General features: G+C 37.6%; 6 protein-coding genes and 1 long non-coding RNA gene across 9 annotated transcripts in view; 5 read left to right on the forward strand and 2 right to left on the reverse strand.

The window, feature by feature from the left end:
* Positions 1-3,657, forward strand: part of LOC141348407 (uncharacterized) — a 6,940-nt gene extending 3,283 nt beyond the window's left edge. For both annotated transcript variants that reach the window (XR_012357490.1, XR_012357489.1), the window contains one exon: positions 3,615-3,657. This is a non-coding gene — a long non-coding RNA (uncharacterized lncRNA). The remainder of the gene's footprint in view (positions 1-3,614) is intronic.
* A 43,178-nt stretch (positions 3,658-46,835) lies between these two features.
* Positions 46,836-71,085, forward strand: mthfd1a (methylenetetrahydrofolate dehydrogenase (NADP+ dependent) 1a, methenyltetrahydrofolate cyclohydrolase, formyltetrahydrofolate synthetase). Its single transcript, XM_073852965.1, has 28 exons — positions 46,836-46,918; positions 47,281-47,664; positions 47,763-47,872; positions 49,554-49,638; positions 50,905-50,964; positions 51,042-51,095; positions 51,401-51,537; positions 54,998-55,098; positions 55,824-55,960; positions 56,116-56,227; positions 56,324-56,451; positions 57,195-57,292; positions 57,414-57,587; positions 57,793-57,929; positions 59,159-59,205; positions 59,292-59,399; positions 59,480-59,554; positions 59,649-59,741; positions 59,838-59,972; positions 60,047-60,115; positions 60,264-60,375; positions 61,436-61,575; positions 62,017-62,058; positions 63,100-63,200; positions 63,423-63,600; positions 64,107-64,214; positions 64,555-64,707; positions 70,523-71,085. Exons 3-28 carry the CDS (start codon positions 47,772-47,774, stop codon positions 70,592-70,594), a joined length of 2,757 nt encoding a protein of 918 aa, XP_073709066.1. The 5' UTR covers positions 46,836-46,918; positions 47,281-47,664; positions 47,763-47,771; the 3' UTR covers positions 70,595-71,085.
* Positions 71,086-75,799: 4,714 nt separating this feature from the next.
* LOC141348694 (uncharacterized) lies at positions 75,800-78,550 on the forward strand. The gene is made up of 2 exons (XM_073852968.1): positions 75,800-75,893; positions 76,458-78,550. The coding sequence occupies exon 2, from the start codon at positions 76,571-76,573 to the stop codon at positions 77,990-77,992; it is 1,422 nt and encodes a 473-aa protein (XP_073709069.1). The 5' UTR covers positions 75,800-75,893; positions 76,458-76,570; the 3' UTR covers positions 77,993-78,550.
* A 309-nt stretch (positions 78,551-78,859) lies between these two features.
* zbtb25 (zinc finger and BTB domain containing 25) lies at positions 78,860-89,599 on the reverse strand. 2 transcript variants are annotated; one of them, XM_073852970.1, is made up of 3 exons: positions 89,440-89,599; positions 88,106-88,284; positions 78,860-84,063 (listed from the first exon to the last, which is right to left on the reverse strand). In XM_073852970.1, exons 2-3 carry the CDS (start codon positions 88,276-88,278, stop codon positions 82,935-82,937), a joined length of 1,302 nt encoding a protein of 433 aa, XP_073709071.1. In that variant the 5' UTR covers positions 88,279-88,284; positions 89,440-89,599; the 3' UTR covers positions 78,860-82,934. The 2 variants fall into 2 exon arrangements, with proteins under 2 accessions (XP_073709071.1, XP_073709070.1); XM_073852969.1 differs by lacking the exon at positions 89,440-89,599 and having other exon boundaries at positions 88,106-88,308.
* Positions 89,600-90,560: 961 nt separating this feature from the next.
* zbtb1 (zinc finger and BTB domain containing 1) lies at positions 90,561-97,114 on the forward strand. Its single transcript, XM_073852966.1, has 2 exons — positions 90,561-90,728; positions 92,432-97,114. The coding sequence occupies exon 2, from the start codon at positions 92,436-92,438 to the stop codon at positions 94,467-94,469; it is 2,034 nt and encodes a 677-aa protein (XP_073709067.1). The 5' UTR covers positions 90,561-90,728; positions 92,432-92,435; the 3' UTR covers positions 94,470-97,114.
* Positions 97,115-112,923: 15,809 nt separating this feature from the next.
* On the reverse strand, positions 112,924-116,707 carry LOC141348697 (uncharacterized). The gene has a single exon (XM_073852971.1). It carries the CDS (start codon positions 116,381-116,383, stop codon positions 115,565-115,567), a length of 819 nt encoding a protein of 272 aa, XP_073709072.1. The 5' UTR covers positions 116,384-116,707; the 3' UTR covers positions 112,924-115,564.
* Positions 116,708-127,689: 10,982 nt separating this feature from the next.
* On the forward strand, positions 127,690-129,723 carry vrtn (vertebrae development associated). The gene has a single exon (XM_073852967.1). The coding sequence runs from the start codon at positions 127,690-127,692 to the stop codon at positions 129,721-129,723; it is 2,034 nt and encodes a 677-aa protein (XP_073709068.1).
* Positions 129,724-143,710: the final 13,987 nt, after the last annotated feature.

Here is a 143,710-nt window from a genome sequence, read left to right on the forward strand (position 1 = left end):
GCCTTGGCTGAGCGGGCAGAGCGTGAAGCCTTGGCGGAGCGGGCAGAGCGTGAAGCCTTGGCGGAGCGGGCAGAGCGTGAAGCCTTGGCGGAGCGGGCAGAGCGTGAAGCCTTGGCGGAGCGGGCAGAGCGTGAAGCCTTGGCGGAGCGGGCAGAGCGTGAAGCCTTGGCGGAGCGGGCAGAGCGTGAAGCCTTGGCGGAGCGGGCAGAGCGTGAAGCCTTGGCGGAGCGGGCAGGGCGTGAAGCCTTGGCGGAGCGGGCAGAGCGTGAAGTTCCGCTATGTACGCCACCTCCGAAAGAGGTATAGGCGCAGCGGACATGCCTGTAGATGAGGTCTCCAGAACAAACTTGTGGGCAGACTCATGGGCCGAAGAGGCAACTGGGGCGCAGTGTGCAGCCCACACACTCAAAATGGCGATAGCCATAACAGGTAACACAGTTGGCAGAGGAATGCCCTCCGGGTCATTGGGCGTGGGGCTTGGGAGCGTTGGCTCTGTGTGACTTGGGAGCGTTGGTTCTGCATGGCTTGGCAGCGTTGGCTCTGCATGGCTTGGGAGCGTTGGCTCTGCATGGCTTGGGAGCGTTGGCTCTGCATGGCTTGGGAGCGTTGGCTCTGCATGGCTTGGGAGCGTTGGCTCTGCATGGCTTGGGAGCGTTGGCTCTGGATGCTCAGGGGAGATGTGACTTGGCAGTGAAGAAGTAGCTATGACCTGACTCGTCATGACAAGAGCAGCAGTGACTTGATTTGGCGTGAGAGGGACAGCTGTGGCTTGGCTTGGCTCGGAGGGAACAGCTGCTTGACTTGGCCTGACAGGAACAGCAGCTGTATCTTGACTTGTCCTGGCAGGGACAGTGACTGTGACGTGACTTGACTCGGCAGGGACAGCAGCTGTAACTTGACTTGACTTGGTAGGAACGGCAGCTGGTGCAGGTTCGAGAGAAGCAGATATGACGTTCACAGGCGATGGCTTGGTTGACGTGGCGTGAGCAGACGCTGGCTTGGTTGACGTGGCGCTAGCAGACGCTGGCTTGGCTGATGTGGCGCTAGCAGACGCTGGCTTGGCTGATGTGGGGTGAGCAGACGTTGGCTCGGCTGACAGTAAGGGACCAGCCGAACGAGCTGACAGCAGTGGTGGGTCCTCCAAGCTAGACATTAGTCTCTGATACGTCCTGGAAGGGTGAGAGTCTGACGCTGTAGCCACCCTGTTAATAACAGCCTCAGGTATGGCGGCCATTTTGTGTGCCAGCACGGGCGTGGCGGTCATCTTGGGTGCAGGCTCTGGCGTGGCGGCCCTCTTTGCAGCAGGCTCTGGCGTGGCGGCCATCTTTGCAGCAGGCTCTGGCGTGGCGGCCATCTTTGCAGCAGGCTCAGGCGTGGCGGCCATCTTAGCAGCAGGCTCTGGCGTGGCGACCATCTTAGCAGCAGGCTCTGGCGTGGCGGCCATCTTTGCAGCAGGCTCTGGCGTGGTGGCCATTCTGACCGGGAACTCAGGAACGGAAGCCATCTTATGAACGTGCTTTGGAACGGCGGCCATCTTGTGAGCAGGGTCTGGAAGAGCGGCCATTTTGCGAACAGGATCAGGAAGGGCGGCCATCTTGGGTGCAGTCTCAGGAAAGGCGGCCATCTTATGAGCTGACTCGGGAAGGACAGCCATCTTGGAAGCAGGCTTTGGGACGGCGGCCATCTTGTGAACTGGCTTGGGGGTGGCAGCCATCTTGTGAACAGGCTTGGGGATGGCGGCCATCTTGTGATCGGGCCTTGGGGTGGCAGCCATCTTGTGAGAGAAGTCAGACGTGGTAGATTTCTTGTGAGCTGGGTCCAATCGGGTGACCATCTTGAATGCGGACTCAGGAAGGATGGTCATTCCGAAAGCTGATTCGGGAAAGGCGGCCATTTTGTGAACAGGTTTAGGGAAGGTAGCCATCTTGTGAAGGGGCTCCTGAAAGGCAGACATCTTATGAACAGGCTTTGAACTAGCAGACATCTTGTGCTTTGGCTCTGGGCTAGTAGACATCTTGTGCTGTGGCTCGAAGCTAGCAGACGTCCTGTGCTGTGGCTCGAAGCTAGCAGACATCTTGTGCTGTGGCTCGAAGCTAGCAGACATCTTGTGCTGTGGCTTGAAGCTAGCAGACATCTTGTGCTGGGGCTCAACTAGAATACCCACAGTACATGGAGGGCCGCATAACGACAGTGCATAGTTCATATAATCCTTCAGTGAGCATAAGGATTTCCCCCCAGGCAACATTGATCTTGTTGGTTCATTCAGCCCCATACGGAATAAGTCCTTAAAGTATACCTCATCAAAAAATGATACTTTATGCAACAACTCACTGAAACGTTGAACATATTCCTTGATGGGGAGATCTCCTTGTCTGAGGAGCAGAAGTTGGTCGACTGGGTCCATGTTGTGATGCTGGTGGTGAGTAAAGCCGCTGGATCCGGGTGTGGCGAAGTATTCTGTCACAAACGGGACGACCAAGAGTGAGGATCCAAATGCAAGGCTTTATTAAGCAGATCGTAGTCAGACAGACAGGGTCGAAAACACCAGCAAACATGAACAGCGAAGACAATCCAATAGCGTAATCCAATAAACAAGCGTGGGTCAAAATCCAAGTGGGCAGTCCAAATGAAACAATGAAATGAAAACAAGAAACTAGAAAACTAAGACTAAGACTGGGAAAACAAAAACAGAACTATGGCTAGGGAACAACAAGGAGACTAGGAAACCTGAGAGCAAAGGAAAACGCTTGGTAGAGTCCGCTGGAGCAAAACAATACTTCGCGATGTGTGTGTGTGATGAGCTGGCTTTTATGTCTGATAAACAGGAAGTAACCATAGAGGCAGCAGAGGGAGCAGCAACAGTCAGTGGGGGTAAGGGCTCCCTCTGCTGGCCTGGCGTGACAGTTATATTGTATTTAAAGTACACATTTGTAAGGTATTTATTTCCTGGGAATGTTTTTTATTACCATCAAGATTGAGTTTGCATGCGCATTAAAATTATTTCTATTAAACCAGCATTTAAACAGCAAAATGCAGCTGCTTCAGGTATCTTTAACTTACTGTAACCTTTAAATTCATAATAGCAATCTTACTGTCTGTCAATTTAGATTATTGTTACTGTAAAGCAACAAATATAGGTTTTTAATCATAGTAGGCCTATTATATGCACAGACTTTGTAGGAAACACCTGTTTAGAATGTTTATATGAACAGATTGGTTAGCATTTAGCATGGTCTGTGGCAGACTTTACTAAGTGTCAGGGCAACAAAATTCAATAAACAAGAATGTAATATTAAGTGATTTAAATCAAGAAGAAAATATTGTCTTTTTGCTCCATTTAGTAAAAACGGTTCTTAACAAAGCCATGTTGTGCATCTCTGCACACAGCAGTGTTTCATTACTGAATGAATTTACCTTTTTTAAACACCTAGAATCAGTGACTTACTGACCCATTCATAAAATTCTTTATAAAAAATTTCAAGAAAAAGTTTCTTCAGTTTTTTTTCTTACTACTGCGTTCGTATGTAGTATATCATTTTTTTTTTAAATGCATACAGCACCAAGTTTGACAGTTGAGGCAAATTCTTTAAACACTGTTTTTCTTGTGCTTGCAGGTTTGTTCAGACAGTCAACCTTTGTGGCAGCAAATGCATTGACAGTCACAGATCAGATGGACTTCTGGAAAGAGGGTGCAAACAACAAACATCAGCCTGAATCCCATTCTGCCGTTTCTCATCAGAGAGCTTGTCAACTTTGACTCAAAACTACTAAAATTTAACACAACACAAACACATTTTTACTGTATGATTTTATTTTATTTACACTACCAGACAAAGCTTTTGAACAGTAAGATTTTAAATGTTTTTAAAGAAGGTCTCTTCTGCTCACTAAGCCTGCATTCATTTGATCCAAAGTACAGCAAACACAATACACTTTTGAACCATTTTTATTATTTAAAATAACTGTTTTCTTTTTGAATATATTTTAAAATGTAATTTATTGCTGTGATCAAACCTTAATTTTTAGCATCATTACTGCAGTCACATGATCCTTCAGAAATCATTCTAATAATTTGATTTTCTGCTCAAAAACTATTATTATGATGTTGCTGAAATTATTATAATGCTAAAATACATTTTTTTTTTCAGGTTTCTTTGATGAATAGAAAGTTCAGATAAACAGCATTTATCTGAAACAGAAATAGTTTGTAACATTATGAATGTCTTTATTATCACTTTTGATCAATTTAAATCATCCTTGCTAAATAATATCTTTCTATTCATCAAAGAATCCTGAAAAATCTAAAAATTAAATAATGTTTATCAGCATACTAGAATGATTTCTGAAGGATCATGTGATACTGAAGACGAGTAATGATGCTGAAAATTCAGCTTTGATCAAAGGAATAAATTAAATTTGGATCAAATTAATGCAGGCTTGGTAAGCAGAAGAGAATTCTTTAAAAAAATCTTAGTGTTCAAAAACTTATGACTGGTAGTGTACTTACTTATTTTTGCTTTTCAGTATGTGTATGTTTGCCATGATACAAAGTCTCTGTACTTTTAAAAAGAAAATGTTCAACAATTAAAAAGAATATTATCAGAACTAATGCTTATGAGTTATTGTGATTTTTATGGGGTTGGGGTGGTAAAAATCTTGAATTACAGTGCTGTAGGTTAATTGGATTGTTTTTACAGGTAAAAAATGTTTAAAATAAATGAAAATAAACTCTATAGTACTGATACTGTAATTGAAAATACAGTAAAAATACTGTAATTGAAGATACAGTAAAAACACTATAAATTAAATTACAGTAAAAATAATGTAAATGAAATTACAGTAAAAATACTGTAAATGAAATTACAGTAAAAATACTGTAAATGAAATTACAGTAAAGACCTTTTAGTACTGTAAATGCACTTACAGTATTAATACTGTAAACATTTTTACAGTAACTTACTGGCATCCAGCTGCCAGTAAGTTACTGTAAAATTTACAGCAAACTTTTTACAGTGTGTATATATATATATATAAATACATCCCTCAGGTTTTTTTGTATATTATAATTTTGTATTTTATGTATACTGAAAAAAAAAGTGGGGGGGGGGGGGGGGGGTTATGTATATTATATACTATAATTTTGTATATTGTATATACTGATAGTTTTTTTACTCTTAATTTAATTTGTAGAATATTTAAAAATACATCCCTCCACTTAGGCCTCATTACTGGCTCAGGGTTGGTGCAATTTTGTATATTATATATACACTGTAAATAGGTTTTTACTTTTAAAATGAAAAAAAAAAAAAATTATACATCCCTCAGGGGTTTTTGTATATTATATGTACTGAAATTTTTTTTGTTTACTTTTAATGTTTAGAATATTTATTTTTATATTTTTATTATTTAAAATGTTTATTATCTCATCCCTCTGGGCGGCACGGTGGCTCAGTGTGTAGCACTGTTGCCTCACAGCAAGAAGGTCCCTGGTTCTTGTCCCAGCTGAGCCAGGATGCCTTTCTGTGTGGAGTTTGCGTGTTCTCCCCGTGTCTGCGTGGGTTTCCTCCGGGTGCTCCGGTTTCCCCCACGATCCAAAGACATGCAGTATTAGACAGTCTAAATTGGCCCTAGTGTGTGAGTGAGTGAATGACTGAGTGAGTGTGTCTGGGGTTGCAAATTGGCTGTGATAAAATTGGCTCTTGCTCCCCTGATAAAAGAGAGACTCCACCCTATAAAAACACCTTTCTTGCTATTAAAACAACAATCTGAACTCCTTAGTCGCGACGAGAGAGAATGTTAGATCAACATCCAACACACAGTCCCTTTTTCGGCTCGAAATTAGCTACTCCAATAGCAACATGAAATGTTAGAACTAGGGCCGGACCTCGATTAAAAAAATGAATCTAATTAATTAGAGTCTTTGCAATTAATTAATCGCATTTTAATCGCATATAAATATCTGACCTGAGAACAGTGAGGAGTAAGTTTTTTTCATATGGATTTTTAATTATACCATTGAATAATGACTGAATACATAAGCTTAAGCAACAAAATATTGTTTATTTTTGTTCAACCAAGTCCAACAGACCGGTGCAATATTGCCATTAAGTGTAGCAATAGGCTCGATGTCGAATTCCTTGTTGCATAGCTTGCACACAACCATGCTCTTATCGACGCTTCCATCCATTCATTTTTTATAACAAAATTTCCCATCCACAGGGCCAACCAAAGCGGTCTCTTCAGCTTCTTTGTCCATGTTCACTGTGGTTTGTTTTTGTCTGAACGCTAGTTGGTGCTCCAGTATAATCGGTCCGCCGAAACTCATCCAGTGAGAAACGTTCCGCAGTGCAAAAATAAGTGCGATTAAAATGCGTTAAAATTTTTTGTGTAATTAATTAATCTAAATTAACGCGTTAAAGTCCCGGCCCTAGTTAGAACCCTTAACTAAACTGGTAAACTTGCCCACTACTTTTTGACAACTACCGTCTTAAAGGTGCCATAGAATGGAAAACTGTGTTTACCTTGGCATAGTTGAATAATAACAGTTCAGTACATGAACATGACATACCATGAGTCTCAAACACCACCATTTCCTCCTTCTTGCAAAAGACCACCGAAAAATAGGTCAATGGAAACATAACACCGACTATTACGCAATAGTCCCGATCGTTAATAGTTACGTCCCCAACATTTGCATCGCCCAATCACCAGTAACGTCAGTACATCAGTAAAATAACGTGAGCTACTGAAGGGACATGGTTAGCTCAATGCTAGCGTTAGCCTCTTACATTGCTGTACAGATTTACATACTGTTACACTGCAGTTAGATTTCACTTACCACATAAACTGAGAGAGATGACTACGCTAATGATGACGAATGATTAACAGATCCTAAGCATCACTAAAGCATCAAAACTTGTGCGGTAAGTCCTTGTGTCGCTGCAGTATAACGTTACACTGAGTGCATGTAATTACTATAGTGAGAGTAAAATGTCGGGTATTCAAAACGGCAGATTCAACAAACCGCTGTTAAAAGCGGCTGGAGCTCCGTAATTAAGTAAATATTTCCTCCATGTGCAAGCTAGTGAGATGAGCAGCTCTGTGAAACAGCCAATCAGAGCAGAGCTCACATTAATATTCACGAGCCTTCCAAATAAGCCAATAACAGACCATTTCATTCTAGGGACAAATTCTAGGGTTGTAAATTGACCTGTAAAACCATTTCTGGAATTTTTTTGCCCTGTCCTATGCCATATACCTTCTATGTAGATATCAGAGAACAATTTAAAATATTGTTTCAATGCATTCTATGGCACCTTTAATATTCTGGGGATTGCAGAATCGTTAGCGATGATAAGATATCATGTACTCTGGGCATGGAGTCATACCATGATATTTTATTTATTTGGTGTTTATAATGTTCGACTATCCGTTGACCATATTGGACATGGTGACCAAGTCATCGTGGAAGCACTGTCTGCCCTCCTTAACACCTGCTGAAATGAATCAGTCCTGATGCAAGATTGGTGTTATATTTAAAGGATTACTCCCTTTCCAAAATAAAATAATTATTTTACTCACCCTTATGTCATCCAAGATGTTTATGTCTTTCTTTCTTCATTCATAAAAAAATCTTTTTGAGGAAAACATTACAGGCTTTTTCTCCAGATTGTGGACTTCAGTGGTGTTCAACAGATTGAAGGTTAAAAATGCAGTTTCACTGCAGCTTCAAAGGGCTCTACGCAATCCCAGTCTAGGAATAAGGGTCATCAATCATGTGTGCAGTTCTCACAAGATTCTGAATTTTTGTTAGACAACAAAACATTTATTAGAGGTTTTGACAAAATGTTTGTTGCTTCAGTCTATATTCATTTCAACTGAATAATTAAATAGAATTTGATTTTGGGGCGCAACAAAATGCAAAATTGCAGTCTTTTAATTATTAAACGTGTAGATGTTACGGTCATGGATGCAGAGGTTCATGTGCCAGCAACCAAAGGCACCATGCCACGATCCCAGAGAATCCTTTTATGGCTGCTACAGATGTTCCTGTACCTGAAGATTCCCAATCCATTACAACAGCAGAAGCTCTTGCCATGGCTGTAGACAGAATTGACAGACTCAGGATCACCAGAGATGGCGGATGCGGTCTGCAAGCACAGGAGAAGATGAGAAAAACCAACACATTGCACCAGTGCTAATATTTTTTTATTTTTTATAAAATCTGTTTATTTTAAAGTGTACAGGTTCAACTGTAGACTTGTACTTTGCAACCAAAAGTAATTGACATTATTTGTTAAAATGAATCTTGGCCTGTTTGTTTGGAATGTGAAGTGAGAAAGATGGCTGCATCAATTATATCTACCAGGAAATATGTCAGATATCAGTGAAATAGAGACCACACCAATTATAGAGGGTTTGCACTTACATCACGATTAGATCAGATGCCTGGATCCACGGCCATATCGGCGATACTCGGATGTAAACAACAGCGTGGATTGCATGGTTAATGTACTACTGAAGACGTTGTTCTGCTAATGCTGTCTAAACCATGGAAAAACGTGTGGAAGCTGTTAAATCATACAGAGAAGCACTTCGGAGGCAGGAAAGGGGCAATACTTTGACAAACTTAAGTTAATAGTTGGTAAAGATATGTACGGTAGAGATGCTCATATTGACCGTTTAACCGTTAACCGACAGTAAGAATTTTAACCGAATATTACTATCAGTTAAACGGTTTAAAAGGTTTTTTTTCCATTTTTTTTTTTTTTTTTACGTTTGCTGCATGGTGAAAGAAATAATGCTATTTGTAAGTTATCTGTTTACTCACGCGTGCGTGTCGACACGTGCAGTGTGGCTGTACAGACATATTTCGCTTCACCTTTACTTAGTAAACAGATGTAGTATATGCAACTCAGTGGCAAGTGGCGTTATTGGGTTATCAGAGAGTGAATCCGTGAGTGAATGTATTCAAATTCTGAATGAATTATAGTCTAGAAAGTGCGCAATAGGCGCTCCCGTTACAATCACTGGAAAGCTATCACCTACCTAGAGTAGTTAATCGCAATCTCATAAAGTTATTAAAAAGTAATAAAATAACCTTTACACTGCACAATTAATCTCTTATTTATATAATGCCAACACTTTCTTTGTTTTAATAAGAGAGTTCGCGAAAGTGTAGAAATCAGCAAAACTGAAACCGGCACTTTGGTTGGTGAGTGGATTGAAACATAGCCTCCTCTGATTGGCCACAGTGATAATCAAATCAACATACATGTCTGTGATTGGCTATTGCTGAACGCTGTAAAACACGCGCTTCTCACGCATATGACAGTGGATGGAAGTCCCAAACCGCAAATTGAAAGGGTTTTTGTGATGGTGTTTTGTTCGCCGATCTAAGAGTTAACAGGCAGCGGTCCTGCCTATCCGTACAGCATGTGGACATGTTAAAAACTAGGCACACTGAGGTATTGTCTGGCCTGCTATATATTTTTATGTCCGATGAGAAGAATAAGACCGGTACAGTTCTTCAAAGCGCATAAAAGGATTCAGTGTGTTTTAGTTTTGTCATCTTAATTAGCTAGTTATTTAATTTATACATATTTAGTGTAAACCTATTTATATATATATATATATTTTTTTTTTTCATTCAGAACCGCTGCTGATGCGTGATAATTTAAGTATATGTCAATACAGTTTTTGTTGTTGCTCTGTATGCTGCTGTTTGCACGTTAAAATAAAACATTTGCTTGTATTTTTAATGTATCATCACAGATACTCGTGCATTCTATTTTTATTTTAAACTAATTTATTATTCTAATTTTATCAGTTAACGGTTAATGTTCGGATAACGAGCAGCGGTTGTCGGTCAGGAAAATTAACCGAAATGAGCATCCCTAATGTACGGGCAGAATTAATTAAGATATTAGCCTAATTTTTCACCTACCTGACCAGAACAAGAACAAACACAAATATTGTCAAGATTCTTGCCCTGGAATCCTCGTTCATTTTGGCCAACCACAAACACTTTATTCTTCCGTTTTTTGCACTCTTCTCTTTGATCTGTTCTAACTTTTGGCAGTCTGTAGTATTCAAAATATTTTTCCTGTTCCGACCAATTAGTACAGGCCAAAACATGACAATAATTTACCATTTTCAGCAGCAATAATCAGCTAAATATGCGAGTTTCATGTGGTTCAGTGACATTGTTCCCATTGTTTACCGCCAATAAAACGTGAGAAAACACTCTATAGTCAGAGGAGCGGCCCACATTTCTAGCCAATAAGAAAATTAGTTACGCAAAGATGGTGTAGTAGAGTTGGATGCTGTTTGAGATCCCTGATAAGATATGTTTATAATATCAGTAGTCCCTGTAAGACTACTATTTCTGGGTCGGTTGAACTGAGTCAAAACACTACTGGTCATAAGCATCAGCTGTTTTATATCCCTAAGGACAACAGGGGGCAGTGCATCCACACACAAAGTGCAAAGTGTCACCTTTAGTTCTTAATTTGTCAAACCAACTTCAAAAATTGAAGATTAAGCTGCTGTCAACAACTTTTTGAAATATATTCGGCACACACAATAATAGGCAATGAACAGCATTTATTCAGTGATTAATAAAAAACCGCCGCCTGTTGTCAATTCTCAGTTACACAAATGTTACCCTGGACCACAAAACCAGTCATGAAGGTCATGTCTTTAATGATTTGCGACATCTGAAAGCTGAATAAATATGCTTTCCATTGATGTGTGGTTTGGCCGAGGTACAAATATTTGAAAATCTGGAATCTGAGGGTGCAAAAAAATCTAAATATTGAGAAAATCACCTTTAAAGTGCCTATTACTAATCATAAATTACGTTTTGATATATTTACGGTAGAATAGGTACAAAATATCTTCATGGAACATGATCTTTGCCTAATATCCTAATGTTTTTTGCCTTAAAAGAAAAATCGATCATTTTGACCCATACAATGTTGTAGGATTTCAGCGCGAATCAGACAATTCAGGAGATTCGATTAGAAGTAAAAACACTTCTACAGACTCAAATTCCACAAATTCCAGCAACTCCAGCATGACCAGACCCCTGTCGTAAAAATTTGTCATTTGACACCCTAGTGCCAGCCAGCCTGAAGCAAACCTCACCAACTAACATTAACACAAAAGGCCACTTGTTGATAATCACAAGGAAGGAGATTGTCAAATTTGGAGCAAGTAACCAAGATTAATTGTCAAAGAGATGCACATCTTGAACATCACATGAGAATCATTAGAGATTTCGGTTGGTGGACTCCCCCACCCGGAGGACAAAAGACCGAGATTCCTTCCCTAAACTTTTGACCTCCCAGCTCAGAGAACGTACCCTCACGCTCCCAATACGGCCCAGAAAAATATTGATGTATATATGCACCTAAAATTATGCTAAAAGAAATTATGAGCAACTCATCATTCCTATGCAGAACTTCCTATCCTCTTTGTAACCCATACATTTGCCTATTATGTTTTAATCACTTATTGTGTATGTCCTTTTTAATAACTATTGGATAGCTTAATGGTTTATGTTGGTGTTTGGTATGCCCGAGCTCAAAATTGCATTCTCGAAATGTTTCTGTAATTCAATTCTTTGTAAAATGTATTATAGTCTTGTTATAGAAATCATGTCCTAATTTGTCTCTGCAAAGAGCGGGAAAATGGGACCACGGGACTGATCAGATGACATTGTGATTTATGGTTTGGGAGGAGGAACCAGCAGTACCCCGACTTAGGACAATGTTCTAATTGGTCAAGACACCATTTGGGATGTGTCCAAAAGCTGAGTTTAAATACTCAGGACACCATAAAAACTCTCTCTTACTCCTTACTCTTACGCTCTTACTCTTACTCTTTTTGTGCGTTGTGCCGCCGTGTTTCGACGCTGCTGGCCTGCATGCCAGCTGCTCCTCTAAAGAAAACATGAGATCGTTACACTTCTGTCTTTTACTTTAATTCTTTTATTTCTTTCCGTTGAATCATATAGACCCTATCATATAGTTTCGTGCAAGCCGTGACCGACCCAAACGTCTTCGCTGACCTGAACTTTAACAGCGCACAACTCGCATCCTCAGCCAACGTACCCTGGAAATCCAGAGGTCTCGCGAGAGCACAATTTGAAATGTCTCTGCAAGACACTCTGGCATCGAGCAATGATGCATGTTACTGCAATACGTAAGCAATTCTGGCGGGGTGGGGGGGGGGGGGGGTTGGATAGGGATACGATTGGATCCCCTAAAGGGATTTCCTTATTCCTAAAGGTTAATAATTAAAAAACTGTTAATAATTAGTTAAACAGAACTTTATAACATTCATTTAACACCACAACTGCCTACTTGCTGCACAGTCTGCAACTTTTGTTAGGGCACCTTATTTTGCGACATATTATTGATATTTAACAAATCTATTTCTTTCTCTCCCTGACCTTGTCTTTCTACTTGAGCAGCACTTGTTGAAGCCTGAAAATATTGTAAACAATAACATAACTAATTACACTGGTCGGACTAAGCTGTTTCAGACTGATACCTCCGGTTCAGGATGGTCCTCATCCTCATCACGTGCCTTTTTCAGTCGCGGAAAATACTTTTCAATACTCATCTGGATTGAAGCAGCAAACATTCAGTGTAAGAGTAAAGAAACAACATAATTTATAATACTTTTATTTGATTCACAGCTGCTACATATAGTGTTTTGACCTCGACAACCCAACTAGGCTAGCCTACATTTTACCGCAAACTTGCGACTAGTTAACTTTCTAAAGAAGGCGCAATCGCGTTTGCTAAGGGTCGGGACTTACAGTAACATCAACACACTGAAACTATCGTATTCAGAATATAAAATATTTTATAGCACTTTTTAATCTGTGATTGTGTGTTAAAAGTGTTCACGAGATACCAACCTTTCGCCAGCCGTCTTCTCTCCACAGATGATCCAGACAGATGCACGGAGGGGAGGGGCTGTGTGCGTGTGTGTGTTTGAGGGAGAGACGCGTGAATGACAGAGAGATGAAGATAGAGTATGGAAAGGAAATGCAGTTGAACGAATTCGCTACATGTTTTAAATAGCGTACAAAAGAATAACGAAACGCAATATCACGGTCGGTATTTATTATTTTTTTTTTTTGGTCGGTGTTGAATCTGTGGCGGTCGGAATTTAATCTGTGGCGCACCGCCACAGATTCGTCTATGTGTGGGAAACACTGAGTCACTGTCACGGTGCATGGATCGGCTGTGTTCTCAGGTCCCGTGATTTGGTGTCTTTCATGTGGTTACGTCATGCTCATTGGAATCAGCTGCTAATCAGTCCCCGCACCAGGTGTCTCACATTACCATCAGCTACATATACTCACCTCATTCTCTCCTTCCCTGTCTGATAGTTGATCCGGACGTTGGACTGTCTTGTTGGTTTTTCTTGGTCTTGTTCATGTTGGATTGTCTATTTCGCCTTTAGCTGCCCGGTAAAAGAGCCAGCCCGGCAGTAAGGAAGGGGCTACTGTCGGGTGGGATCTCCGCTATCAAGTCCTCGTTCAGATCTACCTCCACGCTCCTCCCGGTCAGGCTTAGATGGCATCGTCTGGACCTGCACTGCACTGCACTTTTGGATTCAGGGGCTGAAGGTAATTTTATGGATTCTTCATTTGCGCATCAAAATCATGTTCCCCTCCTCCCCCTCACCAGTTCTATTGCAGTCCACGCACTCAATGGTCAGACGCTTCCCACCATCACCACCATCACGGAACCCATCACTCTCACGGTATCTGGTAACCACCCTGAGAGCATCTCCTTTTACATCCTGGACTCACCCCACGCACCCGTCGTCTTAGGACATCCCTGGCTCATCAAACACAACCCCCGGATTGATTGGCAGCTGAAATCGGTGTCTGAGTGGAGCATTAAATGTCATGAGTCTTGTCTTGTGTCTGCCTGTCCGTCTGTATCTGAGTCTGTGTTGCAGGAGAAGGCGGCGGATCTGTGTAACGTGCCCGCGGAGTACCTCGACCTGAAGGAAGTGTTCAGTAAGTCTCGGGCTGCTTCTCTCCCTCCTCATCGTCCCTATGACTGTGCTATAGAATTACTGCCAGGTACGTCTCCGCCTAAGGGCAAGTTATACTCACTTTCTATTCCTGAGAGAGAAGCTATGGAGAAATACATTTCTGATTCTCTAGCAGCCGGGTTCATTCGACCCTCCTCTTCTCCAGCGGGGGCGGGGTTCTTTTTTGTAGGGAAGAAAGATGGATCTCTGCGACCTTGTATTGATTACCGAGGGCTGAATAATATCACGGTAAAGAATACTTATCCTTTGCCGTTGATATCTTCAGCCTTCGAGAGGTTGCAGGGAGCATCGATCTTCACTAAATTGGACTTAAGAAACGCTTATCATTTGGTTCGCATCAGGAGGGGAGATGAATGGAAGACCGCCTTTAATACCCCCAGGGGGCACTTTGAGTACTTGGTCATGCCCTTCGGCTTGTCCAACTCCCCAGGTGTCTTTCAGGCACTCGTTAATGATGTGTTGAGAGATATGGTCGATCAGTTCATATATGTCTACCTGGACGACATATTGATTTTTTCTTCTTCTCTCCAGGAACATGTTCAACACGTCAGGCGAGTGCTTCAGAGGCTGCTAGAGAATGGGCTTTTTGTCAAGGCGGAGAAATGCGACTTTCATGCACAGTCTGTTCCTTTTCTAGGGTACATCGTGTCGGCCGAGGGTATGCGCATGGATCCCGAGAAAATCAAGGCTGTGGTAGATTGGCCAAGTCCAGATTCCCGTAAGGCCCTACAAAGGTTTCTGGGGTTCGCCAATTTTTACCGGCGTTTTATTCGCAATTACAGCCAACTAGCCGCACCTCTGACTGCCTTGACCTCTCCCAGAACGGCGTTCAGGTGGTCAGACGCAGCGGAAGCTGCGTTTGCCAACCTCAAACGCCGCTTTGTTTCGGCCCCCATCCTTGTTACCCCTGATCCGTCACGTCAGTTCATGGTAGAGGTCGACGCGTCAGAGGTGGGGGTAGGTGCGGTGCTTTCACAGCGCTCACCCTCGGACGACAAGATGCATCCCTGCGCGTTTTTCTCTCATCGTTTGTCGCCAGCAGAGTCAAATTACGATATTGGTAACAGAGAGCTGTTGGCAGTCAAGCTAGCATTGGAGGAATGGCGTCATTGGTTGGAGGGGTCAGGGGTACCCTTCATGGTGTGGACCGATCATAAGAACCTAGAATACATCAGAACTTCCAAAAGACTAAACTCTAGGCAGGCTAGGTGGGCACTTTTTTTCGGACGTTTTGATTTTACACTTTCGTACCGCCCGGGTTCCAAAAACATCAAACCCGATTCTTTATCTCGAATTTTTGACCGCTCCGATCGCCCGTCCACTCCCGAGAGTATTTTTTCTGAGACACTTATTGTTTCTACTCTCAGTTGGGAGGTCGAATCGAAGGTTAAGACAGCCTTACATGGGGTAACGCCTCCGGCCGGTTGCCCACCTAACCGTTTGTTTGTGCCAGAAAGTCTTCGGTCCGAAGTTATCCAATGGGGTCATTGTTCCAATGTGGCATGTCATCCAGGGGTAAGTCGCACCTTACATTTGGTCAAGCAAAGATTTTGGTGGCCACTCATGGCTCGTGATGTTCGCAATTTTGTTTTGGCTTGCTCAGTTTGTGCCACTGGTAAGACTTCTAACAGACCCCCAGATGGGCTCCTACAACCGCTGCCAATCCCTTCGAGACCCTGGTCCCACATTGCGCTAGATTTTGTCACCGCCCTCCCACCCTCTCAGTAGGGCTGTAGTCAAGACCACCTTTGTCGAGTCCAAGACAAGTCCAAGACCAGGACTAGTCGAGTCCAAGTCAAGACCGAGTCCAAAGAGGTTCGAGTCCAAGACAAGACCGAGTCCAAAAAAGTTCGAGTCCAAGTCAAGACCGAGTCCAGGACAGGAAAAAAGCCGTATGCATGACATCATCAAGACAATCATTTTGGGTTATTATTTGTTGATCTAAAAGCAAAAACAGTGTCACAACTAGACTTGTAGTCAAGACCGCCTAAACCGAGACCAAGACACTACCAAGACCAGAAGGGTTTGAGACCAAGACCAAGACCAAGACAGACCATGTCAAGACCAAGGCCAAGTCGAGACCAAGACCGATACCAAGTCGAGACCGGAGAAAAAAAAAAAAAGACTAGTGTTGAAGCCAGGGTTAATTTAGTTTAGCTTTTTAAAATTTGTTTTATTTTGGTATAGTTTTCAAATTTTCAGTAAAATTTAGTTTAGTTTTTATTAGTTTCATTAAAGGAGAACTCCGGTGTGATTTTGACCTAAAGTGTATTGAATCATGATACCGAGTGTAAACGTACCTTGCATACGTTGATAAGCTGATAAATTCCTTGGTGATCGACACTCGACTTATCGTGACTACATTTAAGATGGCGGCGACTGCTCTGTTCCTGGTGGAAGCTGTCTGTATAAATCTACTTGTAAATAAACTACCGGTGCTTTTTCTGAGTTCTCAATGTCTCGTTTTAAATGTCAGGGCCCTAGGAAGTCTACCGATGAAGTGTGGAGCTACTTTGTGCCTCGTAAATGGTGTAAAACAGTGATTTATTTACATGACTCCTTCGATGCCCGATTGACTTTCATTGACAAGCTGTTATGAGCATCGGCTAACTGACCCCAGATTTCGGACAGCAGTGGACAAGACGAGATGAGATATGCAAGGTACGTTTACACTCGGTATCATGATTCAATACACTTTAGGTCAAAATCACACCGGAGTTCTCCTTTAACATTTTTTTTAGTTTTAGTTTAGTTTCTATTTTGTGAACACATTTCTATTTAGTTTTTATATAGTTTAGTTTCAGTTTTAGATTTTTGAGATTAAATAGAGATCACGATTTCCTCGCAATTCTAAACTAAGCAAAATAATGTGAGACAAAATATTAATTGCTTCAGTCTATTTAAAAGTGTTTAATTCATTTTAATGAATTCTTAATAATTTAATACATAATATTTATATTTAAAATAGAATATGTTTAACACACCGATTTTTTTTATATTAAATTTATGAAAAAGTGGTTTGAATGAATAAATGACTTGCTCACAAAAACATCACTGGATGAATCTGCATTTTTGAATCAATCTCTATTCGTTGACAAATACATTTTTTAACAGTTGTTTCCATCTAGTGGCGAAACAATGCAATCGACACAAACATTATTTGAAGCGCCAATTACTTTCAAAAGATGACGTGCTCTGTTTTAATTTCTACCATAGACATCACATCAGTGTTTATATCCAAACTATGACCTTTAATCATAATATTGCTGTGATAATATGAATGACTGGGTAACAACACCCATGATTTTTAAGTATATACATTCCCCTTGATATCATATAATCTATTAATCTAAAGAAAACAGAATGACGACATATGGTGATACCTCATAATAGCAGTGTTAGAACTGATATACAAACACCAACCCACTACTATTACCAATGCTCGGTACTAGTACTGAGCATTAAGGAATTAAATTACAATATAGCTTCACTGCAGATGTACAGTAGTGTAGAAAAGAAGTGACCAGTAGGGGAGAGCGGGGCACAACCTAACACTTTTTGATTTTCGCGGTTTATGTAAATCCACTTGGGGTTCAGAGTACAATTTTTATCCACATTATTTTCACATTTGTCTAGTACAAATATATCGCTTTGTTTCATATTTACAGTGTATACGTTTTTCATTATTTACCTCAAAAGAAAGGAAGTGAAACGTGACAACATGCCCCATAGATGGGGTACATTGTAACATCTGAGGGGCACGTTGTAACACGACCATGCTTAAAATGTGATCTGATCAAATGAAAAAAATATACACAACAAACTAAAATAGATGTGTTAACTTTTTCAAATGTAGTAATGACGTTTTTTTTTTTTTTATAAAAATGGTCTAATTTTGGAGTTTGACAATGAACATATCGCGAAGATGCTTTGAACGGTCCTGATCGCAACACACAGCGGTACAGTAGTTCAAAACAATGTGGACAAATAAATGAAACACATTTAGACATTCAGAAAAACATTCCCGTCCCTCCACACACAGCTCTCATAGAACACGACACACATAAACCAGCCAAAATGCTTTACATGTCTTGAAATAATAACATCTGAACATTAAACATTGATTGTCAGCCTTTATTCACCTGTTTCTTGTGGTTCTTGTGGATCAAAATCCTTAGAAGTCAATAGTGTAAATTGCACCGCTTATGTCATGTTAGAGTGTGTGTGAATCAATGAAAATTAACGTTAGCAGGGCACGCAGATGCAGAGCGTGCCGTGCAAATATAATCTAGTGTGTGATTGGTTATTACTTTTTTTGTTTTGTTTTTTTGTTTTTGTGATTGGTTATTGGTAGTGATGGGTCGTTCGGGCAGATGACGTGACGAAAAATTATATTTTAATTAAATTCGGGCGGGTGAAATGAAAAAATTAAAATTATAAACAGTTTAAAATGTGTGCTTACTGGGAACATAATAAAGACACCTGGACTCGATCGAGACCAAAAGCCATATTTGGCAAGACCAGTGGCCGAGACCGAGACAAGTCCGAGTCTGAATACCAGCGAGTCCGAGACAAGTCCGAGACCATAAAAAAACGGTCTCGAGACCGGACTCGAGTCCAAGACCGGACTCGAGTACTACAGCCCTGCCTCTCAGGGTAACACGGTAGTTTTGACCGTGGTGGACCGGTTCTCGAAGGCGGTTCATTTCATCCCCTTGCCCAAATTACCTTCAGCCAAGGAGACAGCGGTAGCAGTCATTGATCACGTCTTTCGGTTACATGGCCTCCCGATAGACGTGGTCTCTGACAGAGGACCCCAGTTTGTGTCCGAATTTTGGCGAGAGTTTTGTAAACTTCTGGTGGCCACTGTTAGTCTCTCTTCAGGGTTCCATCCTCAAAGCAATGGGCAAACTGAGAGAGCCAACCAAGATTTGGAGAGAACACTACGATGTATGGTCGCTCGAAATCCTTCCTCCTGGTGTCAGCAGCTGTCGATGGTGGAGTACGCACACAATTCCTTACCAGTGTCTGCCACGGGCCTGTCCCCATTTGAATGTAGTGTAGGGTACCAGCCACCTATTTTTCCCAGTCTGGAATCCGAAGTCGCGGTCTCCTCCGCTCACGCCTTCGTCCAGAGGTGCCGTCGCACATGGACCAGAGCCCGTGAGACTCTGGTCCAGGTGGGAGCGCGCACCAAGGCCAAAGCCGATCGCCACCAGTCGAGGCCTCCCGTATACGTCGTCGGTTCCAAAGTGTGGCTTTCTACCAAGAACATTCCTCTCCGATCCGTTTCTAATAAACTTGCTCCCAAATTTATTGGCCCGTTTTCTGTCACCAAGATCATTAGTCCGGTGGCAGTCCGCCTCAATCTTCCTCCAGCGTACAGGAGGATTCATCCCATGTTCCATGTATCAAAAATTAAACCTGTATTTTTTGCTCGTATTAATCCGCCTGCCCCGGTTCCTCCACCGCCGCGGCTCGTAGACGGGGAACCAACCTATTCGGTCAATCGTATTCTGGACTCTAGACGGAGGGGACGCGGATTCCAGTACTTGGTGGACTGGGAAGGTTACGGTCTGGAGGAGAGAAGTTGGGTTCCTGCTAGAGACATATTGGATCACTCTCTTATTGATGATTTCAATCAACAGGTACAGGAGGCTGGGAACGTCAGGGGACGTTCCTAAGAGAGGGGGTACTGTCACGGTGCATGGATCGGCTGTGTTCTCAGGTCCCGTGATTTGGTGTCTTTCATGTGGTTACGTCATGCTCATTGGAATCAGCTGCTAATCAGTCCCCGCACCAGGTGTCTCACATTACCATCAGCTACATATACTCACCTCATTCTCTCCTTCCCTGTCTGATAGTTGATCCGGACGTTGGACTGTCTTGTTGGTTTTTCTTGGTCTTGTTCATGTTGGATTGTCTATTTCGCCGTTGATCGTCACTGGATTTGTATTCATCACGGGAGATTCACGCCACGTCATCACCAGCCATCAAGCCACTGCGCCACCCAGCCGAGAGATAACATCATCACCCACGGAGTTCATCATTGTCTTCACGGAGTTTGTGTTCACCATATTTGTCGTAAATAAATATATGTGTTCACACTGCTTTTGCTTCCTATCTCATTCATTATCATCACAGTCACTTGGTAAACTTACTGTAACGAAAAACTGAACTATTCAATAGTAATGCAGTAGCCTAACTGGAAAAGGACGATATGTCTCGCTGCTGAATGAAACGCTAGTGTCCATTCACATATTAGTTGATATAATGAATAGTTTGATCGGACCTAATTGTTTTATGAGGTTGATTCGGCTGTCGTAATTAATAGTTATTAATCTTGTCACATTGTTTATGTTATAACATTGAAATCCACTCTTATATGTTCACCGTTGCTCCGGATACGTCACACCATGTATTGTTGTGATTGGTCTTGGCGTTATCCAATTGCATGTGAGAGTTTCAAATGCACGCTTGGTGCCGCCCCACGAGTTAGGTCCTTTTCATTGCTCAATGCCAGACCCTTAATCTTAATATATTAGGGTCTGGATTTTTCCAGGCTACAGCCAACGCCCAAGACTTCATAAAGGACCACAGAACCAACCAATCAACAACTTCGGGAAAACCCCCTTTCTGGAACGACAACGAAAGGAATTCCCTCAACGCCAAGGCAACACAAGTACAACCTCCAGATTCTACTGAACTGGTGCATTTGATATAAAGTTTAATAACCTCTTTGAGGGACTCAATGCGAGGGTTAATTAAGTGATTGATGGTTGTTCAGGTCTAAGCCATTGCACATATTGCTATAAACTTGGGACATATTTTCATTCCTTTAAACTCATTCTTTCCTCACTTTCTCTTTCTGCAACCTGTGTGAATGCGTGTGTTTATGTGTTAGATTAGTTTGTATGTGTTAGGTTTATCCAATAAAATCATATTTTTATTAGAAAAGATAAGTATCTTGTGTTTCGTGCTTACAAGATAATGTCTTAAACTGCCTATTTTGCTACTGTGCTTGTTATAGAGACTTCTGGACTGTTAGGGTTGTTATAAGGTACTGGATGAGTAAACCCCCCTGGGTGCCGGTCAGAGCACCAATAATGAGGAGACAGGTAATCAAGTTTCGTCTGTGTATTAGCAGGGAAAGGTAGGGCCACAGATGTACAGTTACAGATGTAAATAGTCTGCAAAAAATAAGTACAGTAAAGAGATGAAAGAAATGAAAGTGAAACTAAAATATGTACAACAGCAAACATTCACAGTTGCATAATGAAACCAAAGTATTCCTAATTCACATCAGTGATATTTCTCTCATAAATATACAGATAAATAAAGGAAAGGGGGTATTTCACAGAGAACAACAAGCAATAAGTGATAATGCGTCATTATAAATCTACAACTCTCTTATATGGATAGAATGGATGCCTATATTAATAGCATTTACACAAACATAATGCTAATCACTCATTTGGCATTGTAGCAGCTTGACAGAACAACATCACATCATTAAAATATCTTTAGGAACACATAACACTGATTTACATCCACGTTATGAATCGGTAATCACACATAAGGAATATCACTAAACCAGTGGCGGCTACTGGTCTGTCAAATAGGGGAAGCTCATTTTCGGCCTATATCATAAAATTGTCTATTTATTTAAAAGTAAATTCTGCCCTACGTTCCTTTTCAAGAAAATGGTCTGTGACCCTGTCGTACCAACTAGGCGTCTTTTCCAGTGACTTTTCGTGTGCAGTTTCACCCACGACGCTAGCCTAGCCTACTATATGAATGAATGAATGAACGATCTAAAAAATATATTAAACTCTGTAAAAGTGAAACAAGGAATGTGGTGTATAATTGTGTGAAATGTATGATGAAAATCAAGCAATTTCGCCAAGCAAATATAAAGAAATAGGTTACAGCAGTTTTTATTTCGACCAGTGTTGCCAGATTGGAAATGTCCAAGTATCGTACCAGAAGCTCAAAATTATCGTATTTGGGAGAAAATTATCGTATTTGAGTCAAACGTTCAAAATAAAGATATTTATCTAGATGTTACAGCTATTTATCCTTTTCAGCACTCATTTTCTATACTTTATTGTTAAACTAACAACCTCAGTTTTGAAACAACTGACCTAAGTGCGACAGGAACGTTAACTTGTGCTCCTGAGAGAGAGCCATTCTCCACGATGATATTGGTTGAGAAGACGTAAGATTGGATGAAAGGCATGCGTAACGCCACGTTCACGTCTCCTCACAATCATGAAGGTAGACGTAGGATCCACACAGCTAGATCTTTGAGAATAGAAGCTCTATAATTACAACGACCATGGTGTCACAAAATTCTGAAATTATCGTACATTGTGGTATTATTGATCGTACATCGTACAGAGGTCAAAATTATGGTACAAATACGATAATTATCGTACGTCTGGCAACACTGATTTCGACTGAACTTGAGAAATCCACGATATCATGGGACTGAGCGCGAATAGCTTCAGCGATTCCTTATAGTACAAAATCGCTGTCAGTCAAAAGGAGATGCAATCTTTCGACAGACCTTCCAATCATCACGCAGAAGCTCGGACTCCAGGCCAGCCCACTCCTCATTCACCCCCAGAGACGCTGAGCGTCCGTGGGCGGAACATAATCGCAGCGTTTATCCAATGACCGTCTAGTTTTAAAGCACTGAAAAAAACGTTCAAAGCAGCCCCATTGAAGTCAATGGACGCTGGGCTTCAATGGGGAAATGCACTGTGACGCTACGGGAATGTATGAGAAGAAAATCAAGTCAGCCGACCTGCTATATCTACAGTAACTGATTCTGAACGAACTCGTCTTTGAGATGAACGTTTTCTAATGCATTTTTAGTCAATAAAATGTTAATACAATAGTACGTAATTTGACCATTAATTTTGTGACATTATAGGGGAAGCTGAGCTTCCCTTGCAGTCTTAAAGAAATCGCCACTGCACTAAACTGAATAATAAAGAACGATCGTTACAGGGCATGTCTAGGCATGTTCGTCTGAAACGGACGCATATTAACACTATTGCGATCACTCTTAACACAAATATAAATACAATCGGCTTACTTTGTGGTCAGTGACTATAACACCTTGATGTTCAATCTGCAGCAATCCCCACAAACAAACTAGGATCGTCATTCTTTCAGCAAGCAGCTCAATAGATCGCACGAACACAGCAAACAACTTAACGAACTACACTGCCCTCTTTCGTCATTCTACTATGACTACAGTTTCATAATAAAAGTCCCTTTGCAGGAGCCTTCAATACAGTGCTAATATATAGTGTTTTCACTATATTCTGGATAGTAATATCCATTGCAGAGTTTCTGTTACACGGCTCGTTTAATGAATCGCGGGTCGTCTCTGAACAGCCGTAAAAAAGCGACTCTGTTCAAATTCCCTATTGAATCAAATTTGATTCCCTTTGAGCTAAATTAAATGTACTTATCGCTACAATGTTGACTATTGCTACAAATAAACTTGTGCTACTTAAGACGGGTTTTGTGGTCCAGGGTCACAAATAATAAAAGCGCTCGTAGTGATTATATATAGCCAATATGTATACATTTTACTTTCTTTTGGTAAAATTTGGCTGCACTAATCAGTTAATGCACATCTAAATATGCCTGAATGTGTCATTTTTAAACTTATAAATATTACTAATTGTTATTTTAAATGTTATGGTTTTCTACCATCAGAGTTTTCTAAGAAAAGCCAACTTTGCCTGGCTGGACAGTATGTATACTGCGATAACCAGATGTGTCCTCCCCAATCTGACCTTGTGGCAAAATTTAGCATCTTGCAATTTTTGCATCTACATTAATATTAGTCTGTTTCTTTCTTATTCCGAGGTCACCGTAGCCACCAGATCCAGCCCGTATCCAGATCAGATTGTCACAGCAGTCCCCTGGATCCAGTCCGTACGAAGAGCATATGGTGGATCAGCACCTACAGCCGAATGTCAACTAGATGAACCCCAGAGAGATCATCAGTAAAGGAACTCCTAACCTAAACGGCCGCTGGGGCAAGGCCATGGGAAGATGAGTCCAGATGAGTCCTTTGCAATTTGACTTTGCAACTTTTGCATTATTGACACACTATTGTCCTATTTTAATATTTTAATATTGTAAGGTTGCTTTGACGCAACTTGTATGGTAAAAAGCACTGTATAAATATATTTAACTATTTTATTAGCTAAACAAGGTTTTTAAAAATAAATATTAAGTTTATTGCATTAATTCAGTTTTTTTATATATAATTAATTTTTTTTACTTGTGTAGGTATTGTAGACTGGAAATCTGTCAGTCCAGAAGCGAGGAAAGAATACAGAGTAGAGTTTGAGCTCACCAGGTGCGCTTGCTGTGGATACACCTTTGGATACAGTGGCAATGGAAAGAAGGGGGACTTCACAGCATTCTATTCAGACAAAGAGCTGGCTTCTGTTCATTGGACTGCTACTACAAAATAAATGAATGAATGAATGAACGAATGAATGTTTTTGTTTACTTGAATTGGAAACAAAGCTGAATTGTGAATTGAGAACTGTGACATGCACAGACATTACACACATTCACACATAAATGGCACTTTTGGCACATTATGCACATTACAGAACTGTGTACTTCAACTGTGACTGTGATATTGCACATATCTATACATTTGCACATTGTCTTGCCCATAACTGCACATTCCATTTTCTGTATACCTATTATATCCATTTCTACTTGTTTCTACTATTTTATTGTTGTTATTTTATTCTATATCGTACATAATGTAAATTAATCCATATTTCTCTATATTTCTAATTTGTAAAATTCTCGTATTCTCTTTCTATACTGGAATTTCCTTCTCTAAATTTCATAGGTTATCAGCAGTCATATAAGCCCACATAGCAAAATTGGTTTGGCCCAGTGATGGGCCACACAATCCACTTTCACTTGGCCCAAATACAGCAATGAATTACGGTACATGACTGGACCAGGTCTGGTTGCCAGAACTCGGGCCACATATGGCCCATGGCATAGCCATATCTCAGCCAAATGTATGACTATAGCTGGCCCTATTCTGGTCCTTTTAAGGACCAAACAATTGATTCTACATGTCAGCCACAACTAAACCTTGATCTAGCCACTTCATACACACCCTTGGCCCAAATGAAAAATGCCAGAAAAACAACAGTATTCTTAACAAATATTTATTGTTTCACATTTAAACGAAACAATTAGCAAAAAAAACACTGTGCACACAACTCTTTAACATCTGATTCAGTTCAGGAGCAAGAGGCATTGTGTACATAACTCTTCAACATCTGATTCAGTTCATGAACAAGAGGCACTGTGCACAATTCAACATCTGATTCAGTTCATGAACAAGAGGCACTGTGTACACAACTCTTCAACATCTGATTCAGTTCATGAACAAGAGACACTGTGCACACAACTCTTTAACATCTGATTCAGTTCAGGAGCAAGAGGCATTGTGTACACAACTCTTCAACATCTGATTCAGTTCATGAACAAGAGGCACTGTGCACAATTCAACATCTGATTCAGTTCAGGAACAAGAGGCACTGTGCACACAACTCTTCAACATCTGATTCAGTTCAGGAACAAGAGGCACTGTGCACACAACTCTTTAACATCTGATTCAGTTCAGGAGCAAGAGGCATTGTGTACACAACTCTTCAACATCTGATTCAGTTCATGAACAAGAGGCACTGTGCACAATTCAACATCTGATTCAGTTCAGGAACAAGAGGCACTGTGCACACAACTCTTCAACATCTGATTCAGTTCATGAACAAGAGGCACTGTGCACAATTCAACATCTGATTCAGTTCAGGAACAAGAGGCACTGTGCACACAACTCTTCAACATCTGATTCAGTTCAGGAACAAGAGGCACTGTGCACACAACTCTTCAACATCTGATTCAGTTCAGGAACAAGAGGCACTGTGCACACAACTCTTCAACATCTGATTCAGTTCAGGAACAAGAGGCACTGTGCACACAAATCTTTAACATCTGATTCAGTTCAGGAACAAGAGGCACTGTGAACACAACTCTTCAACATCTGATTCAGTTCAGGAACAAGAGGCACGGTGCACCAAGTCGCAAGTCGGTTAACCTGTTGTACTCTCCTGACGCTCTTTTCTCTTCATTCTTTCTCTTCTGCCACCATCCCTATCCGGGGCCAGATATAGCCATCTCTTAATGGTGGAATCTATTTCCTTTTCTGTGGCCGCAGACGTCAGGTGGTTACGCCTCACAGCCTCTGAAACATAGATGGTCTGAAATTAGTTTCTGTATCAAAATAAAATATGGCTATTGGATTTTAAACGGATAGTTCACTTTAAAATGAAAATTCTGTCATCATATACTCACCCTCAAGTTATTTCAACCCTGTATGCTGGCATTCCTCAAAATATTTACCATTGTGTTCAGCAGAAGAAAGAAATTCAGGGTTGAAATAACTTGAGGGTGACTATATGATGACAGAATTGTCATTTTAAAGTGAACTATCCCTTTAAAGGACAATTACATTAAAACTGAACACAGAACCTATTGACAGACATTATGTAACATCTACACAGAGACTGTAAATTGATGCAGATCAGTAGTGAGTCTGGCACCATCCTCCTACCAGGTTCCAATATGACTCCAGGAGAAATCCAGTCTAAGCAGTTGCTTTTTAAGGAGACATGTGCAATTCAATAAGGACAGATATATGACTACACTTTTATTCAATTTTTTTTTATCTCGGCTTTAGCGCAATGCTATGATTGGTTCAACACAATTTTCTCAGCAGAAAATAATAAGGACATTATGAATCATGTGAATCAGTCATATCATGTACGTCTACACTTTCAATTTAAACTGGTCTATGTATGTATAGATCAGTTTTAGTGGAATTGTCGGTTACACTATGTTTTACAGTGTCCTTTTTACACAGTTGTAATTGTTATTAAAGAACAGAGTAAAATTATGTATCATGTACTTACTATAGTGTTAGTATTAAGGTTTGGTTTAAAGTTACTGCATGTAACTATTCGTAATTCACTTTTATTATTACATTAAGTACATGTAACATGTAGCAAGGACATAACAGAATAACAGAATTGTTTTTCTTCTCTCCCCCATCTACCTCCTCTACATATACCTTCTTCATGTCCCCTCCTCTCATCTTTTTCTTTCCTCATCCCCCAATTTCTCCACCCTCTCCTCTTCCTCTGACTGCTTTTTTTCTCAAACCCCCTTTCCATCCCTCACATTTCCATCATCTTGTTCTCCTCTGCTTATTTGTAACCTTAATTTAAATACATTTTAATTATTCTTAAAACTTAAACCACTCTTATGGCATTAAGTAAAACTTACCAATCACAACATCCCGTAAACGCAAGCGCTGGAAACCAATTTTTCCATTTATTCCTCTCATATTGATTTTTTTGGCCAAATCGTTAGTAACCAGTCCATGCATAATCCTCCAAATGCACTCATGAACATCCACCCCACCTTTGAGAGCCAGTGCGTGTACCTGAAATCATAATGTTTTTTTTTTTTGTTAAAAGCAATGGTTTAATACATCATGAAATGCTACGAATACTATAGGTGACACTGGTAAGAGTTATCTCTCTCTCTTTCTCACACACACACACACAATACATTACAAATTACATCGGTCTGTTAGAAAATATGACCATTTTGATGTAATTTTGTCTGTATTTGTTCATCCAAGCACAAAAAGAAGCAGAAGAGAACTCAATTCAGTATTTTCGTGCATCTGAGATGTGGCTGTCTGTGTGAGTGCTTTTGAATGTGTGCACACATTCACGTCTTTACTGTTCCCACATTTAACAGGGGAAGTGCCACCACAAATAGAATGCAAGTCTGTGGAAAACACTGAAGCTAGTCAATTTAGTTTTGATTTGTCAACATACCAACTGTTTCTGGAGGTCAGGATTACTTCGCAGTTGTTCCTCCATGTCCTGAAGAGAACTGACGTCTTTAAGTGGCAACACATTTTGAGCCAGGTCTGTCTGTGACTCATCAGTCGATTTCATACTTTGCAGGGTCTTGAAGATGATTCGCAGTTGGTCCATCATCATTTCCTGTTTTGTTAATATATTACGCAGGAGAGCTAAGAAAAAAAACAAGTTCAGTCACTTAAATTAGGTAAAATAGACTATTTGCTGGTATTATTATTATTATTATTATTTCTTACTAAAACTATTCCAATGAAAATCAAATTTAAAAGTTAACATGCTAAACAATCAGGACTTCTGGAACAAAATTATTATTATTATTTTTTTTTTTATTAAAAACAAACAACTATTATAAACATTAATATACTCACATGATTGCAAACTACATGTCTGCTCCTTGGACTGGTGTGGCTCAGTATGTTTCAATGGGTTTGGAGAAGGTCCAGTGTGGCATGGTCTACGAATATCAGAGCTGGCATGGCATGATCTAAGAATTTCCCTGCTGGCATGATTTGGTCTACTTATCTCACTGCTGGTGCTGCTTGATGAGTGAATCTCACTGCTGGCATGCCTTAATGGACGAATCTCAGGGCTGACGTGCCTCGATGTACAGCGCTCAGTGATGGTGTGCCTGCTTGAAGATAACTTGGTGCTATAGTGATGACTTGAATGGAGCTTATGACTGTTGAGGCCTCTTGGGTTGGGCTCAGGACAGCTGTGGCCTCTTGGGTAGAGCTCAGGAGTGCTGTCGTCACTTGGGAAAAGCTCAGGACTGCTGTGGCCTCTTGGGTAGAGCTCAGGAGTGCTGTCGTCACTTGGGAAAAGCTCAGGACTGCTGTGGCCTCTTCGATGAAGGTCAGGAGTGCTGTGGTCTTTTGGGTGGAGGTCAGCAGTGCTGTGGCCTTTAGTGCTGTGGTCTTTTGGGTGGAGGTCAGCAGTGCTGTGGCCTTTTGGGTAGACCTTTACTGGTTCTAATGCAGGACCTTTGTGCTGCCTCACGATCTTTGGAGCATTGGGCAACTTTCTGCTCAGATGTACAAAAGATCTTAGCACTTTATCTGGTATGATAAAATAAACTATAATTTGAAATTGCAGAAGATTCTTACCCTTTCTTTGACTTTTTTTCTTTCAGAGTGCTTTCCATCTCATCATCACCCTCTCCAGGGAAAATATTGTTTTTAGGTCTAAGAACATATTCCATAAATTCAAGATATGCAATTATTAGTAAATGTTGTGCAACATCAAATCATTTAAAAATAAAATTAAACTTCCCCCTACATTCTTTTTCTTTTAAATTGAATTGGCGAGTTCCCTCCATCACTTCCAATGTCAGTGTGATCAACAGCTTGAGGAAGTTTTCTTCTTGCTTCATTGTAGTCATCTGGGTAAGTAATTTTAAGTAATACATGGGGTTTTAGTAATACATAACATAAGTTCAGTTTATAGGAAGAAGTGAAAGAATGTTACTTACGGGATGTGAATATAATTCTGGCCTTATGGGGCTTCCATTCATCTCCAGGACATTCTTGCAATTTTACAGCTTTTGCTACATCAATTTTATTTGGAGGCCACATGCACTCTCCATTTTTTATCCAGATGGAAGGCACAACTTCTACCTCATTGGTGTTGTCAAAAACAACTATGTGAAACATCTAAAGATAAAACAAATCAAAAAATACTCTTTAGCCAACTGAAATACTAAACTAAAAGGGCTATTTGTCTCAATGCAATAGCGGAACAACAACAAATCGGTTTTGGAATGGTAATCTCACAAACTTCTGGGGCTTATTTCGAATCATGAAACTTTTGATGTTGGTAGAGAGGTTGGAAACAACACAAATTCCCAGCTCTCTTGAGTCGATAGGATATGTAAAGAAGTGGTCCACCTGTTTATATTCTTTGGCCACAATGTACACTACTCCTTTATCCTCAACAATGTTCTGGACCAACACCAACTTGTTTTCAATTTTGATGCAACAATCTCTCTCTTTGACCTTCACAACTACATCATCTGAAACAAGCACTTTATATTGACGAACTTGTCGTGAGAAGCATTCTGGCACTGGCCCATCCATGTGCTCATTTTCCAGTTTTTGAGTTGCCTCTTTAACATTAGGACTGTAGCTGCCATTTTCCATCTCTGATAATCTGCGCATCACCTGAGTCAAAGGATTAAGTGGCCCTCGAACCAATTTTTTAAGTTTTCCTAAGAAATTTTCAAAGGGAAATGCTGATATACGGTCTAAATTGCCATGGACTTTGACATCTTCACTGAGATGCACCAGACCATGAATATTGTAAACCAAAAACTCTTTACCGTAAAGCTGGCCAAAGTGTTCAACGAATGACACCAACAGAGTTTTAGCAAAGTCATTCAACTCCAAACAATATTTTGGACTTGCCAAAATGTACACACCTACTGACAACAGCATGAAGTTGTCATATATCTGAGGCTGTAGAACACCCCTCAGCACAACTGGACCAGTGTACAACAAGAATTGGCGTAGTTCAATGGCTTTCCACCTACATCGTTCAACCAAAGCCCGTGGCCTTCGAGCAAACTCGCTTGGTATGTAATTTCTCAGTGCAAGAAGTCTATCTGTAACCATGGAAGCTTGACTAGATGAAATGCGACAGTGCAAGGGACCAGTGGTGCTGATCCACAAGTCTAAGAGACGCCTCATTACACCCAGACAAACAAGATGCATATAATCGTATGGAAAACAAGTGATCATGTCAATGCCAACCTCTGTAAAAGGTGAGTGTTGGACATGGTGTTCTTCATCTGTTTCTTGCCTAAAACTATCATCAGTTCTGCGCCTTGCATTGACCTCAGGAAATGTCATTCTATTCGATTTTCGGACACCTGATTGGTGACACTTGTCACATCCATAATATGCAGTGTGGGACTTTACACCTCTGATGAAGGCTCGGGCTGGGGTGTCACACACAACAGAAACAACATTCAAAAAGAAGGTTTTCTGCTTGAATAGAAACCCATCTTTCAACACTTTCAGCTCTTGAACCAGATCATGAAGATATTCAGTCAATGAATTTGGCTTAGAAGTACCACAAAACAATCCAATCAAAATTGGTTTCTTGGTGTATCCTTGCAACAAACCAAGAATTGGCCAAAACTGTGTAGAAGTACTCTTGAAGAGGGGCAGACCATCAAAATTCAACTGTAATTTAAAAACATGTCTGTCTGGCACATTTGACCAAATTGCATCTAGAATTTTCCAAATAGAATTCAGAATTCCACAATAATGGAACATTCCTCCAGCTACACTGCTAATTTTGAAGCTTGCATTTGTTTTCAGCAACGTTCGTCCATCCTTTGGCAGAGAGGGATGATAGATTTTGAGGATACTGAGAAGCGCTGACAGAGCTATAAGAGATATTCCAAATTCTATTGCCCAGTCTGCCAGAGAACTCTGCAAATCACCATCCATCTCACTACACTGTTCTCCAAGATCAAGAAGATCCTCAACAGAAGCTGCAGTCTTTTCATGTACTTCCTTATCATCAATGCCATCAACTAGATCCTCATCACTTTCATCACTAATTTGCATGTCAGATTCCTCTGCATCATCAACATAAACACTTGTCTCATCATTCACGTTTCCTTCCCTATGGTGCTCATTTTCCATTAGTTTACCAACTAGCCTTAATGCCCTTCTTCGTGAATTACCCCTATCATTGTACATCCAAGTCTTTTCCATACCGTGGCTTTACTCAGGTCTTTTGTTCCTCAACCTGAAACAAACAGAAGAGAGAAAAAAAAATATATAAATTATTAATAATATAGAAAGCAAACACACACCAAACAAAAACAATAAAGAAAATTCTAAATTAATTTGACTACAAGGCCCGTGAACATTTTGATAAGTTTGTTTGTTTTTCAATTTAAAATGAAATAAGCAGTAACAAGAAAATGGTGCCTTAAATAGTTTTTTCATTTGTTCCAAAAATAACCAAAAATGTAAGATTTTGTCAGTTATTCATGGTTTTATTCATGTTTTTACAAACGTAAAATATGGTAAAATACTTTTCATATGGTATTTTCATACAAGGTTATAGCCTATTAAATTTTGAAAAAAGAGAAAAACCTGCAACATGGGCTTTAATTATCAATGTTTCATATATTTTAAATGAAAACAAAAAGAAGCAGGTTTGTGTTTTATATTGCATGTTGTTATATGCAGTGAAGAGAACAAATGGGCTACGCCTTGTCTAAACCACATTTAGGTGTCCATTAACCCCTTCAGACCCTGCGTCCATTGGAATGGACATCACTTGATTTTTTGTTTAAACCAATACAATTTTATGTTTTTATAATATGAGCAATGCCTGGTCACTGATTGGTCCCTGATCAACCAATCACAACAAAGATATGACTCCTAACTTAATCTGATTGAGCCACAGGCATCACAAAAGAGAGACATGATCACCACTTAGAGAGGAAGAGAAGGAAGCCCACATTTGACCTTTTATATGCAGAGTTATGTTAATGGTAGCCTCATCAACTTGCATCTATTATAAAATTAAGACTATCAAATGATAATATTCAAAGTTATTTTGAAGATCTTTCAGATTTGCAGAACACAGGATTTTTTTAAAATGCAATGTCCATCACAATGGACATCAGGTCTTGAGCGATATCAGCAGGAACCTCATGAATTAATTGTAAAACAGGTTGAGAAATTTGTTGAAGCATTTCAAAGCTAAATACAGAGCTACAAATTATAATGTTAATGTTTTATGAATGTTGATATAAATGAATGAAATTGATATTAATATGATTTCATTTATGTCTTCGAACTGACTATAGACTGTAAATCAATATTTCATTGATTTTAGTGAGGAACAGCTATTGTGGATGTGTGATCAGTGAATACAATGCAATACACACATTCACACCCCCTCCATGCACACTAATACCTTGATACTATAATGCACACAATCATATAGTCATCAAAACAAATGGCAAGTACACATAAACCCATTCACACACACAAAGACATTTATACATGTACTCCAATTCACCCACTTGAACCAAAAAAAGGGATCAAACTACAATTTTTTTTAGTTTTCATATCATCTTCCCTTTTTTTTTACACATTCTTACTGCATTATTTATTGTTACAGTATGTGTTCTTTTCAAAATCTTAAACACTATTTCAACTATAGTGCACATACTCTATTTAGTATGGTGTAAAAATTAGGATTTTCGTTTTTCTTCAGTAGTGGACATGAGAAAAATCTAATTAAAAATGAGTTGGCACAAATCTTTCTTTTTTAGACTCATTTATGTGTTGGAGATGAGCAGAAATCAAGTGGGTAAAAAAAAATTTGTTCAGTGAAAAAAATTCAGGTCTGAAGGGGTTAATATATTTAAGATTTTTTTAAATGAAGAGGCAGAGTGGTGTTTTAGCCTATAACATATTTTGTTGTATTGTTGACGAAAAGAGGCAGAGTTCTGTTTTACACCATATTTCAATTGTATTGTTGCCGAAAATATTATAGGATAACCGGAGTAGCCAGAGCGAGCTGAGTGACCCTATCAAGAACGCACGTTCTATTTGCAGAATAAACGTAAGTTACGTACTTGGTATTGAGAAACGGCCGACGTTCTGACAATTACATTTTTAATAACAACCTTAACGGCCCTGAACAGTAGTTCAATGTCAACATTGTGACAATGCCGTAGCTTCACCACACAACGTAGTTATGGCGACCTTCCGGCCATGTTGTACGTTGTAGAAGGTTGGGTACGTTGTGCCAACGTTCTGTGTTTGCTGGGAATTGCTGCTACACATTTTTGTATGTTAATCCATCAGTGTATGTCACTTAAATTTAAATAAATAAATGGCTGAGCCTGTGATATAAAATAAAGATGTCTGATGTCATCTAATGATAAATGTTATCGACGCACATTTAGTGAATTACAACATTTTAAATAACATCTACGATTATACATTGTGGCACATCTTTAACATTTAACATTTAACTTTCCGACTATGTTAACTCATACTAACTGTAAAATTCAAAATGATTACTTACCAAACCCCGCTCGCTTTGTTCTAGCGGTAAGAAGTCGCAACCGTTAGTGAAGTGCAGCCTCAAGTGCATCAGTGCCACTGCCTGCCCGCCCACTTCTTAAACTGCGGTGGCGCTGGATCCGGAAGTATCAAATTATATATATTTTTAATTTGGGTTGAAGCGTTCTAAACCATTAACTAAATCGGCTAAATCGCAAGATTACACAGTTTCAATTGAAAAAAAAATATTTTAAAAAAAGAAAAAAAAGGAAAAAGTACAAGATTGAGTGTAAAGACTACAATGATGTACAACTACAAACCCATGAAGCATTGCGTTTTAGGCGCGCTATCTGGGCGCGCTTTTCTAGATGCGACCTGATTGGTGTATTTTTTTTGTGTGTGTGTGTGTGTGTGCCACATGAGCAAATTGGCCTTGATCTTGTGCATGAAATGAGACAATCAATCAATTAAAGTTCTATTCTATCTTGCTTTGACCTTTCACACTAACGCACAATATTGCTTACTTATATTGTCCTCTATTGTAAACCTCTTTGGATAAAAGTGTTTGCTAAATGATTAAATGTAGCCGAATGTAAATTTAAAGTTTATTTTGTTTCATAAAATTCATTAAACCTTGTTGATAGAGACTAGAGAGAATAAACCCACGCTGCAAACAGGAATAGGGGAAAAGCTGTGTTGTATGAAAATATTATTAATTATGAAATATCTGAAATTGCATTTTAACTATGGGATAAGTCTGGCCACACATATGTGGGCCACATTTCTATATTTTATATGTGGGCCAAATAATACACTTAACCACTGGCCCATGTCCTGTTTGCCACCTTAAAGACGGTCCAATCTCCCCCATAACCGGGCCATGTTCGGTTCACATGCCTCATGCCAGTGCCGACTGAATGCCAGCTGTGCCGGCTTCATGCCAAATCTGGGCCAGAATTCTTTGCTACCTGGGAGCATAATAGTTCATAATAGACGCATAATAGTTCCCGGAAGTTCGCGCTAATTATATCAGCGCCGTAGAGACGCAGCAGAAGAGATCGCTGTGATCAACTTTTAAACGGTAAGACATTTATAGAACAAAACTGTATACTATCAGCACAGCTAATCAATTTAACTTGTGCATTAAAACAGATTATTGTTCCATTATTTCTCACGTAATTACGGGATGTTATGCATTCTCTTCGTGCAGTTTCATCCATCTTTGTGCAATTAAGGCTTTTAAACAGGATTTTTGCTGGTGGGAGCTATTTAATAGTTCTGGATTTATTGCAATGAATGCTGATTGACCTAAGTGAAAATGAAAATTTTAAAATAGGCGATCGAGCTATGTTCGTTTCAGAATCATGCATAGGCTATATATATATATATATATATATATATATATATATATATATATATATATATATATATATATATATTCTACCCCTGATTATTATCGAACTAAGATCAGTTGTTGATTCCCCTGCACCATGAAAATTGACATCAAGAATGTTTAATTTTGCCAAGTCTTGCTTTGCCAGAAACCAGGGGCGGCTGGCCCATTGTGGGCGATAGTGCATCGCCCTCCTTGAGCCACACGAAAAAAGAGAGGTGAAAAAGAGTCTTATTTTGCTGGTCCTAGTCTGCATATTACGGTACAATCAACAGCCTGAATGTCACTTTCCAACCTAAAACCCCGCCCCCTTGGGGCGATCTCAGTCAGATTGAAAATCGCCCCAGCCAGTCTCATAGTTATATTGTGAGATTTTTTTTGTTCACATTTTGAACCCTACAATGCATTTCAATGGGCACCGGGAGGGCTCGCCCCAACGTGATTTCGTAATACGCACTGGTGCGTGCTCGAAGATGTACAGCACGCACGCGTAGTGAGACGTCTGAATGCATTGGCCATGCTTTCAATGGAGAGGGAACTTGGGTAATTGATCACTTTGCCTGCTTAAAAGAGAGGCGAGCAAAATTTAAATACAAGTGATGTGTTATTAAATGGTGCATTGTTTATGTTATCACGGTCGTAGCCAGCTATGAGGTCACCGAGGTCCGGACCTCGGTCATTTTTTATATTCAAAAATAAAATGTCAAGCTCTGAATGATTATTTAGCCGTTTAAACCACCGCATATCACATAAGTGTTTGCAATTCATGTTGCTGCGAGAAGCTAGCGCACTGAATGGGGCTTGAGAACGCGTTGAGTGAGAGCGCGGGTGCAGCAGCCTCCGTTTGTTGCCAGATCCACCTATTATACGTGTTTTTTTGACTCGTTTGTCCAATTTAGTGTGACACTTTGGGACGTTTATAAAGTGGAAAGTTGAACGTTAGTTTTATGCCAGTGTCATTATTCTAACGTTATTTTTATAACTTGTTATAAAATAAAAATTCCCTCAGCTAAAAAAAAAACGAACTTTCCATGTAAAACATTATACTGAATAAAAAATCTTTCACAATCATCTACATGTCTGCCTATTTTGAAGTTTAGGCTATATGTAGTGCATTTGTGGGTGTTATTATAGCACAATTCTTAACACCTTACTTCGGACCTCACTAATTTTCAAACCCTGTTTACGGCCTTGTATGTTATATGTTGTATTCTTCTAATGTTGAATTTTAAATAGTTGTATTGATTGCATATTGGCAGCCAAATTTATACTGAATATGTTCTGAAAAGATTTGATTAATTACAGTTTTAATATGAGAAATAAAAAGTCTTTAATTGTAAAGCAGTATTGCTTTTTTTGCTTTTTTTTTTTTACTCTTAGAGGGCAAACTAGTTGATGACAATATGTCTCTTGATGGCCATGGTGGAAGTGTTTCAGTGTATTTGAGACCATTGCGATAAATTTAATATAGCTATTCAAAATACTGTACAGTTTGTACAATTCATGCCTGATGTTGCCATCTAGGAACAGGGAAACCAAATCAAACAATGTAATGTAATGCTGTAAAATCTGAATTTTATCATAATTTTACCCATTAAAGCGGTTATCTTTACCATCATTGGAACAGTTGCCCCCCCAGAGATATTTGTCAGGAACGTCTCTTGTAAGCATTTTTCCAAGAGGTTGTCAACAATCAAATGGCGAGCCCTGTCACCTGCGCCCTGACCCAAACGCAGACCTCGACAGTTATAGGAGAAGACACGAAGAGGATCAGTCATATGTGTAAACTAGTTAGTGCTCGCAGCTCCAGTAGATCCACTTCTCAGCTCAGCAGACAAAACAGCATCAGTCAAGACAGCGTTAGCCCCGGTAGCACCCGCCCGGCGCGGCTCATAATATCGGCGGACAAATGCCCCGTCCGGCCAGAGATCCAGATTGTACATTTCTCCGAACCCCATGACACTCAGCAGAGACTTTAAATGAGCTATATCTGCTGTTGCCATTACCGATCCGGTTGCATGACACCACACGTCCAAGTTTTTTACCAAGATAACTAGAGAGAGCTTCCGCATCCAGATCGGGTGCGAACTTAGAAGCAAACACACTCACCAGCTTGGTCTTTACAGTTCTGATGTTACCTTCAGCTGCAGTCCCAACAACAGACATGCCAGATTTCCTCTTCAGCCCCGAGATGGCTGTGCGCGCCCCGGGTTTGGCACCTGCGTGCGCTGGGCCGCGATGTCCTCCCTTTTTAACAATCTGTCTCCACTTAGGCGAGCCAGGTAAAGCAGTTGAGCTTACCGGGATTCCCGTGGGTGTAGCCCTCTCCAGGCCGTGAACAGGATCCCCAAACACAGCCCCCACTCCATCACGCAGCGCAGATCCATCCGCCGAGACGCGTCCAAGCGCCAAGTCGTCCGGGCCGGTGCCACCTCCACCCAAAGCCACAGACACCTCCAGGCTACCCCCAGGAGCCAGGTCAGGTGCTTCCAAAACACCCACTCGCCGGTTAATATCTTTAGTGACCTCCCGCAGATCCTCAGACACATTCACCTGCAGCTGCATTACGCGTTTCAGGGCGCATACTTGAGAGGCCAGCTGGTCCACTTTCCCGAGTAAACACGAGACATCCATGTTGGAAAACATTACCGGAGGTAACAAATCTGGGTATATTCTCACCACACTCATTCAACACTTTGAGGCAACTTTTTATGTTGTTTATGTCCTTCTGTGATCCTTTATAGACAACATTGCGCTGCGTGGTAGTGCAGAGATCAAACAAAATTTTCTTGGAAGACTCTATCCACTCTGAGTCAAATGTGTTTGTAGCCAGCAAAATAATCTCATCTTTACTCATTGTCTTCATTTTAATTTGTGTTCCGAAGATGAATCAAAGTCTTACAGGTTTGAAACAGCATGAGGGTGAGTAATTAATGACAGAATTTTGCCATTTTTGGGTGAACTATTTTTTTAATAATTAATAGTACTACATTTTTTGCATTGTTCATCTTTTCCTGATCACCTTGTTGCTGTTTATTCAGCAATAATCAACACCGTTTCTGTACATTACCCCATAATTATGCTATTGCACTGATTTTAAACTTTGTTGACTGTGAAAGTTTGATGATTCATGCAATTTCTAGGTACAATAGGCTCAGCAATAAAAGCACAGCATTGATTTTGGTCCACAACAACCTAGGTTGCACCCAAAACAATTAGGAATAGTTCTCCGAAAAATGAAAACTTGCTGAAAGCTTACTCACCCTCAGGCCATCCGAGACATAAATGAGTTTCCTAGTTTCTTTCTTCACTGGAACAGATGTGGAGAAATTAAACATCACTTGCTCATTTGTGACCCCGGGGCCACAAAACCAGTCATAAGTACTTGTAGCATAGCCAAAAAAAAAAAAAAAAAAAAAAAAATACATTTTATGGGTCAACATTTTTCTTTTATGCCAAAAATCATTAGGATATTAAGATCATGTTCCATGAAGATGTTATTCATTGGTGAGCAAGTGACATAATGCTTCTTGAAATTTGTTCTGATAAAGAAACAAACTCATCTACATTTTGGATGGCCTGAGACTGATTCAATTATTACATTTTCAGCATTTTTGTGTGAACTACTATTCCTTTAAGTTTCTCATAAGCTTAAAGAAGTAGTTCACTTTCAGAACAAAAATTTACAGATAATGTACTCACCCCCTTGTCATCCAAGATGTTCATGTCTTTCTTTCTTCAGTCGTAAAGAAATGGTGTTTTTGGATTAAAACATTTTAGGATTTCTCTCCATATAATGGACTTCTATGGTGCCCCCGAGTTCGAACTTCCTAAATGCAGTTTAAATGCAGCTTCAAAGAGCTCTAAATGATCCCAGTCAAGAAAGAAGGGTCTTATCTAGCGAAACGATTGGTTATTTTCTAAAAAAAAAAATACTATTTATATACTTTTTAATCTTGCCAAGCTAGACAAGAAGAGCATTTGAGGTTAAAAGGTACATTAATTGTAATTTTTTTTGTTATAGAAAATATCCCATCGTTTTGCTAGATAAGACCTTTCTTTCCACGGCTATGATGGTTTAGAGCCCTTTGAAGCTGCATTTTGGAAGTTCAAACTCGGAGGCACCATAGAAATCCATTATATGGAGAGAAATCCTGAAATGTTTTCCTCAAAAACATAATTTCCCTACGACTGAAGAAAGAAAGACATGAACATCTTGAATGACAAGTGGGTGAGTACATTATCTGTACATTTTTGTTCTGAAAGTGAACTACTCCTTTAAGCTGACTTTTGTGAATCTGCATTTAGGTTGATCTCGATTGCAATTTTTTTTCACCTTGTAAATATTCCACACTGTCCCAATTCAATGACCTATTTCGGGATGTGCTATCCTACCTTTACATGCATTTTGACACAAGTGTGTCCATGCTGGCATCCAGGGAGAGAAAAAAAGCACAGCGATGCCCCTAAATCACCATGTCTCATCTCTTCATTTCCGCCGGTGATCACCACAGCTGATTTATCGTGCTATGTCTTGCTTACTCTGTTTTATGAGGATTAAGGCTGCCGTACGACATAAGTGGGACAGAGGTGACCGACCGCACTTGTTCAGAAATAAATGTGATTTTCACCTCCCCAGAAACAAGCACAAAGTAAATTTGCTTTCACACCCCAGGTTCAGAAATTAGCGATCTGATTTGCAAAATGCTCTGTCCTTAGTGAATTAAAATGTAAGAGCAGAGTGCATATAAAGTGCTTTGTGATTTCCAGTCCATTACTTCAGATGAAAAAAAAAGAAAGAAAATGTTCCAAAAGGCCAAAAGAACTCTGTTAATTGGACCGTCTTCGCATATTCCAGAGAACATGTGCGTGTCTGAGTGACTCTAAGCATTGAAAACACATTAACTACTCTATATATGTACAAATTACTTCAACTTTCTCTGTCTGTCTGTGTTTTGGCTAGCTCCTCTTTCTCTGGGGAATGCTTTCACCCTGATAAGGACATCATTTTCATACGGGCCAATCTGCTCAAGAAGCAAGCCGCCCACACATACACCCTGTTAGCGTCATGTCATATGCAAGTTTGAGCTTGTCAGCAAAGGTGTGTGAGTGAGATCGTCCAGGCTCTAGAGGAAGAGGTGGTGAAGGAGTGTCACAAAACTATGAGAATATCCATCATTCCATGGGTGGAGGATGCCCCTTTGTAAATCAGGATAACATGCAGTGCCTTCAGAATGATTACATCAGGAATCAGGGCTTTCTCAGCTAGCCACGTTATTTTAATCAACTAAAGATGTAAATATGTTGAGAAAAATGCCATTTCAGCTCTTAATTTAAAAAAAAGCAATAGGTCAGGTAGAATCTCCTTTTGTTTTTTGTTTTTTTTTGTTTTGTTTTCTCTTTGATTTCTTTTCTTTTTTCTTTTTGCACTGGGAAAATTTGTAAAATGAGTTTTCTACATGATAAAAAGTGTTAAATGTAGTAATACAATCTTAATTATTCTTTTATTATTTTATAAATAAATGTTTGTGCATAACTTATGCATCATGGTATTTAAATTAAAATTAATTATGTAAAAAAGTCATATTTATGAGGTAAAAAGTTTTAAAAAGGTGTGACTTGAAAAAATAATCAAAATTATGACTTAAAAAATTCAAAATTATGAGATAAAAAGTCTAAATTATGACTTAAGTCATAATTATGTGATAAGTCAAACTTAATTATGAGTTAAGTTTAAAAAGTTAGTTAAAAAGTTGAAATTATGACTTTAAAAAAGTTTAAATTATCACTTACTTAAATCATAATTCTGAAAAAAAAGTGATGACTTTAAAAAAGTCTAAATTATGACTTTGAAAAAGTCTAAATTATAAGATAAGTCTAAATTATGACTTTAAAAATTTTGAAATTATGATTGAAAAGTTGAAATTACTTAAGTCATAATTATGACACAAAAAGTCAAAATTATGATTTAAAAAAAGTTGAAATTATGACTTTAAAAGGTCAAAATTATGAGATAAAAAGTCAAAATCATGAGCAAATCATAATTACGAGATAAAAAAGTCTCAATTTTGACTTTAAAAAGTTTTATATTATAAAAGTTACATTATAAATTCCTTTGTTGTCACTTACGATTGAATGCATCCTTGCTGGATGAAAGATTTAATTTCTTAAAGGTGCCATAGAATGCATTGATACAATATTTTAAATTGTTCTCTGATATCTACATATGGCATAGGAAAGGGCAAAAATTCTTCAGAAATGGTTTTACAGGTCCATATACAACCCTAGGATTTGTCCCTAGAATGAAATGGTCTGTTATTACCTTATTTGGAAGTTTCATGAATATTAATGATGAGCTCTGCTCTGATTGGCTGTTTCACAGAGCAGCTCATTTCAGTAGCTCGCACATGGAGGAAAATATATATTAATATGCGGGTCATTGAAACTGCCGTTTTGAATGCACGATTATTTTACTTTCACTTTTGAGATTTGCAATTGCACAAGCTCTGTTTAACGTTATACTACAGCGGCAGTACTTTATATACTTCACATATTTTAACAAGATGCTTTTTAGTGATGCTCAGGATCTGTAAATCATTCGCCATCGTCCGCGCAGTCATCTCTCCTTACTCTGTTTATGTGGTAAGTGAAATTTTATGTACTGCAATGTAACAGGCTATCGCTAGCAAGAAGCTAACAGTGTCCCTTCAGTGGCTCACCTTATTTTATTAGAACGCGTTATTTGTTTTCCTTGCCTTTCTGAGTACAGACACCAACCCATCCCTGCTCTTAACATCTCCTGCACAACCTGGAACATCACATTTATTCCCGTGATTGCTATTGACCTCGCTTTTTTTGTTTTTGTTTTTTCACAATAGCCTACCTGCAGAACTTCTGATGATTGGGGTTTGCAAATGTTGGGGGCGTGACTATTAATGATCCAGAGACTATAACATCATAGTCTGTGTTATGTTAGGATTAACCTATTTTTCAGTGGTCTTTTGCAAACACCAGATTTTTTTAAAAAGGAGGAATTGATGGTGTTTGAGACTCACAGTATGTTATGTCCATGTACAGAACTGTTACAGTTTTCCATTCTATGGTACCTTTAAAAAAAAACTGCAACCTTACAGTTCCCAAACTTTTGAACAATAGTGTATTGTATATATGCATATGTATCACATATAGGTTGATATCAGGTAAATTGGGCCATCAGGTAAAATGTGTCATTTAAGGTTTGAGCGCCTTATTTCCTTTAAAGTTAACAGTCAATGACTTCAAATTTCAAACTGTTGCCATAACAGTTCTTGACATTTAGCAAATAATTTTATTGGACTGAGGTTGGTAAGGGTGGAGGGGCAATGCCTCATTTTGAGACCGCACCAGAAAAAAGCAAGCATATCCAATCTTATTTCTCAATAATAATGATGATAAATCAATCAAAAACAAATGCACATTTAGAAATAACAATTCATAAACCATGTCTTGATGGTGTCTGTAAGATAAAATGCTGACTTTGCTAAATAATCTAAATTTTTATATAACAAAAGCATTTTTAGTTACTGGCCCAGTTTACCTGAATGTGTTAAGATAAAATGAGCCAATAATTTCAGTTAAAATGGGCCACCTTCTGAGTTAAGTTTAAACAGAAATTCAAATTCAAATTGATGTTCTAATGTAATTTAAATGCAATGTCACAATGCTACATTATGAAATTAAATATAATTAAATGTGTTTTATCAGAAATGTCTCTATTTCACTTTACATTTTGACTGGTCGATTTTTTCTGCTTACCTGGCACATTTTACCTGAACACTGCTATCTCAAAAAATGTGGGGCACCTAATGTTTTAAAACTTGTAGGGCCTGAACAATTATATTTTATTACATCAGTTCAACGCAGAAATATGAAAAACAGTTATAATGCGATATTCTATTAATATCCTAAACCATTTCAGCATTTGTATCACTCTGCTTGCAGTATTTCTCACAGCGAGTGTCAGTTTGAAAGTGTGAATGCAGTATTTAATAATAATAATAATAATAATACTAAATAATAGCAAATGCACTGAGAAATGTGATGTTCAAATACATGTGACTTTGCACTTTATGGAAGCTGTATAGCTACTGTATGTAACTTGAAGCAAAATGATTTTATTTTGTCCTGCTGCTTTTATGAACTGCCAGAGAACTTGTAGGCTATGGGTCTTATGGGATTTAAGTAGCCTGTTCAGCAGGTTTTAAAGACAAATAAGAAGCACAAAATCAATGAAAACATTTAATTGAGTTCTGATAACTGATACTAACTGGTAGCCAATGCAAAGGCATTATAGCTTATTCTACACCTCTGGCCATGGATTAACTGTGTGTTTGTATTTAACCGTATATTACTGATATCTGTGTGCCCAGTTTCCAACCCTGGTTTGATCATCAGTCCAGGAGTTCTGGGTCAGTGGCGTCTCAGTGACTCACGTTGCATGATGTAATGGACCTACTTCTGGCAATGTGTATAAATGTAAAATCACTCTTCAAATATTTTGTCCACAGCACCAGGAGGAAGTTAGGCTTATATTATTTAGCAAACAAGATAAGTCAGACCAGAGCAATTACACTCTAATGTCCCTTGAGCAGGAAATAATCCTAATGATTTCAATGCTTACAGGACACTAATGGTGTTCTGGAGAGCCTGCTGGATCTGCATGGTGAATAGCCAGATAGACTGTTCATTTGTGGGGATTCACATGATGGGACACCAGGGATTGGGCTGTGTATGAGAAAAGTGGTTTAAAAGATTAACATACATTCATCTGCAGTGTTTTGTTTGCTGTTTTTACTGTTTACAGTAGGTTTACATTTAGATAAGTATATTAAGTATATTATTTTTTCAAATGCTTTATTTTTTAAACGTGTTCTTATCTGGGTTTTTATGTGATAAGTCACTAAACGATCTCCTGACACTTACATTGAAACCTAACACGATATTGCCCCCTAGTGGTCATAGAAATCTTATCTTTTAGCTGCTGGGAGTCTTATACATAAACATTTTATTATCATTACTTGGAAATATTTGCTCCTTGCAGTCGATTTTCAGGGGATTTTATTTATTTATTTTTTTCCTTAATGAGAGTGTATTTATGTTCAAATTCGTAAAACACAATATGACATTACAGTGTAAAATGATTGTTTTCTACTTTAGTATATGTTTAAAAATGTATTTTTCCCATGTGATGCAAAGCTGGATTTTCAGTAGTCATTACTTCAGTCTTCAATGTTACATGGTCCTTCAGAAATAATTTTAATATGCTGATTTGCTGCTCAAGAAACATTTATTATTATTTATCATCAGTTTTTTTTTCGGGATTCGGGTGATTTTGATAATTAAAAGGTTTTAAAAAGCATTTATTTGATTTAGAAATATTTTGTAACTTTCTAAATCAAATTCAGTCTTTACTGTCACTCGTGATCAATTGCACCCTTGCTGAATAAAAGTTTTAATTTATTATACATTTTTAATTTTTTAGATTTTTTTTTTGTTTTGTTTGTTTAAAAGTGTGTAAAACGGATCTATTTATGCCAAATAATTACATTTTCTGACTAGACAGTTGGTTACTTCATTTTAAAAATCTGAACACATTCATCATTCACATACACTACCAGTCAAAAGTTTTTGAACAGTAAGATTTTTAATGTTTTTAAAAGAAGTCTCTTCTGCTCACCACGCCTGCCTTTCTTTGATCCAAAGTACAGCAAAAACAGTACAATTGTGAAATATTTTCACTATTTAAAATAACTACTTTCTATTTTAATTACGTTTTAAAAAGTAATTTATTCCTGTGATCAAAGCTAAATTTTCAGCATGATTATTCCAGTCTTCAGTGTTACCTGATCCTTCAGAAATCATTTTAATTTGCTGATTTGCTGTTCAAGAAACATTTATTATTATTATTATCAATATTTAAAACAGATGAGTAAATTTTTTTCAGGATTCTTTGATGAATAGAAAGATTCAAAGATAAAATAAAAATAAATACTTTTATTTAGCCAGGATGCTTTAAAATAAATTGATCAAAAGTGATGATAAAGACATTTAATGTTACAAAAGATTTCTATTTCAAATAAATGCTTTTTTATTTATAATAATAATAATAATACATGTTTTTTTTTTTTCTTTTCTTTTTGAGCAGCAAATCAGAATGTTAGAATGATTTCTGAAGAATCATGTGACTGGAGTAATGCTGACAAAAAATTTAGCTTTGAAATCACAGGAATAAATTACATTTTAAAATATATTCAAATAGAAAACAGTTATTTTAAAAAGTAAAAATATTTCAAAATGTTACTGATTTTGCTGTACTTTGGATCAAATAAAGGCAGGCTTGGTGAACAGAAGAGACTTCTTTGAAAAACAAAAACATAATAATATGTTCAAAAACTTTTGATGTAGAGTATATGAATGAATGTGTTTTCAAATACAGGTATTTTAAAAAAAATTTCGAATAAAGTATCTGTAGATAACACACAAGTTCCCTGGTGAGAAAAAAAAAAAACAAAAAAAAAAAAACAAACAAAAAAAAACAGCTAAAACCAGCCTATAGGCTGGGAGACCAGCTAAAACCAGCTACTTCCAGCTTAAACCAGCTAAGACCAGCCACCCAGCCTAGGCTGGTTTTTAGCATTTTTTTAGCAGGGTTATCATTACACAATTTTTTAATGTATTGAGATTAAATTGTTGGTTGTGTTATACCACATCTGGGCAATACTCTCTTAAAAATAAAGATGCTTTAAAAGGTTCTTCACAGCGATGCCACAGAAGAACCATTTTTGGTTTCACAAAGAACCATTCAGTTAAAAGTTATTTAAAGAACCATCTCTTTCTTACCTTTTTATAATCTGAATAACCTTCTTTCGCCACAAAGAACCTTTTGTGAAACATAAAGGTTCTTCAGATGTTACAGGTTCTTTATGAAACCATTTAGACAAAAAAGGTTCTTTTATGGCACTGTGAAGCACCTTTATTTTTAAGAGTGTAGTCATACTTTTTTTATATAAATAAAATAATACCCCGTATTATTTTATACTATATAAATATATACTATACGCTTAGTTTAAAGGCATTGTGTAAAAAGTTTGACAAAAAGTCACAAATGAGCCAAAAATGAGGTGAATAAACATCCACGTATTAAATGTCAGCAGGCTTAGACCAGTACAAACTGAACGAATCTAGGGAACCTCATACAATTATTATTTAAACGTTTTTCTCTAGAGGGCGCTAAAGTTAACAACAACAACACACCGTTTTGTTTGTTTTAGAAAGCTGGTGGAGCAACGTGTCATGATGTTCATGGCGTTTTCTGTTGAGTACATTTTCTCCTTTCGGACTACGTATGTGAGATATGTAATATCATATGCATATGTTTTTAATCAAATTGTTTTTCTGTGGTTGTGCCAGAAATGCGCTGCGAAGTCTGCCCGTGAAATATATAACACATCAAACTTACTAAGTTCTAAGACATTGCCTATATAATTTGCAGCATCATGGCAGAAATACCTTAAAACAAAGAAATGCGTACACGAGTTTGTTTACAGGCAGCACATGAACAAAAATCTAATGTTTAGACTTCTGGCACTAGACTCCTCCCAGAGGTTGTTTGATTGACAGCTGTTTTGAAGGTTTGGGGCTGCTTGCAGAGGCGTGAGAAGGAGGTACTCTGTTTTGGAGATCACATTTGGAGTTTTTTTTACAGGCAGAAAGAAGAGGAGGAGACAGAGCTCCGAGTCCCAAGAACGTTCCTGTCCCAGCTCAAAGCATCCCTGATTGGCTGCCTGGCTCTTTGCTATGGAACAGCCCACTTCCTCCACAGCCAAGCAGTTGTATTTTAACCTTTCTTTGGCCCTGTGCATGCTTTTTCCGCGAACCATGTGATTTGTTTGAACTTGTCTAAGCTTTGCAGCCTTGACAGGGCTCCTTTATCAGCTTACTTGGCCACTCGTACTGGAATAGTCTGGAATGCCGCAGCTGGATCCAGTGATAACACTCTGGTTTGGGAGCTGCATGCTGCACAGTTTCCTGTGACAGCGGAGGAGACGCTTGCAGAGGGAGGAGTGGCTTTGGACAGTTCATAGGACAGGTGTTAATATGTGTAGAATATTGAAGCAACTCTACTTTCAGGTGCTTTTTTCTCTGTATTATGTTGTCTTACTAACTTTGCCACTGTGTTGTGCTCAGTAGCTGGAGATGTTTGCTGTCACTGCCTCTGTGCTCCGGCGAGGAGCTTTGAGATACCGGGACAGCCGGTGCACCATGGCAACCATTGTATCTGGAAACAAGACTGCACAGTGAGTTTGAGGGCCCCTGCAGATGTAGGAATCAGGTGGATCCGGGGCCTTTTTTAGACCAGGGACCACCTTTTGATGAACCTTATTGCAAAATGTTACCAAAAAATATATATTCAGCATTATTCAGGATGCATTAAATTGATTAAACATGATTTTACATGATTACAAATTAAATGTATGTATATATTTCTTTTAATTAACAAACCTTGAAAAAATCTGTCACAATTTAACAGCACTACTATTTTCAATGTTAATAATAATAATAATAATAATAATAATTATAATAATAAAAATATTAAATCAGCATATTAGAATGATTTCTAAAGGATCATGTGACACTGAAGACTGGAGTAATGGCTGATTAAGAAAACCATCTGTGCCATCATGAGAGTATATTACATTGTAAAATATATTAAGATAAAAAACAGTTCTTTAAATTGTGATGATATTTCATAATAATTCTGTTTTTACAGTATTTTAATCAATTAAATGTAGCCTTGATGAGCATAAGAGACTTAAAATGCATTTAAAATGTTACATAACCCAAACTTTAGCATATAATATGTAATCTGTTAATATAATATAATTATATTATTTTATTATTTTATTAACTTCGGAGCACAAATAAAGATTAAAAAAATAATTATTCATTATTTTATTAATGTTCTTACTACCTTTCTGGGCGTTCAGTCAGATCAGAAAGCCCATGGATTTCATCAAAAAAATCTTAAAGGGATAGTTCACCCCAAAAAATTAACATTTGCCCATTATTTGCTCACCCTCCATGCATCCTAGGTGTATAGGACTTTCTTCTTTCTTTATTAAAATAAAGGCCTTCTGTAGTGAATCAATGCCTTTTTGTAAGAAAAATATCCATATTTAAAACGTAATAATCACTTTTATCTAGCTTGCGCCAACTGGTCGTACACTGAAGCCCTTCCAGGCGGATGACATAGAACGTTGGCGTTGCACATGCAACGGTGAGTCTCGCACAAACCAACATTTGTTTACAGGAGCAAAGGAAGCAAAGTTACCTTATTTTAGCAAAGGACAACCAGTCTCCTCTTGGTTTATATCAAAGTCCTTCAACATTTTTCTTTATAAATCCTTTTGTACTTATAATTTGTGACTGGTGCTGTGTTTACCTCTCAACTCAAATTTTGAACTTTGCAGCGCCAACGCTATACGTCATCCACCCGAAGCTGCTTCTGTGTTCGATCAGTTGGTGCAAGCTAGATTAAAGTGATTATTATGTTTTAAAAATGGATTTTTTAATAAAAATCGATTCACTACAGGAGACCTTTATTTACCCCCTGGAGCCATGTGAAGCACTTTTTAATATGGATGAATGTACTTGGTTTTATTTTGGACTGATGAAGAGAAACACCTGCCCATACCATTCTAAAGCTTGGAAGTGCCAGAATAATTTTTTATATAAAAAATTGGATTAATCTGAAAGAAGGAAGTCATATACACCTAGGATGCCTGGAGGGTGAGTAAATAATGGGTTAATTTTCTTTTTTAGTTGAACTAACCCTTTAATTTGTGTTCCGAAGATGAACAAAGTTCTTAATATAGTACCTTTGTTAAATGCATGTTTTCATTTACTATTTAAGATCAAGCAATACTTAAAATACCACTTTTGAAGGCCCTTAAATGCCATTCTTCTCTTTATGTCCAGACAGGTGAAGGACCGCCTGAAGAAGGAGGTAGCAGAGATGACAAATCAGTTCCCAAGCTTCAGACCCGGCCTGGTTGTGCTGCAGGTCAGTTTGGACCTCACGCTCATTATTTTGGCCTGTATAATAAACCTTGTGGTGATAGCAAGCTGTATAATTTTTATCCCTCCTGATAATCTGACTCATCTTTCTTCTTCATTCTTTTTTCCTTTCGCTCTACTCCAGATGGTCATTTGGTAATGTGCCATTTTCTTTTCTCTCACAATTGTGGGTGTTGTGTTAAAATAGATAATCTCCCTATGGCTTCATGGTCATGTGTTTATAAATGCAAAAGTGTGCAACGTGAAAGAAAGGTGTGTTGGTTTAAAGTCACCATGATAAGATAACACTGATGTGGTGTGTGACTCATATCTTGGTCCATAATAATCTCATTGCTTGAACTGTGTTGTTTTGTTGTTCTTCTAAATATTTTTGATCTATTTTGGTCAAAACACCAGATATAACAAGATTTAAAATGTACTTAATACATTTTATTTAAAACTTTGTTAAAGGCTCAGAATGTGAAGGTTTTTTTTTTGCCGCTAGAGGGCGCATACAAGGCATATGCTTATGACGCTGTAATTGAGTGTGGAATCATGGGAGTTGTAGTCTTCATCCCCACAGCCGATTCCCATTCGTCACCTGTTTATTAACACATATTAGCTTCTTTGGTGTTTACATGTTTTCGACAAAATAAAATTGGAAATCGAGGGTGTATGGCCTTATTGGCAGGAGCCGCAATGGCAAGGGATGGGCCACTAGTTAAAATTGCTAATTCCTCTAGATTTAAACATTCTTGGAATCATTTGGGATAATATAAGTACATAAGTAAGCTAAATATATAACATTGTTCTAGTGGTTTTTAGATATTTTAATAAAAAAACATACATATTGTGCCTTTAAAAAATAAACAAATAAAATGCATCCAAATTTAGGTTCAATTTATTAAATATATGAAACATACAAACTAACAATTACACTTAGATGTTAGACATTTTATATTCACATTATATTTATATATTTTTAAGTAAACTAACAATTTTCTTAAAAAAAACTAACATTTACAAACAGTAGAATATTACACATTTTTTACATTTACATTTAGATAATACACCTTTTTTTGTAAAATTTAAACCAGCATTACATTTGAGTGAACTGAGTTGAGTTGCTGATTCCATTTTTATAGGACATAAACATGCCAGACACAAAATGTCTAGTAGTATTAGACAATATATAATTTATAGACTTTAGATTAATTCATTTTTTTTCCTTTTTATCTTTGCACATTCTCATTTACCCTGTGTTTTGTTGTAGGTTGGGGACAGAGATGACTCAAACCTCTACATCAGCATGAAGCTCAAGGCAGCAGCTGAGGTTCAGTGAGCTGATTTAATAAACAGAAATCATGTTTATCATAAACCTCTCGCTGACACTGACTCCCTTCTTCATAGATTGGAATCAATGCGAACCACATTAGGCTTCCTGAAACAGCCACAGAGGATGAAGTAAGAGAAACATGCCCTGAGCAATAACAACAGTGTGATTCACCTCATCTCATTTTCAGTCTTTTCTCCCTTTGTATGTCGGCATGCGGCATTGCTTACAATTCGTTATAATGAAAATTAGAACCATTTGATGTCAGTTCATATCAACTTTGAACCATGCAGTTCATTCTGAACAAGTTTTGGTCAGAGGTTGAAATGGATAAATGCATTCTGAACTATTAAATAAATATGGTACATGGCAAATGAAACTATTTTGTGACAAAAAGTATTCGGTTTTAAAAGATGTTTACACTGACTCTCTGAAGGTCCTGCGAAGTATAGTTGCAGTGAATGAGAATCCTGCGGTCCATGGTCTCATCGTACAACTACCTCTTGACTCCATTAACCCAGTGAACACAGAGAAAGTAACCAATACTGTGGCTCCAGAGAAAGATGTGGATGGGTAGGTGAAATTCTGTTTTTGCTTGAAACGTACAGGTAAGGTCAAAAGTTAACATACATCTTACAGAATCTGCAAAATGGTATTTATTTTACCAAAATAAGAGGGATCATCCAAAATGCATGTTATTTTTTATTTAGTACTGAGCTGAATAAGATATTTCACCCTGTTCAAAAGTTTACATACACTTAATACTGTGTTGTTACCTGAATGATCCACATCTGTTTTTTTTTGTGTGGTAATTGTTCATGAGCCTTGTTTGTCCTGAACAGTTCAACTGCCCACTGTTCTTCAGAAAAATCCTTCAGGTCCCACAAATTCTTTGGTTTTTTAGCATTTTTTTGTATTTGTATTTTGTATGATTTTGAGATCTGTCTTTTCACATTGAGGACTATTACAGAAGGTTCAAATGCTCACTGAAGCTCCAGAAGAAAAAATTATGTTGTTCAGGTAACAACACAGTATTAAAAATCAAGTGTATGCAAACTTTTGAACAGGGTAATTTTTATAAATTCAACTATTATTTTCTTTTGTGGACTATATGTAAATTTATCTTGTGTAAAATATCTTATTCAGGTCAATACTAAATAAAAAAATAGCATGCATTTTTTATGATCCCTCTTTTTTTGATAAAATAATTGACATTTTGAAGATTCTGCAAGGTGTATGTAAACGTTTGACCTCAGAGAAAATGAGCCTGATAGTGGATTTATTCTGGATAAACTAACTTGAAAAAAGACAACCAGGTAGTGCAGACTGCAGGCTTTTTTCACAAGGTCAAGCTTTTGCAATTTACACACTTTTTCCCATCGTTTGATCCAGTAGACCCCTGCTAGGTCTAGTTTCCAGGTCTAATCACTCTATTTGGCTCTCTTATCTGTTTTTTCCACTCAAAGTCAGAAGGCCAAATGCCTTTTGTTGATATGCGTGAATATTGGCCTTTTTACCGATTTCAGATGAGTTATCTAAGTAAGCATAGTTTTGAGGGGAAACTGATTCTAAAATCTACACAAATAAGCAATATCCAACTGCAGGCTCTTGCAGAGATCATTTGTGTTACAGTATGTAGTTTAAAATGTGCGCTGAAACCCTATAGCATGGCCAAGGATCAGCAATGTCCTTGTAAAACTGATCGTACAGACCAAACCGTAAGTCATAGAGACTTAAAACTTGGAGGGAAGGCAGTACTCACACCACCAACAATGTCAGCAAGTCTCACCCCAGTCGGCCTGACGGGGGCGCTACTACTACTAAACTCAGTCGCGGGCTCAAGTGTCTTATGTTGTTGGAATCCTTGACTCTCTAACTACGCAACCATTTGTCCTATCAATATGTAAATAGTTGTGCACGGTCTTGGTTCAAAGTGCCACAAGTGTCTATAAGTACATTTGTGCATCTCAAAAAAAAAAAACATGGCGTTAAACTTTAAGCACCTATTAGACAAGGTTAACGGGTATTTGACATTTACAAACCTAATTTTGCGAAATAGTTCTAGGTGTTTCAATCAAACTGGAAAAAACACTGAAGTAAAATTCTCTCTAGGTCAATAATTATAAAAAAAAAAAAAATTGGGAAGCTATAACAGGGTCATTTAATAAAGGGGCCTGTCCAAATTTACCCAAAATCCTGTAAAGCCTAAAGGAAAGCTCAAAACTTCACGAAACCTGGCGAGTACATGCAACAAGTGATTCTAAAAAAGCGTGGAGTTTAAAGGAAATCGGACCGCAGTTGGAGCTATAACACTCATAAACGTTGAAAAATCATATTTCTATTGCAAATTACCTGCATTTGCCAATTTTTTTCAAGCATTCCTTTAGGTGGTTACAGGCTTGCTAAACAATATGTCATGCCTCTCCATATTTGCTTAAATGCCTTTGAACAATTGAACCCCAGTAATTGCTGCTTGCATTTATTTTTATTTAAAAGTTTTAATAAGAAGATGATGCTGAAAGACTAAAATTTCCAAAACTGTTTGTCAAGATTTTTTCAATAATATATTTCAAATCAGTAATACAATCTCACAACAATGCTATCAGTTTGCTTATCAGTAATGCTGGTGCAAAATATACTAAAAACAAAGAAATATGCCTCTTTTAAAAAGGTTACAGCTGCCATATTAGGTGTCACAATTATTTAATATGATGTAAATCTGATAATATGCCATATTTTCAGAAAAACTCCCTTAAAGGGATAGTTCACCCATAAATTCTGTCATTAATTACTCACCCTCATCTTTCATTCATCTTCAGAACACAAATTAGGATATTTTTGATAAAGTCTGCAAGCTTTCTGACCCTGCATAGACAGCAATGCAACTACTACGTTTAAGGCCCAGAAAGGTAGTAAGGACATTGTTAAAATAGACCATTTGACATCATGGTTCAACTGTAATGTTATGAAGCTACAAGAATACCTTTTGTGTGCAAAAACGCTAAAATAACAACTTTATTTAACCATTTTTTTCCTTCCATGTCCGTCTTTGAGGCTGCCGGCTCTAGCATCAGCAGCACCACACGCATCCATTGTGGTACTCTTGTTAGGTTAGGTAATGCATGTCGAAGACTGACACAGAAGAGAATAAATTGTTGAATATAGTTGTTATTTTCTCATAGTATGAATCTATGAGAAACTATGAATCTACGATTCATAGATTCAGTTGAACCACTGATGTCACATGGACTATTTTAACAATGTCCCTAATACCTATCTGGGCCTTGAGTGTGTCAGTTGTGTTGCTGTCTATGCAGGGTCAGAAAGCTCTCAGATTTCATCAAAAATATCTTAATTTGTGTTCCAAAAATGAACAAAGGTCTTGCGGGTTTGTAACGACATGAAGGTGAGCAATTAAAGGTTGTATCAGCGATTTCAAGCCTGAAACATAAAGTGTCAAATTCAGCTGACCTTTCTTCACGATCCGCTCGCTGCCTGCCCCATAAATCGACTGTAAAAAAAACGTGTCTCTCTGGTCAGCCTAGGGTCCGAGATATGCCTAAAAAACAATCGGTGCTACCAACCTTTCCACAGAAAAACAAACAGTGTTCCAACCAATCAGCGTCAGGGGGTTGGTGTTGTGGACTTTCCTACTGGTGCAGGGATGTGAGGGAGGCGGAGCGAAAGTTCACAACCCCAAATCCCTGACGGTGATTGGTTGGAACACTGTTTGTTTTTCTGTGGAATAGTTGATAGCACCGATTGTTTTTTTGGCATATCTCGGACCCTAGGCTGACCAGAGAGACGCATTTTTTTTTTTTACAGTCGATTTATGGGGCAGGCAGCGAGCGGACCGTGAAGAAAGGTCAGCTGAATTTGACACTTTATGTTTAAGGCTTGAAATCGCTGATACAACCTTTAATGACAGAATTGTAATTTTTGGGTCAACTATCCCTTTAATGCATAGCAGATTTTTAAAAAAGCCTCCACAGAACATTGTAACTCTGTATTGTTTAATGTGTCTTCCTCTCAGTCTGACCAGTATAAATGCAGGCAAGCTGTCTCGTGGAGACCTGGGCGACTGTTTCATCCCTTGCACTCCTAATGGCTGTATGGAGCTCATCAGTCAGACCGGTGGGTAGAAATCTTGTGACGCGCTACCCATGAGCTCTAGCTCTCATCAGTCAGAATCATAGCGTGTTTTTCTAGAGGGCCTTCGTACTACAGCACAATCAGTGTGCAGTGTGATTGGATAGGTGTGAAATCTATACACACACACACACACACACACACACACACACACACAGAGCTGTGCAGTCTGATGACTGGGTGGTGAAATGAGCCGTCACCCCAAGGAAAGAAAAGAAGGATCCAGAACATTCTTTTTTTAGGAGCACACGTAGGTGCGTCAGAAAGGGCACATCGCACAAAGAAAAAGAAAAGCTCTGATTTAAAACCCAGTTAGCTTCTTTGCTGTCTACGGCCTACATGGCCAGCTTCTCTAATGAGCATAGAAATACACAAACAATTTTGGTAAAATTTCTTTCACTTTTTTTAATTGCTACTTTGCTTTTTAATGAAATACATTACACTTTAAAAGTTTGGGGTCGGTAGTGTTTTTGAAATTAGTCTCTTATGCTCACTAAGGCTGAATGTATTTAATCAAAAATACCAGCTTGTATTTTTAAGCTGAGCATTCTGCCTTCTCCACAAGGGATACATGTGACACTGTTGAACAGTTTGGCTCGAATAAGGCAGCACAATTAAAATGAGACCTTTAGAACAGGCTTTGTGTTGATAGTGCACAATAAAATGCTCACTGGGTTTTGGAACGGAGCAAGTGTGATTCATGTGTGCAGGTGTGAGTGTGATGGGGAAGAATGCTGTCGTGATCGGCCGCAGTAAGATCGTTGGAGCTCCAATGCACGATCTGCTCTTGTGGAATCACGCCACAGTGACCACCTGTCACTCAAAGACCCCTGACCTTGCTAAACAGGTTGGTTCATCTGCTTCTCTCACAAAAAAAGTAAAAGATGAATTTAATGTTTGGTTTGTGGACATTGAGTACAGACCTTGACCTGGCATGCGGTTTGGTTTAACGAATGGAGTAGGTGAATGTTGGAGTAACTTTGAGCATCTTGTTTTCTTTAGGTGGGCAGAGCAGACATCTTGGTTGTGGGTGCTGGCAGAGCTGAGATGGTGAAAGGAGAGTGGGTGAAGGAGGGGGCGGTGGTCATAGACTGTGGTATCAATCATATACCAGGTCTTTCTGCTTGACTCTTTACTTGTTTAAAACATTCATGGAATATTAAATAGCTGCTGGTTTTAGCTCATGTTTTTACCTTTGACTCACACACAGACAGCAGTAAGGCCAGTGGGAAACGGGTGGTGGGAGATGTTCACTACCCGTCAGCTAAAGAGCGAGCTGGATTCATCACTCCAGTGCCTGGTGGAGTCGGACCCATGACTGTTGCCATGCTGATGAAGGTATCATATCAACAAAAATATCAGGAGTGAATTACTGTATGCTTTGTTTGTGCACATAGACCAAATAAGATAAAAGAAAAGTGGACAACAATTTTGCTGGCAACAATTCCTACTAACAAATGAAGTCTTATTTATTTTGTGCTTACAAGCTAAATTCAGCTGAAATCAAGTTTTCTGGACTTAAAAATGTTAATCCTAACACAAATTAAAAGTTAGATACAGTTGAAGTCAAAAGTTTACATACACTTTGCTCACTGATGCTTCAGAAGGAAACACAAAGCAGTAAAAGCAGGTGGCAGTGAAAACTTTTGAACAAAATGAAGATGTGTACATTTCTCAGATTTTTCCTAAATATCATATTTTTTTAATTTAGTACTGCCCTTTAGAAGCTACAGAAGGTAGTTACATGTTTTCCAGAAGTCAAAACAAGTTCAATTTACCCTGATCTTCAAATTTAAAAAGTTTAATGCATTGTGTTTCCTTCTGAAGCATCAGTGAGCGTTTGGACCTTCTGTAATAGTTGCATATGAGTCCCTCAGTTGTCCTCAGTGTGAAAAGATGGATCTCAAACTCATACAGTCGTTGTTGGAAATGGTTTAAATACACAAAATGCTAATTATGTAGAAAGTAGTTTTTTTGTAGTATTTACTTCACCACAGAATGTACATTTTAATGATACTGTGCAGCATGAAAAGGCTTGTTTTATATAAATATTTATGATTTTTCATTTGGATTTTGACCAGAATACAGTGGAAAGTGCAAAGCGGTTTCTGCAGACATACACTCCAGGAAAATGGAACATAGAGTACACAAAAAAGAAACCCCAAGAGCCTCAGCCGAGGTACTGTCATGACTTGCATGCTTATATAAAGATTTAATTAATGTTTAATTTAAGCAAATTCTATAAAGTGACACTTTTGTGACTCTTGCTGACCCATGTGATGCCTATTGCATTTACTCAGTGATGCTAAAATCTCCTGGTCATGCCAAAGCAAACCAATTGGTCAGCTTGCCAGAGAGGTTGGCTTGTTTTCTGAAGAAGTGGAGCCATATGGTAGGAGCAGGGCGAAGATACGACTGGATGCTCTGAAACGCATGGAGAAGCAGCCTGATGGGAAATATGTGGTTGTCACTGGGTAGAATGAACCCTGAAATATAATTATGTGCATTAGCATAATTTTATAGTGTAGTAACTTTTCACAAGCACCAAATGAAACCGTACAACACTTCATTAAGCCTGGATCACACACATTCACATCAAGTTTAAACTCTGTCATCGAGCAATTTGTGAAACAAACATAATGCTTTCAAAGTCACACCATTTTGTGTTACTGTGACCAGAATTACTTCTACTCCACTGGGCGAGGGAAAGCGCACCACCGCTCTCGGACTGGCTCAGGCCTTAGGGGCCCACCTGAATATCAACGCTTTTGCTTGCGTGCAAGAGCCTTCCCCAGGATCCTGTTTTGGTGCAAGGGGTGAGGGACAAACTTTTTTTTCTCCCAAGTTTCCAAGATTATATCCATGGATGCCAATTTCCTCACAATAAGAAAAAAAGGCAAAATTATTACATATTAAGTCATAAGTATTAGATAAAAATTAAAAACTGCTAAATAAAGTCATAATTATGATTAAAAAAAGTCATTAAACGTAAACAAAATTAAGGTTTGTGTCTATATGACATATGTGTGTGCTGTGTACATTTGTATGTACAGTTGAGGTCAAAAGTTTACATCCCCCTTTCAGAATTTGCAAAATGTTAATTATTTAACCAAAATAAGAGGGATCATACAAAATGCATGTTATTGTTTATTTAGTACTGACCTGAATAACAGATTTCAAGCAAAATATGTTTACATATAGTCCACAAGATGAAATAATAGTTGAGTTTATAAAAATAACCCCGTTCAAAAGTTTACGCTCCAGAAGGAAAAACCATGCTTTAAGAGCTGGGGGTGAAAACTTTTTAAATTTGAAGATTATGGTAAATATAACTTATTTTATCTTTCGGGAAACATGTAGCTATCTTGTGTAGCCTATGAAGGCTATGAACCTATGAACGCAAAAATGCAAGAAAACCAAAGAATTTGTAGGACCTGAAGGATTTGTTCTGATGAACAGCAGGCAGTTTAGCTTTTTAGGACAAACAATATCTTCTTCAGGTCAGTACTAAATAAATACTAACTTGCATTTTGTAGGATCCCTCTTATTTTGGTAAAATAATTAACATTTTGCAGATTCTGAAAGGGGGTGTAAAGTTTTGACCTCAACTGTATATATAAATACAAACACACATATACATTTAAGAAATATTTCATGATTAATCGATTTGGCACTGGGAAAAAAAAACTGGGATGAAAAGTTACAATTATGACAAAAGTCAATAGCTATACAAAGACAAAAATGATTGAAATTCTGAGATTAAAAAACAAATTTATGAGATGCTAAATCATAATTATGCTATAAAATCATTGCTCATTTACAATCTCATTAACCCATGTGAAAGCCTATTTTGACTTTTTCTTGCAGTGCAGCTTTATATCTGACAGTGCATCATATTTCTTATTTTAAACCATATTCACAAAACTAGCAATTACCAATTTTTATTTTAGACTATGAGACAAAAAACAGGCTTTTAAACCGAAGTGGAGCAAATGATTTGTTAAATTTTTTTTCTCTTGAGGTCAGGGTTTCATTTTCTTCACAGGGTTTGCTGTTGGAGGTGGATACTCTCAGGTTATCCCGTTGGAGGAGGTATGTTTGAGATCCTCTTGCAGCAGATATTTGAAAACATATTTCATCAGATGGAACATTAATATCTTCCAAAACATTGATCCCAGGTCAGCCTTCAGTCTTTAGGCCAAAATGAGCTCATCTCTGCTGCCAGTAGAGTGGTGATGGACACTATTAAAGCACATGCCCACTATGAGAACAAGCTCTCTGAGAAGGTCAGATTGGGTTTGATATGTGTGCGTGTGTGTTTTTACAGTTTGCTTTTGGTATGATCTCACACGTTTATATCTTGCAGGCTTTATTTGACTTGTTGGTTCCTCTCAGAAAGGGGCAAAGGTCTGTTTCCCCAGCCCAGCTTAATCGACTGAAGGTAAGTCATAGAAAACAGTCTACAGTAAGATACTCATTTCAAATCCACTGCAGAAGTATGATGACATGGTCACAGTGTCCTTCATGACCTGTAGAAACTGGGCATTGAGAAATCCGACCCCTTGACCTTCACAGGAACTGAGATAAGACGTTTTGTCCAATTGGAAATTGACCCAGACACTGCAACAGTATGTATCTGTGTCATTTCAGTTTGACCTAGAGCCTTTTTTGATAATATGTTTAAGGGTGATTTGTTCATTTTAATGGGTGTCTGTGCTGTTTAGGATTCTGGCTCTTTGGAAAATGAGATCATGGCTATACTGTCACTCAGCAGCAGTGAGGAGGAGATGCAGCAGAGGCTGGCCAAGATAGTAGTGGCTACAAACAAATCTGGAGATGCTGTCACCACAGAGGATTTAGTCAGTATGTGTTCATGAGTTTGTGTGCGTCTGTATGTGTGTGTGATCTAATCTATAGAGCTTTGTCATCACAGGATGTGAGCGGTCCATTGGCCATGCTATTGAAAGATGCCCTGAAACCTGTTTTGATGCAAACTGTAGAGGTAAGATTTAATACAGCAAAATCTTACATGACTACTGGAAATGTCATTGTCATTTTTCAGTATAAATATTTTAGAGTCACTGCACACAGAATCATTCTTATTTATTTATTTCAGCTCTGTCAGATTCTGTCTCTGTATTTCTCTCTAGGGTACACCGGTGTTTCTTCACACCAGCCCATTAGTTGATATTGCCCAAGGCGGTCCTTCCATACTGGCAGACAAACTGGCTTTAAAAATGGTTGGATCCCAAGGTTTTGTAGGTGAAGATGGAATATATATATAATATATAAATGAATTAATTAACATGTTTTCTTAGAATTCTGTAATGCTATAGATTCTTGTTAGTAAAAATTCACAACAATACACTACTATTAAAAAAAAATCTGTTTTTCAGCAAGTACACATTAAATTGACCAAAAGTGACAGTTAAGACATTATTAATGTAACAAAATAAACATTTTTTTTTCTATTTTTCAAAGTATGCTGAGAAATCAATTTTCTGCAAAAATATTAACAAGCACAATTACTTGCAACTTAATAATAATAATAATAATAATAATAATAATAATAATAATAATAATAATAAAATAATAATAAATGTTTACAAAGCACCAAATCGGCATATTAGAATTAGGGCTGTAAAACTGATTAATCGTGATTAGTCGCATTCAAAATAAAAGTTTGTGTTTACACAATAATTGTGTGTAGTGTGTATATTTTAATGTATTTCTAAATATACACACATACCTGTATATATTTAAGAAATATATGTAATACATATTTCTATATACAGTCAAACCAAAATTTATTTAGACACCCTCAAAATTTCTCACATTATCGCAGTTTATTTGCTAAAGTTTAGAAATGCTAGTAAAGTATGACAAGAACTCAAGAGTTAAACTGTGTAAGAATAAATTCATCTTGATAATTTTTTACAAAATTTCTCACATTATCACAGTTTTTTTACAGCTCTAGTTAGAATAATTTCTGAAGAATCATGTGACGCTGAAGACTGGAATAATGGCTCCTGAAAATTTAGCGTTGTAATCAAAGGAATAAATTGCATTTTAAAATGGATTCAAGTAAAAAAAAATACTATTTTAAATTGTAATGATATTCCACAATATTGCATTTTTTTTCTGTGTTTTGAGTCATGGCGAGCAATCTTGGTGCATATAAGAGACTTTTGAACAGTAGTGTGCAATGATAATGAGTATGAATCACATCTTGGTTTAAGTGTGTATAATATAAACATCAAAAACTAATGCTCAAACTGCCATATTCAGACTCTGGCTAATCTACTCTTTCCTGTCTTTTCAGTCACTGAGTCTGGTCACGGGGCTGACATTGGCTTGGAGAAGTTCTTCAACATTAAATGTCGCTATTCAGACCTGCGGCCAGATGTGGTAGTTATGGTGGTCACTGTTCGTTCCTTGAAGATGCATGGCGGTGCCCCGCCTGTGAGTCAGAGTCAAATTTATAGACAGCTTAACTTCACTTAAAGGGATAATTCATCCAAAAATGAAAATTCTTACCTCTTGTAAGACCTTTGTTCATCTTCAGAATACAAATTAAGATTTGTGATGTAATCTGCGTACAAAGAGTTCCACAACACACGGGATGCGCCTAGTTTGCAGAGGAATGCACAAGCATTAAGGACTATTTCAACAATGTCTTTACTACCTTTCTGGACCTTGAATGTGTCAGTTGTGTTGCTGTCTGTGCAGGGTCAGAAAGCTCATGGATTTCATCAAAAATATCTTATTTTATGAGAGTGAGTAATTAATGACAGAATTTTCATTTTTGGGTGCTTTTCACTTGTGCTTGTTAATCAGTCTTGTGCATGTTCTGCCAGAAGCAATATCTCGCATCTTTATACTGGCATTCTTTCTTGTTTATAGGTCCGAGCAGGTTTGCCCATTCCAAAAGAGTATTCACAAGAGGTAGTACACTCTTTAAAGTTGCGTAATCATTTTACATGCAATTCTTAAAGTTCATCTTTGTTAGGTTAAGCCATATTACTTAAAAGATTACTCCACTTCCAAAATAAAAAATTCCTGATAATTTACTCACCCCCATGTCATCCAAGTTCATGTCTTTCTTTCTTCAGTCGCAAAGAAATGAAGATTTTAAGGAAAACATTCCAGCATTTTTCTCCATATAGTGGACTTCAATGGTGCTCAATGGATTGAAGCAAAAAAGGGCCGAAAAGGGCTATACACGATCCCAGCCGAGGAATAAGGGTCTTATCTACAGGGTTCCTACACATTTTCCATTTCAAAATTCCATACTTTTCCAGACTCAAATTTCCAAGTTCATATAGCATTATTTTCAGCTTTATATTGGGTATATAGTAGAGTCATCTGTAAATATTTTAATTTTCTCAGGGTTTTTTAATTGATTTTCTCGGAGTGACAACATACAGAGACCCTAAAATAAATGCACATGAATTAACAGAGAGGTACTTGCTCAAAATTGGACTTTTCTAATAGTAGTATGGCCTAATGTCCAATTTAACAAATCTTCTGTGGCAGTGGGCTGATGCCATAAAATTTGCCAAGTTCAAGGGTCTATAAAAAAGACTGATCACATCACAGAGCCAGACAAGATGCGCATTTGTGGTTAAAAAGTGTATAAATGTTAACTTTTTTTAAGAAAATTAATGATCGTTTTGCTATATAAGATCCTTATTCTTTGACTGGAATCGTTTAGAGCCCATTTGAAGCTGCAATGAAACTGCATTTTTAACCTTCAATCAGTTGAGCACCATTAAAGTTGACTATATGGAGAAAAGTCCTGGAATGTTTGCCCTAAAAAATGCAATTTCTTTGCGACTGAAGAAAGACATGAATATTTTGGATGGCATGGGGGTAAATTATCAGAATTTTTTTTATCCTTTAAAGAAAATTAGGGAAAATTGAAATGACATCAGAGTGAGTGGATGAGTTTAGTACCTAATTTCACCTGTATTTTCTGCAATGCAGAACCTTAAGCAGCTGGAGCGAGGCTGTTGTCACCTGAGGAGACAGGTGGAAAATGCACAAGCATTTGGTTTGCCAGTGATCGTAGCTGTCAACAACTTCAGGTACAGTCAAACAGCAAACAAAAAGTGCTGTCTGTGTATTTTCTTGTATCTAGTCATATATTATTATCAACATCCATCCATCATGTCTCTAATTATAATCTAATATTTACATTTTATCCTTTGTACACTAACTGTACGCTCACAAGCCAAACTGAACCCCACACTGTACTCCCACTCTGAGTGAATGTGTGTGAATATGGGCTCTGATTGTATTTGGCGTAGCTCTGATACTGACGCTGAGCTGGAGCTGGTGTGTGGCCAGGCAAAACAGGCTGGTTCCTTTGATGCAGTGCAGTGCACTAACTGGTCTGAGGGGGGCGCTGGAGCGCTGGCACTGGCCGAAGCTGTTCAGAGAGCAGCAAAACAACCTGGACAACTTAGGTTCCTCTATGACCCACAGGTGAGAAGTGGCATAGTGGCTAAGATTTGCACTGGTTACCTAACACATGTAGGTTTAAATCGCACTTTTACTATTGAAACTGTTTCAAAATGTGCTGTACTTTGCTTCATGTAAAATCATCAGCTGAATTGGTAGAGGTAGAGGATGTGAAAAGATTTGTTTACAGCATTAAATTCCATATACAAGTATTAGTGGAGCAGTTTTACTTTCTCTTTGTTTTTTTAATACCCAGTGTCTTTGTGCTCTTCTTTCCCACACATATTCTGAGATCAATTAACACTTTATATATAGAGCTGTTTCATTACCAGCCAATGACTTTAGAATGCATGAAATCCATTTAATTGACAAGGCCTAAATATAACCAGCATGAAAGCTGTTCATGGCCAATTAAGGCTTGGAGGAAGTCTGTATGTATTAAGCACAGAAAGGTTCCACTGGTGGATTAAAGCCAGAATCCATTACTCATACTAATGCATTATTAAACACAGATAAATGGCTATTTTCAGATTCCAGCTGCTGATAAGTTAAAGACTGTGGCACAAAAGATTTATGGTGCAAAAGATATTGAGCTGTCTCCAAAAGCAAAAGAAAAGCTTGCACTTTATACCAAACAGGTGAGCTTCCTTTTCACAATAAGGCTGTTTAGCAGGCTAAGAAATGGTTATGTACATAAACCTCTCAGATAGTTGCTTATTTACAGAATGTACTTTATTAATGACACATTCTTTATCAAATACAGTATTTATACTAATACTAAGACTCTGTAATTGATGTGAGTTGGACTAATTAGTGGACACAGCTGAGAGGTTTTAAATAAAACATATTTATTTTTAATTTTGAGTTTTGAAGAATTGAGTTGGACTGTTTAACATTATAAATATGCCTGTCTGCCTGAGGCAGAGTGTAACATCTCACTTATTTCTTTTATCATCTTTGTTTTTTCCTCTCTTGAAGGGCTTTGGGAATTTGCCGGTTTGCATAGCTAAGACACACCTGTCCTTGAGTAATGACCCCATGCTGAAGGGTGTGCCCACCAACTTCATGCTGCCCATAACTGATATCAAAGCCAATACTGGAGCAGGTTTCCTCTGCTGTCTGACTGAATCGGTGAGCTTTATTTATACTCCCATTCTAAATTTGGGGTCAGCATAAGTTTGTATTTATTTTTTTTTTTTTTTGTAAGAAATTATTACTTTTATTTAACAAGGAATTGATTCATTAAAGTGATCAAAAGTGATGACATTTATACTGTTACAAAAAAATAAATAAATAAATGCTCTTCTTTTGAACTTTAAACAAACCTGAGAAAAAATGATTGCGGCTTCCACAAAAATATAAGCAGCTTAACTGTTTTAGACATTGATATTAATAAGAAATGTTAAGACTTGTATGGCTATAATATACCACAAATTGCACTACCAGTCAAATGATTTTTAATGTTTTTAAAGAAGTCTCTTCTTCTCACCAAGCCTGCATTTATTTGCATTCATTTCATTTATCCAAAGTACAGCAAAAACAGTAACATTTTGAAATATTTCTACTATTTGAAATAATCGTTTTCTATGTTAATATATTTTAAAATGTAATTTATTCCTGTGATTTCAAAGCTGGATTTTAGCATAATTACTCTCATAATTACAGTCACACAATCCTGTTGAAAACAGCTGAGGAGAATTTCTTCAGGTTTCTTTGATGGATAGAAAATATTTTGTAACATTATAAATGTCTCTATTATCACTTTTGAACAGTTTAAAGCATCCCTGCTAAATAAAAGTAAAAATAAAAATAAAACTTTCTACATGTTACAAAAGCTTTTTATTTTAGATAAATGCTGATCTTTGAATCTTTCTATTAATCAAAGAATCCTGAAAAAATTTTCTATTTTAAATATTGATAATAATAATAATAAAAATAAATAATGATCCTGAAAATTTAGCTTTGATCACAGGGATAAATTATATTTTAAAATATATTAACATAGAAAACTGTTATTTTAAATAGTAAATGCAGGCTTTATGAGCAGAAGAGACTTATTTAAAAAAAACATTAAAAATCTTTTGACTAGTAGGGTATGGTTCTTACTGAAATATGTAGCAGAAAACCCATGAAAGCGTTGCGTTATTAAAAAAAACACATCGTTTTATACATATTTTGGACTATGGGCAGTGTCATTATTTCAATGACGTCAAATGGTTGCACTCGGTGAGCTACTAGCGCCACAATGACCACAGCTACTGAAAGAGCTTACAGGTGGCAGCGGATATAAGCGTAGGCTCAAACCAAATGCCATACCATAGATTTTTCCCCACAAGGAGTCTAAACACCTCTGGATTTCGAGCGAAATCCACGCTGAAGAGAAACACTCAGTGGCTGTGGTGTCATGAAAAGCATCTGCATGTTTACATCCTGAGTTTCTTGTCTCTGTCGTTTGTAAGCTTTTTCAGTAGCTGTGGTCTACTAAAATCCTCAGAGGCATCAGGGCTAAAGTGAAGAGAACAAAGACGCGGGTCTTTAGGAAGTTTTATTCATCCACAGACATCTTCCGATTCTTTTCTCCTCTTTTTATCGCTAGAAGAAGCAGTGAAGACTTACATTGCTTCTCTTGTTGCCCAAAAGCCAGCCAAAAGCCACACAATGTCGTGACACATTGTTGTGGTGACCCATACTCGAAATTGGTGCTCTGCATTTAACCCATCCAAGTGCACACACACAGCAGTAAGAAGTGAACAAACACACACACTGTGAACACACACCGGAGCAGTGGGCAGCCATTGCTCCAGCGCCCGGGGGTTCAGGGGTTCGGTGTCTTGCTCAAGGGCACCTCAGTCATGGCCCCTAAATGTTGCATCGTATCAGTATTTTATTTTCTGAGTTGTGTATTCTTGCGGTAAAAGTAGCTACAGGTAGCGCCAGTAGCTCACCGAGTGCAACCATTTTACATCATCGAAATAATGGCACCCCCCATAGTCTAAAATATGTGGATTTTTTAAATAACATAAATCTTTAATGGGGTATCTACTCCCTTTTTCAGTAAGAGACATCATTTGCATTATATTAAGCCAAACAAGCCTTAATACCCAGAGTTCCCTTTAAAGCTATGTAGGCACAACCTAACATAATTTAAACAGAAAGATAAGAAACAAAACAAATTTAGGCCACACTTTTAACATTACATTATCTTCCCGTACCTGAGGAAGGAAAAAACATAACAGTAAAGTGATTATTGTTGTCAACCAGTTTTAACGATTACAGGTCCTGTTCATTATAAAGTTCATTATTTTCTGTAATGTACTGATAAACATTAGACTTTCATATATTTTAGATTCATTACACACAACTGAAGTAGTTCAAGCTTTTTATTGTTTTAATATTGATGATTTTGGCATACAGCTCATGAAAACCCCAAATTCCTATCTCAAAAAAATAGCATATCATGAAAAGGTTCTCTAAACGAGCTATTAACCTAATCATCTGAATCAACTAATTAACTCTAAACACCTGCAAAAGATTCCAGAGGCTTTTAAAAACTCCCAGCCTGGTTCATTACTCAAAACCGCAATCATGAGTAAGACTGCCGACCTGACTGCTGTCCAGAAGGCCATCATTGACACCCTCAAGCAAGAGGGTAAGACACAGAAAAAAATTTCTGAACGAATAGGCTGTTCCCAGAGTGCTGTATCAAGGCACCTTAGTGGGAAGTCTGTGGGAAGGAAAAAGTGTGGCAGAAAACGCTGCACAACGAGAAGAGGTGACCGGACCCTGAGGAAGATTGTGGACTGAGTCTGGAGTAGAAACATCCAGAGCCACCGTGTACAGGTGTGTGCAGGAAATGGGCTACAGGTGCCGCATTCCCCAGGTCAAGCCACTTTTGAACCAGAAACAGTGGCAGAAGCGCCTGACCTGGGCTACAGAGAAGCAGCAGTGGACTGTTGCTCAGTGGTCCAAAGTACTTTTTTCGGATGAAAGCAAATTTTGCATGTCATTCGGAAATCAAGGTGCCAGAGTCTGGAGGAAGACTGGGGAGAGGGAAATGCCAAAATGCCTGAAGTCCAGTGTCAAGTACCCACAGTCAGTGATGGTCTGGGGTTCCATGTCAGCTGCTGGTGTTGGTCCACTGTGTTTTATCAAGGGCAGGGTCAATGCAGCTAGCTATCAGGAGATTTTGGAGCACTTCATGCTTCCATCTGCTGAAAAGCTTTATGGAGATGAAGATTTCATTTTTCAGCACGACCTGGCACCTGCTCACAGTGCCAAAACCACTGGTAAATGGTTTACTGACCATGGTATTACTGTGCTCAATTGGCCTGCCAACTCTCCTGACCTGAACCCCATAGAGAATCTGTGGGATATTGTGAAGAGAAAGTTGAGAGACGCAAGACCCAACACTCTGGATGAGCTTAAGGCCGATATCGAAGCATCCTGGGCCTCCATAACACCTCAGCAGTCCCAAAGGCTGATTGCCTCCATGCCACGCCGCATTGAAGCAGTCATTTCTGCAAAAGGATTCCCGACCAAGTATTGAGTGCATAACTGAACATAATTATTTGAAGGTTGACTTTTTTTGTATTAAAAACACTTTTCTTTTATTGGTCGGATGAAATATGCTAATTTTTTGAGATAGGAATTTTGGGTTTTCATGAGCTGTATGCCAAAATCATCAATATTAAAACAATAAAAGGCTTGAACTACTTCAGTTGTGTGTAATGAATCTAAAATATATGAAAGTCTAATGTTTATCAGTACATACAGAAAATAATGAACTTTATCACAATATGCAAATTTTTTGAGAAGGACCTGTATTGGCTGACAAACTTTTGACTGGTAGAGTATGTTTCTTACTAAAATATGTAGTAGAAAACCCATGAAAGACATCAATGATATCAAATGGTTGCACACAGTGAGCTACTGGCACTACCTGTTGCTGTTTTTACCACAACATAACTTTGAATACACAACTCGGAAAATAAAATACTGATATGATGACTAGCTACTGAAAGAGCTTACAGGTGGCGATGGATAAAAGTGCATAAGTGTAGGCTCAAACCAAATGCCATACAATCGATTTTTCCCCACAAGGTGTCTAAACACCCCTGGATTTCAAGTGCAATCTGCGCTGAAGAGAATCCCTTCAGTGGCCGCAGCATCATGACAAGCATCAGCATGTTTACATCCTGCCAGGATGGCATCTAGAGTTTCTTGTCTCTGCCCTTTGTAAGCTTTTTCAGTAGCTGTGGTCTACTAAAAGCCTCAGAGGCATCAGGGCTAAAGTGGAGAGAACAAAGACGCAGGTCTTGAAGAAGTTTTATTCATCCACAGGCATCTTCCTATTCTTTTCTCTTCTTCTTATAACTGGGAAAAGCAGTAAAGACTTACATCGCTTCTCTTGTTGCCCAAAAGCCACATAATGTTGCACTGTATCAGTATTTTATTTTCTAAGTTGTGTATTCTTGCGGTAAAAGTAGCAACAGGTAGCGCTAGTAGCTCACCGAGTGCAACCATTTCACATCATCGAAATAATGGCACCCCCCATAGTCTAAAATATGTGGATTTTTTAAATAACATAAATCTTTCATGGGTTATACACTCCATTGTTCAGTAAGAGACCTCATTTACATTATATTTAGCCAAACAAGTTTTGAAGGATTAGTTCACTTTCAGAAAAAAATGTACAGATAATGTACTCACCCCCTTGTCATTTAAGATGTATGTGTCTTTCTTTCTTCAGTCATAAAGAAATTATGTTTTTTGAGGAAAACATTTCAGGATTTCTCTCCATATAATGGATATGTGTGGTGCCCCCAAGTTTGAACTTCCAAAATGCAGTTTAAACACAGCTTTAAAGGGCTCTAAACGATCCCAGCCGAGGAAGAAGGGTCTTATCTAGCAAAACAATCGGTTATTTTCCAAACAAATTGACAATTTATATACTTTTTAACCTCAAATGCTCGTCTTGTCTCGTCTCTGTGGTGCGCATATGTAGTCTATGTGATAATTTGTCAATTTGTTTCGAAAATAACCAATCGTTTCGCTAGATAAGTCCCTTCTTCCTCAACTGGGATTGTTTAAAGCCCTTTGAAACTGCGTTTAAACGGCATTTAGGAAGTTCAGACTTGGGGGCACCATACATATCCATTATATGGAATTAAATGTTTTCCTTAAAAAACATAATTTCTTCATGACTGAAGAAAGAAAGACATGAACATCTTGGATGACAAGGGGGTGAGTACATTATCTGTACATTTTTGCTCTGGAAGTGAACTAATCCTTTAATACCCAGGGTTTCCTTTAAAGCTATGTAGGCACAACCTAACAAAATTTAAACAAAATTAGGCCACACTTTTAACATTACATCATCTTCCCATACCTGAGTAAAAAACATAACAGTAAAGTGATTATTGTTGTCATCCAGTTTTAACGATTATTGGCTGACACACTCATGGAGGATAAAATGATGAAATTACATCAACACTGAGGTGGTTGACCTCTAGTTCCATTTCTGTCCCCTTCAATCAGTCACTCATCGGGTGAGTCTCCAGTGCGGAAAAGAAAGAGAGAATATTTGGTCACACATGTTGTGGATATTTTTATCCAGACACGTTGCTAGGCTGCATGCCTGTGCTGAACATGAGCTGTTCAACAAAATCCACTGGTGGTCCAAGTGACCTTATCCAACATTTATGTTCATTACAGATTACAAATATAAGTCAATTTGTTAAACTGCTCTTCAGGGTAGCAATCATTTTCATATGCGGTTATGATTAACTTGGCTCAGTATGGTTTTCATCACTGTTCATTGCTTATGCTTAAGCTAGCCTTTTTTTTGTCTTAGTGGAAAAAAAACAATTGGGTGTATTATTAAGACAGCAAAATAACTCCTCCATGATAATACCAGATTGCCTAATTTGTTCAAACTCTCCAACAGACAAATACAGAAATGGATGATCCCATGTGGCCCTGTTTCCATGGCAACAACCTTTACAGTGACAGCAAGTAGCGCAATGATTACTTGCTAAGATGGGCAAGCTGAAATTGGTTTAATTAATGGTCAATCAAACTTTTAATAACTGGAAAGAAAAAGTTATTTTTACCTTTTTACCTACAAATAGTCTTAATTCTGTCTTTGTATGATCAAAACCTAGAATATTTTCATGTTTTACTTTTCATTTGCTATATAACAACAAATTATGTCTTTTTTACTGTATTAAGTTTAAATTGTTACACTGACAAATTTTAAGAATTCACTCCAGCTCTCAGTTATTACGCTGTGCTTCTTGATCCATACGATATTTTTAGCCATGACTGAGCTTCAATTGTCTGTCAGTGTTTTTCCATATCAGCTCTTCTACGCAAGTTTCCCAGTATTATTAAAAGCCACATTTGATTTTATAGATAATGTGACACATTGATTCTATGAGATAGCGTAATGTCTATATGTTTGCTTTGTATGCTTATCTGACTCAAATAAAATCTTGGCTTAGTCTTTAATGAAGTTTCCAGTTGCTATAGATACTAAGCTGCCAACCTGATTGTAGACTATAATTAGATAATTGTATATTTGTCCAGCTTGTTAGTTCAGTTTATTTTTAGCCTCTTCTTCAATACACGTTACCCAGCAGCCATTGCTGCCGTCCAGTACTCATTGATCACTGTCAATGTGGTCCTTACAGTTATCTGATGCTGTGTGACTAGGAAAGCATTCTTTCTATGGGATAAAACCATTTTTCTATGTTGCTGTGCTGATATTGAATACGAGCTAATCAATAATGAAAGCCAACTTTTTGGGGTACTATTTTAACAAATGTGACCATGGGCCACAAAACCAGTCAAAAGGGTCAATTTTTTGAAATTGAGATTTATATGTCATCCGAAAGCTGAATAAATAAGCTTTCCATTGATATGTGGTTTGTTAGGATAGGACAGTATTTGGCCAAGAGATAACTATTCGAAAATCTGGAATCTGAAAGTGCAAAAAAACTAAATATTGAGAAAATAGCAATGCATATTACTAATCAAAAAATAAAAATTTTGATACATTTACGTTAAGACATGTATAAAATATTTTCATGTAATATGATCTTTACTTAAAGGAACACTCCACTTTTTTTGGAAATAGGCTGATTCTCCAACTCCCCCCCGAGTTAATAAGTTGATTTTTACCGTTTTGAAATCCATTCAGCCGTTCTCCTGTTTTGGCGATATCACTTTTAGCATAGCTTAGCATAGATCATTCAATCCTATGAGACCAATAGCATCCCGCTCAAAAATGACCAATTTGTTTAGATATTTGTCCTTATTAAAACTTGACTCTTCTGTAATTATATTGTGTACTAAGACCGGCAGACAATGTAAAGCTGCGATTTTATAGGCCGATAAGATTAGGAACTACACTCCCATTCCGGCGTAATAGTCAAGGAAGTTTGCTGCCGTAATATGAACGCATCGGCTTATCGGCCTAGAAAATCGCATCTTTACATTTTCCGCCAGTCTTAGTACACGATATAACTACAGAAGAGTCAAGTTTTAAATAGGACAAATATCGAAACTCGCTGGTCATTTTTGAACGCGATGTTATATTGGCCTCATAGGATTCAATGATCTATGCTAAGCTATGCTAAAAGTGATATCGCCAGAACACGAGAAAGGCTGAATCGATTTAAAAACGGTAAAACTCAACTTATTAACTCGGGGGGGAGTTGGAGAATCAGCCTATTTCCAAAAAAAGTGGAGTGTTCCTTTAATATTCTAATTTTTTTATTTTTGGCATAAAAGAAAATTTTATAATTTTGACTTATACACTGTTTGTTTTGCTATTGCTACAAATATACCCATGTCACTTAAAAGTGGTTTTGTGGTCCAAGGCCACAAATGATTGCCATCTTGTTTTTTATGTCTTGATTTGGTTTAAATGGGTCCTATTATGGTCTTTTACAAAGTCTTTATTTTGTTTTAGGGGTGCACTAGAATATGCTCTCATGCTTGGTGTCAGGTTTATGGACTGTTTGTTCTGATTTTTCCCAGTGGCTCTGCATGTGTTTCGACCCTCTATACTGCACGTCAACGTTACGGCTCTGACACGGTGACCAGAGCAGTTTGCGGTCACTTGAGTCAATGCTTGTGTTTATACCAACCGCCTTGCGACTCGCTGAAGCATCCCAGAAGCAGTTGTCCATACTACATTGCTAAATTTAGGCTAATCCCCCACCTCGTCCCTCCCCACCCGTCAACGATTCAAATTTTCGTAGGCAGGATTTATGCTGTGTAGTCCAAACGAGCTGTTCGTTGTAGTTCTTGAAAAGGGATTTTTTAAAACTAAATATCTCCCTTTGGAGTGGACTTTGAGATTTGTAACTTTGTAGATGTTTTTTTTTATGCCCAAATATACACACCGCACTCTGACTAAAATTCAAAAAGCATAATAGGACCCTTTTAAAATGTTATTACGTTCATACATAAACATGTTAAACACCTTTGTATCCATATAATTTCCCTAAAATAAAAGGTGTTATCATATTTTAGCACATTGTGCTTTGTAAAATGAATGCTGAATAGGTCTCCATGAAAATAGAGCCATATTTGCTAAGTGGGATACTGAGTGTGCATCTGGCCTGTTTGATTCAAAGGTTCAGTTCAGAACATCGGGTTTATCAACATGAGGCAGCTCATTCAAGTGAACCTGAGTAAACTCTGCCAGCTCTAAATACACTTTTGTGGTAGCTTTGTTGACTACTTTGTAATTTTTTTTTTTTTTTTTTTTTGCTTTTCTGCTAAGGCTTTCAAGGGCATATTTTCCTCAGACCTCTGGGACCTCACGTCACTGAGCATTAGCATTGGTGGCTTTGAGCTTGAAATAACATTTCATGCATGAGATGTCAAGACTTGTGTCATATATATCCTGAGTGAAAGAGGCAATCCCTCTTCTGAACCAAGTTTAAAACATGCCTAAATGATAAAAAGGCTGTCCAACTGAATGGTCCATAAGAAAATGTCTACTAACATAGGCGTAGCTATAAAATAGACCCTGGGAATATTAGATAACAGGTCATATTTGCACATATGTCTTTTGCAAACATCAAGCAAGCCTCCAATTGGGAATTAATTTCTGTGTGCCATCTGGACTTTTTATTTAATGCCAGATTCTATTTTTTTTTTTCAACAGCGTATATAGCCCAAATAGGTGAGCTTCACTCATGATTTTGTAGAATTACAGTCACACTCTTCAAAAAATAAAGGTTTTAAAGGAAGTTTTTACAGTGATGCAGTAAAAGAACCATCTTTGGTTCCACAAAGAACCTTGCATACCACTTTTCCACCAAGAAAGTTTAAATGCTGGTTCAGAGCCAGAGCCTAGTTTCAAATCGGTTCTTTGTCTTTCGACACCCAAAGCCCCAGCTCAGAACCAGGAAAAGTGGTTTGTAAGCGTAAGTAGCACCAAAACATTGCTGATCTACAGTAGTCAACATTTGAAGTGGATCAAATCTTTTAAAACAAAAACTTTTAAAACAAAAACAGTACACTCTAAAAAAAATGGCCGTGAATTTAACGGTAAAAGACTGTAAAAATGCTACAGTAAAAACCTGTTAAATGGTTAAAAGTAAGTTTCCCTACTGTAAACGGTGAGAAACTGTATTGGACATTGCATGTAATTTTACGGTAGTATACCGTTTTTGGAAGTGGAAAAAGAACATAAAATTTACAGTGAGTAACCGTAAACTGACATTCCCATAAATCCTTGCATTACATTTCAAATTTGATGTTTTTTTTTGTTGTTGTTGTTGAAATAACAACATAATGTTGTTGTTTTTTTTCATATCAGTTTTGTTCATTAGGGTTGTATGTTCCATCTAATGTTGTTAAAATGTTTATTGCATTATTTCAGTTCCATGTGTGTTACCATGATGGTGTTTTGAATGACACTGTGCACCTTATATGTTAGTATTTATAAGCTGCTTGTGATAGGCTTTGGTTCATTATGTGACTTTCTTATCACCCACTTTTGGTGGTTATCAGTGGATTTCAAAGGTACAAAACAGATTTCAGCACTTAAATAGGTTGGTATATTAACATTATATCCGTTAATAAAATTATGGTATTTAAATGTAAATTTAAGTTTAAACTGTAAAACCTTAAACACTGCTACAATACTTTTTTACAGTAAAATTCTGGCAACCACAGCAGCCGTTTTTTTTTCCCCGTAAATTTTACAGAATTCTTTTTACAGTGTACCATTACTTTAATATATTATCTGAATTATGAACACATTGGTTTTTAGTGCAAATAGGTGTACCATTTACTGCACTTTGTTATTCTATTGTTATTCGTTGTTATTCTAAAACCCACCCAATTGCTACTCAGAACTGGGCCAAAACTAGTCCAATCGTGGTTCTCTGGTAAAAAAACATGTTCTGGTGGGGAAATTTTTTTTGCCCGGGTTACCCTGGTAAATTTAACCACGTTATTGGGTTTAACCCGTAGACATGAAAAACAACCCGCGGGAACAGTAGCCCAATCCCGCAGGAAAAAATGCAAACTTGGCAACACTGTTACTGTGAAAATACAGCTACTGCTGCGTATTTATATACAAGTTTCAGAATCATTATTATCCATGTAAACACACCATGTCAATATTTATTATATAAAATATATCAGTTTTATACACATTATAACCGTTACTCGTTTTTATATAATTTCCATCATGGTCAGCAATTTTATCCCCTAAATAGAAAATAAAAGAGCAAAACTTAAGAGTGTTACCAAGGAGACAAAATTGCCAGTAATGCCATGAAATGCAGACATGATCAAAATATATTAGACCTTTCCAGTTAAGTTGTCACTTTATCAAAAATATATAAATATATAAAAAAAAATGAAAATGATGTCCATTAACAATTAATTGGACATTGTTAGTAGATAAGTTAAACTAATGCGTATGAAAAGTGTTTCAGGGACCAAAAACTACTTATAGTTGTCATTTTAGTGTATTTTCGACTTCTATGTGTGGACAGAGATGGAAAAATGTAACTGTCAGGAAATTGTGTATGGTCGCAATGATAGATATCAATAATATCTTCGCATTAGCAGAGCCTCCTCCGTGTTGATTGGATGGATGATCGGCGCGGTCACATAAACCGTCAATCAGCTGGTCGTCATGGAAACAGATAGGCGCGTAAAGTACTGTGTGTCGGCGCAAGTCTCTGAGCGCGGCAGATCTGTGAGGGGATTTATAAACGCTCTTTGAATCTCATCGCCCTAGACAACCGTGAAAATAGTTTACGACGGTGCTCTTCACTTAACAGGTAGGTGTTTTAACTTCTCATTCGTTGTACGTTGTTGTAGGACTTTTTAATTTAAGTTAACCTGCTGTTCTGACTCTGATGTGTATTTTATCATCATGAAGATGTAAAAGTAATGTCCGTTTACGTTCGTCACAAATTAACAAACGCAACAAAAATATCCAAAATATGGTGTTATAGGAATAGTCTTCGAGTTTTGAATTTATACTGAGATGTATTGTAGCATGTCATTTAAAAAAAGTGTTGGGGGATAAAGTTATTTGCCTTTAATTGTATTTTTTGTTCACTGTTAGCACCTGTTAGCAAAACACCTACTGAATTCTCTGTCTAAAGGATGTTTTAGAGAGATTTTTCACTGGTGTCACACCCAGTACGAGTTCATGTTGTTTGTGCTGTAAACATTGCACAGCTCATGTGTCGTCTCTGAGTATGATCAAATATGATCAATAATTTGTTAAAAACCTTATCACTGAAGACGAATCAAGCAATAAATGTTTCAACCAACAAGTAAAATACAGAAAAAAAACCTTTAACTTCACCAAAACAATGTTTTGTGTTGGTTTGCAGCATCTCCACACCTTTAAGCTGACAATATGTAAGCGGAGAAAACACCCGCTTGTGTAATTGATCCAGTATTGCCAGTGTGGACTATTATTGACTTTGGCTCTGTTTGATTAAGTATGTCCACACAAGAGTCAGAATTACCCGACAGTCAGGAGAGAGTGGGTTTGAAGAGAAAACTGACAGGTCCACCGAGACTTTTGCTGGGGAAGTCGAAATCAAGGGAGAAACTGGAAGGTAAATCTCAGAGAAGGCAAAGACAAGCTACAAGTTGTGATGGCACAGTGGAGAATAATGATCAAGAAAATGATGGAAATGAGTCCTCACTTATCCACCACAGCCCGCAAAAACCTTCAGAGGAGAAGGAACCCCAGCCAGATGCTTCAGGAGATACCTCAGGAATTCTTGTAACATTGGAGAAGTATGAAAGCAAAGATGAAAATGTGGAAAGTAAAACACAAATGACTAGAAGCACTTCAAAAACATCCATTAAACGGACGTTTGCCTCACTCCTCAGGTGTGGAAAGAGGAATGAATCAGAGGGAACAGAAAACAAAACTCTGAATCCTCAAAAAACAAAGAAAAACAGAAACAAAGCTCAACACAATATGTGCAACTCCACGGATGAGAATAAACAGAGTGATGCAACCAAGGAAGTTCCTAATGGGAAAAGTAAAACGAAGGCTTTTTTCACAGTATGGCCCATTTCTAAGAGATCCACCACATCCAGTGTCAATCTAGGAAGGGGATGTAGAGAGCAAGACAGTAGCATGGACAAAGGTTTGACATTTAAAAAGATCTACCACATCTTTCCGAGAAGAAAGAAAGCACCTTCTATTGATCAGTTTGAGTGTAATGCTCCCAGTGAATCACAAACAGAAGTAACCGATCAACTAAATCAATCACCTGCGGCTGCTTTGAACATTTCAAGTATTGAGAAAGAAGAGAACCAAAAGGAAAAACAAGACATAAATGCGGAAAGCATTCCAGAGACATTTACATTTAGTGCAGAAGTGAGCGTTACCACAAATATTGAATCTGACCACATGGATGAGAAGAAGGAAATACGTCCTGACCAAGATGTTAGTTTAAATGAAGAAGAAAGCCAAGGTGTTTTGGATTCTGAGGTTCCTCCATCATGTTCCAGTGGCCGTAATTTCGACTCTGAGCTTCCAGGCACATCATCAGGTGGTGATCTGCTAGTCTTAATTGAAAACCCTATTAAAAATGATGTCAAATGCAGGCCGGTGATTACTATAGAGCAAGCATACTCTTCAGAGGAAGAGAATGTGAATGAGGCACCATATTTTGACGGTCTTACAGTGAATGGGTCCTGGCAACATTTAAGAATAAACAGCCTAACAAACAACACACTGCATCCTTCTGACCTAAATGTGTCTCCTGAACTGGACCACAGCCGTTGTAATGAGACCTTACTGATTCAGACGGCAATGTCTATGGTGCAAGCAGCCATTCGTGGCGCTGTGGAGCAACTCACAATCGAGCAGCAGCATAATCAGATAAGTTTGGACCATGCGTAAACAAACACATATTCATATTCTTTATTCAGCAGATGGTTTCATGTTTCTGTAAGATGGTATAAATAAAGCTGTGTGTATGATGGAAAAAAGAAGAAGAAGAGGGATTTAATGTGATTTAAATGTCAGATGACTTTTGAGTGTGTATAAACATCGCTTGTAATGATTAAATTATTGATGTTAGATTGTGGGAAGGTTTGTAATTATATGTAATTTTAATGCTGTAAATTTGTACTTGCATGATTGACCTTGTTATATATACATTAAAGGATTAGTTCACTTCTAGAATAAAAAATTTCTGACAACTTGCTTACCCCCATGTCATCCTTTCATGTCTTCCTTTCTTCAGTCGAAATTAAATAAAAATGTATATACTTTTAAACCACAAATAGCTCTGAAATGCGCATCCATGATGTCGCTAACGATTATTTTGGTAATCGAGTAATCTGTCTACTATTTTTTGACAATAAAAATAGACCTAAACAAACAATAGGCTTTAGAATTACTTAAAATACATATATAATAGCAATGAGGTAACAATAATTAGTTCAAATTAAGTATTAAAAGCAAGTAATCATATGGTTTTATTGAACAAAACTGTTAAAATACATAATGTATTATAATGCAACTAATGTACATTATGCATTATAACAAAGGGCGCAAACGCCCTGATGACTGTTTTTACATTTTAATGTGGGATCTAATCCTTGTTTAATATTGATTAAACAACATTTAAATTTTCCTTTTAATCATTAATATCTGGCCATTTCTTTACAACAGGAATGTTACAGCGACTGTAATTTTTTAAATATGTTGACATATTTATCATTCAGAGTGAGGGGTTTGAGCTTTTATTTTGAAATCGCGATAAACAGAGATGGAGTTTGAGATGCTCCACACGATAATGAAAACACTTATATAGTCCGTAGAATGCGCCACTTCGGTAGTTTGCTGGTTACTTGAGGAATTTTACTTGAATTCTTTGTGACAGCTCTACTTAACACATTACGTAATGAAGTTGGAAGAGTTTTTCATCTGTGAACTTCGGTTAAAAAAGGTAGAGTAGGTTGAAAACATCTAATTTTCTCGTCCACTTAAAAATTTGCGTTTGCGTTTGACTTTCTTTGCATGTTCGCTTTGTAAACACTGGGTCGGTACTGTCGCCTACGTCACACGTGACTTTTCCAACTTTACTATATATACAATAATGACCAGTCATTTAGCTAGACCCTTATTCTTCGGCTGGGATCATGTAGAGCCCTTGGAAGCTACATTGAAACTCGAATTTGGACATTCAACCTGTTGCTGAGTAAATTATCAGGACATTTTTATTCTGAAAGTGAACTAATCCTTTTTTATACTGCAATATCATTTTCCATGTTACTGCAGTCTAGTTTCTATAGCAATGAATATCCCCCACATGACTCTGAGAAGGCACCGAGCCACATGTTTATGATATGTTGTATGAAACTGCCGTGCGTCAACATTTAGGGCAACGTTTTTATGAAAATAAGTGGTCTGAGAACCCAGGTGTGTGCATTGGATGTTCTTTTCATATTTAAATAAGAGCCTGACTGAAGCCTACAGTGAAATTGTTAGATTGTATACTGTACATCACAAGTGACTGTATACTGTACATTACAAGCTTGGGAGTAACACTAAATGATTACACAGAGTTGGCAGCAGAGAATTAGTTTGTGTTTGTGACTACATGCTACTCTCTTGTGGCACCAAGATGTTACTACAAGATGATCAATTATGAGAGTTGAGCCAGAAATTCTGGCATTGTTTACCCTTATGTTACAAACCTGTATGATTTTCTTTCTTCTGGAAAACACAAAAGAAGATATTTCAAAGAATGTTTCAACACTTCTTGTCCATACAATGAAAGTCAACACTGAACTCTTGACTTGCACTGTATCCACCTTTTTCCTTAACGTTGAAGTAAGCCTATAGGTGAGACTTTTGGTTCATTATCCGCTATAGGGAAATAACGAGAAGAATAACAACGGTTAAACTGTTTACAAACCAGTGTGCTCATAATTAAGATAATACATTAAAATAATATGATAAGACACACCAATTTGCAATATTAAGGAGCAAAACTAAAACAAAGATAGCTGTAAGTGGATAAATCAGGAAGCCACACCCATAAAATTTACAAATTGCTATACCCAATTTTACGGAAAGAAAAAGGTGGATAGGCCCCTTAAAAAAAACTGAAAAAATATTAAAAAATGTCATGTTTTTGTGTTCAAAGTTGTAAAATAAAATCATACAACGGGTGACATGAGGGTGAGTAAATGATGGCTGAATTTTGTGCCAAAATAGCAAATATATGACCAAAGCAGATGCATTATAAAACACAGTTTATTCAATGTGCCATTTATTTAAAAAAATACCCAAACACATTATCACACAATGGCACCGAGTGCTGATGATGAAGAAAATCGAAAGGGACTGTTTCAATGCACTACACAAGTCACACAAATAACACAAATGCAAGTTTTGCTGTTTTAAAATACTCATCACAGTACACCAGCCTCAATTATTCAATGAATGTAACTGCAAAAAGTGGTGCTTTGACAGTTCAAATACAGCACAAAGAAACCATGTCTACCATCAGTGATGTCTTGAAATTGATAAATCATTCTAAATAAAACATTTTGTCATCTTAGCTCTTGAAAATGACTTGTCTGCTTTAGAAACATGACTGAATGTGCCATTGTTATTTTTGTCAAGAAGTGTTATATTAGACATTTACAGTGGCATTGTCCCATCTTTGTAGCTATGTCTGGGTTTATGTAAGATTGTTAGCAAACTTGGATTATACTCTGTGTTCCATACACAATATAATCATGAAAGTCTTTCAACATATCAAAAAGCTTTTAGAAAAGCACCAGTTGCACACATTCATTTGATAGATTATTCTGATTGTGTAGATGTCTTGGACAACTTTGCACAAATAGGCACTGTTGACTTAACTCGAAAAATGAAAAACAGCTGGATTTGGTTCAACTGGCTGAGCAATAGTTTAAGTGCTTTTCTTTACAGAGATGTTTGGCAAAAAGATTCTAAGGCACTGAACCAGTTTCGTATAGGAAATTCGATTTAGGGAAGAAATCATTTCGACTCTACGCTCAGTCGGTTTCACTCATCAGGCCACAACCCACAAATAAACAAGAAATAATCACTATTAGCTTAAGCTGGCCTCTGAAAATAATTAAATCTTTTGATTGTGGTCAAATGTGGCACTTCATAGTGCTATTTGAGTTTGATGCGTGTGTGCTTGTCAATCTATACTTCCTTTGAATATATTATTGATCCAACAGTGTTCAGTCATCCAAGAGTCAGCAAAATCATTATACAACAACACTACAATCATCAACACTAAGTTTTAAACAAAATTCTTGTATGCTTTAACACTGACAAGGACTTTTGTGACAGGACAGAAGTGCTGAGGCAGAAAACTAAATTTGTTAAAGGACAATTATGGGTTTGATAAAAGTTCAGCTCAATCAACAGCTTTTGAAGAAAACACAAAATAATTCTGACTCGGTCCGTTTTCTTAAAAAAAGCAAAAATTAAGGTTATGGTAAGGCACATTAGAATGTAAGTGAATGGGGACCAATTCTGCAGGAATTAAAAGCTATTTATATTGTCATGAAGGCAACATTGTAAAACTGGATACAGCTTTACACAGAAAAGATTCAAATCATGTTAAAATATGTGACCCTGGACCACAAAACCAGTCATAAGTTGCACGGGTATATTTGTAGCAATAGCCAACAATACATTGTATGGGTCAAATTTATAGATTTTTCTTTTATACCAAAAATCATTAGGATATTAGGTAAAGATTACTTTCCATGAAGATATTTATTAAGTGTCCTATCGTAAATATATTAAAACTAAATTCTTGATGAGTAATATGCATTGCTAAGAACTTCATTCGGACAACTTTAACGGCGATTTTCTCAATATTTTCATTTTTTCCAGCCCCCAGATTCCAGATTTTCAAATAGATGTATCTTGGCCAAATATTGTCCTATCCTAACAAACCATACATAAATGGAAAGCTTTCAGATGATGTATAAATCTCAAATTCCAAAAATTTACCCTTATGACTGGTTTTGTGATCTGGAGTCACATATTTTGTTAATGTCTTATTAAAACACTGAGTATATTAATGTTTATGGATTGCCCCCATTTACTTCTATTGTAAACTCCTCACTGTAACCCAGATTTTTGCTCTTTTTTTAAAGAAAAGGAGGAACATGTGGAAATTAATTTTTGTTGTAATCACCATTACAACACAAATGCTGTCGACTTAGCTTTAAAAGAATAGTTCACCCAAAAATGAAAATTCTGTCATTATTTACTCTCCCTCATGACGTTCCAAACCCATGACCTTTGTTCATCTTCAGAACACAAATTAAGATATTTTTGATGAAATTCCAGATCTTTCAGACCCTGCATAGACAGAACCACTGATGTCACATGGACTATTTTAACAATGTCCTCACTGCCGGTATCAGTAGCCTCATGGGCACTGCGCCGCTGTGTCGGCAAGTTCAACGAGTGTCCCAAGTTTGAATCCCGGCTTTAGGAATTTTCCCGATCCCATGCCAATCTCTCTCTCTCCCTTTTCACTTCCTGTCAGTTCTTTACTGTCCTATCGTAAGGCAAAAACAACCTTTCTGGGCTTTGAATGTGTCCGTTGCGTTACTGTCTATCCAGGGTCAGAAAGCTCTTGGATATCATCAAAAATGAATTTGTGTTCTGAAAATGAGCAAAGGTCTTACGAATTTGAAACGACATTAGGGTGAGTAATTACTGACAGAATTTTCATTTTTAGGTGAACTGTTCCTTTAACTTATATTAAATCCAGAATATGCCTTTAACAGACATTGTGTGTTCGCATGAATGAATGTCAAACACTACGTCATTCTACAGTTACTGCGTCCACGCTCTCCTGAGAGACCTCAGAGTCCAGTGAATAGCAGGAGCTGCCGTTATCCTGAGTGTCCTTGGCTGCCTCCTCTCCCGTGGCTGCGCTAATATCTGGCTGGCCCTCGCAGCCGTGAAGCAGCTGGCCGCAGAAGCGGCTGTAGCGATGGTATCGCAGAGGCTTGCCCACATGGGCGAACATGTGCTCCTGCAGCTGGCTCTTCTGCGAGAAGCGAAGATTGCAGACGGCACAGGCCATCTTTCGCTTTCGCGTGAAGGCTGCCAACGGGCTGCCGCTCCGTCCGGTCCCACCACCTCGCCTGAGTTCCACAGCCAGCTCATCTGCCAGGGCCTGGCTCTGCCGTAAGGCCTCCTCCAGGCTACCAGAGTCTATGCGCTCGTGAAGAGGCCGCCTCTCCTCTAGAGACTTGTGCTCCCTGGTTTTGTCCTCTGAAGGGCCTTCCATCAGACCGCTAGGCTCGAGGGCACAGGCTGCGTGGGTAAATAGGTGCTCTTGTAGGCCTTCAGGAGACAGACAGCGTTCACCGCACCGGGGGCATAAAAGCGCTAGAGGGCCATCTTTGAACAGACCTGCTTGACAGGGGCTCACTTGGGTTGGGGAAAGAGAGCAAGGCTCTTTTTCGCCTTCCTGTTGTTCTTCCTCCTCTACCCTTTCCTGTTTGATTCGTGCTGAAATGTCAGAGTCGTCCCCCGAGGCCACTGAGGATGCGGCGCGGAAGCTTTGAGGCTGACGCTCAGACGCAATGCCCTCCAGGCCAACAGCGAGAGCTAAACGGCCATGTGTGCGATCGGCCCTAGCGCTGGAACGGCCGTCCTCAGGGTCCCGTGAACCTCCAGCCTTTAGGCCAGAGTTCTCTTTGTTGGCTAGCTGTGAAGAGATCTGGATGCCGTACAGGTTGGACATACGGATGGGCTCAGAAGATGCATCTGGGCCGCCTTCGCCTGTTTTGCGGCAGAGCTGGTACGCGTGGAGAAACTTGATGCCTTCTTGAAGTCTGCCCTGGTCTACGGGTTGTTTGGGACCCATGCCAGTGTACATGATGTGTAACAGGTAGCTGAAGACATCTGGTTGAATATCTGTGGGCTGGATCTTGATGCACTCACTGGAAAAGCAGGAAAGTCATTAAAAATACAATCAGCAATTTATTATTTCATTTAAAGTATGTTTGTTTTTTGGCCATTTTTGCCTTTTATTAGGATAGGATAGTATATGGGCCATTTTACAGAAGTGGTGCAAACTGCTGTCCCACAACCAAAGTTTTCAAATCTCAGAAGTTTACTAAGATCCTTCTGTTATCTATTAAAATGCACAATAATATTTAAAATATCAGTAAGCTTAATATATGTAAAATCATAATTTATTGGGGACTTTCAATTGAGAGGTGGCTGTCCTGAACCCTAACTCCTAAAAGTCAACTTATGAAAATAGTATTTAAATAACTTTTTTTTTTATTCCCATTGTTTTTAAAAGTATCTTTCTGATTCAAAAAGTGAAATTAAAAAAATTGAAATTAAAATTTTATATTTTCTTTGTAAAAAAATATTTCATTTCACTACCGAAACAGTATATGTTTTAGACTGATTTTAACTACACCCCTAAATTTATGATCAAGAAATATTCCTGTGTCCCTCTTTCTCATAGCTACAAGGTACGAGTAGATAGACCCCATCATTTTGAGGTAAATATGTTCAAAAGTCTGAAAAATCTGTTTAACTTTAAGAAACGTCACTACTGAACACCTTTTTTCTACAATTAAGCAGACTTTTTTATTCCATAACATTTAGTTTTAATATGTGTACCACTGTCCAGAACTGTGCCAGCTAACCATGTGCTGATTAGCATCTTTGAGCTAGGTTCAAAAGTATCTAAAATTGTCACTACCGAAACATTTGGTGGCGTTTCTGTAGTAACATCATGTTTTTTTTTTTGAGGTGTTATTTCATAAAATTGTCACTACCGAAACGGTTACGACCAAAACATGTCATCAATGTTTCGGTAGTGACGAAAGGGAACATATAATAACATATACTGAATTATCAGCTAAGATGTTATGATAGTTTTCGGTTCAATGTTTATTCAAACTAATGAATCCTTAAAGGAGCTTAAAGTTCACTTCCAGAACAAAAATTTACAGAAAATTTACTTACCCCCTTGTCATCCAAGATGTCCATGTCTTTCTTTCTTCAGACATAAAGAAATTATGTTTTTTGAGGAAAACATTTCAGGATTTCTTTCCATATAGTGGACTTTTATGGTTTAAACTGCATCTAAATGATCCCAGCTGAGGAAGAAGGGTCTTATCTAGCGAAACGATCTGTTATTTTCTAACAAAACAATGACAATTTCTATACTTTCTAACCTCAAATGCTCGTCTTGTTGTGTATTCCGGTTCAAGGCTGTTAGGGTAGGTTGAAAAACTCCCATCTCATTTTCTCCTCCAAATTCTCCTCCAAAATCACCCTACATCGCTTTAGAAATACCAACCCAGTGTTTACAAAGTAAACATGCAAAGAAGACCAAACGCCCTTTACAAAAAAAGGTAAAGTATGGAATGCACAGAGTTCATGCAGAGCTAGACAATACAAGCGGTTGAGGTTAAAAAGTATATAAATTGTAATTTGCTTTAGAAAATGACCGATTGTTTCACTAAATAAGACCTTTTTTTCTCGGCTGGGATTGTTTAGAGCCCTTTGAAGCTGCTTTTAAACTGCATTTGGGAAGTTCAAACTCTGGGGCACCATAGAAGTCCACTATTTATTTATTTATTTATTTATTTATTTTATTTATTTATCTGGATCCCCATAAGCCACTACAAAAGTAGTGGCTATTCTTCCTGGGGTCCATCAGACACAACAAAACTACATTAATCCACAACAACAAAAACCACTACAAAAACATAAAAACCCAAATTTCATACATAACATCAAGACCAACAATCCACTCAGTACTGTGCAATTAAATATTTTTTCAACAATTTTTTAAACCTCACTTTACTTTTTAAAAAACATGTAATGTTCAATGGCAATTCGTTCCATGTTTTCATTCCTCTATACATTACAGTCCTTTGCTTTGCATTAGTTTTTGAAACCGGAAGCAAGAAATATCCTTTTGATGCAAGCCTGGTGTTAAAATTATGACTAGCACACTGTAAAATCCAGCAGTTTACCTTACTTAGAAATAATTAGTTATTTTTACTTAGTTGTTATGTTTACTAGGTTTTATTAAGTTACAGCTACTTTCAAGGCAAAATAAACAATTTACTTACTGTTTTGAGTGACACTTACTTCAAATAATTAAGTAATCACAAAGGAACCAATGACATTAACACAACAGTAAGAGGCAGCAGTGCGCTAATTTGTTGCTAATATGCAACATAACAACAGAAGAAGAAAAGAAAAAGGAGGCGGGGCAATTCTTAGCCTAATAGACTTTTTACTAATTTCCTCCACTTTGGAAGTCATCTTTTTCTAGTTGCATTCAGTTTTTTCCCAAAGTTGTCTTGAATGTTAAATTGTCAACACAACTGAAAAATTAGAGAGAGCTCACTTAATAAATTGATGTTAATTTTCCTAAAATATTTTTTTTTGATCTCACCATTATAGTGGTTAGTGATCCCTTTAGTTGGGCACTTGGAACTTCATTAAAATGTTTATAATTCTCTTTCTATTGATGCAACATGAAGTCAAAATTATTTGGTTTCAAAGAAAGAGAAATAATAAATAAGATTGCTTTAAAAAGATGATCTTATTTAGAATTAAAACATTTGCTTGTGTGCTTTTAATGTTAAATAATAATAAACTAACGCTTTATGATAAACACCATGTGAAGCTTTAATTGGGGTTGTTATAATCCTTTACTGTTTGTGGCAATATCTTGCAATCAGCCGCATTTGAGTCAGACACAGATTTTAACATTCAGCACACTAAACGCAACAATGGTAACAATTCCATTTCATTTATTTTTATAAATTGTAACAATAATCATTTTATTTGCTCTTTTTGTTGTGCTACTGACACAAGACAAATAAAAATCAAATCAAATAAAAGCAAATAAAATCGGCAAATACAAAAACAACAGTAAAACAAAGCAAGTTCATAATTTATTCATGCCCCAATGCATTCTGGGAGTCAGTCATTCTAATTAGCATAGTTGCTCTCAATGTTGCTCAGATTACAGATTCAATTAAGTTAACAAAACTTAAATGACTCAAGCTAATTTAAATCAAAGTGAGTACGGAATACTTTAACTATATTAGTAGATAATACTTAAATTACACTAAATAAAGTTAAGTTAACATTACTTAATTGAATTAAGGCAACGAGTTTGCACAATTTAATTAAGTAAGATCAACAAATCACTTTTTACAGTGCATTACTATACAAAAGTTGACAATACAATACACTTGGAACTCGTGATACAGAAATATTACACTATATGGAGAGAAATCCTGAAATGTTTTCCTCAAAAAACATTATTTCTTCATGGCTGAAGAAAAAAAGTAATGAACATCTTGGTTAAAAGGGGGTGAGTAAAATACCTGTAAATTTTTGTTCTGGAAGTAAACCACTCCACAAATATTTGATTCAAAATACAACAAATCTCATACATTACACTTGAAACAATGTTAAAAATGTAATTGTTATTGATTTACCTCTGAAAAAAATGTTAATAAAACAGCAAAAAATATATTTACAATGTAGATGTAAGCAAAATCTTAATAAGTCAATTTAACCCTTCTAATTAAATTATCATTATTGTTTCGGTATTGACAAATTTGGGGAGAGGACAAATATTCCAAAACTTTCAGAAAATACAATATGAGAATTAACTGCACAATAGAAATGTGGAAAATTTGGAAGATGTTTCCAACTCTGACTTTGGACCAATTCTGTAGAATGGCCCATATACTGACAGGAAACAAAGTGGGAGAGAGAGGAGGGACAGGATTTGGAAAGGACCATGAGGGGCTCAACCTCAAGGACTCAACCTCGGGTTGCCAAAAGCGCAGTGGCGCTATATGCACTGCTCACAAGGCAATCAGTGCCAAATCAAGCTATCTTGACTTCCTCCCCACGCTTATTTGATTATCAGAGCATGTAAGCATAATGGGTACAAGATATAATAAAAACAGAATTTTCACTAACCTGGACTGGTGGATGAAGATCATTTTGAAGTAGTTTGAGAAGGCAGCAAGGACTGCACGATGAGCCTTGAAGTATACGTTGCCAATAGCAACAGTGCAGTCACACAGAAATCCAAACTCCCTTTGGACATTCAGCTGCTGCAGGAGGAACAGGCTATGGCCAGACACGTCCATCTCAACCTGTTACATAGAACATACATACATGCATATAAGACATAATTTTTATGCATGAATTGTTGTTACGCTGGTATTAATAATACTAGCATTTACCCATATTAATGAGTAGTTTATTCATTCAACATTTCTAGCAACATAAAAAAGCAATTTATACAAAAAAACTAAACTACGATCTATGATGAAAATGCTTGAAGTTTCTGTTTTTTGTGTGTAATTGTTTTTTTAAACATATAGAAACCTTACTGATATTAATAAATATCTTATATATAAAAAATATTATTTGATATTTTTAAGAGAAATTGCACAGAAAATGTTTTTAAAATGCATGAAGCCAACATAAATACCAAGGCACAAACTATATTTCTCTTATTTTTTTCTTGTCCCAAATGTCTCTCGTTATGATGGACCATCAAGTGCCAGAACTAACCAATGAAGTGAGTCTTTCTGAAGAGCCTTAGTTGACTGAGTAACTGGCGACCTCTATCGATCAAAATAGCCGTAATATTTTAACAATTTTAGAGAGAACACAGCTGTTTACATCTGGATAGGATTGCCTTTTTTACAGTGAAACCTACTATGACAATGCTTTGGTAAATGACAAATGACATTCCTCATAACAACATATTAATCTGAAATTCCGTAAGAACTACGTTGTACGTTTTTATTAAAACATAACTTAATCCCCAGCAGAATGTCATATTGTATCATTGTATTCATTTGACTTTCTTAATATGAACGCAGAAGCACCAGCGACTTGCTTGTATTTAATGTTTACAGTGTAACATATTTCAAATCTTTGCATGCCGACCTGACCAGACAATACCTGACAGCGATTTCTTAAAATCATTACACAAAAGGACATTTACAAACAGCAATTATTCGTCGCATAGAAAAATGACATGAATGAATGGATGATAGCCTACACAAAATAGCGTGTAGGAGCTATTTAGTTCATGCTTGTGTAATATGCCTGTTCTGACTCCCAGCAGATTTGTCCGCGACAGAATCATAATAATTTCCACACGTCTGGTCTACACCGATCAAGTGTTGTCGAAGAAACGGTGTACGTTTTCATGCACCTTGGCCAACAAAACATGCATGTACCAGACATAGCACAGACATAATGCATTCACACGGTCCCAAAAAATACATTCTTACCAACTATACGACAGAAACGGATATAATTTCGTGTTTGTTGCAGCAGGAAAATTCTCTTATGGTCTCGCGGTTCTTCCTAAGCGATTGACGGCTTAGCTTGTTATCCGTCACGTGACCGTACTGTACATTAGCTGATCCAGACGCACACATAGTGGAAACATACAAAGCAAACGCTTTGCTTGTGTTTACATGCTCGTTCGTTACGTTTCTCGCCTTTTGTGTCGAATGATGACTCGGGAGCATATATAGACTGTAGCAGTTATATCTAGTGTGGAAAAGTCGCTAAACGAATATGCGTTAAGTTGAATAGACGAGAGAGCAAAGCCAGTTCTGCTCTCCAGAAGGATCATCTGACAGATCTAAGGCGCTCATGAAATTGTTTTAGTGTAACACACATATCTAGGAAGACCTCTAACAATTTAAACACTTGAAAATTACACGTTTTTAAAATCTGTTTTATAACAATTATCACATATGATAGAATACATGTATCTAAACAGGTGGATTTTGGTAGGCTATAATATGTCATTAGTTGTCGTGTGAATGCGTTTGTGTAATGGTATGTAATGGTAATAACCTTTTTTAATTGTAAAATAATTCTTGGACACAGGTTAGCAAGCACTCAACTGACTTTTTATGTTTTATATATTTTTGAGAATTGCAATTATATAAAATGTAACATTTAAAACTAAAACATTGTTAATGACCTATAAAAGCTATATGTGATAATGTAAATAAATAGTCATGTTTACATCAAAAATAAGACTTCTCATTTCACCAAAACAAACTTTTTTTTGCAGAAATTCCGTTTTCTTGAATGCTTGGCATGATGGTAATGCCAGCTATACAGAAGAAAGCTGTTTTTATTATATAGCCTAACCGTTGTAATGTATACACGTTAAACCCAAATATTTTGGAAGTAGTTACTGTGGGAAAGGTGCGAAATGTAAGCTAACCCTATTTCGTTTTGAGCACGAATGTTACCGCAAGGGATCGTCCTGAAGAGCATATTTTCATACATGGTTTGGTTGCATTTTCACTGTGCTGCGCGTGCTGGGGCGTGCTGGATTTGCGTGAGCGGGGCCGGATCTCAGTGCGGTGATAGAGCTCGCAGAGCGGCTGTGCGGAAGTTCTTTCATCCGCGCTGCACAGAAGGGGCTTCGCCCTCGAGATTAGCTATTCTCGTCCCAAGTTTTCGCTTGGACGAAGGCAAAAGAGGTGGAACTTCTTCGCTCTGTGTTTTAACTTGAATTCTGTCGTTCGCTACAAGTTAGCGCCCATTACCGTCGGTGAGTATTTTCAGTGTGTTTTGCGTGTAAACACGAGCTGCAGTAATGTGAAGCTCATAGCGTATGTGCGGGAAGCTGCGCGGGGGTGGCACTGCATGCTTGCGTGAGAGATCTCCCTACGACAATGGTCAGATATATTCTCTTCTGCCGTCTATTAAGTAATAGATCATTTAAAAACTTTACGTTGTCACTAAGGTCAATCGTATGGTCAGATGTGTAGCGTGTTGTCCAAGTAGTTTGATTTTACTTTTAAGTGCGGTATGATTGACAGCCACAACGCCCGCATGATTCTGTCTCTAAAATAGGCCAATGAGAACGCGGGGGCGGGATGTAAACCTCTCTGTTTGGCTTTATGATAGAGCTGTACGACGGAAACAAGTACTATTTAAACCAACTCTTACCAAGATTATTTATCATATGAACACAGTTTGTCTCTTCTGTCATTTGCTTTTTATTTTTTTATTTGAATGGTAAAAAGTTTGCATAGAAACTGAAAAATCCACTAGTTTCCATTAATTATTATAGCCCAATCGAGTTTATTGACCAAGTTTGCCCTTATAAGGACGATGATGGTTAAAGAACATTGCAAAATATATAATTTTTGTTTATTTTAAATATTTTGTTTTCAAATTTCTGAAACGAAGCAAGGAAAATAGTCAAACCTAAAATATTTAAACCTGTCATTAAATCTAACATATTTAAACCTATTATTAATTTTTTTTAATGCTTTCTTATCCTCTATTTATATTTTGTTTTGTTGTTTCATATTGGCAAATGGCGATGACTTATTCTTTTAGTGTTACATCAAAGTACGATGGATGAAGGTGGGTGTTCAATTCTGACTCGATTTCTAGCTGATCTGTGAGTTTGACTATTTTAGCTAGATTTTTTTTACATACACTACAATTCAAAAGTTATTTTAAATTTCAATAATATTTCACAATATTACTGTTTTATTGTAAAATTTAAATAAAAATAAATAAATGCAGCTATAGAGAGCATAAGAGACTTTTTGAAAAGCAGTTTAATGTAATTTAGATATTTTAGCTTGAATTAGCATGCTGTACTTTAAAAAAGAAATCCCCTTTTTAAGATACAGCCATACACATTCACACGTCTTTGGCTGTTTTTGGGTGTCCTGTCATGAGTGTTGTGTTTTTAAGGCAGCATGTCAAGTTAAAAATAGTTCAACTTTTTAAAATATATTTTGAGATCTGAGCACTCCAGTCCATTCCACAGTTATACCAACTCTTCATTCTGCAATTGAAAACATAATATTCATGATATGTAACCCTGGACCGCAAAACCAGTCATATGGGTCAATTTTGTGAAATTGAGATTTGTACGTAATCTGAAAGCCGAATAAATAAGCTTTTCATTGATGTATGATTTGTTAGGATTTGGTCGAGATACAACTATTTGAAAACCTTGAATCTGAAGGTGCAAAAAGTTTTGATATATTTTACGGTAGGAAATTTACAAAATATCTTCATGGAACGCAATCTTTACTTAATATCCTAATGATTTTTAGCATAAAAGAAAAATGTATAATTTTGACCCATTCAATGTATTTTTAGCTATTGCTATAAATTTACCCGTGCTGCTGGTCAAGGGCCACATATTATCATGATAGTCATGGCTACAGGGAGTCCTCAAACCTGGGTCTTGCTGATGTATTATGTTTTCTTTATGATTCTTCACAGGGTAATGGCAAGGCCAAGCCACAGTGAGCATGTCCTGCAGCAGCTCAACAACCAAAGGGAGTGGGGTTTCCTCTGTGACTGCTGCATTGCCATAGGCGACATTTATTTCAGGGCCCATAAGGCCGTCCTGGCGGCCTGCAGCTCTTACTTCAGAATGATGTTCATCCGGGATCAGCAGGGGACTGCACGGTTTGATCTCAGCAACATGCAGATCAGCGCAGAGTGCTTTGATCTCATCCTGCAGCTCATGTACCTCGGCCGAATCGTCGTGGATCACTATGAATTCGACGAACTGAAATCATCTATGGCCTACCTACAAATGTACTACATCCCTGACTCACTTGAGGACCTCCGAGACATCCGAACATCCAACCTGACCCCCTCGTCCTCTGCATCGTCATCTTCGTCATCCAGCTCCTCGTCCTCATCCAGCATGGTGGGAAGCAAGATGATGTTCGGTGTTCGAATGTTTGAGCAGCAACGACCAAGCCCTTCTGAGAATGAACGCGCACCAAAAGCCTCAACCACAACTGCTCGTCAGACCATTAACATCTCAACTGTCAGGCCTGCTGAAGATGTGGTCATACCACACCCTCCGCCACACTCAGAGACCATTGTAGACCAGCCATGTGACTTAAGGAAGAGAACGTCAGGCCGAAGCTCTGCCATGAAAGAACGTCCCAGATTTGGTCGTACGTACACTTGCGACGATTGCGGTTTTGTGTTCAGCTGTGAAAAGCTGCTCATTGAACACATTCTCACGTGCACCAATCGCAAAGCTTTCCAAACACCAAAAGTCAGCAAAGAGGTTTACGGCGATGCTGGCAAAGCTGAGAGTTCGACCTCAGAGGGGACAGACGAACACAGAATGGTTTGCAAGGGCGAAGACGACTGGTCAGACCACAAGCCAGACACAGAGTCTGTGATCAGGTCCGTCGCCACTGGCATGGACGGCGAAGCTGCCTTCTCCAGGAATATAACCATTAAAGTGGAACGAGACGACGATTCTGAGAACGATTTGGAAACTATAAAAGTCGTAAAGGTAGGGAACCTTAACGTAGGGAGCTGCAAAGTTCGTACCAGAGCGTACAAAGACAATCTTGCAGAGCAGATGAAGTTTGACAGCGAGGAAGAGGCTGGAGTATCCGCCATGGATGCTTTGGAGGGTCAAAGCTCAGGGATAGACACGGATCCAAAGGTGCACCGGATCAAGGAGGAAAAGCAAGATGGCGCATGCATACCGTGTGAGTTGTGCGGAGCCCTGTTGACGGAGGAGGATCAATCCGCTCATTACATCTCCAACCACATGGGACATATCTGCGCTTGTGGAAGGTGCGGCCAAGTTCTTATTAAAGGCAGGCAGCTGCAGGAGCACGCTGAACGTTGCGGTGAGCCCCAAGGGGGCGAGACAGACTCCCCAGGTGAGGATTCGCTTTTGCTTGAAGATGCCGAGGCTATGGAAGAAAGCTTGCTGGAAGGAGCCGACCTGGGCTTTCGATGTCCACTCTGTGGGCTAATATTTGAAAGTGAAAGTCTTGTGGTAGAGCACACATTGGCTTGTCCGGAGCAGGAGGCGTTCCGGCCCGTTTTGTTGGAAGACGGTGGTGAGCCAGACCATAGGCGCAAGCATTTCTGCGCAATTTGCGGCAAAGGCTTTTACCAAAGGTGTCATCTACGGGAGCACTACACTGTGCACACCAAGGAAAAGCAGTTCACCTGTCAAACCTGCGGAAAACAATTTCTGCGCGAGCGGCAGCTGCGGTTGCACACTGACATGCACAAGGGAATGGCGCGGTACGTCTGCCCCGTGTGCGATCAGGGTACGTTCCTCAAACACGATCACGTGCGACACATGATCTCTCACCTGTCTGCCGGAGAGACTATCTGCCAGGTGTGCTTCCAGATTTTCCCCAGCGGCGAACATCTGGAGAAGCACATGGATGTGCATCTGTACATCTGTGGCGTTTGCGGAGAGAAGTTCCGTCTCCGCAAAGACATGCGGAGCCACTACAACTCCAAGCACACCAAGAGACAATGAGAAGACTCTCTCTGCAACCCTTGAAAATAAGCCATACTGTAAATGTGAGAACAAACCTATGCACTTAGACACCAATTGTAACCTTTACAACTGCACTTTCTATGTGTATGCAAATTCTGGATGTGTTGCTCAATGTTTTTGGTGGGATATAGTGCCTCAAGCTTTTGTCTTCATTTTCTTAAACTTAGAGATGGATATCCAGACACTGGTTGAAGGTAACCTTGGGTTTTTAGACTTTTATGGCTTAATATAACATTAATTATGTATCTTACACAAATATGTCGTAGAAAACCTGTGAACTATTTAAGTTATTTAAAATTTCACGTCGTTTTATACATATTTCTAACTATTGGATGTGCCATTATTTTAATGACGTGGAATGCTTGCACTCTGTGAAATGTTGGTGCTACCTGTTGCTACTTTTACCGCTACACAACTCTGAAGACAAAATACTGATATGAAAGAGCTTTCAGGTGGTAATGAATATAAGCGGTAGTGTTCCCAAATTACAGACTGCAATACCAGTCGGTACTGAAATTTTAAAAACGTACATTTCGCACTAACATTTGAGTGCTATTGAACGGTTTAAGAATCTGCTAAACTACGCTCAAATGTTAGCGAGAAATTAATGTTTTTTCAAATTTCAGTACCGACTACAGGTAGTGCCAGTAGCTCACAGAGTGCAAAATTTCACGTCATTGAAATAATAGCGCCCCCAATAGTCCAAAATCTATCTATAAAATGATGTGGATTTTTTTAAAATAACAAATCTTTCATGGGGTTTCTAATATGTGTTTGAGAAAGAGACAATATTCATGTTATGTTATTACATTAAACCATACAAGTCTTAATACCTGGGGTTTCCTTTAAGTCTAGATATTGACTAAATCACACTATCAGTGGTGTTTCAGTTGAAAATGCTATATAGGTCTGTAGGTATAAAACTAGCCCATGGCTAATAGTTTTACATCCAATAAATAATATCTGTTCATGAAGCTTTAACGTTGGTGCACATTGGCTTGTTCAAGTTTATCAACATTTTAACTTTAGTATTTAAGACAACTTTTGTCAAAGGGGTCATTTGTTTATATTGGTGGTGCTTTTTTAGTGAACACAAGCACATATAGCTTCCATTTTGTCATAATTTCAAGTAGCTCTGGTGTTGTTACCTGTCACAGTCCTGCATTTTCAATCACGCTTAAAGGGATAGTTCACCCAAATTAAGAAATTCTATCTTATACTTACCCTGAATCTTTATGACTGACTTTTTTCTCTTGAACACAAAAAAAGATATTTTAAATAAACTGCTTTTGTCCATACAATAAAATGTACTGGGGACATTGTTTAAAATATCTTTTCTTTCGTTTCCAAAGAAAAGAAAGCCAGATTTGGAATGACACAAGGGTTTTAGGGTTTTCGTTTCAGGCTAACTATCCTTTGAAAGCACAGAGATAACAGAGGAGAATAGATCGCTAGTAGTATGTGGGCACTTTTCCCTCCTTGAACACTAAAATACTGTCTTTTATAAAAAGCAAAGAAAAACACTCTTGGTGATGCCTTTCAGCTAGCTGTCCTTGCTAAATCATCACTCATACAAATCCTAGGAATCTATGCAAACTGTTGTAAATTCAACCCTAATTTAGCGTGTGTTCACATGGTTCATGTGAACAGAGTTTCATGGAGTAAAACAACATTTATTGTGTGTAGTTATTTCAGTATCCCAAAGATATTCATGTCATATAAGCAGATTTATAAAATCTTTTGATGATATACAATACTTATCAACTGCTGTTTTTGTTCAGAGCAATCAAACTATATGCTTTCATTTAGGGTCCATCTAAAGCTTAAATGGGCTTATAAGAGGTCTTAACATTTCAAATATTTCACACCTTGTAGAATTATTGTGGCTTGATGTGAAGTATGTGGAAATGCCATAAAATGCTTGCACAAGGGTGTGGGGTAAATTATAACATGTTTGTATTAATAAACAAGCACTTCGCCAATTGTCTGAAATATCCTGTGAAATAGCCAGGTTGGTTTGTTTTTTCGGTTTTGTGTTTTTAAAGTTTAATCACTTGACATTTATACAGAGCAGATTTTTGAAGCTGTGATCCATGAACCAACAAGGCCATGAGATCATACAGATTATTCTAGATGCAGTTAATGATTGGATTAAGAGCAGGCAGTCTGGCTAAACTTGTGACAGTTGGTGCTCCACGCTTTTGTATGAAATAAGTTGTCACATATAAGTAAACTGACCTATTCAGGCTTACATAGCTTAATGACTTAATATATGGATTGTATAAAAAGTATATCAGAACTGTGTTACAGTGGGGTTTATGCAGCTCACTTGTATTCTTCATCTGTAGTTACATTTGTGATGGGTTTTTAAACAAAAGAGTTATTATTACGGACCAAAGCAAGCAAGTTGTTTTAATTTACAGACAAACAGCTCAGACATTTGCACTGGCTGTTCAGCAATGTATTTGGGTTGTGTTGTGATCTAAACCTAGTGAAAATATTTTTGGCGTGGCAGAAATATTGTAATGAATATATGCAAATATTGTTTTTTGATCACATTTTGAAAATTTCCTTCAGTGTTTCATAAATTCTTGGATTTAAGAAAAAATAAAAAATAAAAATTGGTGATTTGTGTGATGTGTTTGACACAGAATTCAATGAAATGCACAAAACGAATGATTCATTTATTATATTAAGTATTCTCTGTAGTCAGACTACAGGCTGCCTGCTGAATTATTACAACCTTCTGACTGTGGGATAATGGCAGCGTAATATTTGCCATGCAAATGATCATTCCAAACCCATCCGGGATATGTTATCCCTGTATTTAACCGACCGTATCAAACACAATAGCTTGCATAGATGAACCCCCTCTCAAATGAAGAACAATAATTTAAAAAATTCATTTTAATTAGCTTTTTTTAAATGCCTTTGCAATATCAAATTTGTCAAAAATTATACTTTCTTTCTAAATGTTTTAAATGAGAATTCTGTGCATTGTTTACTGAAGTCTTATTTAACTTGTAACACAATAGCTTGTTTAATTTGTCACATTGAACATCTGCATTGTGTGACAATTCTTTAGCATGGGTTATCATGTGAAACACTGTGGCAGTTAAATGTTTTGCTGATGTTCAGTAGCTGCACTGATAATAATCATCATAACTGAGGACTCTAGAAGTATTTTGCTTCTGAGTTGGAACAAGGAGCGTTTTGTGTGAGTCTCTAGGAAGGCAGAAACATAGTGAACTAATCAAACACATGGGCCAAATTGAAGTGTTTGTTTGTTTGTTTGCAGGATAGTGCCATCGCTAGCCTCTAGATGGTGACATTTCTCTTATTCTATTTGACTCCTAAATTGTGGCCTAGAGGAGCTGTGTAGTAGGCTATGTGCCTCTCTCTGAGAAACAGGTTTGACGTAGGGAGAGGTTCATACAGAAGATGTGTATAAATGCTGTTAGGCAACCTCAATGCTTAACTCTACATATCAGCACACAATCTTCCCTCCCATACATAGCCTGTGTTTAGCTATAATTATCTACTTAAAATGGCTAAACAGGCTCTATCTCAGGCTCTCAAATGAGTTTATGTCTGGTTAAAAGCCTTTTAATGCCTACATGTTCTCCTAACAGCTCGACTGCCTTTGCAGCCAGTGAGCTTGTGGTTTTGGAAACCATCTCTAGATGCCTGGAAACCTCTTGTGGCGCTCACTGTGACGCATACAAACTCTGTATTTGTCCAACCAAATTAGTTTAGCATGGAAGGAACTTTTCGTTCTCAGTGGGTAAATACCTGACTAAGACGTCAGGAGCTGTTTAATAAAAAGACCCTAGATTAGAACCAAGGTTTTCTTATTAAACAAACCGTAGGTTACTTTAAACATTACACGTAGAGACATTTTAGCAAGTGGCAAATCTCTTTTGTCCCTGTAGCTCAGCTTGTTTGTTTATTGGAAGCGCAAAGCAAGCACTCTTTCTGGCTGCCTGCTCTTGTTTATGTGCTTACGTGTTACTCTATGATTATCCACTTGGTGGCGGTGTTTTAGGCTTATATCCATATGTTTGCAACTTTATGAACAGGCCTCATGAGTGCATAAGCTTAATGTGCTTGACTGACAAGATGCACTCTACTAATGAATAAGTAATAGTTATGTGTTTTCATATTACATTATATATTGTAAGTTTAAGGCCAGCCCAGCGTTTCTAGTCTTTCAAGAATACAGTAAAGAGCTGCTAGAAGACATTTTAAAGTATTGTTTACATCTCTTCCAGCACTTGTTTTTTTTTCTGTCGTAACGTAGTTCCGCTGCTAAAACGATTCAGTGCTTGAGTGAATCGTTTGAATGAATCAAACTGAATCGCGAATCTTTTGTAACCTGTTTGACCGAATCGTTTGGCATAAATAGTTGTTAGGTAAACACAGATGACATGATTGCTGACATATATTATCAGGGAAACTTATTTCCAAATCGGTCATCAGACGAATTTAGCTGTAATATTTAACTGCTTACGACCAAAACATCCCTGGTGAAAAAAACAGCTTAAACCAGCCAATACCAGCCAAACAGCCTAGGCTGGTTTTAGCTTTTTTTTTCAGCAGGGATAATCCATATACTATAATATAAATGCGCGCATCTTTTCCTCAGTGAGAATTTATGGCGGAGAATATAACTGAGCAAGGTAGTACGTATGTTTATTTCAGTTTACTTACCTCAGTAATTATTAATAAGTAAGTTTTAAATGGCAGAGGCATCTAAATGATCGGTTTGTATACATACTTGCCAGTATTTCTAGCCTATCCACGTTATTTTTCCCTTGGGAGCGGGTATTCTGGCTTCCGGTCTCATTCATGTCCAGCTATTTTTAATTATGGACACACTGGTTTGTAGAGCAAACAGTTCTACCGTTTCCACATTATTCTTCTGCTAATGGACTCCAGAAGTCTCGCTCATAGGCGTACTTCTGCGTTGAAGAATATACACACACACACACACACACACACACACACACACACACACACACACACACATTTCTTTAGAAAACCTTTACAATTTCTTTCTTAGGTTTTAACAATAATGGTTTGTTAACAAAACCAAAAATCACAAAAAATGGCCTTATCTGTGACATCTCCACAGTCTGTTTCCGTTACACCCTGTTAAATGAATTTCTTCTCCATTATCCCTAATCACATGTTCCAAATCAGCAGAGTTCTGCCTTGGATCACAGACCCACAGTGCCCATCTCTCGTGCCCCTCTGATTTAGTCTGGTTTACATGATGTCCTTTTAAGGCAGGTCTGTTTGTCATGACTGTGGGTGTCTGGTTCTCATGGGAGCTGGTCATGCCGACTTCAGTTATGGAGAGTCTTTCCATAACACATCATCCGCCCACTCCAGTCATATGTTTACAGGCACGGTCCTCTTGAAGGTCCACTTTATAGCACTTCCCAGCCACCTGGTCCTTTTGTAGTTGTTTCATTACATGTCATTTATCACAGGCTTTTGCTCTTACCCTTATTGAAAATATTAACCTTTCATGAGTACTGTATCCTGTAAGCTCAGATAAACCTCAAGACAGTTCTAGCACTTTTTTATCAGACGTTTAGCAGATGCTTTTGGCCAGAGCAATTTAAGTTTGAACTCTGTTATGAGTTCACCTGCTGTCTGTTCAAAAGTAATTCAGTCTGGACCGACCTTATGTAATCTTTAATTTTCTTGCTGATTCATTATTCCAATCCCCCCATACTCTAATGTGTCGTGTGTGGCTACACACCCAGGTCATATCTAATGCATGAGGTAGTACAATGTTTTTATTTCATTGTATTAATATTTCAATATTCATTATAATTCTGAATAATAATAATAATGACAGATAGAGGATAGTTTTAACATTAACCATAGCAGGTTTGGAGTCTCTGACTCTCCACTTGTTCAAAGTTTCACTCATCTTTATGCTAATGTTTAACCATACTACATTTTATACGCAAATTTCATTTTTCCTTTGGTTCCTTGGCTCATGCCGAGTCGAATGCACACCAAAATTAAAAATTATACAGGTCAGGATTTTTCTCAACTTTTAATACTTCGAAAAACCTACCTTTTCGAACTCTTCCTAGACAGTTTGTCTGATTTTCAACAAAATTGGCTTAGATCATATTCAGACCATGCTGGCAAAAAATTATGGAATTCAAGTTAATTAGTCAAACTCAAATAACGCGCAAACAAATTCACGCAAAAGAGCATGTAACAATTATCATGAGCCTATATCTCCGCAACACTTCACCGTAATGAGATCAAACTTGGTGTATTTTATAGATGTTTTTCCTGAACATAGAAGTCATGCCTGAGTCTTAACCTGAAGAATGCTTTGCATTTCTGGTCTCCAGTGTTTCTAGTCAAAGTAGCGTATATTCCAAGCTGTTAATCTAAGCTTTATGTTACATCGTTAGATCTCGGGTGCGCATTATTTTCATAGAATTCAATGGGCCGAAGAAAATTATTCTGCTTTTATTATGGTTACCACACCTCAAGACATCAATCAGATGTTACACAATTGATACACAGAGACGTAAATCTCTGACAAGCTATGCCATATCGCGCTAAATATCGAATGCGATATTAAGCTCGATATGGCGTAGCTTGTCAGAGATTTACGTCTCTGTGTATCAATTGCCGCTCCAGCGGAACCTGAGCGGAACGCACGTGATGGAGATTTACTACTAATCAAAGCACCGGCTTCATTGACTAAACGCGCCTCACAATATCGTTCGATATATTGCACAGCCCTAATTTCAAGACTTCAAGATTTCGTCCGGTTTTTGTCCTTAAAACGCTATTGTGAATTAATTTCTTACGCAGCTCATCCAACCACTTCGTTGCTAATTCCAAAATGTAATTTTTGTTTATTATTTGTCTGGCCAGTGTCCTTGTGGGTTTTGGTTATTTTGCTGTTTTAGGCTGTAAGGATCTGAAACGATCTGAAATCGTGTGGCCAAGTGATATAGACATGTAATGCAGTCCAGTGCTGCCTGGAAATACGTTCGCTGTGTGATTCTTTGAAAATAATGCACACCATTAGAATGTTCGTCAGTTCGACAGTTTCAACGCAGAGCCACCTAGTGGTCAGGAGTTATAAAAAAATGGCTATTTTTGCTTTTATCTTTTGAATGGTGTGGCCAAAAACCACAATGAGTTGAACTATACCCAATTTTCCCATGTCAGCCATTTTGGGCATCGGCCATTTTGAATTTTGTGGTAAAATGCGATATTTTACAAACGCATCAGAAAACTCAGTATGTGCCTTCGGCACCATGCTCTGACAGGACTTCAAAAGTGTGTGGGTAGCACCACCTAGTGGCCAAAAGTTATAAACAAATTTATTTTAAAAAAATGATAATAATGTTTGATTAAATTATCCTATTGTAATGAAACTGGTCTCAATATATTCTTTGGGTCATGCCGAGAACAAAAACTGCCATAGTCAGTCAAACTTTCTGTCCGCCCTTTTTATTTATGTTGAAAACCTACTTTTTCGAACTCCTCCTAGGCTGCTGGTCCGATTTACCCCAAATGTGACCCTGGACCACAAAACCAGACCTAAAGGTACATTTTTCGCAACTGAGATTTATACATCATCTGAAAGCTGAAAAAAAGGCTTCAAATTGATGGTTAAAATATTGAAAAAACGCCTTTAAAGTTGTCCAAATTAAGTTCTTATCAATGCATACTACTAATCAAAAATGAGTAATTTAGTAATATAGTAATGTTAGTAAATTAGTAATTGTAATATAATTATAATAATTTTAATAATAATATAATCTAAAATTAGTTTTTTTTATAATTTTAACCCATACAAATTTGACTCAGATCAGCTTCAAACCATGCTGGCAAAAAGTTGGATCAATACACAAAACGGTTATCGTTTAATGCAGCGGTTCTCAATTCCAATCCTCGCGTACCCCCGCTCTGCATGTTTTGCATGTCTCTCTTAGTTAACACACACGATTCAGATCATCAGCTCGTTAAAAGTGAGCTCCGTGCATGAACTTTGTTCGGATTGACATGACTTGTCTGATTTTCACCAAAAACGAGCCAGATCATCTTCAGACTGTGCTGACAAAAAATAGGGATTTCGTATTGATAGACAAAACTGCTTTTGTATAGCACCACAACTATTTTAAGGCATGATTCAATACGTCTGAGGCTGTATCTCTGCAAAGCTTTGACATATTGACACCAAACTTTGTGTGTGCCATTGTCACCTCACACAGAACACGCCACATCGATTTTCACCAAAATTGGCTTAGATCATATTCAGACCATGCTGGCAAAAATTTATAGAATTTAAGTTAATTAGTCAAACTGTTCTCAAATAACTCACAAACTAATTCGGGGAAGAACATGCAAAAATTAACATGAACCTCCACAATGGTTCAACATATTGAGAGATCAAGCTTGGTGTGTGTTATAAAACCATGACCTAAGGCTACCTGCACAGTTTCGGTGCAAAGCCATCTAGTGGTCAGGAGTTATAAAAAAAAATGATATTTTTCCTTTTATCTTTTGAATGGTGTGGCCAAAAACCACAATACTGGTCTCTTTAGATTTGGTGCAGCATGTCGAGTTGAACTTTACCCAATTTTCCCATGTCAGCCATTTTAAGCATTGGCCATTTTGAATTTTGTCGTAAAATGCTATATTTGCACCACCTTTTGATTAGTGATAAGCCTTTAAATCATATTACTAGTGGTTGTATTTATGATTTTCCAGCTATTTTGACTAAAATAATCTTGAAATGGCTTCAGTTACTCATTGCTACACTTAGTCTGATGTATGCGGCCTTGCTTGTTTTTGTAATACTTGGCCTCTTAATTGCTGCTTGCAGCTATGTTTATTATTATTATTTTGTATTTGCATATGATGCTATAAAACCTCAGAATAAGTTCACACATTTGATATGGCTTTTCCCACTTTCTCCTTATCTCTTACTCCTCTCACACCAGAGGCAGTTGAAAATCATCTTAGAGCGTAGAGCTGTGACTTGACTCATGCAGCTAAATTCATGGACTTAACAGCCGTCAGCTAAATTCAAACAAAACATATTTTATAAAAACAAATGTTGCCTAACATAAGCATCATGCTTAAATGGTCCCTTTTCCGTTGACACACTTCGTGGGTGTGAACGTTCACAGATAGCCTAGTGCTATGTGAGATACAGCTTTTAGAGCCGTTTGCCTTAAAAGGCCATAAACAATTCTTAAAATATTTCAAAATGGCAACTGACCCATGCCATCTGTTTATGACATAATGCAAAGTCACTGGGCTATACATATGCATGCTGGCTAAAAATGTGACTGACTATAAGCCAAAAACCTCAGATGCTGGGGAAAAAAAATGATGAATGTTATTCTGATGTGGGGGAAAAAAACAACACATGTTGATTGTTGGCAGTGTATTAAATGACATCTTAACGATGATTCTCTGACATCAGAGGAGTGAATTTAAAGGGATAGTTCACCCAAAAATTTAAATTCTGTCAATAATTACTCACCCTCATGTCGTTCCAAACCCAAAAGACCTTCGTTCAGCTTCAGAACACAAATAAAGATATTTTTGATGAAATCTGAGAGCTTTCTGACCTTGCATAGACAGCGATGTAATTACAATGTTCAAGGTCCAGAAAAGTAGTAAGGACATTGTTAAAATAGTCCATATGACATTTAATAGTCCATATCTTTATTTTTGGTTTCTTTGCACACAAAAAGTATTATTGCAGCTTCATAAAATTAGGTTGAACCACTGATGCCACTTTATTAATGTCCTTAGTACCTTTCTGGGCCTTTGAACATGGTAGTACCATAGCTGCAGGGTCAGAAAGCTCTCAGATTTCATCAAAAATATCTTAATTTGTGTTTCTTACAGATCTGGAACGTCATGAGGCTGGGTAATTAATAACAGAATTTTCATTTTTGGGGTGTCTATTCTCTTTTTGTGAAGTCTCAAAGTCACTTATGGTGGTTTTGACCCTTTTGAGCGTTTGAGTTATGTATATGTCATGCATACATCAAACAGCACAGTCCTCCACTGCATCCATCTTTAACAGAAGAAAAAATCTATTAATCTATTTTGGCCTGCATGATGAGTGTAGAAATTATCAAAGGTATTTGATAAGATTAAACATGTACGTCACCAAATCTCATTTCCTCTCCTTTGTGAATAACCTGGACTAAAAATTGTTAACACAATTACTTTTGGTCACCAAGTTCAGGTTGGATAATGCAGAGCAGAGTTATGAGATGAGCACAGTTCTGTCCATATTTCTCAATCACTGTATGATTTAAGGTCAGATTAGGACACTAGTTCCCAAATGTTTTCAACCCTTTTAGGGTTTCTGTCAACAAATTTAAGATATATTCATACGAAGAGATGAAGCCAACCCCAAATAGGTCTTTTTTGTCTTGCATTCAAATAATTATAATTAGTATTAATTATGTTGAGGTGAAAAATGTCAGTCATTCTAGTCCTATGGGTGATTTGCAGATACTTTCGTCTGAGGGCATCTGCTCCCCCATTGTTTCTGTATTGCATGGTATGTGTGTGGTTTGTCCCGTGAGGACCCCTGCGAAATGTCAGGCACTAGAAACCACAAACATTAACAGACAGAACCTCCTCAGGAACTTCAGTCAACAAAGGTAAAGAGAGGCCAGGTGAGGTGAACTAATAGTTTTACAGCACACACTCATGGAACATGTCATAATAGATTTTAAAAACTGATTCCAACGACAAAGCGTTGCATAAGATTTTAATCTTTGAAGAGGGTGGACAGAATTATGCTGCAGGTGTAATCACTCTACCATTCACAGTGACATTGATTGACAAGATTTATGCCACAGGAGATTTGATACACATTGTCGCCCCATGCATCCAAAGGCTTACATGCCTTACAGGAGTATGTGAATTAAAATGGAAACTCTCTCCAAAGAATTACACTGCTGTTCAAAAGTGTGGGGTTGGCAACATTTTGTAATGTTTTTAAAAAAAGTCTCTCATGCTCACCAAGTCTGTTTTTATTTGATAAAAAATATACTAAAACTGAGATATTATTCCAATGCAAAGGGGTCATCGGATGCAAAACTCACTTTTACATGTTGTTTGAACATTAATGTGTGTTGGCAGTTTTGTACACAACCACCCTACAATGATAAAAATCCACCCAGTGCTATTTTTTTAATCTTTAAAAGTAATATCTCCTTTTTAAAATCAGGTCATCCTCAGCTTCTTGTCGGTGTGACGACACACTGACAGAGGCCGCTCTCACGATAGTTGATTGACATTGTCGCCTTACCTTAGACCCGCCCTCACCGAGCTGAAACAGTCTGACTCCAATCGCCTCAGGTGCAGGGGAAGACAAGAATGTCTCCGATTGAGCGATTGAGGTGTTCTGTTGTTGGATGAAATAATGAACATAGCAGTAGTCATTTACTCCCGACATCCGAGCTGCTGAAGATGCAGAGGATTAACATTACGCCAATCCTGATCTACATATACATCTATGTTTGTGCGAATCATTCGTGATACAGCTTCACCCACAGCAGAAGTGAGTATAAGGGTTTTTTTATGCATCTTTGCAAATGACCTTTCTTAATAATGTGCTAGTTAGCAAAAAACGCAGCTAAATGCGGCTAAAGTAAACATACGGCTCGTCATCCCACGGCAGAGAGGGGCGGGGTGAGCAGAGCTCATTAGCATTTAAAGGAACATGCAACAGAATACCTCGCCCTAAAAAGAGCTGATTTTGACAAGGTAAAAAGAGTGTTTTTTACACTACCATTGCGACATTTTAACCAAAGTATGTTATAGACTTCTCATTAACCCTTTCACACGTGATTTTAAAATATTCTATCTGACCCCAGAGAGGGAGTTTTTTTAGGCGACCGTTATTTTAGAATGTTTCGCTTTAATGTTTCCATGGCGACGCGTCATGTGACACACCGCAGCCACAATAGCACTGTAAGACACATGGATCGCTTTTATTTAGTTTTTCCTTTTTTATTATTAATATTCACAAGCATGCTCACTATATTATGAAATATCTGATATTCCGATTTCGAAATATGTGCAAGTAAATGTATTTAAAAGTTAGAACACTTTTATAATGACCGCGTTAGTTGATCTATACCGGGTGATGGGCGCCACCATGTTTGTTCGCGCTGAATCCGAGTTTTGGGATTTACAACACGCAAATTCATCCTCTCCTCCCGAAAGACATTAAAGTAAGTCTCTGGTGAGCTGGGAGAAGAAGAGAGTAAACTTTATAGTTACCTACATAATCTGTATATGATATCAATAAAATATGTTGTCAGAATATATTTGTAAGGATCATTATTGCCACTTCCATAGACATCAGTGTGTATTTTACAAACTATAAATGTATGGATTTGCTAGTACTTATGTGTATTTAAATGTCTGAAACCTAAAATAAGCTTTATATGGTTGAAAACACTAAATAGTTGTGATAATATGACTAGCACTCAGTGCGTCCGATCTGGCTCAGCGCCAGCCAAAGCGCCAAAACCGTTTTGAATTCAGCAGTTAATCACGTGATGCTGCGAACATTCGAATCACACCGGTGTGATCGTACGCTCCAGGACCAGCCAAGACAAATCACACGGGTGTGATCTACGTGCTAAAGAGTTAAAACTCTAAAGAATCATATCAACTTGTGGAAAATGGCAATCCGATGACCCCTTTAAAATAACCGTTTTCTGTTTAAAGGAGTTGTTCACTTCCAGAACAAAGATTTACAGATAATTTACTCACCCCCTTGTAATCCAAGATGTTCATGTCTTTCTTTCTCCAGTCATAAAGGAATTATGTTTTTTGAGGAAAACATTTCAGGATTTCTCTCCATATAGTGAGAATTAAAAAAGTTTAAATGCAGCTTCAAAGGGCTCTAAATGCTTTTCTAGCTAAACGAATGGTTATTTTCTAAACAAATTGACGATTTATATACTTTTTAACCTCAAATGCTCATTTTGTCTAGCTCTGCCTCAACTCAACTGTGTATTCTGGTTCAAGACAGTTAGAGTACGTTGAAAAACTCCAATCTCATTTTCTCCAACTTCAAAATGGCTACATCACTGTTACATCACAAAAAGACTATAGACGGTTTCAACGGCAACAACATAAACAAACGTTACTGCGCATGCGCGCTTTTGTGGCCCAAACTTAACTTCCGGTAGACATCCAAATAGAATCAATAACAACAGCTAAATCCTTCTAGAGTAGATTATTTTTTTAATAACAAGCGAAATATGTTGGCTGCGTAAATTAGACTGCTTTATTAAAAATGCAAACTCATTATTTGCCAGCAGGAGGTGCTTTAAGCACGAGAAACGAGGTTTCCCGGTGTTCTGAAATATTCGGTGTCTGAGATTTTCTGTGACACTGGGCGGAGCTAGCGTGAATATTCATGAGTTTCCCGTTCATGAGTTTCGTCTTAAAGTTGCACTCAAGTATGCTCCTGATTAAAAAAAAAATACAGCTTTCTGTAACGGAATTTAATTTCAGTTTCGAGCTAATATATGTACATATTTATTGTGCACAGACATTTATTAATTACATAAGAAATCCAGTTTATTGTTAGAATATGCATCATATAGGTAGCCTAGAGATCTAGACTCACCCTAGCGGCAGCAAAAATTATTTTGCAGCCAGGTGGGTCTAGACACTCTCAATAGACCTTCTAGCTGCAAAAACCCAAATTGGGTCTTTTAATTTAATTTAATAAAAAATGTGGGGAATAAAAGATTGGACGCCACAGACATTTTTGCAGAGCAGGTGAATTTTCACAAAGAATTTTGATAAGAATTGTCAAACATTTTGAAAGATGAGACGTTTATATTATAAATGTTTTATATTACAAACAACGAATGCAATCGAACCATACTGTCCCCGTGAGTACGACACAAGGTATTATTTCTTTAAATAATCCCACATACACTACAAAAAAAAAAAAAAAGGTTTTCTTACTTTTTTGTGTCTTGTTTATTTGCTTACCCCAATGGCAGATTATTTAGCTTTTTCTAAGCAAAAACTTATTTTCGACTTGTTTCGACTTTACTAAAAAAAAAGACAGGTTTTTTACAATTTATTTTAAATTATTTTGGCTGAAAACAAGACAAAGTCTAAGTAAGAAAAGCATTTTTTGTAGTGTATATATTTGTAGTGTTTTAAAAATAGTCAAATAAGAGAGCTAGCGCCCCCCAAAGGAATGTCCATTGGGTGTATGACCTGAATAAGTTGGTCCTGTTCAGTCTGTTAATAAATATCATATATTTTTGATATTAAGCTTTTTTCGCAACAAGTCAGCAAAACTGGCTCTTCCTCATCCCAGTAAAATGATGCGACCGCTCGGAGGCAACAATCCGGGCCTTTACATGCGCAAAATAGGCTACCCTCAATATATTATATTTATAACTTTAATTTGTACGATTTAAATTCTCGAAACATTTCGACTTTATTCTCGTAATATTCCATCTTTATTATCGTAATATTTCGACTTTATTTTTGTAGTAGGGCTTTATTCTCGTAGTATTTCGACTTTATTCTCGTAATATTTAGACTTTATTCTCGTAATGTTTAGACTTTATTCTCGTAATATTTTGACTTTATTCTCGTAGTATTTCGACTTCATTCTCGTAGTACTTTTTCTTTATTCTCGAAATATTACGACCTTAATCTCGTAATCTTAGATTTTTTTTTTTTTTTTTTTTGTGTGGCACTAAAACGCTGTCCTATAAATGCCTATTGGCTCATTAGTTAGAACATGTCCTTAAATTAAATCATAATAAATTATATTAAATCAAACTTACAGCACACAATCTACAAATTAAATCAACAATCTAAAGCAATAAAAAATCCATCTCATGAACACTTGATTGTGGAACACAACACTACACTCTTTATTCATTTTTCAGTTATTTATTTAATGCACATACTTCCATTCAAATGTCTTTGCTATTTTTGCACATTGTCTGTCTTGTATACTTGTATCTAGTTCTTTTTATAATATGTATCGTCTTGCCACTGTCATTCTGTAGCACTGTGGAGCTTCTGTCACTAAAAACAATAGGCTTTATGCCGAACGTCACATGACCAACCCCGGAAAACAGGTCTCATTGCTTCCGCTTGTCGGAGAACGTGTTAATAGCCGTAATAAATAATGGCGATATCGACGGACTTTTAAGGTAATCAGTTAAACAAGCCAGCTGTTTATTGTGGACGTTTCATTCGATATTTATATATAAATGTTAGTGAAAAGAATAAAAATTTAAAACTTTTATATATCAATCCACATATGTGATGGACATTGGTTATGATCATTTTTAGTGTCTACTTTGAATAAATCTTGAGTAAATCATGTTCATATTTAAAGAGGGATATGCAAAACGCGTGAACCGGAAGCAACGAGACCTGTTTAGCAGAAAACGGAAGCCTGTTGGGCATGAAGCCCATTTCCTAGTATGTGTAAACAAACCTGGCAATAAAGCTCATTCTGATTCTGATTCTGATTCTGAAAACTTAAGTTATAGTTCGACGCTGAAATCAAATTAATTTATGTTAACGAAAACAGTGTATATGGTCCAAGGAGCACACATTTTTTTTTGTGGCACTTTAACATGAAACATGAAACTCATGAATATTCATGTTTGCTCCGCCCAGTGTCACAGAAAATCTCAGGCACCGAATATTTCAGAACACCGGTAATGGCTATAGACAAAGCAGCTCTTAATTTAAAAACGCTGCCTTATGCAGGAGGAAATGAAAATGACATTTTCTAAAGACAGTCTTTCTTCAGAAATACAGTGATATAAAAACACCCACGCCTCGGTTTGATTTTTAAACGTGCATTACGTTTATTCAACGAAGTCTATTAATAGATTAATTAATTAGTCTATTAATTCCAATTTCCAAATCAGTCGGTTTTTATATCGTGGCAGGTCGCCACAAATAAATAAATGTTTGGGAAACACATACCACAGCACAATAACCTGAGACCAACTTCATTACTCATTATTAGCTGCGCTTGTAGCCCGCGACACGAACCAGACAGATAAACAAACACAGACCGGAAGTTAACTTAGGTCCAGGCGCGTGCGCCCGATGAAACCGTCTATAAAGACTATCCCTTTAATTATACCCCTACACTCCGGCGAGGGGACTAAGATCAGACGGTAAACTTCTCCTCCGGACCCCTAGAACTCACTTAAAAACCAGGGGGTCTAGAGCCTTGAGGTAGCTGGTCCTACCTTCTGGAACAACTTACCAGTTCACATTAGAATGGCTTCCACTTTATCTGAGTTCATGTCATATCTTAAAATGCATCTTTTCTCTCTGGCTTTTAACATGTAGTAACATGTGGTTTTCAATGGTTTTATTCTGTTTTACTGTGTGTTTTTTTTTTCTCATTTGCTTTATTGGTATTGATTAGTTTTAATTTGTTTACTGACTTTCTTTTGGTATATATTGTTGTTTGTTGCATTTTGGAAGTTCAAACTCGGGGGCACCATAGAAGTCCACTATATGGAGAGAAATCCTGAAATGTTTTCCTCAAAAAACATAATTTCATAATACAGCTGAAGAAAGAAAGACATAAACATCTTGGATGACAAGGGGGTGAGTAAATTATCTGGGTTTTGGAACAACATGAGTTTGAATAATTGATGACAGAATTTTCATTTTTTGGGTAGACCATCCCTTTAAGTGTTCCATTAATGGGTTCAGTCTACAAAGCATTATGTTTTAATTTATAAAGCGTGTCACCCACAACAGCATCTTCAACTATGCTTGAAATGTCTAGCTCTTATATTTTAAATGGTGCTAAGAGGTAGAAAAAAACATAAGGCAGCATTTTATTGCTATGGCGTAAACAGTCTTTGCTCATCTGAAGCTAATAGGAATCTGCTGAGGGATAGTGCTATTTGTTTGGTTGAATGGAATGCTGAGGCTTAATGTGATGAAGAAGTCCCAATGGACAGCTGATGGCTGGAGGATACACACTGTGAGAGACACACTTAGGCTGAAGGATATTTCAGGTCATTTTAAAACTATTGAGTCATACAATTTCCACTATCACTGGTATGGCTTGTCCGTCAGGAATTCAACCATTTTTATTGTTGATATACTAGATATTTGTTTTATTGGACTAGTTTGGTTTATGAGGCCAAATAAAGTTAAAAAAGATGTAAATGTCTGTTAATTAAGCAAACAATTCCCTTTAGACAGCACTCTACTGATTAAATGTGTCATCTCCCTAATGCAGTGTCCCATAAAACATGAACTCCCCATTTACAGTATGACATCTTAGTATAAACTAATGTGTATTGTTTGACGTATATAAGCATATAAATATGTTCTGAGACACATCAGTAGGGTTTAGCTTGCATTTCATGCATTCTCATTAAGATTGATGATTTGGGGATGGGAATAAATGTCTGGTTAGCATTGGCCACTTGTGCAGACATCTGGTTACTGTCACTGTCCTGCTTCTATCTTAAGTGCTTTGAAAAGTATGGTTCAAAACATAATTTATGAGTCTAACATTTCTCAGACTGTCTGGCCAACATTACATATTAAATAATTGTAAGCTAATAATGTAATTAAGAAAAAATATTTCTGAATGACAAACCATATTACATATTATGCCATTCCTTAAAATTAAATTAAAAGGATAGACAAATTCTGTCATTAATTATTCACCCTCATGTTGTTCCAAACCAATAAGACCTTTGGAACAAAAATTAAGATATTTTGATGAGATTCAAAAGCTTTCTGACCCTGCATAGACAGCAATGCAACACAAGGCCCAGAAAGGTAGTAAGGACATCTTTAAAATAGTCCATGTGACATTTGTGCGCAAATAAAACAAAAATAATGACTTTATTCAACAATTTCTTTTCTTCTGTGTCAGTTTTCGACACAGGTTCACGAAAGTAACAGCTGCTGTGGCAAGACATTTTATATAAATTATTGAGCCATTCTTTTGTGGCACAAAAGAATGGTTCACTTATTGTGTATAAAATATAAAAATATGGACAGAAACATGAACCGAAAATCTATTTAGTAGTAGTAATACATTATTTAATTAATTAAACATTTATTCCTTGATGCCTCCTTTATTCAGAATCATTAAAAACCAATATTCATGGAATTTTCAAAGTGAAAAGATGGCTTTGTATAATAATAGTAATTATAATAATACAGGGAGAGTTTAATTCCCAAATAAGTGCTACAGTTTTAAACATCATAACCTCACCATTTTAGAAAACTGCTTTACATTTAAATAATATAACTAATATTTAGGACCACTTTCTTTCTAATATAAGGAATCACTTTATAGCTCATAAGGTGGACACATTCCTGGTTTAATAATTGATGCACTGAATGAAAAATATGTTTATTCATACATCATATTTAAGTTATTATATATCTTGCTCAACCCACGCTGATTTATAAAAGACACTTAAATTGTCAACATGGGTGAGTTTGCACAGTGTATTTTTCCTACTTGCCAGATATTCTGTATTCAGACAGATATTCCATTCCTGAGCATTTCTGAACTCTATAGGCAGGTTTTAAGTTGCAAACAGTGTTTAACTTGCTCACATTTACTACACATTGAAATAAACGCTACTGAAGGATGCTTGTCCATCGTTGGCGACGTGAATGGCTCATTTTCCTGTTGTTCCAAAAGACATCTTAATCCTATCACTTAAAGGAGCAGTTCACTTTCAGAACAAAAAATACAGATAATGTACACACCCCCTTGTCATCCAAGATGTTCATGTCTTTCTTTCTTCAGTCGTAAGGAAGTTATGTTTTTTGAGGAAAACATTTCAGGATTTCTCTCCATATAATGGACTTATATGGTGCCCCCGAGTTTGAACTTCCAAAATGCAGCTTCAAAGGGCTCTAAACGATCACAGCCGAGGAAAGAAGGGTCTTATCTAGCAAAACGATTGGTTATTTTCTAAATAAAATTACAATTTATATACTTTTTTAACCTCAAATGCTTGTTTTGTCTATCTCTGTGTGTAATCTAGAGATTAAAAAGTATATAAATTGTAAATGTTTTTAGAAAATAACCGATCATTTTGGCTAGATAAGACCCTTTATCCTCGGCTGGGATCATTTAGAGCTCTTTGAAGCTACATTTAAACTGCATTTTAGAAGTTCAAACTCTGGGGCACCATAGAAGTCCATTATATGGAGAGAAATCCTGAAATGTTTTCCTCAAAGAACATCATTTCTTTACGACTGAAGAAAGAAAGACATGAACATCTTTGATGACAAGGGGTTGAGTACATTATCTGTAAATTTTTGTTCAGAAAGTGAACTACTCCTTTAACCACAATCCTCATCAATCCATTATCATTTATAATTCATTACACAACAGTTAGCTCTTGTCCTTGATTTGATTTGCCAAGGCGTATTCCAGGACATATTTAGTATAACAAAACTGTGATGTATAACTTTTTGTATTACCCCACTTGTCTATGTTTGAAAAAAACTGGAATGAATGTGGAACACGGTCATCTGCACTCTTAAAAATAAAGGTTCCAAAAGAGTGTTTTTGCAGTGATGCTATAGAAGAACCATTTTTGTTCCCCAAAGAACCTTTCACTGAACAGTTCCTAAAAGAACCATTTTGAAGAACATTTTAAAAATCCAAAGAACGTTTTTCGACTATAAAGAACCTTTTCTGCATTTGAAAGGTTCCATGGATGTTCAAGGTTCTTCATAGAAGCACTGATTTATTGTTTGATTAAAATGCAAAGCTTTAATGCTTTGACTTTTTTTGGAATGATTTACATTGGAAAGAAATATACAAACTAACTAGCCAATTTTTGTCTAAAATGTAAGTTATTGGATACTAATTGTATGTTTATAGAACTGTTGTACACAAAATTCTTCTGTTATACTGAATATGAGCGTGGCTGTGATTATCTGCAACTGAAATATAGAGTGCCACAATGCCCGCTCAGTTTTTTCATCAGCTTTGGTTCCGTATTTTTCCCATTCATTTTTCCCATAGGAATTTTTAAAAAGTCTTTGTCAAAGAGTTAAAAGCTATAAATCAAACCAACCAGCTAAGAAGTGGATAACAAGATTACAAACTTACAAACTGGCTTTAATGTTGGAAAGAAGTGCTGTTAATCACATCAATTATACACGATGGGAAAATATGTGCTTCATGGGAATGAGTGGATGCTAAATTTGCTCGTTGAGATTCTCTGATTCGTAATTTATTTATTCTTGGAAAATTTACACCAAGAATAAACACAATTATTTAAAAACAAAGTTAAAATAGCACAGATTGGCTTCAATAAAAGCATGAACCATCAATTTGTCTTTAAAGGCTTATATGTGACCCTGGACCACAAAAACAGTTGTAAGGGTCAATATTTTGAAATTGAGATTTATAAATCATCTGAAAGCTGAATAAGCTTTCCATTGATGTATAGTTTGTTACCAATATTTGGCCGAGACACAACTGAAAAAATTGAAAAATCTAAATATTGATAAAATCACCTTTACATTTGTCCAAATGAAGTTCTTAGCAATGCATATTATTAATAAAAATTAAGTTTTTATATATTTACGACAGGAAATTTACAAAATATCTTCATTGGACATGATCTTTACTTCTTATCCTAATGATTTTTGGCATAAAAGAAAAATCAATAATTTTGACCCATACAATGTATTGTTGGCTATTGCTACAAATATACCTGTGCTACTTTGTGGTCCAGGGTCACATATGTTATTGTTCAAAATGAATTCCCTAATGCGAAAAATGAATGGGATTTTTAGTTTCGGAACCCAACTATTGCACTCTTTAATGTAACAACCTTGAAATGAGCAGGTCGGTAAGCACAGTTTCTGTCCTTTAAATAGAAATAAAATCAGTATAAACCGTGTGACTTCTTCTCTCACGTTCGCAGTTGTTATTTCTTGCACTGCACAGTCATCACAGTTAAAGTCATATAATTACGTGCCACACAAATAATCTGTTGTCACACTCCACTTGCTGCATTCTTGGTGTCCTTGGTAACCAACTCCTCTTGCGATGTAGACGAGCCCTCCATTAATTCCAGACCACGTTCTGTCAAAGAGGAGATGTCAGGTCTTGCACTGTAGCTTGTCCAAGATGCTTGGTCAGTTGTGGGAGAGGCTGAATCCCACATGTTTGGCTGATTCTCAGTGGCACCGACCCTAGAACTGCTGTAGACGTTTGGTTCAGTAGAGGATGTGGCTCCGTGGGCCAAAGAAGGTTCACTTGATGCACCTGCTACAAGAATACTAGTTTCCGACACATGGTTAAGTTCTGTTGTACTGAAACGTCCTGGTTTTTCGTGAATATGCGTCGAGTCAAATGTTTCTGTTTGGTCAGTGTTCTTTGTTTTTGTTGTGGGGATATTGAGAAGGCCCTCATGACCTTTGTCATCACCCCAGTCCTGTTGTCTATGTGAAGAAGTTGAGTGGACATATGTGGGGGTCTGTGTCGATCTCAGGCTGACCGCCGGTGTGTTATTCATCTTGTTGGTGGTTGATACATCACTTGTTGTGATGTTATTAGTGCTCATGGGCATAATTGCAGCCGTCACCAAAACATCTGACCTTCCAGACACAGATGCAGACGTCGGTTTCCATATCAAACTGTAATAAATTGCCAGTATTATAGCAGCCAAAGACACAGACAAGACATATGCAAACACAGTAGCCAGTCTCACCCACTTTTTATTGGTTTTAGCAGCCATTTTAGCTTTTTTGTCTCCTGTGTATGTCGCCGGTTTGCCCCGTTCCATGTTTGGCATAAAGTCCCGCTCCCTCATGTTCGCGCGGTTTCTCCCTCTGTGCTCCTGAACGCTGTCCGTCTTGAATGTTTGCTATTGACAGATTATTCAAGAGAACTGCTGGCGGTTTTATACACAACGTTTCTCGATTATCCACGTCGCTGTTTTTTATTCATTCATAATTTCTTCAATCTTGCAAATCCAAAACAGCGATCTGTTTCCAGCATGACAGTAGCGTGTGGACGTTGTTCCATGCGGAGACGCTTCCAGATGACCGGTATATTCAGAGATCTCACCCCTTCTGAAGCAGAGCCAGTGCTGAGATGTGATTCATCTGCTGAATGACATGAGAACGGTCATACAGACAGCATCAGTGTTATGCAGTGAGGGCACTGTGTGCTATGGAGCGAACATGAAGGGAGGCGGGTCTCACTAGTGCGCACTAACAAGACGCTGCCCACAGCTAAACGTCATCCTGTCAGAATCCCCCTGACTGTGTTTGGGTAGTTGATGAATAACATAGACATGAACATGCTTAAATTTAAAGGGAATATGTATCACATTTAGCCACAAAAGCTCAAATATAAATGAGTGTGAAGTTGAGGTAAAAAATGTACATATGTTTTACACAAAATGTTTTATTTGACCAAAATGTGTTATTTTTTATTTATACTGACCTGAATAAGATATTTCACATAAAATATGTTTACATATAGTCTACAAGAGAAAATAATAGTTGAATTTATAAAAACGACCCTGTTCAAAAGTTTACATACACTTGATTCTTAATAATTTGTTGAATGATCCACAGCTGTGTGTGTGTGTGTGTGTGTGTGTGCGTGCGTGCGTGCGTGCGTGTGTGTGTGCGTGTGTGTGTGTGTGTGTTTTAGTGATAGTTGTTCATGAGTCCCTTGTTTGTCCTGAAAATTTAAACTGCCCGCTGTCCTTCGGGTCCCACAAATTCTTTGGGTTTTCAGCATTTTTGTGTATTTGAACCCTTTTCAAAAATGACTATGATTTTGAGATCCATCTTTTCACACTGAGGACAACTAAAAGACTCGTATGCAACTATTACAGAAGGTTCAAACGCTCACTGATGCTTCAGAAGGAAAAACTTTGCATTTAGAGCCAGGGGTGTAAACTTTTGAACATTTTTATTATTTAGCCTAAATATCATATATATATATATATATATATATTTTTTTTTATTTAGTACTGCCCTTCAGAAGCTACAGAATATACTTATATGTTTTCCAGAAGACAAAATAAGTTAAATTTACCCTGATCTTTAAGTAATCTCTTAATGCGTCATGTTTCCTTCTGAAGCACCAGTGAGCATTTGAATCTTCTGTAATAGTTGCATATGAGTTCCTCAGTCTGAAAAGATGGATCTCAAAATCATACAGTCATTGTTGGGAAGGGTTCAAATACACAAGTTCACTTTCTGAAGAACAGCGGGCAGTTTTAATTTCACTATCACTAAAAAAAACACAGCTGTGGATCATTCAGGTAACAACAAATTATTAAGAATGAAGTGTATGTAAACTTTTGAACAGGGTCCTTTGTATAAATTCAACTATTATTTTCTTGTGTGGACTATATGTAAACATCTTTTATGTGAAATATCTTATTCCTGTCAGTATCAAAAAAAAAAAAAACCCATGATCCCTCTTATTTCGGTAGAATAAAGCTGAATTTTGCAGATTCAGCAAGGTGTATGTAATATTTTGACATCGACTGTAAATAGACATTTTGACAAATTTTGGTAGTGTGCTACGGGTCTCACTTCGCATAATAGTTTTCTGTATGCTGCAGTTTAGTTTTATAACCCTGGCTCATTATTCTGTATTGTTAGGCTATATTGTGTTATTTAATAGTGTGTATATGTGTGTGTTTCCATCTCTATGTCATAGATCAACCTAAACATTGTCAGATACACTGCAAAAAATGCTTTTCTTACTTAGATTATTTGTCTTGTTTCCAGCCAAAATATCTAAAAATTCTTAAATCAAGAAGAATTTTCTAGACGAGTAAAAGTTATTGTCTTGTTTTCAGAAAAAGTCAAAATTAAGTGTGTTTTTGCTTGAAACAGGCAAAATAATCTGCCAATGGGGTAAGAAAAATAATCTTGTTTTCACTTAATTTTGGCTTGTTTTTTTCTGAAAACAAGAAAATAATTTTTACTCGTCGAATTTTAAGATATTTTGGCTGGAAACAAGACAAAAATTTTTTTTTTTGCAGTGTATAATAAAATGTTATATGGTTATTGGTAGGCTAGTGTCATATGTTTGACATATTGTTAATCAGGGGGGGGGGGGGGGGGGATTTACAACTATTGTATTATTGTATTTACAATACAATATTTGCTTATTTGTTTAGAAGTAATGCTTTACCTTTGTGCCTGTTTTGACACGTTTTCACCAAGTGCATGGATGCCACCAGCTGGGCAAACAGCTAAACTGCACTACGACTGAAATAATTTCCATTCGCCTGAATAAAGGTTAAATTAAAATCAGTATGTTTATAATTTAATAGCGTGTTTTACACCTGTAACAATTTGTCATATTAAAAGTCATTAGGTTATTGGTCATAATGGGTACAATATTGCCATTGGTTATTGTGATAAAAAGTTTGGAGATGAGAGTGTTGATGTGTCTTATTGTGAGTAGGCTACTTCTCATTTTTACTCGTCGTCTGTTTAACACCTCTCAACATGTTTTTCACACAGATGAAACGAGAGACGAACTCTGAGGACAAGTGTTGCCACTAGGTGGCCTTTTTGCAATGCAGGACAGGAACAGACGATTTTTTTTTTTTTTTTAAGAATTAGTGGTGTTAGTATTCAGGACTTCGATGTCTGAAATGTGAATGTGGTATTCATGTAAGCAAATGGCATTCATGCTCAGTGATCAATTATATGCTTTTAGCTTAGTTTTGAGTTGGAATGTGAGTGTGGATCTTTATACCTTTACGTTTCATACACCAGTATTAAAATAAAAATGCCAGAAGGATATTTATACCTGTATATGGCAATTATACAAAAAGTGGATCTCAATAAATATAAAAAAAATAAAAATACAATAATAGATCTAATGAAAACACAGAATCTCATATTCAAAGAAACCATATATGTTATTTGTTGCAATTAAAACTAAATAATTTAAATAAATTTTCTGTTGAATATCAGTGTCCTAAATTAATGAATCTGACTTAAGGGTCCAGGTTTTTTTTTTTTTTTAAAGCACGGGTTCACTTTTGTGGCAAGCATATTGCACAGTCTGAGGAAGTGATGTCAAAAGACTATGTCTATATGTAAGATTGTGGGAACTGAGAGTGAAACCTGTTTCTAAAAGAGAAAAAAATGACTTTACTCTGGTGCACATGTCTTGGATTGCTGTTCAGCTTTGTTGATTTTAATGCAAATAATACAGAAAAATGGCTTTCGTTGTGGTAATTTGGTAAATTAATTTAAATCTTGTTTTTACTATGCAGTATATTTACATGTGTATTTATATTTTCTATTAAAAAAATTTAACATTTATAATAGATTTCTACCAATTTTTCTTTTCTTGTCGCTTCTTGTCTTTGCCTGCTGTATTTTGCTGTTATTTAGTAAGTTCCGTAGTTAAATGTCAGTGGCTTAAGTTTTGAATCTAGAAGTCATATGGATCATATTGTTATTAAAAAATATCATAATGCCAGCAATATCCTAACCAACATTTTTCTCATATCGGTAAACATCTACAATGCCTTTTGCCTTTTTTTTAGTTGCTTCTTCCATGGACAATAATGAGGACAAAAAAGCAAAAGATTACGTATCTTTTTGATTACTACAGTCGTGGCCAAAAGTTTTGAGAATGACACAAATATTAGTTTTCAACTGCTTTTAGATCTTTGTTTCAGTTGTTTCTGTGATGTACTGAAATATAATTGCAAGCACTTCATACGTTTCAAAGGCTTTTATCGACAATTACATGACATTTATGCAAAGAGTCAGTATTTGCAGTGTTGGCCCTTCTTTTTCAGGACCTCTGCATTTCGACTGGGCATGCTCTCAATCAACTTCTGGGCCAAATCCTGACTGATAGCAACCCATTCTTTCATAATCACTTCTTGGAGTTCGTCAGAATTAGTGGTTTTTTGTTTGTCCACCCGCCTCTGAGGATTGACCACAAGTTCACGATGGGATTAAGATCTGGGGAGTTTCTAGGCCATGGACCCAAAATGTCAACGTTTTGGTCCCCGAGCCACTTAGTTATCACTTTTGCCTTATGGCACGGTGCTCCATCGCGCTGGAAAATGCATTGTTCTTCACCAAACTGTTGTTGGATTGTTGGAAGAAGTTGCTGTTGGAGGGTGTTTTGGTACCATTCTTTATTCATGGCTGTGTTTTTGGGCAAAATTGTGAGTGAGCCCACTCCCTTGGATGAGAAGCAACCCCACACATGAATGGTCTCAGGATGCCTTACTGTTGACATGACATAGGACTGATGGTAGCGCTCACCTTTTCTTCTCCGGACAAGCCTTTTTCCAGATGCCCCAAACAATCGGAGAAAGGCTTCATCGGAGAATATGACTTTGCTCCCATCCTCAGCAGTCCATTCGCCATACATTTTGCAGAAGATCAATCTGTCACTGATGGTTTTTTTTTTGGAGAGAAGTGGCTTCTTTGCTGCCCTTCTTGACACCAGGCCATCTTCCAAAAGTCTTGGCCTCACTGTGCGTGCAGATGCGCTCACACCTGCCTGCTGCCATTCCTGAGCAAGCTCTGCACTGGTGGCACTCCGATCCCGCAGCTGAATCCTCTTTAGGAGAGATCCTGGCGCTTACTGGACTTTCTTGGACGCCCTGAAGCCTTCTTAACAATGCAGTGGAAAGTTTTTTTCGGGATTAAGTTAATTTTCATGGCAAAGAAGGACTATGCAATTCATCTGATCACTCTTCATAACATTCTGGAGTATATGCAAATTGCTATTATAAAAACTTAAGCAGCAACTTTTCCAATTTCCAATATTTATGTAATTCTCAAAACTTTTGGCCACGACTGTATATTGTCTGCTTTGTCAGCGACTGCACAGATATCACAGGAGAGCACAAAGTGAATCACAATCGCTTTACAATCTCATTGTCTACAACTGTGCTATTTCTTTTAACTTTAAAACCCTGCAAATGTGCACTTTCATTCTTTCTTTTGGTGAGAACATCAGTTGGAAAATTAAAACATATTACTTATAACATGAAACCAAAAGTACTGAACATGAGCACATACATGTGGGTCAAATGGCAATTGGATATAGCAAATATATCTGATTTACTGGTGTGTTCCTTTACTCATTTTACAGAATTCTGTTCTTATCACTTGAACAGGGTGAAGATGTGAACTACACTGAGTTTAACTTTAATGAAACCAAGGAAAGTGGGCATAAACACAAACAAACACACAAAAAAACGGAATATGCTCTCATAAAATTTTCCTAATTGCTGTAAACATGTTATGCTATAAATAAATCTTCAGTTGATTTCATCGAGTGCATGAGTCACATGTGTAATAAATGACTCTTTCACCACAGGGTATGATGTTCTTGCCATCTGTTTCAAATAATCATCTTAGAAACGTGTTAACTTTTGCAGAAACTGCAGAATTCATAACTTGTGTATATATTTTGTAACAATTTAAGAGACATGGATTTGTAAAACAGATGAAACAGGAGAAGAAACATAATGCATTGATGAGTGTGAGATGTAGTATGTAAAGGTTATTGATGGTGGGAACATTTAATACTTCTATAGCTGCAAACCACAATGAGTGGGCTCAAATCTGAAGACAGAAATATGTCACTATGGGCCATCACCCACATGTTTACTATAGAAGCTACACTCTTGTAACCACAATCATGAGATTTTAGACGTTAGCAGTTTGTCATACAGTAAAAGTTTGGCTTCTTTGTAAATTTTTAGGTCTTTAATACAAACACATCTTTTCATACCTTAAATGTACATGTAAGTTGCTAAAAAAAGCTACTTTATAAGGACTACAGTGGTTATCCAACTCCTCCAGCACATTAACTGACATCCTTGAGCTAGTTGTTGTCCTTTTTTTAGCAAGTGTGCTTTACTGTCATATTTAGAGTGAAGATGAAGTTGAACCACAATTCTGTGAAATCATGAGAAGTGAAACCATTCACAAAAAAAAAAAAACTTTCCTAAGTGACATGAAAACATTCACAGACCTTTTAATTCCATACATAGTAAAGGTTCCCGTAAACCCCCATTACAGGAAATAATGATCTCAATGAAGACATTATGTGTGGGTCAAAGACAATGGACAGCTGAAGTCTGCAAATTGTTAATTATTTTACCAAAATATAAGGGGGATCATAAAAAATGCATGTTATTTTTTTATTTAGTACTGACCTGAATAAGATATTTCACATAAAATATGTTTGCATATATAGTCCACAAGAGAAAATAATAGTTGAATTTATAAAAATGACCCTGTTGATAAGTATACATACACTTGATTCCTAATACTTTTAATACTTTGTTGTTACCCGAATGATCCACAGCTGTGTTTTTTAGAGATAGTTGTTCATGAGTCCCTTGTTTGTCCTAAACAGTTAAACTGCCTGCTGTTCTTCCGAAAAATCCTTCACTTCCCACAAATTCTTTGGTTTTTCAGCATTTTTGTGTCATTTGAATCCTTTCCAACAATGACTGTATAATTGTAAGATCCATCTTTTCACACTGAGGACAACTGAGGGACTCATATGCAACTATTGCAGAAGATTCAAATGCTCACTGATACTTCAGAATGAAACACGATGAAGAGCCAGGGGTGTAAACTTCTGGACAGAATTTTTAAATTTTGCCTACATGTTTTTTTCATTTAGTACTGCCCTTCAGAAGCTACAGAAGATACTTACATGTTTCCTGGAAGACAAAATAAGACTAAATTTACCCTGATCTTTAAATTCAAAAGTTTTCACCCTAATGCATTGTGTTTCCTTCTGAAGCATCAGTGATCATTTGAACCTTCTGTAATAGTTGCATATGAGTCCCTCAGTTGTCCTCAGTGTGAAAGGATTGATCTCAAAATCATACAGTCATTTCTGGAAAGGGTTCAAATACACCAACATGCTGAAAAATAAAAGAATTTGTGGGACTTGAAGGATTTTTCTGAAGAGCAGCGGGCAGTTTAACTGTTCAGGACAAACAAGGGACTCAAGAAGAACTATCACTAAACAAAAAAAACAGCTGTGGATCATTCAGGTAACAACAAAGTATTAAAAGTATTAGGAATCAAGTGTATGTAAACTTTTGAACAGGGTCAATTTGAAACATTCTATAACTATTATTTTCTCTTGTGGACTATATGTAAATGTCTTCATGTGAAATATCGGTACTAAATAAAAAAAAACATGCATTTTGTATGATCCCTCTTATTTTGGTAAAATAATTAACATTTTGCAGATTCTGCAAGATGTATGTAAAGTTTAACCTCAACTGTAGCTCATCTAAGCAAATTTTATTATAAAAAATTACATGAATTAATGAATGAGTAAATAAACAAATGTTCAGAGCAGAGATTATTTAAAAAAATAAGAAAAAGTGGCATCTAAAAAGGTGTTTCCTTATCTCTGTGCACCTTTGGTTTATATTTTGGTGGGTAATGAGGTGAAGCACTGTTTAAAAGCAAACTCTGGCTAGCAGAACCCATGTTGAGATTACCCAATAGGTGTCAAGTGCCTGCTCTTGACTGTGCCTGAGTCCACACTGCCAAGCTCAAGAACAAAAGGTTGCAAGACTCTCCTTGTCTGTGTCCCACAGATCTTTGACGACCCCCCTCAAACCCCCAACATACACAAGCACGGCCCAAACCCCAGCACATACACACAACCTCAGCATGTGGCAGACTACCGGAGCCGACCCAATGTTCCCCCATTTGCATTTTAAGCACAGGATGGAAGAAGAACACTTGAGGTGTTTAAGCCCATCAACATTTTAGCTCATCAACATTTTAGCAAGAACTTCTGTTATCACGTGCATTACAGTACACTCCAGAAATAAAGGTATTTTTATTAGCAGTGATGGTTCTGAAGAACTTTTAACATTTTTCATTGCACAAAAGTTCTTCAGATGAATGCAATATTCTTCACACACCAAAAAATGGATCTTTTAAGAAAAGAAAACCCTTTTTGGACTCACAGGCCAGATCCACCCAGATTATGTACACATTGGTTGACTTAGAGTTCAAGTTTGTTCGAGTTGTATTCTTTGGACTGGCCATTAATAAAAACAAGATAAGTGAACATCCCAGCATTGTTTTAGGCCTGGCACCAGGCTGTCTCCATTCAAAAACTGGACTTGAGAGGGTAAATTCAGGAGGAGAGATGTGTGGAGGGCTGGGTGGAGGGGTGTGTGGCTGAAGCAGCAGAAACAAAAGGTTCTGCGAAAAGCCTGCAAAAGGTGGACAGACAGAGGTGTTAAAAGTGATACCCTGAAGAAACAAGAGGCAGATATGCACCTTCCCAGATCTGTGTCTCTCTCTCTCTGCCATTTGCACACACTGTCTGCTCTAGCACAACTCCAATAAACAAAAGAGTGAGCTTGACCTTGTATGGCCTGCTGGTCTGACTTGTTTTTTAGTGAGATGAACACACATACAGCACTATGAATAAATAACTGAAGTGCAGGTAAATAGCACACCTGCTGGAACCTTGAGAATGATAAAAGTTGTGTTCAGGGGGGATAAAATGGAAAACAAGGCCTTGCTAATCCATTAAAAGAAAGCACTACACTGAACGTCCCCAGGTATACAGAAAAATCCATCTACATCTGATTGAAACTGGACCCCGGGCTTTGGCATGGAAAGAAAACACTTCAAAGCCATTGTCTGAGGGAGTTCACTTTGAGCTATGGAAATGGAAATTTCCAGCATTCCTCAATGATAATTGGCTAGCTCCAAAAGTGCAGTGAAGCTTAACTTTAATTACCAAGGAAGCTATAGACCCTATTCAACTTTGTTGTCTGTTTAAAATCTTTTCATTTTTTTTTTCTAATGTTATTTCAAACATTTAAGGCCAAACTATGGAACAAAGTTACTACTCTCAAATTTCTGTCTAGAGAGGCCTAGTTAACACTGCATTTGCAAGTCGTGCCATAATATCATACATTCCCACGTAGGCCTAATAAATTAACTAGTATAAAATGCCTTCAAATCATTATCTGTCTTTGTTTACACTTCACAATGAAAATGACTAGGCCTCTGTGCAGTATTCTATATATTAGTGATGGACAAATTATTTTGAAGTTATTGTGAAATATGTCAAAATGTCTTGTGGGGGCATTTCAGGTGGTCCTCACTATTTAAAAGACTCATAAATTAGTCAAATTAACTGGTTTGTGGTGTTTAGATGTAAGGCAGAGTAAGCATTATTATCTTAGTATTAAAAAAACATTGTGTCTGAGAAGTCCTCACTAAAACAGTCTCCACTGATAGCCTATAGGTGTGTGTTTGTGTGTAGGGGGTTCAACACAACTCAGTGATTGACAATTTCCTGGAGGGAGGTCCCTCTCTTATCATGTGAAATTTCCACTGCTTGGGTTCAGATTGCGCTCGTTGTCTCACCTATGATGAGCACGCTGTCCACCTCACACAATGGATTAAACTTGGAGTTGTGAGAAGCTCATAGTGTGCCATACCTGACTACTTTACGAAGCTGACTTAAAGGATCTCAAGGCAGGGAAACGCAAAAAACAAGGTGAGGTATTTGGGCTGTATCGTTAACTCTGTTTGTTTGTATATAGTTCGCTCTGCACGGTACTGTTTGTATTTATTCGGAATAATTTAGTCCTAATATGAGGGCAGGTTTGTGTTCTTAGACGTAGGTGTACTTTCTCTTATTTCCTTAAGTAACCTGTTAAATCCACTTAATTGGCGTTTACGAAATAAAGAAGTAACAAAAGCGCTGGTAAGTTTTAGTATGACTAAAATGTGTTTTTCGCGTGTGCAACGGAGACTCATAGCTGGTGCGTTTGGACTTCACTCTCAGCCTCTGTAGTGAAAAGTATCTGTAACTGATCTCTCTGTTTAATGCCATGTCGTTTACTTGTTTCCGTTTAATACATGGGTTATCTAAAGCGTAAAAAACATAGATGCCCGGTAAAACTAACCTCATGTCTATTTCTAAAAAGGTTTCATAAAAATCCTTTTTTGATAAGAATAAGAAGAATCAACAAAATTAGAGAACTAATGTATGATTCCAAATAGAGTAACAGTTTATCATTTCTTTTAGTAGATATGGGAAAAGGGAAATTCTTATTTAACTTTTTTTTTTTTTTTTTTTTTTACAAAATACAAACTGCCGTTTAAAAATGTAATCCTGGATCATAAAGCCAGTTATAAGGGTCAATTGAAATTAAATTTTTTAATTTAAAAACTTTAAATGGAAAGCTTTAAGACTATGCTTTGTTAGGATGGGACAATATTTGGCTGAGATACAACTTTTTGAAAATCTGGAATTTGAAGGTACAAAAAAAAAAATCTAAATATTGAGAAAATCACATTTACAGTTGCCCAAATTAAGTTCTTAGCAATGCATATTACTAATCCAAAGTTTTGATTATATTTACGGTAGGAAATTTACCAAGTATCTTCATCGAACATGATCTTTACTTAATATCCTAATGAATTTTGGCATAAAAGAAAAATCTATAATTTTGACTCATGCAGTGTATTTTGGCTATTTCTACAAATATACCCATGCTACTTAAGACTGTTTTTGTGGTCCAAGGTCACAAATGTGAATCAGTCAGTTTTTTTTAATTCAAAATGGTGCTCTAGGTTTGCCTTTGGTAACCATTGTGAACGCTGACATGATTACATTTATGCTGATCATGAATTTTATGATACAGAGCAATCTTAATAATAATATAACCTTAATAATATTATATGTAATGCTTCTTTTTTCTTAGCTGTGGCAACTTTCAGAGGAGCAAACTGGAATGAAATGACTATAAAAATGTTAACATGAAATCAAGACAGTTTTACATTTCTTGTATAGTTGTAACCTCTTTGGTCACTAAGATGTGTTAATGGTTAAATTGTTGTATGGTCTTGTGGCAGGGACGATCACACCCATCTCTTTACAAAAGAGCATTGCCATTTTACATTAATCAGTATTTTGTATTATACAAAAATGTATTTCATTCATTTCATACAAACGTTCTGCTGAAGTAGCGATATCTTCAAAGATATTTTACATCTTGACATTTTTTGACAATCGCTTTGTATATCAATTGACTAATGCAAATGCTCTTGTTTCTCCTGTGTTTTTTGTGTAGGCATGATTCAGAGGACAGAGGTGGTGCTCTCAGTCTTGGGAGAGCTGCAGGAGGCCACAGAGTCTGTGGGTCTTGATGCTCTCACTAAAGTTGCTGTGGAGGTGAAGCAGGTCCTGGCCCCTTTCCATCTTCCCACATCGCTCTGCTCTGAGATCTCTTCATGGCTGGGCATTGACGCAGTAGCTCACAGACTGTACCCGGCAGACGCACCGGCGGGTTTGCTTCCTCTGGTCTGCAAAGGAGAAGGAAACCTGCTGTTTGATGCAGCTAGCATGCTTCTGGTGGGCTCTACGAGCCTGAGTCTGGAACTGCAGGTCAGAACCGTGGTGGAGATGCTTCTGTGGAAGCGATACTACCTGTGTGGTATGATTGACTCCAAGGTCATGCTGCAGGCAGTTAGGTTTTCCCTTTGTACTGAGGAGTCGCAGGACATGCTCAATCTGCCGATTCAAGTGCTGGAAGCCATCTTCGACGCCGATGTCAAAGCCTCCTGCTTCCCTGGATCGTTTGCAAACATGTGGCACGTGTATGCGCTGGCGTCCGTCCTGCAGTGCAACATTTATTCAGTTTACCCCATGTACAATTTAAAGATTCGGCCCTACTTCAATAGAGTCATTCGTCCGAGGACGTGGGCGAAAGATGCTGAGCCCTTGACCCTTCACATCATGTGGTCAGGCGACTTAGAGGCAGGCTCTGTTTTCAAACCTCACAACTTTGTGGCCTTGATTCATGCGAGCGACCTCAAAATCGGGAGTCCCAACAGCGAGCAGCGATTGCCCTCGGTGGATCTTATGAATCAGGGCTCCCAGCTGTCTTATTCCAACCTCAAAGACAAGTTTAACATCACCAAGAGTACCTTTTACCGTTGGAAGAGGCAAAGCATCGAGTATCACAAGAAATCTGTGGCTAGGTATGAGGCCAAACACTTTTTCCTGACATCCTACAAGCAAGGGAAACTTATTCCCCTCAGCCAATTCAAACAGCTTTTTCCAGAAATTCCAAGATCCACTTACTATGCGTGGAAGCAAGAGCTTGTGTCCACTTGCAGTGTCTCGGGCGGCTCCACTGGAGAGCTGAGTCCGGTAGACAGCACTGAACAGGACTACTGGTCCTCACCAGAAATTAAGAAGCCCAGCCAAGGGAGCTTTGCTAGCATGTTGGCCTTTAAATGTGAAAAACTAGAAGGAGAACGTGCCCAAAACGTAGCTTTGATGCAGGAGGCGAAGAAGAGCTTGCAGGACTGTATTGTTGCAAATACTTTGTTCCCCTACAGAATTTTCAAAAGAAGGTTTCCAGGCATCTCCAGATCCACATACTACAACTGGAGGAGGGAAGCCATGCTGTTTACGCCTTTCAAAGAGTTCTCAGGTAGCAGCGAGGAAGGCTCAGATGCTGATAAAACCCAGAGTCCCAGAAGTCAAGTGTCCCCTGCTAAGTTTGATAGACACAAACTGTCACCAAGAGTGAAGATCCCCAGACGCAAACAAAGAAGCCTGAGGCTGGCGTACCACCAGAGGAAAGCGTTAAGGGAAGAAGCCAAAATGCACGTCCGGAGGTCAAAGATGTCCTTCATCAAATTCAAGCTCAAGTTCCCTTCGGTTTCCTCCTCTTTTTACTGGCTCTGGAGAGGTTCTTTGAACAGGAAAACCAAGGAGCCGGTTTTGATGTCTGAGATGGAGAAATCCCAGAGCTTGGTTGTCTCACCAGACGTCTTTGAAAAGATAAAGACTCAAAGAATGTTTTCTTTTGATGGGAACATTGATTGCCTGAATGGACCGACACTTAGTCCTTCTGAATTCACGCTGCCTGAATACTCTCTGCCTGACCAGTCCAGCAATGAACAGATGTTTGTTATGGATGTTGTGGCACTGGCCAATTTCAAGGCCAAAGCAAAGCTTTTCCTGCAACAACGCTTTGAAGAAAAGTCCTTTCCCACATTCAAAGAGTTCCGGTCTTACTTTCCTCTTACTCCTCGTTCCACCTACTACATGTGGAAAAGGGCTCTGCATCACGGGGTGCCATTAATTCATGGCTGAATGCTCTGTTATTTTCCTCACCGCTGTAATGTCCTTTAATTAAGTCCAAATCTGACACTACTCATTTTTTTTAGCTCACAATGCAATGTTCTTTTGAGTCTGACTGTTTGTTTTGAGTCACCCACATAATTGCAGTTCATGCATCTTAATTATTTGTGCCTTACCTTTATTTGACCACTTGGTTTTAGCTCAAGGACATTTGCGTGTGTGTGAAATCAGACAGTCTTTGTGTCCACCTACAGTAAGTGCTGATGGCCCCTAGGCAAAAGGCAGTTCAAAGACATTATCAGGTTTTCAAATGGCTCTCTTTTGACCCCCACCCCCCAAATATTTACAATTTAAATGAGGTTTGAGTTCTGTTTAGGTTTATTTTATTTCTTATTTCCTTTTAATTGTTTTTCAGATTTGTTTTTCATTTTAATTTTGTTGTTTTTATTCAGTTTAAACTATGAAATCACAGCTTAGGATTTTCTTGAACAAAAAAATGTACAGTATTTTAATTTGTACCTTGGAGTAGTGTTCTTTTTTTATACATATATATTTTTATACTGACAATTGAATGTTATCTCTGCTTGGGAAATCTTTATGTGGCCAATTTAAAATGAATTCCTCACACTTGAATGTTACAGAATTGTTGCCGTTTTGCACATTGTTTTTTGACCATGTTTCAGTTCACACGTTTACTTTTTTTTTTTTTTTTTGCTGCTAAAAGTGTAAATATTTGGTAATCTCTTACTTGAAACTGTTTAAAGTGTTTTCTAAAGTTATTGTGTTTAACTACCTGACTGACTTTTTCAGCTTCACCGTTATAGTGTTCTGTAACTCACAGTTAAACTTGTCTAAAAAATGACGTGAGTTCACAATGTACTCCTTGGATTCATTTTGATGAAGCACAAAGCTAATTTTGTTAATTTTATTATGTTGAGCATCTCATGTATGAGACCAGTTCCTCTGTGCAATAAAACCTGGTTTATACCCTCTGTTCACTCTTTATGTGCGTGTTTATGCAATATCAGAAACTTTAACTACCCAGTCTTAAGTTTGTAAGTGTTGTGCTCTTTTGAAAGCTAAAATGCTCTAGGGTAATGCTGAGAATAATTGTTGAAAATTTCAGATCATTTAGTGCAGTAGCATTTGAGAAGAAACTCTTGTTGTTGTTGTTGTTGTTGTTGTTGTTGTTGTTTAAATTAGCCTAAAGTTGGCCTTACAGTTCTAAGTCTTTCTCAAGGTCTAATTGGTTCTAAAAAAAGGCAAAATAATCGATTCTATGAGCTTGCTGGTGTAGCTACCTAATCAACAATGTGATGTCTGTTTTATATTTTTGGAGCACATCTCAGACTGAGACTTTACCACAGCTTCAATAAGTGTTTACCTTACAAAAGCATGAAAATAATTGACAGGAGGCCAAACCTTCAAAAATAAGCATCATTTTATGGATTTCTTGAGTCAGTTTTAATTTGCATCTTTTTAATGGACCCATAAAAGGAACAATAGATATTCATGTGAATCGACAATGGGACAGAATCTAGAAAATCCATGAGAGTGAGCAAAACCTTTTTAAATCTTGTATTCTTTCTCTTCCGGTTTCTTTTTATTGTTAAAAAAATAATAAATGAGCATAAATTATGCATCTGTGAACCTTATTTAGGTGCTGCACGTCATGAAAAAAATCCAAAAGAAGAGTATTTAGATATAAATGCACTAGATGGCAGTGGCGGGCTTTCTTTAGGAGCATCTTTTAATTTGTTTTTAGGGCTGTTGGGCGCTTCTTTCTGCAATGGCTTGCTGAGATTCCCCATGTATTATATTACAAATTAATGAAAGATAATACAAATTAATGACAATTACACAAAAATACACAGTTTTAATGTCATATAGGCCTATAGGTGTCAGAAAATCAACAAAATCAAATGTGGTTAGTCAATTCTTAACTGAATTCAAAGGAATTCTATCTAAAATTATTAAATTGTTACATTTAGTCATTAATCATAACTAGATGCTTGATTTGAATCGTCGAATTAAAAAAAGTGAACTATAGCTCATAATATAATTTTCTTCAATAAACTTAGGCTTAATCTTTTATTTGTGGTGATGTTCAAAACATTTTCTCTTGCTTGTGGCTGTTTTTTTACATCACAATTTTGACAAGAGTACACACCAAGATATTTAGAGATGAATAATTTTCGTTTGTGTTAGAGATATTGGTGGGACCTTTACTTTGACATCACCTGTACCATTACTGATTACGTTCGGGGGAAACTGTTTGCAAAGTGTGTGAATTTACATTTGGTTTCTTCATGATGTACAAGTTTGCCGACCGTTTAATGTCTATTTAACTGTTTTTTTCTGTCTGTCCAAGTAACAGTGAGTTTTTTAAGGGTGTGTTGTAAAACTAAACACTTGCATTTTAAAGTCCACTTGAAATCAAAATTTAAGCGTTTAGCGTTTAGTATGAATATGTTAGCCTTAAGGTTATCTGTAAGCTTGTGTGGTCCAAAACAATGATAAAATTCGCATTTAAAAGATATAAGCATTTCCAAACGCATTATCGATCAGCCTTATTGGCGACACTGAACTTAAACAATGGCACTGAACCGAACAAAACTGGCACATTTTGCTGATTATTGCTGCTGAAAATGGTCAATTATTTTCATTTTTGTGCTGTACTAATCGGGTAGGACCGGGAACAACATTTGGAGTACTATACATTGCCAAAAGTTATAACAAATCAAAGAGAAGAGTGCAAAAACTGTCTTGAGGAACAAAAGGTGTTTGTGTTTGACCAAACTAAAGAATCTTGACAACATTTGTGCAACATAACCATGCAATCCATTCTGTTGTTTTCATCTGTGTATCGCCAATATGTCTGTGCATCTGGGTAACTGACCAAAACGTAAGTGCAAACCCTCTATTGTCTATTTTTGTGTTACATGTGTCCAGTGTGTATTTCAAGTTTAATATACATTCTTTAATTCATGCCTTTAGCTCTATCCTATTAAACCATTAAAGGTGCACTATGTTACTGATGTTGTATGAGTTTATGAGGTATGAAGCAAAAACACAAAAGTACAAAAATAGTCCACAACCACTGACACAACTGAGAGGATTAAGGGCCAACTATTTTGTCATTGCATTCGAAGAGAAGGACTGCAGATTGTGTTAAGTGCATGTTCTACAATTGTTTAATTTGTCTGAGGTGACCATTCAGCTCTGACTAATTGTACACACTTTTGCTAGATTAGACATGGCGCTTTGCTCCTGCTCATTTTGAGTAATTTGTTGTACTGCTCAGAAAGCGTGACATGCATATACGTGAGAAAACCCCGAAAGATGCCCTGAAAGATTTCCAAAAGCATTGATAAACTTACTGTACAAATTTGTCTCTTTTCTGCACTTGTTATTTTTCATTACTAAGGTGTCTAATTAACTCATTTGATAGTCAATTTGCTCTCAACTTTCATTTATGCCATTCAGAGGCACTTACAGTGAAATCTACACTGACAGCAGCTGAGTTTACTATTCATTTGCCATGGCAATAATAGTTTGCCTTCTGTGCAGACTTGTAAATATCGCAAATGTAATGTTTTATGGCATTAAAAGGACTTTTCCATCAGAGAAACTTGATGGCACCCCACTGAGATTGCTTTGGGGCTACATGGGTTGTCCTAGCAGGATTAACCTGAGATGGAAAGAAAGAGATTGGCAAACATCAGTACCATCCATTGCATGCTAATGCCTCATGTCTCTTCTGTAATAAAACCACCTCATTAGTAAACCCAACTCTCTCATTTAACCTCATCCCTGATAATGACCAAATGACTTCCATTGTGAAATTCTGCTCACTGCTGCACCTCCCTAATGGCCTCTCTCCTCTGTGATTAAGAGGCAAACAGCCTCAGACACAAGCCATGTCGACTTTTGTCTGCTGTAGAGGAGGTGAAACTGAGGGACAAAGGATAATTGTGGTTTTGTTTAAGCGATAGCAAGAGAACCTTAAGAGGGCATGAAGAAAACTTGCAATGCAAATGCATAGTTATTATAAATACATTTTAGGACTCAAGAATAAGGAAACCCTGGAGACCATTAGTGAGAGTTTTGGGCAAGTTGATGAAGCTGTGACTTGCTGTATTGGGCCAGTGCTAAGATTTTGTGTGTGTGTGTGTTGTGATATTTAGTTGTGAATTCTACTTGTAAATGTTTAAACTTAGCAGCTTGGTAACATTATCTAACTGGCTGACCTGAAGTTTTTGTTTTGGTAACATCAGTAAGTTACAAACCAGTAACATACATTTTACCATGTCATTATTTTGCAATGTTTATGTTTTGGAGTTTTCTGTATAAATATAATAAACCAGTGGTCTCAAACTCAATTCCTAGAGGGCCACAGCTCTGCACATTTTCGCTCTAAATCTAATCAAACACACCTGAACAGCTAATCAAGGTCTTCAGGATTTCTAGAAATCCCAAGCAGTTGTGAGCTGGAGCTGGTTGGAGCTAAACTCTGCAGAGCTGCGGCCTTCCAGGAATTGAGTTTGAGACCTCTAATAAACTGTGTATAGCCTTTCTTTTATTATTGGTGTTATACTGCAAGTTATAGTCTCAACAAGAAGCTTAGGAAGGTCGCCTACTCTAGTGGTGGTGATTTGAGTTTTGAGTTGTCGTCTGCTTTTTAATGTGACCTTGTTGTCTATCTAAAGTAGTTTTAGCCCTTCTAATTCAGTGAGGTCCACTTTTAACAACCACTTAGTTTGGGATCCTTTTTAAAGGATTAGCTTATTCCTGAATTAAAATTTCCTGATAATTTACTCACCCCATGTCATCCAAGATGCTCATGTCTTTCTTTCTTCAGTCGAAAAGAAATGAGGGTTTTTGAGTAAAGCATTTCAGGTTTTTTTTTCCATATGGTGGACTTCAATGGTCCAAATTGCAGTTTCAATGCAGCTTCAAAGGGCCTAATAAGGGTCTTGTCTAGCAAAACGATCAGTCATTTTCTAAAAAAAGTAAAAATGTACAGTCACCTGGCAAATTCTGACTTAAAGTTACTTTTATTCAACCAGCAACTTTTTTTTATTAGAAATGACACAGACGTTCTTCCAGAAGATAATAAGACGATGTACAAGAGGCATCATTGTGGAAAAAAAGATTACTCGTCTTTTATTTACATTTGAACAAAAAGTGGCATGTCCAAAATTATTCATACCCTTCTCAGTAATCAATAGAAAAGCCATTATTGGCTATTACAGAAATCAAGCGCTTCTTATAATTGCTGACCAGCTTTTTGCATGTCTCCACTGGTATTTTTGCCCATTCATCTTTAGCGATGAGCTCCAACTCTTTCAGGTTGGAGGGTCTCCTTGCCATTCCCCTAATCTTTAGCTCCCTCCACAGATTCTCAATTGGATTGAGGTCAGGACTCTGGCTGGGCCACTGCAAAACATTAATGTTTTTGTCTGCTAACCATTTCTTCACCACTTTTACTGTGTGTTTTGGGTCGTTGTCGTGCTGAAATGTCCACTGGTGCCCAAGGCCAAGATTCTCTGCAGACTGCCTGATGTTGTTGTTGAGAATTTTGATGTATTGCTCCTTTTTCATGGTGCCGTTTACTGTGATTAGGTTCCCTGGTCCACCGGCTGAAAAATACCCCCAAAACATTAGGTTCCCACCACCATGTTTGACAGTGGGGATGGTGTTCTTAGGGTTGAAGGCTTCTCCTTTTTTAGGCCAAATGAAGGCTACATCATTGTGGCCAAACAATTAATTTTTTGTTTCATCTGACCATAAAACAGAAGACCAGAAGTCTTCTTCTTTGTCCAGATGAAACAAAGAAGTTTGACTTGGGAGTGCGAACTCCCGAGGAGGTGAGGATGCAAGTCCTGTAATTCTGCAAATGGAACAGCAGTGTACTTGATAACGTCAGTCAGCTCGCCTTTTCTACTCCGGTTATCTTCACTGCTTCACTGTATGGATTTACAATGAGACGAAATATGATATCAACCACCTCTGCCTCTTTTCGTTTTCATTTAAACATATTAATAGCTGCAAAAACGTAGTTCAGGGAATGTACAATATTACAGTGAAACAAAATATTATATCAAACAGCATTGCCTCTTTTCCGTTTCATTTAACGTTAAACATATTAATAGCGACAAAAATGTGGTTCATGCAACGTGTTACAAAACAATAATTACAATAAAAGGACACTGCCTCTTTGTTTTCTTCAAAATATAAACCACAGCTATCTTTTCGTACTCATTATAAAAATAATAAAACATATTAATATGTGATTTAAGCTATATGTGCACTGTGTATAATACATCTTTACTCAATGTATAATAAAATTAAACATGACAAGCACAACTCTGCCTTTTTTGTTAAATGTCAGTTTTAATGAACAATATTAGCCATTATAAAAGTATAAGTATAAAGTATAAGAGACTTATGTAATCGGAAATAAAGACAAAAGCAGACAATTCGGTCAAATGCATGCTAAAAAGTCAGCGTTGAATTATGATTGATAAAAAATTTATGAAGTATCAGGTCCCAGATGGGTTCGTCACTTTTTGAGGTCCCCCTGAAACATTTCCGTTGTGGTCCGTGCTATTTGCAGTGCGTTCGTGTGTTTGCAGCGCTTTTGTGTGTTTGCAGTGTGTTCGTGTGTTTGCAGCGTGTTTCTGAGTTTGCAGCGCGTTGCCGTATTTATAGCGCTTTGTTATCAAACTGATGAAGATGTTTTCTTAATTTGTTGTCGTTTTTTTCTGTTTGCATGCGTTTTCTTAAGTTGCAGCGCGTTGAGCTCTCTCGGCCACCGTAAAACCCTGGAATATTTTCCTCAAAAAACTAGATTTTTTTCGACTGAAGAAAGAAAGATATGAACATCTTGAATGACATAAGGGTGAGCAAATGATCAAAAAAAATCATCTAATCCTATAAGTTTCTTTTCTGCTCATTTTCTTGGGTCTGTCCAGGGTAAATATCAAGAGATTTGTTGCATATTTTGTGAAACATTTCCAGCTGAAAGTATCTGAGGCAGTCTTGCACTCCACAGTGGGAGCTTTTCGTCAGTATCCCTGTCAGTGTCTGCTGGTTTTGATTTATAATTAACTCTGACTGTTTTCGGATCGATTCATTCCTCTAAGGAGAGCAAACCTGGTAAGCACTCGCTAAGAAAGGGGTCAGTGTATCGCTGGCAGGTATTTCACACAACACTGGAATTTATGAGCAATTTATGGAGCAGAAATTCATTAAATTGGATAAACTCTTAACGTTGACACATCTTCACTGGCCCCAGAGCCAAAAGTTACATAAACGGGGACAATCCCAGTTTAAATAAATGATGTATTACCATCATTTTTGGCCGCTGGAACAGATAGATAGCCTGTTTTTCTATTCTAAGGGTGTTTTCACACCTGCCTCATTTAGTTCGGTTGAATTGCACTAGAGTTCGTTTTCCCTCTTGGTGCTGTTCGTTTGGGCAGGTGTGAATGTAGCAATCACACTCGAGTGTGCACCAAAAGCGGACCAAAGATGCGTACCAAGACCTCCTTGAAAAGGTGGTCTCTGTACGCTTTTAAACGAACACTGGAGCAGTTCGTTTATGGCGAGAACATGATCCGAACTCGAACAGACCCAACCCCAAGCTGTCACTAATCCAGCTGCCATAGTCAGCTGCGCTTTAGCAACATAGCCCCATGGCAGCTCGCGGACAAACTTGGAGGAGGTGCCGAGCCTCATAAATTTGATCTGATGAGCATATTAGATCCCAACTTTTGAAAACTCACAAGAACACCGCAATCTTCTCATTGTTTAGCAGTTTGGAAAATACGTTCAGTGACACATCTGGCCAACAAGTGATGTGGATGTTGTCACATGACTTCATTTTGGTTCGTTTCAACTGGTTCAGACCAGAGCAATCAGTGTGGTGTGAAAAGGACCCAAAATGGCAGAAAAATGCTACAATGTATCATTTGTTGCCCGTGGTCCGGACCAAATGAACCGAACCACAGATGTGAAAGCACCCTAAATGTCTATCTTTCATATGCTCCCAACTGGAGGCTAGAGGGAGGGAATTGTGAAGGTGTTCAAATGCCATACTCCCTTAAAGGGTTAGGTCATCCAAACTGATGCGGAAGAGAAGAAATTGTTAAAGTCATTATTTTTGTTTTATTTGTGCACAAAAAGTGCTCTCGTAGCTTTATAACAATACGGTTGAACCATTGATGCCACATGGATTACTAATGATGTTTTTACTACCTTTCTGGTCCGTTGCTGTCTATGCAGGGTCAGAAAGCTCTCGGATTTCATTAAAAATGTCTTAATTTGTTCCGAAGATCATACGGGTTCGGAAAGACATGAGGGTGAGTAATTAATGACACAATTTTCATTTTTGGGTGAACTATCTCTTTAAAAACACCTTATAGTAGATACATTCAATGTAGCACATCCTTGTGTAATGTCCATTTTTAAACTATTGGTCTGTAACACTTTGCTGACTGCTATAATAAAACAAATTAGGTCTTTATTACATGACACAGTTGTTAAATTGCCATTTGGTTATTTCTGAAGCTTTAAATACTTGATGATACAACATATGTTGCGTGGGCTTAGGTGTGACATGCTACTACATTTCTCCACCAGACATGACTGGGAATCACCAGTGGTGATTTGAAATGACTATTAAATTAGTTTTTTTAGCTGGTAGCTATAGTAATGATTAAGGCCACAGTCTGTAAATTAGCCATGACTGAAGTCCATTATTCAACTTTCACCTCTATTATTCACTCACATCAGTTGACTTATTTCTCAAGCCGTTCAAACACTAATGATCTCAAAGTAGCTTTACTGACATTGTGACCCAGAATACGTGAAACTCTTTTATGAATGCATAAGTTACGAAAGGAGTAAATGAAGTCTGAGCTGTTCGTTAGCCTCAAATTATGCATTTGACACTCCTCTCATACTGTGCCTTTAGCATGCGGTGTAGTGGACTAAGACGAACCCACACTTGTTTTTGCAGTGAGCATAAGGTAAATACAGGATTGCCCCATGTCCTTGGTGAATTATTACCTTGTCACTTCCTTTTCCACCTGTCATCTTTCATAGTGTACAGCTGCATGTTAAATCAGTTTGTTGCTGAACTAGTTGGCACTCTATGTGCTTGTACTTTCTGTCAGGGGAATTACACGGCCTTCTTGAAGTCTTGTAACTTTTGATTTGCTTGTAACTTTCACTTTACTTTTCAGCTGAAGGGTACCTAAACTTGGAGACCAAAGCTATGCCATGTGATGCTCTCAACGTTACTGTCACAGGGTTCCACCGAGGCAGTTTAAATAGAATTTAAAGTAATAGTTCACTTCCAGAACAAAAATGTATTATTTAAGATGATGTACTCACCCCCTTGTTATCCAAGATGTTCATGACTTTCTTTCTTTAGTCGTAGAAAATTTTCAGGATTTCTCTCAATATAGTGGACTTCTATGGTGCCCCTGAGTTTGAAATTCCAAAATGGAGTTTACATAAAGCTTCAAAGGGCTCTAAACAATTCCAGCCAAGAAAGAAAGGTCTTATTTAGCGAAACAATTGGTAATAAAAAAACAACAACAAAAAAACCTCAAACACTTGTATTGTCTAGCTCTGCGTGACTGTGTATTCCGGTTCATGACAGTTAGAGTATGTCAAAAGATTCCCATCTTATTTTCTCCTCCAACTTCCAAATCACCCTACATCACTGTTTTACCTTTTTTTTGTAAAGGGTATTAGACCTTCTTTGCATGTTTATAAACACTGGGTTGGTACTTCTGCAGCGATGTAGGATGATTTTGAAGTTGGAGGAGAAAATGAAATGGGAGTTTTTCGACATACCCTAACTGTATTAAACCGGAATTCACAGAGCGCACCCAGAGCTAGACAAGACGACCATTTAAGGTCAAAAAGTATATTATTTATTTATTTATTTATTTTTTTAGAAAATAACAAATCCTTTTGATTTTTCCTCGGCTGAGATCATTTAGAGCCATTTGAAGTGGCATTTAAACTGCATTTTCAAAGTTTAAACTTGGGGTCACTATATGAAAAGAAAGACATGAACATCTTGGATGACAAGGGGGTGAGTACATTATCTGTAAATTTTTGTTCTGGAAATGAACTACTCCTTTAAATGAATTATCACCCATTACCTCAGCAAGTAATTTCAGGAAATTATATTTCAGCATTTTTACCCTCAGAGTTTCTTATTTCAGTTCTTATTCCGCTGATTGTAAAACTGGCAGTCAATAGTCCACTGGGATCTGGGTCTAACAGAATCCATTTTTTGTGGCGGAAGTGAGGTGAACTGTTGCATCTCATGTGTATGCATCTATATATAAACCACCCAGACTTTGAGCTAATTCCTCTTCAGGCACCATCATAACCGCTGACCCTCTTTTTCCATTGCTGTTATTGTGGAGGGGCTGTGCAGGAGTTTATCAGCTTTCAATTTGCCATGTTTGAGCTCTAGGGGTCACAGTGCAGTCACACTACTCTCCCTGGGTTTACGGCTTTTTAATCAACTTCTACAACCTCTCCTATCTATGTGCTGCTAGCCTGAGGGAGCCAGGGATGTGGGAGGATATAGAACTGTATCTTAAAAAATACTGAGTGCAGCAAAACGGTCACGGTGATATCTAAATGAGCCGTTAGCTTCTTAAAGCATCAAAGCCCTTTGCTGAATCTTTAATGTCTATACTGTAAAACTGTGGAATATTTTCATTGTAGTGTGTCCTATAGATGGTTTTGTTTATGCTAATGACAAGGTAATTTTCAATCTGATAGATTGTTGCTGTAAGTCCTGTGTAATTATTTCAGTATAATAATACAAATGCAATCTCTGTTTGTTTGTTTTAGAGACACAGTATGTAATTTTCGAAGCTAGAGGGCACATATATCAAAACAAACAAAGAATGACGCCGTGATTGAGTGTGGAATCATGGGAGTTGTCGTATTCATCCCAACAGCCAATGCAATCTGATGGGACTTTGGCTGAAATCATGTTCATGGATGTGGTAATGTATTAAAGCTTTATTAACATCACTGTATGAAGCAGGGTGCAGCAGAAAGCCGTGGAAGCGAAATGAGGACGCTGGAGCAATTGCTAATGAGAGATGAGCGTGACACAGTACTATGCCACAGTAGACCACTTCTGCTCTTTCCGGTCATACGTATGTGGGGTACAGTGCTGTTTTTTGAATTAGATACATTTGAGTCTGTTGAAAGTCCTGTTAAAGGAGAAGTCCGGTGTGATATTGACCTAAAGTGTGTTGAATCATGATACCGAGTGTGAACTTACCTTGCATAGCTCATCTCGACTTGTCCACTGCAGTCCGAAATCTGGCGTTAGTTAGCCGATGCTAAAAACAGGTTGTCAATGAGGGTGAATAGGGCATCGGACTAGCCATGTAAATAAATCACAGTTTTACACCATTTACGAGGCACAAAGTATCTCCACACTTCATTGGTAGATTTCCAAGGGCCCTGACATGTAAAACGAGACACTGAGAACTTTGAAAAATCACTGGTAGTTTATTTACAAGAAGATTTATACAGACATTCCCCTTAGTAAATTTACCGGTCACCGCCATCTTGAATTTAGTCACGATAAGTCGAGTGACGAGCAGGAAGGAACTTATCAGGTTATCAACTTATCAGGTTGTAGTTTCCTTCCTGCTCGTCACTCAACTTGTCGTGACTAAATTCAAGATGCGGCGACCGGTAAATTTACTAAGGGGAATGTCTGTATAAATCTTCTTGTAAATAAACTACCAGAGCTTTTTCAAAGTTCTCAATGTCTCGTTTTAATGTCAGGGCCCTTGGAAGTCTACCAATGAAGTGTGGAGATACTTTGTGCCTCGTAAATGGTGTAAAACAGTGAATTATTTACATGGCTTGTCCGATGCCCTTTCACCCTCACTGACAACCTGTTGTTAGCATCGGCTAACTAACGCCAGATTTCGGACTGCAGTGGACAAGTCGAGATGAGCTGTGAAGGGTAAGTTCACACTCGGTATCATGATTCAACACACTTTAGGTCAATATCACACCGGACTTCTCCTTTAAGGCCGGGACACACCAAGCCGACGATCGGCCGTCTGGCCTCGTCGGGCAGTTGGTGGGCGTCGGTGAAGCGCGTCGGTTCGGTGTGTTCCGCACGTCGGCTCTCGTCGGCTTTCGTCGGGCTCACGTCGGCCAAAGTTTGCCCCGATTCAACATGTTGAATCGGCGTCGGGCTTGTCGGGGCCGTCTGGGAAAGAGAGCGCCCTGATTGGCTGTTCAGACATCGAATCAGAGCGCGTGGAGGACTTGAACGTGAAGTGACATAACAAGCAAAGGAAGGAGTCAAGAGGGAACCGGCTCGCTGTCATCATTTCGCCATTAGCACAATTCTATATACAATACTGCCATCTGCAGGTACGCAACGGTATATCTCCTCACGCATGCGCAGAAAGCACCTTCTAGTTTGTAGTCGGATGTCGTCAGTTCGGTGTGTTCGAGCTCAGTTTAATTGCCCAGACGCAGCCGACTAGAGGCGACAAGACGGTCGGCTTTCGTCTGCGCTAGTTGGTTGGCGTCGAGTTGGTGTGTCCCGGGGCTTTATAAGGCTACTCTGTGCATTTGTCACCTGTCTAATGAAACACATAACATATTAAAGCGTGAAACGGAAATCGGGGTGTACGACGTCTCTGGCAGGTGACGCAAATGACAAGGGGATAGGCCACTAGTTAAAATAACTTATTTCTCTGTATTTAAACATTCTTGAAAACATTTGGAATTATGTAAGTACACAAGTCAACAAAAAATAACCTTTGTTTTAGTGGTTTATTTTAATAAAAAAAACTTACATATTGTGCCTTTAAAATTTGTCAAATTCATTAATCTTAGTCGATTTCATTGCCAGAACACCATGACTATCACACAAATATATTACAGCATTTATTTATGTAATATTATGCATCCATTTACTGTCACTTTTGATTACTTTCATGCTGTTTCCTTTTTGAATAAAAAAATATATTTTTAAAATTATATTATGTTAATATACACTACCAGTCAAAAGTTTTTGAACAGTAAGATTTTTAATGTTTTTTTAAATGTGTCTGTTCTGCTCACCAAGCTGCATTTATTTGGTCCAAAGTAAAGGCAAAAACAATACAATTTTGAAATAGCGGTTTTCTATTTTAATATATTTTAATTAATTACTCACATGATACTTCAGAAATCATTCTAATATTCTGATTTGCTGCTCAAAAACATTTTTATTGTAATGTTAAAAACAGCTGAGTATAATTTTTTTCAGGTTTTCTTTGATAAGTAGAAAGTTCAAAAGAACAGCATTTTTTCTGAAAAGTCTTTTGTAACATTATAAATATCATAAAGTTTGATAAATTTAAAGCATCCTTGCTAAATAGAAGTATTAATTTCTATATCCCCAAAGTACGTACTCAAATCTTTTGAATGGTATAAGTGTATACTGTTACATCAGCTTTTATTTCAGATAATAAAAAGCGTTGTATCTTCCTATTCATCAAATAATCCTCAAAAGAATTGTTTTAAATATTATTATTAATAATAATAATATAATAATAATAATAATAAATTATTTTTTTTAACAGCAAATCAGCATATTAGACTGATTTCTGAAGGATCATGTGACACTGAAGGTTTGATCACAAATAAATTACATTAAAATATATTCTAATAGAGAACAGCTATTTTAAATAGTAAAAATATTTCAAATGTTTTTGCTGTACTTTGTTTTTGCTGTACTTTGGATCAAATAAATGCAGGCTTGGTAAGCAGAAGAGACTTTGTTAAAAACATTAAAATCTTACTGTTCAAAAACTTTTGACTGGTATTATATAATTTCTCAGATTAAGATGATTATGAGCTTAGTTTATGAGATCAAACAGATACTGTGTGGCCAAAATTATTAGAACACTAGTATTTTCACCAGCTAAAA

This window comes from Garra rufa, chromosome 13 (assembly GCF_049309525.1).
Source record: "Garra rufa chromosome 13, GarRuf1.0, whole genome shotgun sequence".
Lineage (NCBI taxonomy): Eukaryota > Metazoa > Chordata > Actinopteri > Cypriniformes > Cyprinidae > Garra > Garra rufa.

Coding starts and splice junctions, on each gene's coding strand:
- LOC141348697 (XM_073852971.1), bottom strand. CDS start 116,383: ATGAGGGAGCGGGACTTTATGCCAAACATGGAACGGGGCAAACCGGCG.
- LOC141348694 (XM_073852968.1), top strand. CDS start 76,571: ATGTCCACACAAGAGTCAGAATTACCCGACAGTCAGGAGAGAGTGGGT.
- vrtn (XM_073852967.1), top strand. CDS start 127,690: ATGATTCAGAGGACAGAGGTGGTGCTCTCAGTCTTGGGAGAGCTGCAG.
- mthfd1a (XM_073852965.1), top strand. CDS start 47,772: ATGTTTGCTGTCACTGCCTCTGTGCTCCGGCGAGGAGCTTTGAGATAC. Junction 55,099..55,823: donor GGAGCTCATCAGTCAGACCG/GTGGGTAGAAAT, acceptor TCATGTGTGCAG/GTGTGAGTGTGATGGGGAAG. Junction 60,116..60,263: donor TTTTGATGCAAACTGTAGAG/GTAAGATTTAAT, acceptor ATTTCTCTCTAG/GGTACACCGGTGTTTCTTCA.
- zbtb1 (XM_073852966.1), top strand. CDS start 92,436: ATGGCAAGGCCAAGCCACAGTGAGCATGTCCTGCAGCAGCTCAACAAC.
- zbtb25 (XM_073852970.1), bottom strand. CDS start 88,278: ATGGACGTGTCTGGCCATAGCCTGTTCCTCCTGCAGCAGCTGAATGTC. Junction 84,064..88,105: donor ATCTTCATCCACCAGTCCAG/GTTAGTGAAAAT, acceptor CTGCTTTTCCAG/TGAGTGCATCAAGATCCAGC.